The sequence below is a fragment of the Apteryx mantelli genome, chromosome 27 (assembly GCF_036417845.1).
Source record: "Apteryx mantelli isolate bAptMan1 chromosome 27, bAptMan1.hap1, whole genome shotgun sequence".
Lineage (NCBI taxonomy): Eukaryota > Metazoa > Chordata > Aves > Apterygiformes > Apterygidae > Apteryx > Apteryx mantelli.
In genome coordinates, this window is record NC_090004.1 from 3,991,455 (window position 1) to 4,102,998 (window position 111,544).

Consider the following 111,544-nt stretch of genomic DNA (forward strand, 5'->3'; position numbering starts at 1 on the left):
CCAAATTAAATTTGTAATTTAAATGCAAATGAGGATTTAGTGCAAGTGCAACAGAGTGGGGTGCTGGAGCTTGTAACTCTGCTCCCGCTTAATAAGACTTTGGATATTAAAGTATTTATCACTTCTGCCAGGGCAATTTATGAAGTGTTTTGCGAGTTCCCGAAGACGGGAGGAATCCAGGGCTAACGAGCTATGAGATTAGGCAGGAGCAGATCTACATCCCTTTCCGAGCCGCTGAGCAACGCGGTTCGCTGGAGCTCGGGCACCGCCGGGCCGAGGACGCCAGCTTCAACGCCGGCCAAGAGACAGCAGCTCACATGCAGACAGACTGTCCTCCCGTGCAGTCAAAAGATACGTCCACGTAACGTCTTTGCAGCCTAATAACACATCTGCTTTTGCAGGGAACAGTCTTTTTTGATTAATCAACCACATAACTAACCCTAATGTAACAGGCTTTATTCTTACACATGTGATTAATTACACATCCGCCTGCTTCTTTGTCTGCATCTCGGGTCTAGACCGACTCAGTAATTGCATTATTATGCATATGGAAATGACTCGATCTGCCTTTCCTGGCGGAGGTTCAGGAGACATCTTCTCCCACCCCTTCGCCAGAGGAACCTGCAAATGCGTTCGGGCTCCCAGGCCCGAAGAGACGCTTCTTGACTTGCAATTTGTCATTTAAAACAACAACAAAATAATCCAACATGGATAATTCCTAGGGATTTTTTTTTCCCATATAGTTGGGAGGGGGAAGAGAGCTCCGCACATCACTGTTTTGGCCCAATTCCTGACCCCAAAGACCACCGACGTGCTCCTCTGCCAGCAGCCTTACCCGTACATATATATACACTGGGATATACGGCCAAGATTTTATATTCAGAGTTGGTTTTGGTTTTGTTTTTAATTAAAAAGGTAGCAAGGAGATAATGAGGACAAAGCGGAAGGATAGACTTCAATGCTGCAAGATTCAATGTTAGCATAATAAGGGAGAGCTTTGCTGCCAGAAAGCAACCCTACACTTCCAAAAAAACCCAAAGACTTTGGAATTAACACTCCTGGTGAGTGAGGGGGGCTAGGGGAGACATTGGAGAGAGACCAAGCGCCGCCTCGTTCGTTGGCAATGGTTTCCCCATGCCCTGAGACTGCGGGCATTGGATGCGTCGTCCCATTCGGTGCCTTGGTTTCCCCACATGCCAAGGGGGAACGTGCTGTTCCTTGGCCCCCGGGACCAGCCCTTGTCCCAGCAGGGCTGGCCAGGCGCCCGCAGGAGGCTCTGACAGCAGCGGACGGCACACTCTGCCCAGCTCGAGCCCATCTCCCTGCCCCCTCGAACGCAACAGGCTCCATCGAACCGCGACGCTTTGCACAAAGACGCCTGAGAAAACGCCAGATTTTGCAGCTGTTTCACGCGGCCGGAACAGTGCAAGCGCCAAACTCTCTCCTTCAGCTGGAGATTCATTGTTAAAGACCAACGCAGCCTGACACGCCGCAGAAAGAAGTTTAATTAGTCAATTCCCAAAGCCCAAAGAAAAAAAAAATATATCTATCTATCTCAAATCACATTGCACTGCCAGCAGGAAACTTTGCAATAATTAAAGCTTCTTTCCTATTTGAGGCAGGAAAGGAGGGTGAGAAAGCACCTCGGCATCTCCCAAACTGCACCAGCTTGAAGACAGATGCAATTCCCCCCCCCTTGCAGGTCCTTCGAGACACTTGCACAGGTAGATGTTTTGCACCCGAAAAAGCAACATATTAAAAACAAAGCAAAGGGGCGGGGGGGGAAAGACACCCTGTTGCTCAAACAACACACAAGTGCTTTCACTCCAGAGGCAGAAGAGCTTCAAGACACACGCGTTCATCCTCCGCGGATGCTGAAAGCCCCAAATCCCACGTTCCGATTATTTTTTGTCTGCAAACCAAGGAAGCGTCTTTACGCACTTGGATAGTCCCGGGTGGGAAGGGGGAGCGCAGGAACCGGCCGAGCAGAGCAGCGGGTGCTGGGACCCCGCGGGGCCCCCCCAAAAGCCACCGGGTCCCCGACGGCCGCCGCCGCCGCCCCCACGCGCGGAGCCGACAGCGCCGGGCCGCGTTAATGAGACGTTTCCCTTTCCTCAATTAAGCTGTTTGCCTTCCCCCCACCCTCTTCCCCCTCGGCGGGGCTTTATCCTCCCCCCCGCTCCGAGCACTTCCCATTCAAGTGTCACTGCGGCTCCCCAGACAAAGGGAGCTGATTCACGCCCGCCGCTCGTTCTCAGCTCCCCATTGTTCGCGCTATTGTTCTCCCCGTCCTTGTTTTCCCCTCTCGCTTGAAAAGCCTCCTCGCTTTCGAAACTGTCAGGCGGCATCTTTAGTTGCGAAGGGGATGTTTTCCCCCTTTTAGGAGCAAGGCCGGTGGGCGGGGGGAGGTTTTGGGAGGAAAAATCGCGGCTTTTCTCCCCGCGTCCTTGGCTCTGCCCCGGGGGTTTCTCCGCCTGGGCCCAGCGCGGCTGGAGAGCCGGGAAGCGCTTCCCGAGGGGGAACCGAGGGGGGACGGGCTGGAAGGGACACACGGACCCGTGGCTGAGGGGCCGGGGAGAGGATTTGCTCTTTCCCCACGTTGGAGGGGATCGATCATTCCCAGGAAACGGCGACCGGGAAGGTTTTCACAACTTGCCAGCAGACGAGTCGATACGGGATTAAGGAGCGAGAGACCTTCGCCAGCACTGAGGAAATGAGGGAAAAAGCCCACGTGGCACAAGGGATGAGAAACCCTCTCCCCTCCCTGAGATGAGCAGGTCCAGGCTCCTTTGGGAAAAGCCTCCTCAGATACCACCTTTGCCCACCACAAGAGCTTTTTTGGGTTCAGTTTTGCACCATGAAACACTTCCCACAGGGAGGATGAGGAGGATCTGGGAACAGCTCGTTCCCTGTCTCCTACGTGCTGAAAGCAATGACTGAGGGGGCGCAAGCCTGCGGTTGGGTCTTGCAGGGAAAAGGACCGAGCATGCAGCACCTCGGCTCGGCCGGGGTCTCCCGGGGCCGCGGCCGCCCCAAACACACCCCATCTGTGCAAGTCCTTCGGGTCAGGCGCAGAGATTCGGGGCGCCCAGCAGCCAGGAACGGGGTGAGCTCAAGCCCTTACACCAAGAAGAGTTTTGTCCTTCCTAAAAACGTTTTCCACGGGGCCTGGAACAGGCCATTTACAGGCTCTATTCCTTACCCTTTCTGGGAGGGTTTCACACAACCTAAGACCTGCACCAAAGCCCTCCAGCTTCCCAAGCCCAGACCGAAGCCCTGGATTTACCAGCAATTTAGCCCACCTGGATCTAACTCCAAACCCCAGCACTGCCAGGGCCGGAGAGGTCTCCCACCCGAGCCCGGCTGAGCAAAGAGCTGCTCTCCGCGGGGGACGGCAGATATTCCTGCAGCCCGAGCAGCCGGCACAGCTTGTCAGCATCGCCCCATCTCTGCAACGCTGGAGGATTCCCATGTCTCCCTTTATTAAATCTCTCTGAGCTTATTAGCTATAAATAGATCGGCGATGTTTAAAGTGAGGCGCGCGGACACGCACACAGACGTACATCAAAAAAGGGAACAGCCTAAATAGGACTTTTTGTGGAGGCCAACGCAGCCATCTATGTCACTGCGGCGTTAACGGGCTCGGAGAAAGGTTTGCAAAGCAAGTGCGGGGTGGCTTGGGGTTCCCCCCCCCCCCCGAAGGGATATAAAAATAACAACGCTGTTTTTGGAAACGAGACATTAACATTTCCATGAGCTTGTCCCCGGGAATCAGACCCAAGACGACGAGCAATTTTCCCACCAGGTATCCAGCGCTCCCGGGGCGGCATTCGCACGTGCTCGCTGGTGGCTCAGCCCGTGCTAATGACGGCGAATTAGGGGGAAGGGCAAGGAAACACGCTCCACGGGTCCACATCTTAACTTCACAGTTACATGAAAGAAAAACGAGGTACCGTCCAACCCCAAATCCCCTGCCGAAGGCTCGTTAAGAAAGCTGCTCCTGAACTAATTAGGAGTGAACAGATACCAACAGACAGAGGCTCTGCAAGCTCCGGCCCTGCCAGGATGCAATCGATTAGTGCCAGCGCTCCGGCCGGAGCAGAAATTTGCTCTGTCAGTGCCTCTCACTGCACCAGAGTGGACAGAAACCTCCCGCCCAGCACATCCGGAGGGGACCAGGGCCGTCCCTGCGGAGCAGCACCGGAGCGGCGTGCGGCAATGCACCCCGTTCAAACCCAGCCCTGGCAAGCCCGGGAGCCCGGCTGCAATGCCAGCGAAGGGGAAGTAGTTAGGAAAACCGCCAGATTCGTACAAGGCCTCATCTCCTCTCTCGACAGAGAGGGATGATGGAAATGGCCCGCAGCCGCCCTCCGAAATCCCCCGAGCCCAATCCTGCCTGGCCCCTGCCAAGATTCGCCCCTCGCTCCTAGCGCCCAGGAGCAGCTTTCGCACAGGAGCCAGCACCGATCTTTTGCCCCCTTCCTGCCCCACTTCCACCCAAATTGGTGGTGCAAACCTGTTTCCAAAGCCGGCAGAGAGACGGAGGCAGGAGCAAATGGGGGAGGTATGTGCAGCACCCCGGTGCTCTAACGCGGTGATTAATTTGGGGGTGACGAAGGAGCAAACATAACCAAGGAGTCTTGGCTCAGCCCCATGACCGAATTTTAAAAAATGACCGCTTCAGGAGAGGAATTAACCAATCCCCACAATTTTCAGAGACAGGAATGATGGACCACCACCCATCCTACCCGAGCACCTGCAGCAGAGCAGGAGAAAACTCAAGGCCTTCCTCTTCCTCCTCCTCCTTTCCCCCATGCACCTGCAGCTCCCACCACCCAGGCCCTGCAGCTGGGCAATTAGCAAGCTAACGAGGGCCGGCAAGTTTAACCCCACAGGGGTTGGTGTTTCCTTGCCACCGTGCTGAACCAGGGCAGAGCGTAGCTGGAGAAGCTGGGGCAAAATAGAGGAGATGGGGGCCAGGACCCTGCTTAAATCCCCCACTTAAATTTGCTACAAACCTCCAGCCTGGAGCTTGCTGATGAAGCGCTCGCAGGCTCGAGGCTGGGGAACGTAGGTCAGCGCCGCTTGGGGGATTTGGGGAAGAGAGAGAAAATAAATCCGGATTCTTTTCTGCTATCCCTAACTAAAGCATCAGCCAACCTGCGCCCTGCATCCAAGCCCTTTCCCGGCCACGGGGCAGTCGTCACGGCCAAACCGCGGATGCCACCCCAGCAGCCGCCGGCGACGGTCACCCTCCAACCCGGCTGGCCAGGAGCAGGGTGGCTGAGACGTGTGTCCCAGCACGGACCGTCGCCCCATCCCAGATGCAGGGTTTAGGGAGGGACAAAAGCAGCTTTTGCCCAGATAACCCCCCCCGGGGGATGTTTCTGCCCTCCCCTCGCCCCATCTCGGCCCCCAGCCAGCAGCCGGGAGGGCAGGGTCCCACCGGGACCGTCCCCTCTCCTCTCCCGGCTTCCCCGAGAGCAGCGGTCCCCAGCGCCTGCTCCTGCTGCCATCCCGCGGCCGCGTCCCACAATTGCACACCTGCACAGGCGTACGGCTCCGGACAAGGCGGCGCGGGGCCCACGGCAGGAGCCGAGGGAGGCCCCCACCCCTGCAAACCGGGCGCCCATCTCACCCGGCACCCGTGTCCAGGCGGTGCCAGCGCCGCGACCCCGTGCAGCCCTTGCACCGGGAATCAGCCCTGCTCCAACTCATCCCAGGTCGGAGCAGCCTCTGAGGAGGATAAATGGAAACGCAGGGAACAGCCCTGAAGGCTTTCGTTTCATAGCAGGGCCCGGTCTGCGCCCCCATCTCCCCTCCTTAGCGCACGTTAAAGGACACGAGGGGGACGGGAAAGGTGCCAGCAGAGACCCCGGCATGGCCGGGCGGGCACTGGGCCTGTCCACTCCCTGGGCTCTCCGGGAACGCATCCGCAGAGTCCGGCAGACTCCTGGGCTCGCGGCACGGCTCCTGTTGGGGCACTCAGGGACAGGGCTGGCAGAGACACGGATGCAGAGGGGAGCAAGCAGCCCTGCCGCGGCCCCGCCGTCCTCGCAGCAGCGCTGGCACCCGCCGCGTCAGCCCAGAGCCGGGGCCCCAGGACGGCTGCCCACCTCTCCAAAGCACAGGAAAAAAAACAGCGTTTATCAAAACTCAGTTTATTCCAAATGTTAAAAGATTACATTTTTTTTTGCCTCTCTTCCTCATTTAATCAACCAAAATACTTTACATTTTCTTTTTAAAAAATTCAACCTATTCTGAGCCATTGTACAATCCCCAGCCCCCCACCCCCCTCCCCTGCACACACACCACTTCCCCCCTATTGCTATAACTTAACTTATAAAATTTATCTTTGCAGACCCCCCCCCTTCTCAGTCCAGGCACCTGGAAGGCAGCATGGAGAGAAGAGACGGGGCAAGCCGGACTCAGGGAGCGAGACCAGTCAGACCACGAACCGCAGGTGATGGGGAGGAGGGACAGTCTGGTTGTTTTGAGCGATTAAATGCATAGTTGGATTTTTTCTCTATCTTCTCAGCAAGGCCCTAATGGCAAATTAACCTTCTTCCTCAGCAAGCAGAGAGGAAAGGAAGGAAAGGAAATAAAAATAACAACTCCCCACCACAGATTGTATTCTGTTGGATTTCCAAAGGCGATGGGAGCAAGGAGCAAAGGTGACTGGAAGTGATTGTAAAAAGCAGGCAGAGCTGGAGGAGGTTGTTCCTGGAAGATGGGAGGTAGGAGTATTTGATCGAGCAACCTGCTCCCGGCCTCACCTCCTGCGGGATTTTGGCTCAGACCCCTAAGTAGCCAAGCGAGGGAGGCAGGAGCCCACCTCCTCGAGCAGCAACCGAGTCACGCTTGCAGCTCCAAAGCCGAGGATACCTCTGTGTGTAACACAGGCCAGGGAATGTCCAGCCACGTTCCCACCCCGGGAGACCAAGGCTCACCGCGGAGCACGCTGGCCTGGGCGAGAGCTGCAAGTCAGCACCTCTCCGACACAGCAACGAGATCCCTGCGAGGGTGTTGTCGTGTGCAACAGAAACAAAAATAAGAGAGCTTCCCCCCGTGTCCCCTCCACACAGGAATGTGTCTGCTGGACTCAGATTTCACCCCGAACAAGCCGAGAGGGGTTTGGTGAGCGGCAGCAGACAAAGCTAAAATAGGAGAGGCCAGAGGGGAACAGAGGTAAAAGATGTTCAAGTTAAAGGGTTGGGGGAAAACACCTGGAGACTGGAGGAGCACAGGGACCTCAGAAAGCCTCAGATGCCCAAACCCTTCTGTGTAGGAAGGGACAAGGCCCTCGGCTTCACTGGGCCAGGAATTATTAAAAAACAAAACAAAAAACAGGTGGAAAACCCACCTAATCACAGTCTAGGAAGGGACCAAACTGAACTGGGGGAGCTGAGAAAGCACCTGGTACCAAGGGAAGACAGACACACACTTCCAGAGAGGAAAAACGAGCATCCCTGAAGAGCCCTGCTCCAGCCACGCAGATACTGCCTGGGGACCTCAGAGGATGAAGGCCCAAGGCTCGGCTCCACAAGCATCCTGTCCTCCCCAATACATTCTGGCGAAGGTCACGGGAGACCAGACCTGGGAAACGGTCGCCCAACCTCGCTCCCTGAGCGCCCTGGGGCCGAGGGCGGATGGTGGGTGTGTGCACGTGGGCCCCGCGTTCCTGCCGTGCTCGGCTGCGCGGAGCAACTTCATCAACTCTGCTCCTTGTCCTTGACCAGCAAGACAGTGTGTTGGCCTCCGCTGGACACAGCCAGGACCACGCGGTTTTCCAGCTGCTTGCCCGTCATCTCCACGGGGCTCCAGATGTCATCCTCCTCCCCGGTGCCCAACTGGTAGTTGGTGCCCATGCCCCAGGCAAATGCTCGTCCTGCAACGGAGGCAACACAAATTCGGCTTGTAGGTGAACCCAGAACCAGGCGGGGAGGGGATCCAGCAGCCAAAGGAAAGGCAAGTGGATTGCAAACCTGGGCCGAAGGCAAGGGGCAAACCGCAGAGTGCTGGAGACACAGGCAGAGGGAGGCATCTCGGCAACGCCTGGCAATTCAAACTGCCTAGAGCCTCCCTCTAAGCCAGCGTTTTGCCGCCAAGGAGCTGGGCAAATCCATCAACACGCTGCCCGTGCTCGCAATACGGCAAACCCTCCTCCCTGCACCTGCGGGCTGCGCACGTTACACACAAGCAAACACTGCGCTAAGGCACAAAGAAGGCCCGCGACAGTGGAGTTCACAGTTCAGAGGCAGGACCGGCAAGCCAATGACCCCCTCCTGGGCCAACACCCTCTCACAAACCTGGCTATTGAGCAACCACAAAGCACTTGAGCAGCTGCTGCCCAGTCCTCCCCTGCGCAGGGCACTCAGCGGTCCCGACCCAGGCAGCAGTGTCTGATGAAGCTGCTTGGGGCTGGCCGGCTCCAGGGGACTGGTTGGGCAGAGCCCCAGGTAACCACTGGATGGATGAGGGGTGCGAAGGATACAGAAAGCGGCGTTCCCGAGCCCACGGAGGCACGGAGGCCCCCAGCACTCACCGTCGCTGCTGACAGCGTAGCCGACCGACGCGCCGCACGCAACAGAAGAGACGCTGGGGAGCTCCGGGATGACCGTGGGTGTGCTCTTCTCTTCCGCCCCTTCCCCAAGACCTAACCGGCCATACTCGGCCCTGCCCAGGCTGTAGGCTTTACCTGGGGCACGACAGACACACACAGGAGAGGTGACTCAAGAGGGAGGGAGAAGCCCACAGTAGGCCATAGCAGGACCCTCCCTCCCCCAGATCTGACTCCTGGAGGAGTCAGGAACATCGCTGCTTCCCCATCACATCCATCAGCACACGCTCCACGAGCCAAAACACTCTAGATCCCAACCAGGACTCCCCCTCAGCTGCACAATGGGATGGAAGCTTCTAAGCTTCCCAGAATTGATAGGAAGAATGAATGCCTGGACAGACTGTAGAGCCTGAGACCAGAGTTCAAAAGTAACTCTGGATTTCTGTCATCATCCTTGCTCTCTGCTGCAAATCCATGCCACCTTTTCAATCCCTGACTATGTTTTTGGAAAATCCAAATAGCCCCTCCACAACATGTCCACACAGACAATGCAACCACACTGCCTGGCACACCAGGGACTTGGAGGGCTTCAGCATTTCACCGTGACCCCCAACACCTCCACAGCTGGAGCAAGAGCCAAGGGACACCCCTCCCCATGCACACAACTCCCAGCTGGTCCGTCACGCCGGCACTCACCCTCTGAGTCCATGCACACCGTGTGGTGCTGCCCACCAGAGAACCCAACCCAGGACTTGGTGGAGTTCTTGAACGATGTCAGGTTCTGCGGAGAGAAGCAGGGCTCGGTGCCCTGGGTCCCTGCGGGACAGGGATGCACAAACCCAGGCAAATCAGGTACGTGGGCACGGACAGCCCAGGCCAGCCACGGGCACTGAGCTGCCCATCCAGGAGCTCACCCACATTAGGGACCAACCCAGCTCCCGGAAGTCCCAAAACTGAAGGTCATCAAACTTTTGCTCAAATTTACTGGCTGCAGGGGCTGGGATCTAAATCCAGAGCTTTGCAGGGTGACCTCCCACCCCAATTTCCAGCTCCAAGGTGTCCTACAGTAGACACCTGGAGGAGGGTGCACGGTGGGTGCAAGGTGTTCTCGATCAGGGGAGCCCAGCAGGGTCCCCACTGCAGGCCAGAGCAGCCAGGGAATGGGAAGTCCACAGCCAGACCAAACAGGCAGGCGATCTGAGGGGACAGAAGAGAAGCTTACCGAGCTGGTGATAGTTGGAGAGGCCAAAACCATAGATGTGTCCCTCCTGCGTGACGGCGAAGGTGAAGTAAGCCCCGCAAAAGGCATCCTGGAAGCGCATTTTGCCTCTGTTGCCTCTGCCTTTGATGGGGACACGCTGGGGGACCAGCAGGCGCTCTGGGGGCAGCAGACAAGGGGTCAGATGCAAACGAATGATTTACGCCCTCTTCATCCCCCACTCAGATCCAGATCACTGAATTCGAGCAATTGATTTACAAATAGCCCTTGAGCACCAGGGGAAGAGACTGGGGAGTGAAGAATACGCAGTCTCCTCAGCCAAGCTAAGTGCTGGCGTCCAAGGACAGAGCCGCGCTCGCCACAGCATCAAATATCTCTGAGCAAAGTGACTCACGTAGGCCTTTCCTTCCTCCTCGGTTGGCAAAGAGCTCCGGCACTCTCCCCAGCTGGCCCTGCTCGCCACAGCCACATGTGAACAGGTCACCGTCCACCGTCAGCATCACTAAGTGGTCATTCCCTGGGAGGAAGCGTGAGGAAAGTGAAGCAGCAGCCACATGCTCAGATTCCCTGGGAAGGCAGCAAGACCCAGGGTCTGAGATCTCGTGTTTAAACCCCAGCTATCCAAGCCTTTCAGAACTCAATGGGGTTTGTTGCACCGGATACCTGGATGCCAGCTTCTGGAATGGTTTAAAATACCAAAGTCTCTCTCTACCTGATCCCAGTCCCTGGTCTGAAATTCCAAGGAAGTTTTGCTGGGAACATTTAGAGGCATGGGTCACCCCCAGCCTCACCTGGGCCTTGGACATGTTGGAAGCTCCTCAGCTTCCCCACCTCTAGAAGAGGCGAGGACTTTGACCCCATGGGGTCACACAGGCTTGGTTTGGTCACTCTTGCAAAGCGTTTTACATCAGATTGGGTCAAACGTTAACGATACCACTGGGGCTAGAAGAGACACAAGGTCTGTTCACTCAGGAACCAGAAGGGAGCAAGCACATCTTTGTAGCTGGCTGAGAGCAGCAAAGAGGGGAAAAAGGACATGGTTCATTCTGGACCTTCCCCCACCCCAGAGGCTGGAACAGCCTCGTTCAGCAGCCTGACCTACACACACGCACCCGGATCTTGCTCACCTGAGACAATTTTAACAACTGGTGCATCGAGCTGAAGCAACACGGGAACTGAGCTCTTCTTCATGGGCTCCAGCAATCCAATCACCCCGTTGTTATCCTGGATGGAGAGACGGACGTGGGGAGATAGTCACTGAAATCAGGCCAGCAATCACCAGCAGAGCCTCCCGAGTCCAAGCAATCAACATACCCGGAAAGAGCCCCAGACAAAAACCCTGCCGTCATCCGTCAGCGCAGCTGTATGACTGTCCCCTGCAGAGACTTGCACCACCTTTTCCTGCAGGTCCACCTCCCCTGGCTTCATCTCTGATCCTTCTGCGGAGGTGTCACGCCCGAGGGCGCCTTCGTCATTGCAGCCAAAGGTGTAGATCTGCAGATGAGAGTGTCCCAGTGAGGAAGAGACCCAGAAGAACCACAAGATGAGCATGAAGCCAGTGGACAGAGACCCACCAGGCTGAATTCTCCCACTGCCCCCCAAAATTTTGTGGTCCAGCACACAGAGACTACGCTCATCTCACGAGCTGGAGTGAGGAAGACTTGCAAGCTGCCGTCTAGTAGTACCAGTACGCTGGTGGCAGCGACGCACTGGGGCAGAGCACAGGTCTGATGGGCACCATGCCACCTGCAGGTTGTGCAGCAGGGATAGCTGCTTCGTGGGGCTCTGTTCATCCCAGCAGAGAGAGGGGTGAAAGACTTCCCCGCTTGGGTCCCTGCATGCTGCCCCTTCCCCAAACCACAGTGCTGTACTCACTTTGCCCGTCTCGCTGAGGCACACCGTGTGCATCCCTCCCGCTTCCGCCTGGACGATCATCTCCGAGAGCTGCACCAAGGCTGGCTTTTTCCTCTCCATCACATCCTCCCCCAGGCCCAGCTGCCCGACATCCCCCTGCCCCAGCGTAAGCACCAGGCCAGGCTCTGTCCGGTGTGAACGGTGGCAAACTGCATCACAGGAAAGAAAGGAAATAGGTACAGTACTGGACAGGGAGAGGAAATAACCCTTCTACCACAGCTGGTCCCCAAAAGCTCTAGGAATGCTGAGGCTTGCTCAAATGCTGCAGGTCCTTAGACAGTGTCCTTAGCAGGACACTGAAATCTAGCTTGAGATCACGGGGAAGGCGTTATACTAAACAGCCGGTGTTTGCAACACACCTAACCCAAACCGACAGCAAGCGCCAAGTTCTAAGGAAAGAACAGAGCTACCCCGAGAATAGGGGGATCCCCCAGAAGCGATATGCTTCCAATGCACTCAGCATCCAGCAAAACCAGTGCGCAGACCTAGCACAGACAGGCAAAGCCTGGGCTAAAGAGAGCAGCCTGGTCTCTGGTGGGGTTTATTGCAGGGGTGTCAGTCACGATTTAGAAATGGCTCTGCCTGTAGAAGCTAAGGACCAGGCTGGCAAGGCCTGAAATTAAAGCAAGCCCTGAGAGCAGAGGAGGCATAAAAGGACAGCAACAGACCCACTCGTCTGGACTGGACCGATGAACGATCTCAACCAGGCTCCTGTCTTTAAGAGCTTCAGGTATTTCAGCAGACAGTATAAAAAGAAAACAGGAGGAACTCAGCTCCCAGGGAGTTTTCTTACCTTTAAACTTCTTCCTTTCAGGAAACCCTTCTTCTGGTGTAGGGCTTTTCTTTCCAGTGCGTTTTCCTGGCATATTGCTTTAGATCTAAACAAAGACACTCTGTTAAGCTACCATCTAACCAGCAGTTTGGTGGAAAGTTGCAATGCAGCTGTCCGTTATTTTTCCCTCCCCCTAAAAAGACACACTGAGATTTCTCCTCTCCACTTTCAGATCACTGCAGCCTGGATCTTCCAGTAGGCTGATGAAAGTGAATCAGGATTTGGGCACCAAACTCTACCCCCACTTTGAAAAATGCAGATTTTTTTCCCCCCACGTTATATCCACTGCCTCTGCTCTCAAACAGAAGGGAACCATCTTCCTCCTTCCCATCAAGGAACTTACTGACAGTCTCAGGAAGGAAGCAGAACAAGGCAAGCGACTGCTCCGAGCACCAGCCCTCTGCCTTCTCTACCAAAACACCTGGGAGTTTATGCCCTTGTTTTCAAAGGCCCAACTATTCCACATCCCATGCAGAAATGCTGCCGCTTGGACTCTCACTATGGAGGAACTGGGAGAACAGAGGCAGTTTTCCGTCTAAGAGCACCCCCCAGCCCCTTCCAACAAGGAAGCGTTCTCGAAAATCCAGATCTTGGAAGTACCTTCATAAAGGTCTCGGTGCTTAAACAGAGAAGCCAGTGTGCGAGAGCCTCCCCCCGCTTTCCAAAACTACTTGGGGGGGGGGGGGGGAAGGAGGTGGCCGTCCGATTTTGCAAGAAGGACAGCAAAAGGAAGCTCCCGCGTTTCAAGACAACATTAAAGCGACCTAAGGGACGTTACAATGCGTAAGGCCAAAGTTCCACTTCCCTTCGGAGGAATCCGCAGGCTTTTTCCGCGCTGATTCCCGCCCACCCCCCCCCCCCGGTTACTCCGCGCTGGGCGCCGCAACGCCGCTGCCCCGGCGCCCCACGTGGGGCCGCGCAGGCCCGGGCTCCGCTCCGCTCCCCTCGGCCGCCGGCGGGGCCAGGCGCAGCAACCCCGGCGGGGAAGGCGGGACCCCCCCCCCCCTCCCCAGCGCCCCCCCCCCCCCCCGGCTCGGGGCACCGGGCGCCGCTCCCCGCTCACCTCCCGGCCGCTCCGCGCCGCTCCCGCTCTGCCCCCCGCCTGCCCCGAGCATGCGCGGCGGGGAGGCGCCTTCCCTCCGCCGGCGCCGCACCGCCCCCGCCCGGGCAGCAGCAGCGGGGCCCGGGCCCGGCCTCTCCTTTTCCCGGCCATCGAGGGCAGCCGGAGCCCCCAGCGGGTCCCCCCCCAGCGAGGCCGGCAGCCCGTCCGCGGCCAGCGCGCTTGCCCGAGCTCAGCCGCAGGAGGCGGCAAAAAACCCCCCCCCTCCTCCTCGGAACAGCAGCCAAGTTGTTATTCTGATTAAACTTTGCCTGTTCGCTATGGGGGGGGAAAAATAATCACAACCTGAGCTCGCACTGTTGGAATGGAACTGCTGTTCCCATTACAACGCCCTGAGGTGAGGCAAGGCAACAAGGGAAACCCCCAAACCTGCAGCGGCTCCTACAGCACCGCCCGAGCAAGAACTCACGCTGCGGTCCTTGAGCCTTTTGTACACGTTGCACTTCCACAAGGACTCATGATCTGCTGTTTATCTACCAGGTTAATACTGTTGCTCTCCCGGGTTAATAAATGCCTCGATTACAGTGTAAGCAAGTTACTTTGATGTCAAGTGCTGTAATCGCAAATTCAAAGCGTGAGGACAGGATATCCAACCCCACAGCTGGGGCCTGCACGAGCACAGACTGCGGATTACAATCCAATAGGTGAAAACCACTTGCAGGAATAGGATTTAAACCAGTTTGTGGCAGGATGCAATAGGAGAACAAGCACTTGCCAGCTCAGAGGAAAGCACGTCTAAGTCTATTTAAATTTGCCCTTTCCCCCATGAAACATTTAGAACATGTTAGATCTGCAACCTGTTAGATCTGTTAGAACATTTAGATCTGCAACCACTTCGGCACAGTTCAGAGCCAGGCACAACCTCAAGTCTTGCCAGGATCAGCTCAAGTCCCAGAGAGAGGGCAGATAGCCCCATCACCTGCACACACCTTCAGTATTCACGAGCCATCAAGTTTCCAAGGTACCTTTACAGATCCGACCTCTGCTGCAGACTTTCAAACCCACCAAAGAGGAAACCTTGGAGACAACTGCCCCTCCAAGCCTCCCCCACAGGCATTCTCCAGCCTCACCAACCAGTTCAGCAAGATGCTTTGGCTTTTTCGGAGCAAGAAGAAAGAGCATTCTCCAAACCCAGGGTAAAGACAAGTCCAAGAGCCCATGAGCAACCAAGTGGCACCTCCAGGCCAAATCCAGGCAGACTTCACAGGGCAGTCGTGTTCACAGAAGAGGGCCCCGCCAAAGTGCTCTGCAGAGCTGGACTTGCAGCTCATGATCACGTGCTCTTACCCAGAAGTTCCTGGAACGTGTTTGTTCCCTTCAGGTCTCCTCCCACACAGCAACCTGTATTTTTTCCAGGACATTATCCTGACAAACTTGTAAACAGGAAAAACACCCCTCTGCCTTTGTTTTGCCCATTCCACCGTTTCAGACTCTTACACTGTAGAAACCTGTTTCATTTATCCTTATGTTCAACATCCGGGGTAGATATATGCCTGCCAGGTTGTTCATCTAATGCTCCACTGACCAAGTAGGAAACATTGCAGCTATAAAGTAAAGCTACTTACATTTAAGGTAAAGTTCCAAAGATGTTCATAGGCTCAAGAGGAATAAAAACTGCCTTTAAAGTATTGCACTGAACAGAAGGGGGAAAATATTCCCCAAGTATGAACGATATTTGGATCTTAAAACAAAAGGCAATCAATGCCCTCCTCCCCCCACCAAACCCTACATGCCAGGAAACTCTGGTGGTTGTAAAGGATACAAAATACCATGTATTTATTGGTTATCTCACTAGTATATTTAGTGTTAATCATGCTGCTGCTATGACCTTCCTAGCTCAAGATCAGGCATCACTGGAAATGAGGGCAGACTCTAAAGACCTTCCAAAGAAGGACAACCCAACTACATAAAGCTATGAAACCCTAGAAGTTTAGTCATGTGGTCCTGAGCTTCAGGGGATGAACAAATGGTCAACAGTCATGCCAGAGAAAACAGCCACACAACACCATTTCAAAGCAATTTCTTTATTTGTCAGGCACAGCATCACAAGCCTCCAGAACATTCACAGAAATAATTCAGAACTTCCTGAACAGACATTAACACAAGCTATATATGACTTTCACTCCATACTCCCACTCTTTTGCCTTCTTCCCCAGCACCAAGCAATCCCTATCACCTACAACCAGAAAGATTCCCAAAGGCTTGCTTCGCTTCTCCCACTCCATTTCAGGTTAAGGACCACAGATGCGTTACTCAAACATTTAACAATGTTCTCCTAGAGCACATGCTATTAGAAGGCCACCAAATACAGGCATCTTCTGCTTCCAGCCCACTCCAATGTCTGCAGCCTAATTTTGATTCAACACCTTGCACAAATTGAACCTGAACTACTATCTCTACCTTTTTTCTGGTCGGTGCTGGTGCTCTGGGCATACTTACCATCCCACTAGACAGGCAGGTTATTTTCTGCTGTTAGCATCTCACCACAATCAGTCACCAGTGTCTGTAATGTTTAAAAAAGAACAAAAACAAAAAAAGTCTTATTACTTGGCAAGTCACATGGGATTTTTGCTGCTTATAATCTGCCAGGAAGCACTCTTGTTCTTCCCCTTCCATAAGCAACACACAGGGCACTACAATACTAGCATATATTTTTTTCAAGGAATCTCTGTCTACTCTTAATAATCAATATTGCTTGTCCATTAAATACATCATTATCAGATATAAGTATCAGGTATAAGTATAGGGCTGGGAACATGTGACCATCCTAAGTAAATGCAGCACGTGGCTTCCTTCAATATAACCCCAATGTTCCAGCACCCAGATTAATGATAGAGATTGTTCTTCACAGATGATGTGAAAGTCTGTTCTGGAACTGCTTAACGTGAAAGCATGGGTGACTGCACGTGGTTCTTTCTTGTTCACCTTCTGCTAAAAAGTTGCCCCAGTATCAAATGCCTTCAGTATCAACCTGATGAAAAGCACCATGGTCTTTCAGGGAGCAGGTGGTTCATTTTGTTCCTTTAGGGGTTCTGACCTGCCCTGGAACACACGAGGCCTCAAGCTCACTAAACCCATAAATACCATTCAACCACGCTTAATAAAGGAATTTTTTTTTCCACTTTTACTCTTAGAAGATTCAGGAATTAGTTTCTCTCTTCCCCCAATCCATGTAAAGTCTTGCAGCATCTCAGGAGCAGGGAAACCTCTAAGCTAAGCTTTTACTCTTAAACAATGCCTACAAAGTCTGTATTGATAGTCAATTACTTCAAGCTGTTAATCCAAATCAGTTTGCCTAAGCCAGTTAAAAGGAAATAGCTCAAGCTTATTTAAAAAAGAAAATACTGAGAGATGCATAACTACAAACACAGAACAGTATTACATTATTAGTGCAATATTACTCACCTCGCAAATCAGTACCCCACTCACTTCAAACTTCTCAAGCTCAGAACTGAAATAAAGAAAAATTATTTTAAGTAATCGCTCACAGATTAGATCCCTTTCTCCCTTTTCCCCAAAGCATACACGCCGGTGGCCCAACCCCAGCGAAAAGCTACCCCGAGTAACAGCACTTGTTTCCTGCATGGTTTATCTCCTCCGTCACAGTCCGAGGACTCGGAGAAGCAGTAGGAATATGCAGGCTGCAGACCCGAGGCCCGGCTTGTTCTCCAACGTTGTGGAAAGGGACTGTACGTCACGGGCCCGAAGGCCTACGCTCCCCTGCGCCACACGGACAGAGCCGAGAGAGAGCTACTTCTCCGGATATCCACGTTGGGTTTCAGCTTCAGAGCGTCGCAACCGCCTTCACCCCCGCCGCCCCCCAGCTCCTCGCGGCCCCACGCGAGGCGCGGCGCAGGGACCCCCCACAGGCCACAGCAGGCGTCAGCCTGGGGAAGGCAGGGAGAGGCGGTGGGGAGCGGGCCCCAGCCCGCCCCAAGGGCCCCATCACCGCAGCAACAGCCCTCCCCGCCCTCCAGAGAGGGCGGCCGCCACGGAGGCCCGCGGGCGCCGCCGCCACCGGAGCCAACTCACCTCCGCACTCCACCGCTCGTCGCCAGGAAAGAGAACGGAGAATTCCACGCCGCGAAATTTATAGGGCGGGTGGGACGGGGCTAGCGCGCTGCGCATGCGCCGAACGCAACGGCGGGCCGAGACGGCGCAGCTGCGCCTTTCGATTGGACAGGGAGCCCAGCGCGTGCGCAGGGGGAGGGCGCCGGGGAGCGGCGGGCGGCGCGTGCGCAGTGGGAGGGCGCCGGGGAGGGGGAGCGGCGGGCGGCGCGTGCGCAGTGGGAGAGCGCCGGGGAGGGGGAGCGGCGGGTGGCGCCGCCTTGAGTGGGTGGCGGGGAAGGGAAGCCGCAGTAAAACGCCTGATTTTTGTATTTCCCAATAAAGCCGCCGCCACTGCATCATCAGACTCCCCGGAGAAGTGGAGGCCTTTGAGCCTCCCCCCCATGCCCTCCCCTTTCCAATTCCCCCCTCTCAGAAAGTCTGTTTGAAACACAACTCTCCACACCTTCACAAAAACACAGCCATAAAAATCACTTTTAAAAAAAAATCCTAAAATACTTTTATTCAATAATTAAAATCTGTTGATGAGGAGACAGATATACAATGCAATGATTTAGTCTACAGCCATATTGTACAGGGGGAAGCCGTGAGGGGGAAGGTGCCCTCGGCCTTCTCCTCCGCAGCCCGGCATGGCGGCAGGGGACAGGGCCGCGCAGGCCGCCCCCAGCTCAGCCTCCCCTCAGGGCCGCAGCGAGCAACGATGAGGGCGCAGGGGAAGGGCAGGGGGACGCGGGACCCCAGCCCGGCAGGGCTTGGCACAGCGTGAGAGCCAGCGCAGCGCCGAGGGCTGGCCCGTGGCAGCCCCTCATGGCGCGGCACGGTCGAGCACGGAACAGGACCGGTTTGTGAACAAGGCGAGTCCCCTCGCCCCGGATCGCAGTCCTGCGATACCACCTTCCCTCTTCCCCTTCCTTCATGGTACATGGCATCTCACCCTCAGGGCTAGGTTTGTGCATGATACAGCAGTGGCCGATACCAGAATTAAAAACCCAAACATTCAGGAAGAACCGATAAGTAATCATTCTCAGTAGAGAGAGATTATCTGTTTAAGGTCACTTTTTAAACCTCTTCTCCCCCCACCCTGCCTTCCACCCACACAGTGAAATTATCAAGTTTCCAGTAGGTTTTGCTGTGGAAAAAAAAAAAAAAAAAAAGGCAAGTTTCACCCTGATCTGTGAGTGTAAAAAAACATTACAGAGGAAGCCACATTAAAAAGAATTGACTACTATCACAGCTTCCCCAAATTAAAAAGTTTTTAAAAGGCAACAGTCATTTCCTGGTTCTGTAATTTGTTAAACAAGCCTAAATATCTCAAGACAAGATCTGTTAACATCAGAGCAAGTGAGAGAGAGTGGGGAGGGAATGTTTTAAACATTTAAAGGGTTTTTTTGTTTTGTATTTGTTTTTGTTTTTTTAAACAAAAGATGCAGCATATGTTAATATCTATACAATTCCCTTCCAGGACAACAAACCATTGGTCAGTAGTGATTCAGGACATTAAGTACATTACAGAGATGCAAGCAAAACCAAAAAAAAGTCACATGTCAGTTGTCTGCCAGGTCAGCATCTGTGCAGGGTTTCTGTACACAGCTAATATACACACGTGCTTCCTGGCACATCCGCTTCTCCATTCCTCAGCTCTCCAGTGCCAGAGCTGCCAGGTTTTTTTTCCTCCCCTTGGTAAACAGGAGGAAAATTAACAAGTTTCCAATCATAAGGAGTATGTACAGCTGAGAACTGGGCCTGGCACAGTTGAGAAAGGGAGCTGGGGAAGGAACTGTTCATTCACATGTGCGTGGTCTCCTGGCAGGGATGCTGGGCACCAGGAGAGGCGTATTGCTGAGCCGTGCGAGGTATAGTGTTCAGTTCCAGCCTGATGGCACTCGAGACATGTTTGTTCCAGTGAAATGCTACATTCAGACAGGATTTCCCCTTCCCCAGCTGAGAGCCCTTTTCTAGGTATGTTTTGAAGGCAAATCTTGGAAGAGTTGAGGTTCACCCTCACTGAATTGCCAGGAGATGGGCACTGAGAATTTCAGTCCTCTTGGATCTCTTGCTCCCTCTTGGAAGATTATGGTCGATGGTACCTAAAAGCCCAGTGAAAAAGCCAAGTGTCATCCTTGGAACTTGGGGTAAATGGTTACTAAAGCATTACAGATGTAATTCAGTTTACTCTTTGGCCATCTGAACTCTCAGCCCTAAGTTGTTAACATAACAGGATTTCACCCCAACCTAGAAAGCTTTTCTGGTCTGCAAACACACTCATCTTAACCAACATAGGGCAACTCTCAGGGAAAAAAGAATAATTTGGGCCATGATCCACTAGTTACTAGAGCAAACTACCAAGGTGTTTTGTGACAGACACCTGCCATATGCCACAGTAGACCTCAGAGCATCTTACAAAGAGCAGTCTAACACTAACCCCATTTTCCAGGTGGCAAAGCTCAGAGGGGAAGCAAAAGGCCTAAGGCTGTGGATTCTGCTGCACATCTCTAGTCCCAGAACAGCACACTCCAACTACAAGGTCTCACTGGTTTCACATACACCTCAAACCAGCCACTGGTCGCTTCTGAGATTACTGTATCAGCCCCAGTTCAGGGAAGAACCATCACCCACTTCACATCAGGTATTCTTCCAGTCACCCAGGAACACCCCAAGGTGGAAAGGGACATGAAATCTGCAACTATTGTGCTGGTCATTTTTCTAAGGTTTTAAAGCTTGGCCTCTCAGCACTACCCCAGCAGCACAGCTCTCCCAACAAGACCAGCAGGAACTCTGAGCCCGTGTACAGTGAGCGAGTAATGTATTCTCACTCACCGTGTGAACTGCTTGCTGTCCTCGTGGACTTCCATTTCACAGCTCTTAAACTCATTCAGTTCCTTCCGGATGGCAGCCTGCACAAAGGAGAGATCTTTTTATCTCCCACTAAGGCATATCATCCTCCCTCTTCTCCCCCCATCTCAAGTGAGCTCACATGGGGCAAGAAGGTGCTGTACTTCCACACCTGCTCAGGGCTCATCCACACCACCTTTAAGCAGTCAAGTGAAGGGTGAGGGCAGTTTTGATAGGCAAGGCCAAGTCCCCCAGATCTTTTCAGCAGATGAAGGAGCTCACAGATTGCAGTAGCCTCCCCAGCTTCCTCAGCCAGCCCATGCTAGGCTGAGTTTAATCTGCCTCACCTCCTCTACACTGAGGGCTGGGCAGGTGGCTGGGGTGTGATAAGAACAGGAGATCTTCCCTGCCACCTTCTTGCCTGGGCCTGCCTCAGCCTGTGAGAAACTGCACTCCTCTGACCAATGCCCCATGCCTTGTATTCTTGTGCCATTTGGGAGCCAGGACAGAGGCCACGCTTGAGTGCAGACAAGGCCCGTTCAGGCTCCATGTTGCTTTGGAGGGAGCAGGAAGCAGGGCTTGGTACAGTGCATGTGGGTGACGGGATACTGCTGGTGCTTAGTGGGGTGGCACAGCAAAGGGAAAGACGCAGAGGTGAAGCAAGAGGAACAGAGCAAGTCTCTTCTGCTCATATCCTTTTTTGCATGGAAGACCCCGATCTAGCTCTCCACCCCCAGACCTGGGGACAGGACGCTTCTTGTTACCTTGTCAGCTGGTGTTAGCTTTGTCCATGGCTTATCCGCTCGCCGGTCATAGTCTTGAGCATCTGTTACTTCCACATATTCATTAAATCTCAGGATCTTCCTGGCCTGCAGCTCTGCCACTGTAGGCCTTTGGCTAAGCTGAACACAAGTGAGGACACAAGTTAGTTTGCACCTTGCCCATGATATGGCTCAGGACTAAGCATCCCAAGCAAAACAAAGCCCAATTCCCTCACTGGTCCTGAACCACAGATACTGCTAGGTCCTGCTCATGAAGCAGCCTGCAAGGGAGTAAGCAAATCCTCTTACCATCTACCTCTTACAAATCCTCTTACAGTCCTCATTTGGATCACGAGGCTGGGCTAGGGCAGAACCACGGCCACATTCCAGAGGAGGAAGATGCCGCCGAAGGGTCTGGATAGAGCCACTGCAAGGGCGAGCCCTGCCTAACACCCCTGAGCCAAGCCAGCCCATTTTCTGCTTCAACAGTGGCAACACCCACACTTCATATCCACAGGCCCTTGGGAAATTTCCCCCAGCAATGAGTAACACAGCTCAAACTCAGAAGGCCAAAATTAACTTATCTCAGCTGACTACATCTGAGATAAGTGGGATCAACATATTAGAAAACAGGGTGGTATCTCAGTTTCAAGCCACATTGCAAAGATGCTTGGTATAGATTTAAAGTCAGACTTCTAAAGCCATGATTAAACATCCAACAAGAAGTAAAACTTGGACACGATAGCTAAAAACATCTGTTGCTCTGCTCAGCTTCTCCCAAGCTGCTATTTTGGAAATGGATTTTGGTGAGCCTGGGGTGGAAGTCGTGGCCACTTTAATACTCTGTTGCTACATTATCACAGCCAGGCCAGCGCCAACAAACTTTTCTAGTGGCAGGTGACAAATTTAGTTCTCATGTAGCTTGTTGTGCTTGATGCCAGCTCAGATCTGTCAGTGCCAAAGAGGGCTGCAGTGCCAATAGCTCACCGTTGCTGACAGACCAAGTTCCAAAGTCACTGCAGTCGGAGGGCACTAGGGACAATTACGCAATAGCCCCGTGACTTCACCCACAGCAAGGAACCTACAGTGTGCTCATAGCCACCATCGTCCCCAACAGCTCTGCCAGATGGCAATCACAGCACGAAAGCCAGCAGTACCTTTCTGGTGAGTCTGCGTTTGATCTCTCGCTTCTCAGCTTGACGGTCAGCTTCATTTTTCGCTGCCAAGGGAAAAATAATTTTTTCCTTTAAGCATCACAGATTTTGAGAAGTGCTTTCCAGATTTGACTAGAGAAAAATAACGGTTGCATCAAACTATCTACAGATCTGAAAGTTCACTTTGGTAGGTCTGCACTTATTTACAGGCAAAGAACACACTTACTTGATACCCTTACTCACTGAACACCCCACTGAATGACAGTGGTAATAGGGGCCTTAACACAGCATGAATGAGTCATTCTCTCCAGGCCTAGGGATGTTAAAGATTAATGGTCATATTGTCAAAATATATCCAAGCCGCTTTGCAAATTGAGTACAGGCTTTTAAAAATGCTCCTCACCAAAGCCCTTACAGTAGTAGTTTAAAGAGAATAGCAGCACAGATAAATATTTTAAATGGAAACTTCCTGAACTGTCATTTCCCTTTCGTCAAGTTATTTAAATCTTTTGCAGGGCAAGGTATGGCCAAGAGAAACACTGTTCACTGAACAATGAACTGCTCCTTTCTGGATGATACAGTACAATGCTGTAATGTCTGGACCACAGATAAAAGTCCAGTCCAAACAAAAATACCTTTAATAGTCCTTGCTGTATAACTTCAGAGCAGGGTCTTAACCAGGCTCTAGTGTTCACATACTTTCCCCTGAAGTGTCAGACAGGGACAGGTAGTACTTCTATATGATGCTTTGGACTATATTTCTTGGTACTCTTTCTCTACCTGAGAACTCAGAAGCAAAGCCAGCCCCTGCTACAGTCTGATCTTATCCACAGCCAGTTTCCGATGGCAACAAAGCGCTAGGAAATTCAGTGGAACTGCTTTACTACAATGATATAATCAAAGCACAAACCACCACCACTGCTCTTTTGAGCACCTGGGGTAAAATATTAAACTGGAAACAAGGCATCAGCTATTTTGTTTTAATACTTAGGACCAATAAAAAAAAGCATTACTCACGTTGAAGTATGTTCCTCTGCTCCAGTTCTTCTGCTGTCGGTCTTTGACTCAGTCGCCTAAAGAGGAGCAGGACAAGCGTGTTATGTTTGAGCCGGTAGGTAGGGGATGGGTAGGGGATAGGTAGGGGGATGAAGAACAACTGCCTGGTTTGAGTGCACTGGAGAACTGTCTCCACACTCCTCATTCACCAGTCAAGATTACTGCTGCTCTGTTTTGGACTCTCCTCCACTCAAACAGCCATTCACCCACAGGCAAGGTCAGCCTTGCCATGGTCTCTCAACAGCTTAGGGGCAACTTCTGAGGGAACTCGAGCAGACAGCAGAGCCCAGGCTTTCCACCACCCCAGCTTAATCCACCACCTAATGCACTGGGACTCAGGCTGCATCTCTCCACATCTGTATTTACAGCAATAATGTACCTGCAAGTCCTTTGAGATTTTTCTCTCCCAGTCCATTTAAGGTCTGGGAACAGAGGCCTGCCATGGGATATTGCTCAACTTCAGGAAAAAACTTCCAGCCTTTATAACCAAGGGGGAAGAGCAACACTGAGCCTTTGTTTCCCACAGCCCTGATCCAGCAGCATGGCCCAGCCACTTGTCATGCTCCAACATAGGCTGCTCAGATGAGGCAACAGCTTTGTCCAATCCACCCTCAGATTGTGCCAGTGGCTCAAACAAAATCCTCCTCTGTTCTTTGTACCTGATCAATGTCGTCCCGATCTGTTGCCGAATTTCATTCCACTCCTCCTTGCTCTTCCGAGGGAAGACAATCTTTTCCTCGTGCGGGGCAGTTGCGTTCCCCAGTTTCATAGCCAGCGTGTCTTTCCTCTTCACTTTGTTAGCCAGCGTGCCTGTGGGGAGGAAGAGCAATGGGATGCGACTGAAGACTGCAGTGCCCAAGCATAGCGGTATAAGCCACAGGCGCCCTGCAGTCCTGCTCCCCCAGCACTTGCTTTCTAAGTGAAGCACTGCAGCTCCTGAGCTAGCAGGAGCTAGTCACCACAGCAAGAGCTAGAGCTCCTCTGCGATGCCCACATGCTCGGCTAACGCCATCCCACCTGAAGGATGCGATGGCACAGGCTATTGCAGGAGCCATCCGAAACAAAGAGGAGTTGGGGGTCTATCTCATCAGAGATACAGGTTTGGCTGCTAGAGCTTTTGCAAAAGTAGCAAAAGAGGACATGAGGTACATCACAAAACCAAGAGCCAGCTGCTTTGAAGAGCCATGTGAGCTAGCTCTTTGATCCAGATCTCAATACAGCCAGGCACAAGTTCAGCAAAGAAAAAAAGCCAGCTGCAATGTCAAGGCCTTACTGTTATGGCTTTCATCTTCTTCCTCATCCTCATCATCCTTGTACAGGATGGGCCCCTCTGAGTCAGAGTCGCTCATCCCTTCATCTCCCTCCTGCTCCTCTGGGAGGGCCTGGGGTACCAGCTTTGGGATGACTGTGACAGATGGCACATCTCCAATATACACACGAGGGCCCGAACTCTGCTCCTCCTCCTGGTCATCTTCTTCCTCTTCCTCATCGTCTGGACTAACGAGAAGCACATTATTAGATCTCTCCTCCCAAAGGAGGAGGATGCTTTCTGGCTGAGGCAGTGCTGGGGCGGGTTGTTTGCAGAATCAAGCAGCCCTCTCACCACCCCACTGTGGGACCTTCAGGTTCAATTACGTTCTAATACAAGGCAGTCCTTTTCCCACTTCTGTTTTGCAAAAATGAAAGGTTAAGGAGGCCATGAATGGATGAAATTCAGGACCTCATTTTGTCTTAGTGCAACTAAAGACAGGCCTAGATTCCTGGTATTGGCTTGTATTAGTACTCTGGAGCATGTTTACTGTTATAAGCAGTAAAATCCCAGAACCAGGGTTAATGTCATGGGGAAGATGCACTGGGCCCTTAAGAGACTGATGCACAGATTCAGCAGACAAGCAAAATGATTTCTAGGCTGTGGTAACAAACAGCATAAAAAATAGCCCTGTCCATAGCCCTTTAGACCATCAGAGCCTTACCCTGATAAGCAAGAGCAACACCAAAACGTCAGAGCCCAGTGTGACCCACACTGCTGCTAAACGCCACCACACACGCAGCAGGTACTCACACTTTCAGCATCTCGATGGTGACCGGCAGGGATCTCGTCCGGCCCAGGGTGCCGTTGTCGTCTCCAAAGCCATCGTTCTCAAACAGCAGCGAGTGAGCCCTGTGCGAGCCCTCGGCAGGCGGCGTGACAGGCAGGGGACTGGCCAGAGCCTGCTGGATCCGGATGTGCAAGGGGATTTGGGGCAGCCGAGGCAGCACGTGAGGTTCGCCAAACCCTTGCTCTGCCGCCCTCTTCGTGGCTTCCAGGGACCTGAAGTCTTCAGGCGGAGGAGGAGTCTCTTTGGGCAGGTCCAGGGAGCGTGGAGGGTCCAAGGCAGGGGTGGAGGCAGGCAAGGGGATGCGCGGAGGCTCAGGCGGTATGTGCGTGGGCAGCGGCGGCGAAGGCGAGGGTGGCGGGTAAGCAGGGGCCACGTGCACTGGCATCAGGGCAGGGCGGTTGGTCGTCACTGTCCTCTCGCTCGGGGGCTTGGAAGCGAGAGCTGACTCTGAGCTGTGGTTAGGAATGGGGCCTCTCTTGGGTGGGAGGGGAGGAGAAGGCTTAGACAAGCCTGCACCACTATTCATTGCTTGAGAAAGTTCAGCTGAAACAAAAAAGAGCAACTACAATTAGCAGTGGCTTCACCCTTCAGTGTGGAAAAAGCATGGCAAAGTACTCGAGACCAAGCAATCTCAGCTGCTCTTCCACTAGAGCAAGGTGCCAGAAATAACCAGGTTGCCAACTTCTAGTTTGTCCTTTCGGCAGCAAAGGTAAGGCTCAGGAGAGCAGCCAGAAACAAGCAGGCTGGGAGAGGTCTGTGCATCCTGCTGCTTTGGAGGAAGGAACAGCACCAGCCCTCGAATGACAGCAGATGGAGCTCGTCCAGATCAGCGTGCTGCCGTAGCCAGGGAATGCAGGTATGTAGGGCACTTTATGGCTGTATTTACAGCATCAGTCTGCAAAGGAATCCGAGACATCCAGGCACCCCAGACTTCAGCTGTGCTAACAGCTCCCTTGCACATCAAAAGAAACTTTTGGGGAAGTCTCAGCTGAGGGCAAAAGTCAGTGGAACCGCAAGCAGCAGTGTGCTCTCCCCCTTTCTGTTCATCTGCCTAAGAAAACCTTGCTGCTAGCAGCTCCTGCCTAAGGATGAGGTTTTGCTCTACTCCCTGTGCACTCTGTTCCTTAAGCCCCGTACAAGCTTACCTGCAGCTACAAAAAAAAAGCTCTTCCAAATCCACGTAAGAGCTTTGAGTTGGAAAGGGAAACACAGGGACCATGTCATAGTAAGGAAAACTTCTGCAATAAGCAATCCTACCCCTTGCTCCTAGGGAAGAAGCTGCACCAGTGAAGACTGCTCTTGCTTCAAAGGTTTATAGCCTTTAATATTCATATATTGATGGCTTCTTAGGCTCAAAAAGTCATTTTCCCCTGCTTAAAGGGGGTCAAATTTATCGCACATCTCATACGGATCAGGTTACGGTCCCGGGGTTGTGGCCCCCAGCACGGAGCCAGGAGGAGACTCTGCTATCAGGCACCACAAGAGGGTGCTGCAAGCGGGGAGCGTTTCGCCAAGATAAGGCTGCATAACCGGAGAGAGGTGGGCGCATTTTTGGGATGTTTGGCATTTTCAGACTTTCCCCTTATAGGTTAAGGGTTAGATTGTGCAAAACACCGAGTGCTCTCAGCTCCCATCATCGTCAGCACAGAGGGTTTTCAATATCTTCTCGGCAGCGCTCAAAGCCTGGCGGGACCAGGCTCAGAGTCACCTTTGGGTACTGATAGACCAATTTGAAAAGGAACCAAGTAGTTGGCAGAAGGAACAGGAGACAGAAGGGTTAGGTGCTGTTCAAAGCATCCTCCTGAGCCAGCCCGTCTCCCTTCGGTGCGATAAAGTCTCAGCGCACCGAGTGGCCCAACCTCTTGTGACCTGCCACCGCAGCAAAACATGTTGCTCTAACACAGGCTACATTAACTACAGCTCCCAAAATCTGTCAGCAGCACTGAGCACCAGGGCTGCCGCCGAGCTCATGGCCATCAGAAGAGCACCGTTTGCCCTGCTTGTTTTTTCAAGGGGCTGCAGATTAAATATCCGTTCCCCCAAAGCAAACGTTTCCCGAGCCTTGCCTGCTCAGAGGTGACATCTAAGACACTGGCAATGTAGGAGCCCAGGGCAGAGAACTGGTGCAGAGGCAGAAGGCACCGTCACATTTGCCTCACCATGTGCCAGTACATGGAATATAGGTAAAAGAGCATATAGAGAGGCATACAGGTCATTTCAGCATCAGTGCTTTACTGCAGGTCCGTGGAGAGCTCCCGAAGCCAATTTCACTGCTGCCATTTATCCACACCACAAAACAAGGCTTGCACAGCAGTGACGGCATGCGTGCCGCAGTCACAGCTCCGTCATGCCGAGGACGCGCAGCCCTGCGGAGAGCTGCAAAGCCTCTCTCTGCATCTGCATTCTCATCCAGGAGACAAAAGAGGGGCCGGCTGCTCTGCTCTCCTCCCCTCCACACCCCGACAGCCGCAGGTGCACCAAGCCCAGCCCTGCATCACTGGAGACGGAGGCAGGCTGGCTCTGAAGGCAGCTTTGATGGATTGCTGTCTTCAGCCACATTTTTTATTCTGCAAGCACCTCCTGCAATTAGCACTGGGGCATTTCAAATACCATCTGTGATGTGTGCAAGCAGCTTAAAGAAAACAAGAAAGTATTTCATCGGGTGCTCAGGCATGGTCAGACTAATCAAGCTGGTCTGGCATACAGGAGCGTTTAATACCATATCAAGGTCACTTGCAAAACCTGCTCGAGCACAGAGAAGCCCCACACAGAACAGAGTGATGCAGCTCATACCGAAAGCAGTGGCCCTGGCTACTTCAGACTGTAACTTGCACCCGAGCCGAGCTTCCCCCGCTGCCTCCCAAACCACACCTGTCTAACACCTCCAGTTTCTGTGATAACAGTACAGACATCTCCCATTGATCTTCCCAGGAACCTCCCTCCTAGTCTGTACTAGCCTCTGCTAATCCAATCCACAGATAAGCAGGAGGTCTGTGAAATATGAACAGGCCATCAACTAGATTCGAGTCATTTGTCTCGCTCACTCAAGCGTCTTGCATCTTTAAGGCCTCTGAGAACCTTAAATAGAGCAGGAACTCAATTCAGCTTTAAGAAACCCTCCCAGGCTCTTTGCCTTAGAAAAGTTACAGTCAAAAAACCTAAATGTCTTATTTCTAAGTGGGAAGAATCAGCTCAAATTATGCTTTATTCCATTTATCCATGGGACAAGAATTAAGGCAGCTTATGAGATCAGTACAGCAGTACCCTGACCACCTTAGAGAAGGTGCCTGAATATGAACCAGGGAAGTCTTAATTATCCCTGCCAGCTCCAGGCCTCTCTGCTCTAAGTGGAAACCTCACAGCCCAGCAATGACAGCCATCACGGAGGTTAGTTGTTGTGATGTGAGGGTGGTTTTTTTCTCCCCGCCTTCTAAAACCAGCTGAAAGTATCAATCTCACTGACCATAGCCCAGTGAGGCAAAAATCTCAATACACCATCCATCAATCCAGGTTGTCGACAGCTGAATTCCAGCCCTCAGTGAAACATTCAAAGACATCATCTTAAAACTGACAGAAACGCCTTCCCGTCTCCTTGCACCACTCCTGTCCCTGCCGAAAGCGGCCAGGCACTCCCTCCTGTAGGCAGTTGTTGGAAACACGCACATTTGACAGATTGGATGGCTTAATGGCAGAACACTCCCGTAATTACATTGTCCTCAGCACACGGCTGTCCTGGCTAAACACTGGCGGATCTTTTGAGTCCAAACTGGACCGTTTTCATGACAGGTTGTCAGACTACATCATACTAAAAATCTCCCCTTACAAGCAGGAGAGAATCTCACAGCGAGGGCTCCAGAACATCCCAAGACACAACCGAAAGCAGCTTCAGCAGGCAGGCACTTACCTATGACTGAGTTGCTATTTCTGTTCACAGGCTTGGGTGGTGGGATGGGAGGCTGTTTGGCAGGAGCAGTGCTGGTTGTACTCGTGGGAGCAGTAGTGTTGGCATTGGCAAGAGCAGGGGGCAGAGTCCTGGGGGCCGGGGAAGGGGCAGCTGTGGAATTGACTGTCTTTGCTGCCGCGGGGGCTGTGGTGGAGGACGCAGTTCTCCCAGTATTGCTGGCAGGGGCAGGATCTTTCACCTGCGCTTCGTTTGCCTCCTGAGAAGTGGAGGGAGGTCTTTTTGGAGGAAGCAGAGGCTGTCTAGGGACATGCGGCTCCTGAAGTGGCTCCGATTCTGCACCAGGATGGCTGCTGGATGAGCCTGCAAAAGCAAAGACAGCTGAGTTTAATAGACTGGAGGGCCCAGAGAGGGGATGGAAAAGTCAGAAGAAAAATCAAAGCTGGTCCTGCAAGAACATGAAGCAACTGATTGTGCAAACATCTGGATTCTTACCCTGTCTTTTCTTTGGTTCCTCAGCTGGAACAGGCTTCCTGAGGCTTGGCGGCTTTGTGGCCTCTTCCTCTTGGCTGGTCCGATCGCAAACCCCAGGACCACCGATAGGGACTGTGTGGCCATTCTTCAGTGCAGGTGGGTTGAGCTTCTCTGGTTCTTCACCATCTGCAAGGGGATGGGAAGGGAGAGAAGCAAAAAGAAAACAGTCAGAAGGCACAAGACAGAGGACACATGGCTGAGCAGCCTGAACTGCCATCAGTCCATACCAATTTCTCTTTGGCTTGTGAAACAACTGGTCTTCAGTCTACCTTCTGCAGAGGAGAGCACAGCAACATCAACTCTAGCTTAAGCTGAGTGCTCGATTTCATTATCAAGATGCAAAATAGTACAGTGCTGTATCCCATCAAGTTTTTTTTTCCCCCTTCAGCAGCCTCTTAACCTACCATCTACATTTAAAAACTGTAAAACTAGTATGTCCAATGCTATGCCACAGGCCCAAAAAGCTGTAATCACAGTTAAGCAAGAAGCAGATTGCTCCAGCCACTTCCATATCCACTCACTGTAAGAGTATACACATATCCTCCACCACAATACAAAATCCAGCACTGGCCAAGGAATCTACTGAACATGCAACAATAGATTTTAACAGTCTTGCAATGAATTAGTGCATTTCTATTTCCCTTCTGTTTCTGCCCTGCATTTGGCACAAAGATCACCAGTCTACCCAAAACATCCCAGAGTGGGGAGGAGGCATTTCCTCACTTTTACCTTTGTTTTGATCAGATGTAACCATACCTCTCCAGAATCTGTCGTACTTCATCTCAACTATTTCTGCCCTTGTGGATTCTAGTGTTAAGTTTCCCAAACTTTAGAAGAAAGACCTCTCTTTTCCCAAAGAGAACTCTTTTCAGCCCTGCTATGTCATGCTTTTGAGAGCATTTAAAGCCCTAGTCACAATGAGGAAAAACTCGCCCATTCTCTACCTCCTTAATTGCCTTGACAGGACAAACTGTGTTATTTGTAGAGTCAGCATTAGCATCCACTCTAACAGTGCAACGCACATTTTGACTGTTTGGTTTCAGGCTCCAAGGAGACTTTAGTAGATATATCACCAGTCTGATTAAAAACCCTTGGCATTTTCATCAGCCTACCACCTCTCAGCCAATTCTAATACACAGCATCATGGGTCTCCCAAGCATCAGAGCCTAGCACTTTTTGTTGCTCTGATTTTTGATGACTTATTCTGTTGCCCCCTTTCTCCCACCCCATCCCCCCAGCAAAGATCTTCCCTCACCTTCCCCAACTTGGTGTTATTCAGAAGCCAAAAGCAGAGGTGCCACACTGAAAGCTCCCTCTGCTTTCACTTCTGCAAAACTTGTGCTGGTTCCGGAGAGGAGATGGAAGAGCGCTCTGCGTCACTTAATTAGCTGCCCTTCCCTGAAAGGCAGGATGCAAAGACAGCAACAGGAGGGAATTTCCTCCCCAGCCAAGGCTGAAACTCAAGAGCTGAGTTGGAGCTTTTTATGGCAACAGCAATTGCCTCTGGCTAGCTGAAGTCTTCAGCAAGGGAGACAGAAACAGTACGCTCCAGCTTTTCGTAGCCATTCAGCCCTCATAGGCCCTTCTCTGGCACAGCCCAAGCACGATGCTCCTGCTGGCCTTCTCACTCGAGACCACTTTCCCCCAGACTTCAATTCCAGTGACCTCCTTCAAGGTCAAGACAGTCCAATGTGACCTTCCTCACTTACAACACACCCAACACAACCTGCCTGTTGCCAGCCCAGACAGCAGCAGATAGGTGACCACCTCTCCCAACCGTGCTGGGTTTGAAAACCTCCACTACCCTTCTTTCCTCCTTCCTCACTTGTCTCAAAGGATTTCTGGCATTTTTTTCCCCCTAAGAACTTGCCTAAGAAAATTAACTGGCCTTGGAAGTGCAGATTTTAGAATTACAAGCAAATACAATAACCTACCACCACCGTCTTGTGACAGCTCAAGTGTCTTAAAATCATAGAAGCAAGGGATTAAGATAATGCAATTTCTAATCTAACCCTCCTGACAATACTGATTGCTCCCTCGTACCATGGGTTTGCACTTTGTCCAGATTATAACCATCTTCTGTTTCCTAAGCCAGATCAGATGACTTCAACCAGAAAGTAATTCCACCTCCTAGCCACACTTCTGTTACACCCTTGCATTTGGAAGACTCCTCTGTCATCTCTAGCTGGAAGTTTGTTACACAAAGCCTTTGATCCCTCTTTCACAGTTTCATCCTGTGACCTCATGCACCTTTCTACCACAGTGAATTCCTCCTTCGGCCCAGCATTTACACCCTCAGGTAATTGTAGATGGCTTTCATTACACCATAGCTGCAAACAACCACGCGAGACTTTTCCTCTGTTTTGCTTTCAGTGGTTTGGTCTGAAAACCACTTTTGCACCTCCACTTTTTCCTCTTCCACTTCGTCTACATTTTTCTTAGAAGAACAAACCCTGAAGTTTGCCATTATGTTATGGCTGCCTCTGCAATACGTCACTGAGGTGCAAATATACACTGCTGTAAGCCAAAGACCATGCCGCCATCAAAACAGGCGGCCTGCTCTCCCACCACACTTTCCAGCTCCCTCCCTTGTACTAACATTACCCAACATGCAGCCAAATCAAGCCAGGTGACAAACTGAAAACTTATGGTGGCAGGGTGGACCCAATTCACCAGAGACACCATGGATGACAGAAAGCAGGAGGGGACTTCTCTGACAGCAGGGTGCTTTGATAAACTTACAGCAAACTGACCCCATACCATGAAGCAACTCTCATCTCTAACACCTGCAGGAAATTCCCCTACCCAGGCAGCTCAAAAACCATCAATTGGTTTCTTTTTCCAAGCCTAAGGCCTCAACACCTGGATGCCAAGGCCAGAGCCTCCCCTGCTAAGGTTAGGGTGCAATCTGAAGTGTGATCAGAACAAGCCAGAGACTGCGAGTGTGACAAAGCAGCTTAGGAGGACAGGAGAAGGCAGCTAGACTGGGACAGGTACAAGAGGGACAGGACAGAAGTGACACGCACAACGCCCCTTCCCTCCCTGCTGGCAGCAGGCAGGAAGATGTGCAGACAGGCACTGCATTTCCTCAGGAACATCTCTGTAGGTGAGCAGGCTGCCTTCCAGCCAGGGGCAAAAGCCAGACAAGGGAGCATATCAAAAAGGGCAAGACAAGTTGAGAGGAACAACATTAGCAGAGAGCCTTTAAATTTCTCCCGAAGAAGAACGGCTGCAAGGCAGGAAGGGAAGAGAGGGAACACGTCGGAGGCAGATAGCTACACAGAACACAGATAGGTGGAGGATAAGTTGATTTGCAGACTCACCCTGCTCAGGGTCTTCCAACAGAACCCCTCTTTTTACCAGCTCCTCTCTTGGCTTTCGCATAGAAATCTTTCGTTCTAAAACTGATATTAAATTAAAAAAAAAGCACTCAGAAAACAGGGTAAGCTAGAGGTTCAAGAAGAATAGTTTTTAAAGGCATCAGTCCTTGGGAGAAATAAAAGGGCTTCAAATTTCTCTTTTGCATGGATTAAGAGGAGGGAGGAGGGACTGCACATTCAGGCCTGTGCTTCACACTAGATGGGTGATCAGGAGCAAACCCTCCCTCCCCACAGCTGCTTGGGGAGGTTCCCTCCGAGAAAGGAATGCTGCTTCTCTGAAAGGACATCTCCATGGCAAGGTGTTTCTGGTGAGATCACAGGTGCCAGTCCACCACCAGCAAAGTCGCATTTGGTTCTTAAGCATTCAGGCTTGTGGCAAGCCATTCTCATTAGTCACACGGCTAATTGCAGATTTCCCAAATGGAGGAAGGGACTCCCGCCCAGCCCATGCCTTTACCTTCCGAAGTCTCCTTAAATTTGTCGCTGCTTTTCTTTTTCCTCCACTTCCAAGGCTTGAAGATCTTGCCAAAGCTCGAAAACTTGCTTTTCCTCTTTGTAGGGGGTGTCGTGTCACCAGTTTCCAGGACGTCCACCCCCATGCCAGCATCCGTCGGCGGGTGATCCGCTTCTTCAGCTGCACAGAAAAGAATATGCAAGTTACCCCTGTGCTGCAGAGGATGGCTGCCGTCTCCCACCAGGACGCCCCAGCGCGCTGCGGAACAGGGACGCGTGTTCATGCAAAGAACGTAGCGAGACTCCATGCCTTCGCGTCACCAGGCAGCAGTTCGCATTCGCTTGGGGAGAGGAGAGTGGCGTTTGCAATGTTAACAGTGCAAAGGGTAACTGATAAAAAGAGGCTTCCTAATGAAACAAGGATTAGTTCAGAATGGCAGTGCTATAGCTTTGCCAAAGGAACACAAACCACTTTGTGGCCGATTCGCATCCTCAGTTGGAAGCAACTGTGCTAGACGCAAGCAATTACACGAATACAAATACCTTCCAGACAGCCGAACGGCGGATTTCCATGACTGTCTACACGCGCTGAAATTACCAGCCCCATTACAACAGCTGTATGGGCTAGAACTAAGCCACACTGATTTTTCCCTCTATAAATACGGCCAGCAGCGCTGGCCAAGAGCAACAACGACACAGGAAAGCAACACAATACAGGCCTGTGCTCCACCTACTGTACTAGAAGTCTCTGGAGAACAGCAGAAGGACACAGAGGAGGGAAGGGATGCAGGAAAAAACCCGTCTGACTTAACTTCAACAAAGAAGCTCATAAAGAAACAATATGTTAAGCAGAACTAGAACACGAAACATTAAGCTGGTGACCGTCAATTCTCTCTGGCTTGCCTAGCGCCGTCATTTGCTGGGTATTTGATAAAACATAAGGGAACACTTACAATCAGCAGAATCCAGCAATGCCTGCAAAAAAATTGGAGCGTGCACACAACCTAAGGTGAAGTCAGCTGGTGGCCTGCCTCATGGTCTTAATTTACAGACCCAGAGTCCCTTGGCTTCAGCACTGCATAAGACAGGACTACCCAAGGTCCATCGCCGAACTCCAGGAAAACGCTCAATATTGAGAGGAGAGCCCCGAGGCTTTCCACAGACCTGCGATGTAGTTGTGCCAAACGCTACATACCTCAGGCTGAGGTGCTGCCTTGAAAATTGCACTGTGCATCTTGCTTTTGAGCCTCTAGGTCAAATGTTTCAGAGTTTGCAAGCCTTCTGGGATCACAAAAGACCTTTCGGTCTCAAACGAGCCCATATGACGTGCCAGCAGAAAAGACAATACCCCCCAGGCCACACAGCAAGTTCTGCCAAGAATCCCATCTCCCGGGGCTAAAAGATTGGAAAAGGAGTTTTATGGAAACACCATTTTGCACAACAAGAAGTTAATAACATATCTATGCAATCAAGCAAATATCCACCAAGGATATAGATGCGGATGTGAAAAAGCAGATTCCCATCAATGTGCAGAAGCTCAGATTCGGAATGGGGAAAGACAAAAAAGGAAAAACCCTGTTGCTGACTTTTGCAGGAGCTCTCCCTGAAAGCCTGTAGCGTTTCCTAGTGTGAGATTTCAGCCCCCAGCAGCCTCGGGCAAGCGGGCTGCTCCTGTGCACACTGCACAGGCAGACCCCAATTTCTCCGTCTGAGCGGAAATGAGATGGAGGATCACTGACCAGGAGAGAAGAGCAACAGAGAACATGTTAGCAATGCAAGGGAAACCAGAGGGTATTTAGCAAGAGGATCCAGATCACACGGGGGAAGTGCAGTCTTTAAATGATGGGGGAAGAGAAGAACCTGGCCAGGACTTAAGTTTCTGGAGAGGCTGCAGCAGCAAGGAAATGCTCTGACTGCTGTGCTAGCTAGTAGGAAAAAAAAAGTATTTTCAAAGCAGACATTGTGGCCATTTCAGACTTTACCTACAATGCACGACCGTCCCAGGTCTGCAAACCTGTCTCATCTTGCTCCCTGGACTGCACAGATTTCACGCAGTAACAGTTGGGGGGGCTGGGTTTTTTTTAATCAGCCCCCTAACAGAAAGCTGAGTTCACTCAGAACCAGTGAAAAGCTGATGCCAGTCAAGATTTATTTGTAAAAGGAAGATCATTCAGCACCTGAGCTACTTCTTCAAAACCTGGCTTCCCAACAAGAGAGATGTTTGGTGGAAGGTAGCACACAAGATGTCAGTACTAATTTGTGATTTTCTGCTGGAAAGGGGCGGGGGGGAGGAATGGCATTTCAAGCTCTCAGAAACCCGAGATGAATTGTCTAGATGTTTAGAAGTTTCTTCAGAGGCTAGAACATTAGCCCTGGAGTTGTACATGTAATTTTAAAAAGCAGTATTCACTTTGTTCAGTAGAGCGTTCCCAAAGTTTACCGGGCAGGCAACACCGCTTGCCAGGCACAAGCTGCGGACTGAATTTGGAACCCAAGTGCCACCAAAAAGGTGTTTCTGAGCCTACGTTGAGTGATCCTCACCCTCGCAAAGAGCAGTAACAGCACTGAAGGTGGTTGTACCAAGCTTGTCTCATATACATCCCTTGTTTGAATTGCTCTAAGGAATGTGACTTATGTGCTGTCGGCCACCCCAGGTTTCAGAGTGCTGCACTAAGCAAAATAAGTTATTAAAAGAAAACTCAACCATCAGGTCCACGGATTAGTGAATGGAGACTTCCGCAAGCTGGGGTTTCTCCACTTCCAATTAGCAGGAGAAGTGCAAGCACTTCCCTCCCACAGCCAGCTCGGGAGAAAGAACGGGCATGAAAGGATGAACCGAAACTGCGAGAGACACTTGATATCCCCAGCCCAGGAGCAGCTAAAAAAGCAGGAAGGGGTTGGGGGAAGTCCAGATGCAATTTTATTCCATGGGGTAGAATTTTTCTCCAGCTTCCACAGTCCAGGCCCGGATGTGGAATCAAATACCATCTCAGGGCAGAGCGCTTCACACCAGCTACCTGAGCGCCCTTAACTCCAAATATCACACAGGTTAACACCAAAGCCAGGTTTCACTACAACGTTCCACAACGATATCTAATAACTCAGTTCTTGCTTCTCTGCCATGCCACTCTGTCAGCAGCGCTATTGCAACTGTTTGTAGGTTCGTACTGTGAATCAAATCTTGTCCAACATGAAAAAATCTTCCATTTTTGCTGTTTTAAAAATCAGTTCTTTTTCTAAAAACAACCATTCAGGAGGGGGAGAAAAATTTCATCTAGCACTTCCTAGCATAAAACCACAGTCCAAACCATTTTCACCATCTCTTTTGCTTTGGGTAGAATAAAAACTCATTGCATTTTACTAAACAGTGTGAACATCCCCCTGACAACGCCAGCCCACGAGGTGAGACCAACGCCGTGAAAGCAATTTCCTTCCTCTTGCCACCTTCATATGAAAATGGGTTTCATTCTGTCCAGCTCTGCAGCCCTGCCTACTTCCAGGAGAGTTCAATGCCGTGATCTCCTCCGCAGCACTCTTCCTTTCACCATCCATAATTACCATGCGGACACAGACATTTAAAATAGCCTGTTATGATCCAATTATAAATTACATTTACTGCTAATGAGCAGGTGGATCAGCAGCTATAGGTGTGTTCTAAAGCGATCTGTATTTTAAGCAACCTCATCGTTCAGTGACCACATTCGGTAGTGCGTGCACTCCCTCGGAAGAGGGCCTCTCGATCACAGCCCATTTTCAGCTCAAATTTCCCCAAAGAACAGTGCAGAGAGGACATTTCCAACCCAAACTGCCTTCACTGCCAAGGGCGACTTGACAAGGTGGCTCCTCGGCGCCTCTCCTTGTTCTGCTCTGTAAGGTACAGGAGGTCCTTAAGCTGTTTTGCAATGCAAGGCAGAAAGTCCCTCCTTACCCGAGTCATGGGCTGGGAAACTGTGCTGAGAAACCACAGCACAGTGCTCTGGGAAAGAAACGGGGGGGAAAAAAAAAGAGGACCCAGATTTTAAGAGAACCATGAGAAGGGTTAGGAAGCCAATATCCTAGCCTTGCTGAGGCCCCGGCACTGACACTGCTTACCTGCATGTCCAAGAGACCAACCTTGCCTTCACTGCTGGCTCCCAGGCTGGACAGCCAATTTAAAGTTCAGGGAAAAGGTTAAATGAGGTCACACTGGCATGGGTGAACCCAGCAGAGTCCTCATTAGAAGGTCAGAGCTTTCAACTAAGCAGGTCTGCCATGCGTCCACCCATGCCAAAGAATGACCTTGTTTAACCGTTCTGCAAAAGCTGCGTGGACGCTCACATTTCGGAAAAGTGACCCAAGAACAGGGAAAGTCACATAAAGCCCACCGTGACACCAGCAAGCTGCGCTCAGCTTAACACACTGCTCTAACAGAGCCCAGATTCGGGAAAAACTCCCAAGTAAAGGGTCTCCAGTGACCCGAGCGCATTGCCCTAGGCAGGGGCCAGCATTTCGCCCCGAGGGGACAGCTTGGGCACCGTTCCTGCCGTGCCTCCGCAGACGTGTCCTCCCGCACGCAGCCAGGCGCAGGAAGGAGTCACTGAAAACGGGCTGCCGCCTCCCAGCCGGAGCCTGCTGCTGTTTCCGATCTTCTCGCTGAAGCACTTCCTGTGCCCTGATCCTATTCCATCAAAACGAGCAGGTGAACTGGAGCTGTTTAAACAGCAGTTCTGTGCTAACCCAAAATGTTTAGACTGAAATAGTCTAGGGAACCGTCACAAAATTGGCACAGCCGGGAGACGCAAGAAGGCAGAAAGCTCCAGCAGTGCCAAGCAGCTAGGGACACAGATCTCCTGTCAGTATGGACCGGATCCAAGAGAGGCTGCCTGGCCAGCTGGTCTTTCAAAGACCAGCTCTTGCTACAGACTGTTACCAACATTTACGCCCATCTTGCAGTTAAAATGCAGACGGAAAAAAGCTTTTCACCAACTGCACCTCGTGTTAGGTGCAAACTGTTGTGCAAGAACCTGGGTGGTGTTTAGCTACCGCATGTTTTCTTCCAGAGAACAGAAACCATCCCAGCAGGAGAAGCCAGCTTCGGGAGAAGATGGAGACTTGCATTTGCTCTCTGAGCTCGTCACACAGTCAGCAAGCTTTCCCCAGAGCTTTTGTGGAGCTTGGTGGAGCCGTTTCTGTGAAAGGTGGAAAGGCTTTCGCTTCCACCACCATGGAGAAAGTCAGCTCTTAGTGGACAAGACAGCAGAACCAAGAGCGGAGTCAAAAACACCGCACTTGCTCTGCACATGGGACACCACCAACAGCAAGCACCTATCTAGCTGAACTTTAGGAAACACCAGCATATAAGTACAATGGTCTAATGGTCACGCCACAGCCCAAGGGAGGAAGAAGCCAGCACATGAGCAAATACAGCAGACCTCAGAGATCAAGCCCCTCCGTAGCCTTTTGCACAGCAGCGTACAGCCAGCTCGCTACCAGCTTAGTAAAAGGCACAGCAGAGATTTCAGGTGCAAACATGAATAAACAAAGCCTTTACTCCATTAGAGATCTAGATCAGATGGCTAGACCTCTTACATATAGCATTAAAAACAATGAAAATTAAAGCCAAGCTGCATCTAATGTAGATCTCTGCATGGCCGTAAGAAATTACTTCTGGTGAATTTAAGTCATTTTAACTCAGGCCACACACCAAAAGCCAGTATGGCTATGGAGAAAGGGTTTTTTGTTTGTTTTGAACTGGCACACCATCACATAAGCGGAAAATCACTTCGAGATCCAAGTTAGAGATCCTAACAAAGCAAGACTGAAGGATGTGGAAACAAACAAAACCAAAAAAAAAAAATCAAGGAATTGCATCTCAGGTGCTGACAATTCATATTATATTCCTAAATGCCTGGGAAGGAAATTATTAATTTCCAGTGTTCCTGAAGAAAACGACACCATCCTTCAATAAGGCTGTAGGGTCGGTCAGCCCCAGGCCAGGACCGCAGACCACGGGTGGTAGGAAAAAGACAGAGGGCATGGTGTTTTCCCTGCCCATCCTGCAGGTATTTGAAAGGTGCTGGAGCAGAGGAAGAACGGACGCATCTCACCACTGCCTGCGCTACAGCAAGGTCTTTGCCCTAGTCCATTTTGGAGCTGCGGGATCTGTTAGAGTCCACCTTCATTAACAGATATCCTTGCAAAGGAAATGAGAAAGCAGCAGGATTTTGCTTTGTAACAGGACTCGCGTAGTGTGTAAATCTTCTGGTCCACAACCTTACTATCTGCAAACTACAGCTCACCCAGAACCTGACTCATGTCTTATTTGTGGTATTTACTACAAGATTTCCAAAAATTACTAGAGTTTCAGTTTACAAGGAGCTCACAGGGCATTTCTGTCTCAAAGTCATGGCCTCAGGGCCCACAGACTGACAGAACTGGAGTGGTGAAACTATGCTAGAGTAAAAGACAACATAAATGCTGAGCTGAGAGCTAAAGGCACTTGCAGAAATTAGGCACTTCAATGCCAAGGCGGCAACCCCCAAAACTTCTGCCTAATTACCCCTATTTTCCTCAAGTTACAGATGCACCTGAAGTTTTGCTGTCACCCAGGCCTGGAGACGCACCGGGAGCTTTTGCTGAGAACGCTCATTATACGCCTGACTAATATTACTATACCTTCAAAGGATGTTTTGCAGTATAGTCTGAACCTAAGGCTATAGCGAGACCAACCGCCTTGCAAAATTGAGCCCGTGTGGGATCCTCATTGGCTAACGCCGTGGGATTGCAACGAATACTGCCGTTGCCAAAACAGTGTTATGCCCAGGCCGGAGAATAATTCAGCTCCCTCGTCTCTGGTTTTGTTGTGCCAGGCTGAGTAGCTAAGAACCAAAAGAAAAAAAAAAAGCTTTCAAGCAAGCAGCTACAACTCAAAAAGCAAACAAAGAATCTGTTGATGGAAATGCTGTTAGGGTTAAAGTATCAAAAAAGCACTTTAGGGTAAATGTTTCTAGCTTCCTATAATAGCTTTAAAAACTCCATGTGCATTTCCTGAATGGTCCAGGGAAGACGTGAATCCTGACCCGACAGCAGTAACAGACTGTGGTCACGAAGCTGGCTCTCACAGTCCCAGCCCTTGGCTTCCTTGTCTTTTGTACGTTTCTAATCACCATGATCTTCATGAGACTTGTTTACAACAGCATCCTGCCAAAGTTAATGTAAGAACCACCTCCGCAAATTCAATTTATTCAGTAGAAACCATGCATGCTGTACCATGAGAGAAGACAACGGATAGCAAGTGACCAGTTGCAGGAACACCAGGTCTGCCGGCTTCCAGCTGGAGGCAAAGGACACCAAGTGATCCCATCTCCCACTCCCTCGAAAATTACAAACATCTCTGGCACTTGATGAGAGAAACAGCCCAAGATTGTACAGATCTGCCTTCCAACACCTCATATATCCAAGGAGAAGATGCTATTTATCTCCATTGATGGTACAAAGACGACTGAAGTTTTACTTCTCCCTTCCACTCTCTTGACACCGCTTATTTTTAGCGGCTCTTGAACAAAACCAGCTAGAGCGAAACTGGGGGTGGGGAAGAAAGTCACTAGTTTAAGCTAAGCCTAGCAAAATACTTGGTAGGTTCAAAGTTATAAAAGTGAGAAAGAACGAAAGAGTAATCTGCACCACGGGGAGCTCCCCATGTGCAAGCATCAAGTGTTTCTGTAAAAATCAGATAATTCCACTTTACAGATGAGAGGTAGTAAGAACCTCAACCCAGACATCTGACAGCAAGTCAGCATGAGATGCAAGGAAACAGCACCCAGCCTAAAGTCTCCTCTTCTAGTTAGCACCCCAATCCCACAGCTCAGAACAGGACCTAAGACAGAGTCCTGGAGAACTGGAAATGACACTGAACTACAATGCTCTGGAAGTAGTTCGACTTCCAGAACTTAAAACAAGGGTATTTGCTGCAGCCAGCCAGTTACTCAGGGTGTCTCAGCACTCTCCCTCTCCATCAAGTCACAGCACCTAAAATTCAAGCCCAGCGGTGTCTTGCAGAATAGAGATAGAAAACAAGCAAAAAGATGACTGCCAAGCCCTTCCTCCCCTCTCAAACTACTGTAGCTGCCCCAGGAAGCTGGGGGGCATCACGCACAAGGAGGCAATTCGGGGCAGCTTTAGTACAGGAAGACTGTCAAGGGGTGAATCCTAGTCTAGGCAGGTGAATTTAGCGCGGTCTGAGCGCTTGGTAAAGCTAGCGTCCCTGGAAGGAGCACGCAAGATCAGAGGCTGACCCCAACGAACGCAGCCCGGAGCCCGTCCGAAGATCAGCAGAACATGTTGCACAGCGATTGCATGTGACACGACTAAGAGAAAGGCAGGAAACGGCGTTATTTCTCTTGGAGGCTCTTCCCAGCCCAGCAGCCTCCCCGGGCGCCCGAGCCCGACGCAGGTTACACAAGCCGAGCATTCCTGTCTCCAGACTCCTCCGGTCCACCTGCAGCCCTGCCCCGCCGCAGCCCCGGGAGCTCCTCCATCGCCCTTGCCCTCCATTACTCACCAAAAGCAGCTGGATTGACCGGTCTCGAGAAGTGTGGCTGCCCCATTAGATCCTTTTCTAAGCAGCTCTCCGGGGGGGAGGGAAAAAAAAGAGTCTATCCTGAGAGAGTACTTTAAGTCTTCTAAAATGATAAATCCATGCCTCAGACCGGGAAAGGATCCAGAGCCTCGCGAACGAGGCGGCTGCCAAACCTCCGGCAGCGGCACGGGTGTCCGTCGGTCCAGCGCAGGTCCTGCTCTCCCCGTACCCCAGGGCCAGGCACTTGATTCTCATAAATAAGCTCCCGTGCCAGCTCCCTCGGAGCAGGAATGCCTGTCATTCCAGTGCGCGCGCGGCCCAGGGCCCGAGCTCAGGAAGGGGAGGAGACAGCCCGCCACGCTCCAGCCCCTTCGCCGCCTAATCCAAAGCGCCAACACCCCTCGCGCCAAGCCAGAACGCAGAAGAGCCGCGAGGAAGTGGAGAGGGAGACCCACGGGTTTTGTCAAAAAACACAGCCTCAAGAAACCCCATGCACAAATGCACACGGCAGTTTCACTTCCCAAACAGGACCAAGGCGTAATAGTGTACGTGAGCCTGCAAAATACAAACCAAAAGGGTCAGGAATGATAAAGCACTGTGTTCTTTAAGTACTGTGGGTGCTGCAGCATCCAGAGATTAAAAGGAATTTCAAAAAGAGTGCCTAAGCTGATAAACACCTAGCCAGATGTATAACAGAAATAGGATTTAATAAAAGAAATCTTCACTAAAGGTACCAGGAAGAAGGGGCAGGGAGCATATTCTTTAATTTCAATTTAACAAAGGAAAATAAAACTCATTCATGTACCCTAAAGTCCTTATCTTGATGTTCAGGGTTACAAATATCCCTCTCCATATTTGCATCGCAACAAGAAAGGTCTCCAGAGTTTAAATATAGCCACTTGCATTCTTTCGTTTTCCACCCAAATTTGTGTTACGACATCAGTGACCTACAGATCCCTCCAAGCCGCCCTACACTATACCACGGAGCAACGGGAAGCTCTTCAAGCATTCAGAAGTTAATCTTAACTCGAGGGAAATGGAAATGATTTTTGAAGACACACAGGAATTCCCTGCAGCCTCACAGGAGCGACCGAGCAGCCATCGGAGCCCGCCTGACACTCAGTTGTGCTCTCCCCACTCCGGGAAGGGCTGTAGGAGCAGCCGGGTCCCAAAGGCTCCACGATTTGCTGGAGCCCGAGGTCCCCGTCTCTGTCAGGGCAGCAGCTGTGTTACTTTAGCATCCCCGAATACGTCAGACAACCAGGCAGAATTCAAGACTAACTCACTGCTGCAACAGTCTCCATAGTATAAAGCTTCTATTCTGGGAAAGGAGAAAATCCAGGATTGTTAATTAGATCGTTCCCAGCTGTACCAGCGCTGTGTTGCACATTAAGTCGTAACACAACCCAAATGAACACCCGCTTCTGGAGCAACTGAGATCACCATTCACAACTGCACGCGGCAGTGGGAGGTCGCTTTGTGGCCGATATACACCTGGGAAAAAGGAAGAGGGTAGTTTTGAAACCTAATAAAACCCCACCTAAACTTGCAAATACACCTGGAAGATGTTGCCACTCTCAGTTCCTCCACTAACATACTAGACATGCCAGATGACAGCTTGCCAAATCCGCTTCTCCCCTTTGAAACCCAACTGTAAAAACACGGAAGGAAGCGTGTCTCCCGCTGCACCTTCTCTACCTGCAGAAGCACCGTGCTTCTCGTCAACCCCGGCCGGCTGGGCAGAGGACCACCATTGCCACCAACAGCTCCAGCACGACACCCCGAACAGGTGGAAGAGCAATGGGTCAGCAGACACGCGGGGGCGGTGGAGAGGACTGCTCTCTCCTCCCTCCCATGCACGTTCCTGAAAACATGGCTCTTCGCACCCTCCCACCACCGCACACATCTGCTCGCGAGAGTGCCGCAGCCTGCGTTGCGTCTGGTCAGCCACAGCAGTTGGTCTTCGAAGGACTCTTGATTTCCATTGAGGGCAATTAAAGTCCTGATTCACAGGACCTACCTCATTTTAGACTCTTTGCTTTGAAACAAAGAAAAAGCTATGTTAAAGCCACTTAAATACACTGCCACTTGGCAGAGACCTACAAAGTTCGGAGAGTCTTCTTTAAGTCAGTAAACCAGTTGTCCAGCTTGGAAGGTGGTCTGGAAAAAATATCCCTGCATCTGGGAGCCCTGCAGAACACTAAACACTTGATCTAGACTTGCCTAACTTTCACAGACATTAAAACTATTGCATTTTACACGGCATTTGCTGGGAATTTAGAATGCACAAAGCTATGCTGCAGAACAGATGACATATGGAAGACTTAAACCAGAGCAGCACGATCACGTGTTTGAGCCTTGTTCCTGTGTTAGTAAAACATGAAACACATTAGCTTGTTTCAGTGAAAGAGGTTTGAACTAATGCATTTAAATTCACAGCGGTCGCAAGCCAAGAGCATGCACAAGGACTGGTGCTCAGGCTCCAGTGCTGCACAGTATCATCTCACTAGACTGAAAAGACAATCATGCAATAAGGTAATTCCACATTTTTCTATATCATTGATCAGGCTTTATCACAAAGAATTCCAACAAAACTATCTGGCACAGAGACTTATATTAAAGTTTGTACTGGAAGCATTAATATTTGCTTATCAAATGCAGCACTATGCTGCTCCAAGAGCTGCAAATTCGTCCTTCAAATTGCAACTGGGTTTGGACTTCACAGCTGGGGGGAAAAGCCAGGACAAAGCAACCTGCCCAAGTTCCCTGCCAGAAGCACATGCAGAGCCCAGACCACCGATGCTCCGGATTTCGCACCGTCTCCTAAGGGTGCTTTAGCTTTACCAGCAGCAGTCAGGGGGCAAAACCCCACCCCCAGTCAATGGCATATCCAGAAAAGGAAAATTCACATTTCAATGAGGACAAGTAACAAATGCCCCAAATTCCCAGAATAATGCAGAAGGGCCATCTGAGGTAACCTCCCAGCTGCCTAACCATCAGAAAAACACATTTATAGCAGTGCCCTTACTCCCCAGGGACAGGTGAAGACCATTATGAGAAGGAAGAGCTCACAATGAAGAACAGCTTTCTACAGGAAAGCAAGAAGATATGGTCTTAATAATCCCTTGTACAACATTTGCCTCTGAAAATTTAGCAATAAATTCCATTTACATAAAACTTGACAGGATTTCAGGAGACTCAGATGGCTAAAACAAGACAGGAACAAGACAGGTTATGCACAACGCCCAAGAAGTGGGGTACATAGCACACATGGAAAGCTTTCCTTTGAAGTTTCATTCCCTCTCCATCCAGACCAGCATCCCATTAAGGACCTGGCATTCCAATATTAATAGTCTGGTTATATACACTGTAAAAGAAACTCCTCTGGATTGTTTTACTTTAAATCTAATGAAACCCATAATGAGCACAAATATTAGCTCCTCTAATAAAGACACTGTGGTTCACATTTCAGTTCACACTAACATGAAACACAGCATTCATCTGCAGTGACTCAGACATTTGTGTTCCATGATTCAGCCACAGGAACATTAAAAGAGACCATCCCGTCCACGCAAGACCGAGCTGCCTATTCATAACCAGCGATACTGGGCGTTTTCCTTTAGTGCCCGTCAGCACTACCATCAACCTTAGTTACGGGAAGTTTAAGGCCTTCCTTGATGGAGATGCACCCACTTGAAATGTTAATACAGGACCATGGTACCAGGAGGGTTGCAAGGGAGAAAACGCAGCAGCAACACTACTCTGGACAAGTTTCACCACAGTTTGTTCATCAGTGATCCTCAGCAGCTTTGGCACAACAGGGAGAACATGTAGACATGACCCTTGGATACCTCCAAAGGCCACCATTTCTAGGCTGCTCAAAAACAGAGTGTATGGAAGAGTTATTAACAGCAGACACAATGGAAAGCAAGTGGTTAGGAAGCTGGGTAGTCAGTCTGAAAGGTCACAAGCCAACACGATGTGACGTTCTTCCTTTCTCCTCGTGTGGTATTAAAAGTCAGCCCAATAGTCAGTGTGGAAATGAAAAAGGTTATTTATAAGTCAGCTGGCATCACATTGTTTAGATCCCATGTACTGCAAAGAAAGTGCAAGTCTGGACGAGACACAAGTGAGGTAACTGTTCCTAAACCACATGATTTCCTTAACACTTCCTGTAGGAGTTTCCCATCTGGAAATTTTATTTCCTGCAGCATTCCAGGCCCCTTTACCCAGCAATTAGTCAGCACAGCCATAGCTGCTGCTCCATCCCAGAAAGCAAGGAGAACTGATCTAAAACAAGACTGTCTCCAAGCTAGTGGGATCACCACCATCGCATGCCACACAGTCTCCTTAGGGAAAGCCATTAACCCGCACAACACGACCCAGATGTTGAATGCGACTGAGCACAGCTGGAGGAAGAGCACTGCACCAAGCTCCGACTCAACAGGAGCCTCTGCCAGGCCCAGCAGCAGGACACCACCAACGAACCCACTGACAGCACCCTTGGCCTCACGTTTAGGAAGGAAATATAAAGCTGAGCACATGCTCCTGGAAAGTCTCATGATAATAACGGGTGTCACAAGGCCTGGGCTAAAGAAAATGCACTGTAGTGGGTCTGGGGCCAAGAGGCCCCATTTGTCTTTAAGGACAAAATAATCCCATAGCCTTGTTTTCTAATACTGGAAGAGTGACTTTCAACACGAGCAGATTTCAGCCAGGACTGAAAACATATCATCTTCAACGCTTCCTCACCATTCACTATAATTACTTACAACATAGGCTAAATATTTTCCTGTTTACAGGCCAGGGAATGCTAAGGAATGCAATACTGACAAAATTAAAGATTCAGTTACCTCTTGGCTAACTTGATTGCTGCAGTGATTCATGGCTATGCCATCTCTAGGCAAGGGAACCTCCAAAGCCGATGAACAACTTTTCTGAGCACCTTGAAGCGGCTTTAAAAGAAACACTGGTCAGAAGCCAAAGGAAGCACAGATATAGGATACATTCCAGAAAAGCATCAGGCATTAGTGAAGCAACAGCATATTCCCAACAGTCAAGCACTCAGAGGCAGGATACCCATCTGTCACTTCTAGCTATACTATTAGGAAGCAAAAACATGGAAAGGAAAATTACATTAATTATTCCATTGTTTAGGGAGAATCAGACACTGCATTTAACACTTTTTTTACCCATTTAAAACCACCATCTCCAACAGCAAAAATTAAGATATTCAGAGAAGAACCTATAAGCTAACGTCACCCAAGGCCTCCCACTGCAAAACACCAGAGATGGAGAATGAAACCACCACAGAACTACAGCATGGATCGAAAATACAGCACTTTCCAAAGCTGGAGCAGGCCTGTGCTTTTAGGACTGGCACAAGGCAAGTGCACAGCGCTCGTCCCAAGCGAACGGCTGCAGCACAGACGTGCCAGACACTCACATCCTCGGTTTGGGTGAACTCCTTCACGGGACAAGCATAACTCGCACAACATGCCGTATTCCCGAAGACTTTACAGCCTCGCGCAGACGTTATTCAAAATGACCGACCTCTTTGGAAAAGCGTTAAGTCCATCTACGCTCCCTATAAAACTGATGGGATAGCTCAAAGCACTACACGGAAAGCTGTAAATTAACAGCATGAATGATCCCAACAGCAAATATTAAGCCTCTAAATTAAATTCGTATTAAGCCTCAGAGGTAGCACTACATGTTTAACTCCAGAAGCTAGTCTGCAATGTATAGGCCAACGTTAAGAAGCTAATATCCCTCCTCTGTTTCATTAAGAGACTCATCCCAGATTTCTCTTCCTACCTCTATAATCCTTCAAGTAGGCAAACTATAGCATCAGCTAAAAACCTGCCTGCCCACAGGTGACTGGTGAGAAGGGCAGGGAGATCTTTCAGCAAAAGTCTCATTTCTTCTTTTCAAGGTTTCACAAAAAAGAATCTCAGCAAGCGCACTCACTTTTCACATCAGAAGATAAAACTGCAGCGAGACACTTCAGCATTTCCTCTGCCGCCTGAAAGGGCTCCCGGGGCAGGCGCACTGCACCAACAAGCTGGATTATCCTGCGACACCCAGAGCTCCTCAATCTGAGCTTATGTTTCTTCCAAATTCCTGCACAACGCCAGCCGGTGCCAGGGAACTCTACCATCCTACACGCGCTCGGCTCTGCCCAGGGAGACTTACAAAAGCGCTTTAGTTCAGCTTTTGGGGAACACCCAACTTCCCCACCGCACCTGCTCTGTTTCAATTATTGACTAGGCCAGAAACTCCTTATTAAAATGCAAGGCAAGTTTGGCACACAAGCTCAGCTTCTGATCATCTCAAGCAGATATATTTGGAAGCAAAACCCAAATCCTCTGCCACAGTTTAGGAATCAAGAGGAACTGCGGATAGACTTGGCTCAAGTCACTTATGAAATTCAGCAAGAAAAATAATTTGCACTTATGCAACTCCATAAGTTTTGAGATTTGCAACCACCACTATAGGTTCACGCACAAGCATCAGGTATAAAAGCTTCCTGCTTTCAGTGTAGTATGTTTTTACAAGCCATTTCTTCCAGCATGAATCTCACAGATAATTACAGGTTTGACCTCCGTCTATTGTTTCAAAAGGCATATTTGTGCAATGTGAATAAATATTTGCCCAATACTAAAAAACAGCTCCAAGAGAAACCCTTCCAGTTTATCAACTTTGTGATTCATGTTGATACAAGCTTTATTCTCTATTTAAGGAACGAGATAACGCTTGGGAAGTTCATCTTGTCAAATGTGTTTCATTAAACTACCATGGACCACCCTGAACAGTGGTGCATCCAGACCATGGGTCACACCCAGACAAGAGCATTCAGCAAGACACAGCCAGCAAACCTCAGCCTCAAATCCCCAAATATTTACAGTTGCTCAACAAGCAAGGTGTCTCTGAGCAGCAGCAAGGCTTAAGATTGAAAAATGTGGAGGAAAAGATTGCTGCTAACATGATTAAAGCCATGGTTTTGCGCCTTGAATTATCTCCTCCTTTACCCCTTTTGAACTGGCTCGCTTGGGAACAAGTTGTAGAGACCCAAAGGAGTTGAAAGCAAAACGCGAGCTCTCTCTGACCCTCTTCAGCTCCTTCTGAAATCCCAGTCCCTGCCCAAATGCATCTTTCTCTCCTACCAACACAAACAGCTCTTGCAAAAGCAAGACAGGAACAGAGACCAGCATCAAGCACCATCGCAGAACATGACCCAAAAAGCATACACGATCATTGCAAACAGGTAGCTTAGGTCATTAGACAGACACAGATCTGGTCCCCCAAACCAAACCCTGTTTATGCATCATGTTTGACTCACACAAGCTGTGGAGACAATGCCATGGCAATTGTTTACAGTGTCAAGGCCGTTTCATATAATTAAAGGAAATGTCAAGAGATGAGATAACACCAACTGAGATCAGGAGGAACAGCTAGTCGTAACCCTTGTAAGAAGCTGTTTTTCCCAGTTTGTTCCACCTACTGCAGATCCTTCCCATTCCACACACCTTCACCTAAGCCCCTCGCCCGGTGAGCGGCCCAGTCACTGCATATGTAAAGCACCAGCCATGACCGTGTTTAGGCACAAGTAGCATCGCAAAGCAGCAAAAGCCCCTGCTGAGCCTATCAAACCATGCTCCTGCCTACTCACGCTTGGCGTGGTTGCACGTGGGGCTGCAGATGGTCTCTCAGCACTGCTGCAGGTACTGCTGCCTAAAGGAAACAGGGTCAAATTCAAACAGGACTATTTCTGCCAGTGATGGGTTTGAGTGTAGCCCAGCATACAACCACTACAGTCCTGCAGGACAGGCTTTGAAATAGCCAGCTCAAATGCCAACAGCAGCCAGCTTGTAACAGCCATGAGCTCTGCAAGGACTAACTACTCAAATATTTACTTACCTGCTCAGACAAATTTTGCAGCGTAAGAGCTACAGCACACTACTATTTTGAGTACATAAGCTAACAAGCTTACAGCCAAGCTAGGAAGGTTCGGCTGTAACCTTACCCTCAACTGCAATGCAGATGACCCCCAAGTCAGTGGGCTAGACAGAGCAGCGTGATTCACCTCGCTCCTGCCCACGGGAGCCTTTGTAAGCTTCACACCTGCGTTATTAACCACCTCGAGATATGTCCTTGGATCAAAGAATCGCATGGCTAGAGATTAGTCAGCTATGAAGCTCCATGCTACGTCCCATGGCTCCACAATGTTGCGATGCACGCTTCCCGCTGCTCAAATAGGTCTCAAGCCAGCTGACTGGGGAGAAAGATCTTTTCGGGGAACATCAATATAACCTCCCCACCGTAGCACCCACCAAGGAGCTCCCGCCTCAAGACCCACAGTGCATAGACTTGGCAGCACCAGATCTCTAGCTCAGGTTTTCAGCTTACAGGCTGTGAACCCTGTGGTACAAGAGTTACCTTTAAGGGATCCAAAAAGAGAAGCCATTAATTTAAATATGTTCCTGCTTTTCTTAACTAACTTCACAGGAGTCTGTGCTTCCTGTCAGAAACTGTCCAATGGTGCACAAATGAAAGGCTGAAAACCATGACTCCAGTGAGCTTACTCTTCAAGTAATTGTTTTAGCAAGGATATGTTAGAGCAGATTTTTGAATTGGTGCACAAAATTTATTTAGTTATGGTATGCAAATGTAAACAAACCATTCCCCCCCCCCCCCCCGTGAACTTTGTCTGAAATATGAAGAATGTTCTCGTGCTGGATTCCCATTTAAATAAGTTTGCAGAAGGAGCTGCCTCCCTTGCTGTAAGAATGCCATCCCGGGGCTTCCTCCAAGGAGACTGAAATTACAGGGGACAACGAAGCCATCTAACCCCATTTACCGTAGCAACAGCAGGCTCCTGGGCACTTAACCCGAAACCCTAGCTGGTCCATTGGCTACATCAACCCACATCCCTCCTGCTGCCTTCCTTGAAGAAGCCCGGAAGCATGAGTCATTAGCAACCCTGCAGCCTGTTCCTGAAGCTCCTGGGAGCTTCCAAAATAATTCTCAAAACTGATCTTCACCTACATCAAGGGAGTAGAAAAAAATAAAGCCTCACAAAAATCTATAGTTCTTACTGAACTTCAGATCAGGTTCAACCAAAAAAAAAAAAAACCCCGAAAAAACAAAAAAACCCCAAAGCTTGGAAACTAAAAGCCAACTGATCCCTTAAAGGAGCTTTCCCATATTTATGGAAATTTCTAGTTTGGCACACAGGCATGGGCTCATTTAGTGGGTATTAGAGTGAAAAAGCAATTTCTACTGAGATGCTAAAAAAAGGTCTATTTCATTATTTATTCTGTAGCCAGAGGCTGAATTAAGAGAAAAATGTTTTTTCCTGACTTTGAAACTCAACTTAAATTCTAATTCTCACCAAGGTGCATGCCTTCAACCTCTTGTAAGATAAGCAATAGTCTGATTTCTGCCCCTAACCTCACGCAGAGCCATAAGTCATTAGGTTTTGCACTTCTGCAAGCCAAGGACGTAAGCTGACCTGGCAGCTAGAGCTCCATCATTCCCATTCACGACAACAAACCCTGCCTGAAATTCAGACCGCTAAACCTCGTAGGTCTGTGGGACCAACAGGAAAACAATCAAGTCTGTAACGAACATCAGCAAGAGACTGAATGTGCACTGGGGCTTCTTTTCTTCTCTCCCCTCCCTGCTTTATCATGCTTGGTTCTTCCGCTTTCCTGCATTGGTTACCTTGTAATTTATCAGACAGAAAGCTTAGAAAAACTCGGGACAATCCTTTTTTCAAACACCCGTTACTTTTGTTTAGAACGATTGCTACCAGCTATCAGGGATGCAAAATAAGCTTCCAAAAAAGAACCGCTTACGCTCTGGACAGGCAGATCCGTCAGGCCCAGTAAATACGACAGCCTGGGAACAGCCTCCAGCACAGGAACTTACTAAACGGCCGATTCCCGATGCCAGGAAGGCATGACGAAGGGAAGTCGCGTTTTATACTCGCCCTGGTTCTTGGCTTCTTTTTCTAAACATTTTTTTAGGAGCGGGCTCAAGGCATGTTTGCTGCGGAGGAGCGTATCGCCCCGTACAGGAACAGGGTGCTCATTACCCAGCTCGTTTTTCACAAAGCTCCAGCATCACCGGGGAACGGTGCCTCAGACGCCACCCACCGAAACCAGCTCTGGGAATATGAATCAGTACTTTCTCCTGACCACAAAAATAAGGAAAAAATCTGAACAGATACAGAGTGCTGAGGGTGCCAGACTCGCTAGAATAATCCCATTACAGAGTTACCCAGAACAAGCAGTTTGCTCAATATTTGAGGGAGATAACAGGATTAACTTCATGTTCAACATCATTTGAGCCTAATAATTGCAGAATCACTCCTAAGGCCCTAATGTCATTGATTCAACAGGGGATTCCCATCAACCCCCCAAAAGCCCTAGCTCAGAAAGCCTGTTCATTAGTGTCAGCATCTTAAGTTAATTACTTTCAGAGATTTTTCCTTCCCTCCCTAAAGCAAAATGTTACTTAACCCCTGCAACACAGTGGATGCTCGAGCAGAACAAACTTCTGTATTCCCCACAGGAAGGAACCATGCTTACTTTCCTAATTAGCGCTAATGTCTCAAAGATTTAACGTTAAGATCAAAGGGTTGGGGGGGGGGGTGGCTTTTTCAAAGTTTCAGTTGAACTGCAGCGGAAGTCATCTCCGAGGTTGGTGATAGCCCTCTTCCCTCATGTTCGAGAGCCAGCCGTGGATACCTGCTCACTTCTCTAACCTTCTCGACCATCCTCTCCTCCTCTCGGGAAGGTCATCGGCCCTTTGTGAATGCAGCCACCAGCAAACCCATCCAGCAGGGATCACTAGTCTTCAGGACCCATTTGCTTTGCCAGGTGATGGCTCGCTCTTAGACTAGCCTTGTAAATGAGACCCTTACTGCAGCCGTGCTGGGGAAGTAAAGGAAAAACAGACAAAGCGAACAGTACATTCAGCCATTTCCTAGCCTGCGGGAGAGCGGGGAAGAACCGCAAGAACTGGGCCGTGTTTTTCTAAGAGATTCTTACTTGGGACACAAAGTTATTAAATTCCACCTTTCCAAGAGCAGGGGGAGGCTTTTGTTCCATGCACTATACCAATTAAGCCGCTTATTATTTCGTCCCTATCCCGAAGCAATTACAGCATACCACCAAGCCACCCCCACCTCCGGGCTTGCTGCTGGCTTGCTGCCAGCAAGATTCAGCCTCCCCAGCCCCTGCTTGGCTGCATCGTCACCGCAGCGGCTTTCACAGTCCTCGTCCGGTTCCCGACCGAGGGTCTGCTCTCCCAGGGCAGCCCCGGGGGCGGGAGAGCCGCGCTCCCACCCGAACTCGCCTTCCCGCTGGTCTCACACCGATGTTACTCGAGCGCTGCAAAAACCACTGCGCTGACAGCAAACCGCTCTGGCAGAGGTTTGGAAAACTGCAGCCCCCGGGGCCGTGCTGCTTTTGGGGGAGAAGCAAGCGGAGAGAGCAGCCCCGCGCGGGGGGGGGGGGGGGGGTGAACAACCCCAAAGCCCCCGCAGGACGCCGGCGCCCCGCAGCCGGCCCAGTCGCGCCCGCCCCCTGGCGGCCGCAGCGCAGCGCCGCCGCGCCCGGCGCCGCCCCGACGGGTCCCCCCACGGCCTGGGGGGCGGCGGAAAGGGGGGGTCCCCACGGCCCGGGGGGGGACGGGGGGGACGTAAGTCTCCCAGGCAAGGTGCTGTCTCGGAGACAGCAGAGCCAGGCACGGATTCTAGGCTCCTTACGTGACTTTAGGGCAATTTATTTCTATTTCCGTCTCCGCAGATTTCCACTGTGACCAACTCCGCAAACACCTAGGTTAGCGGCAGCGAAGCTTCACGCGCCTGAGACAAAAGCAGGTTTCCAGGCTGAAATGGAAGAGCCTGACAAAACGCCAGAGACGCTGCAAGGAAATCTCCTTACAGCTGAGCTACTCCAATGTATAAGGCTTTGACTCATGCAGCCTTAAGACAATAGCTCAAATAGGAACAAGGATGCTGTTCTATAAAAGCCTGCAATGCCCAGCCGAGAAAGAAAATAGCCTGAGGACCAATTGAAGCAGGCTAAACAGATCTAGTAAGTGGAATTTAGCAAGTCTTGCAAACACTATTGCTTTTAATGAGCAGAGAAATACAAGTTTATTGTAACCCAGCTGGTAAGCCCTTTAGAGATTTTCAAGCCTATGCTTTCTGAAAGCAGACAAAAACCAGGCTGGATAAAGAGCAATATTCTTCCCGCGGTCCTTGATGACTGCGAAGCTAACCAAGTCATGGTTATCGCTTGTCCCATCGCAGTTGGCTCAGTCGCACACCTTTAAGCAAGCCAGGCAAGACAGCCGGCTTCTCGTCACACTTGAGCGCTTCAGGAGACAAAAGACACCTCCAGAAATCAGAGCCAGGCTTCTTTTCGACACAAACGCAACAGAAACAGATAAAGCAGTGACGTCAGCAGTGACACTGGGCAACTGGTGGCCGCCAGGCTGCCGCGAAGCAGAGCGGTGCCAGCACTGCAGCGTAGCGGAGCCTGAGACGCAGCTTGGCTCAGCCAACGGCTCAACTAACACCATTTTACAGCTCACAAGAGCAATAATGAGAACATTCAGCTGTTTGTTTTTTTTTTTAAAAAAAAGCCAGGCAGATTGCTGCTGTGTGAACAAGGATGAAAACAGTAATAACAAAAATCACTTCATTTATCCAAAACCCACTTACCTCTGGTTGCAGGGCAGGCTTCCCTTCTACCCCAATCCCAATAAAATCAGCTAGTTAAACCTCTCGACTGAGAATCTATGGACAAAACGTTTCGGAGAGCACTGTGAGCCTCCTCTCCCTTTTACCCATGGCAAATTTAAGGTCCAGCAGGTTGAAAACTAGAAATTCTCAGAATCCACCACTCCTGCTCCATGTCCTACTTACTGAACCACAGTAACTCCACACTCACTATTTTACAGCGAATCAGCCTGAACTATCCGGAGGATTGATTACATGTCCTACAACGTCTTATCTCTTAATACAAGGAAAAAGATTGTTCGACTCGATCACAAAGCAGTTCAGCAGGTATGACATTTCTCACAACACCAGCCTTTGCTACTATCTTGCTCCTGCCAGCCTGCAAGGCCGAAGCATCTCATTCCCAGCACATCCGCGGCTTAGCCACTAAACCCTAAACCCAGCAAAATTAACCTCCACTTTCCTCCTGGCAGAGCTATCTGTAGAAACCGCATTGCAATTTGCTACAACAGCTCTAGGAGTCGCTTGAAATGGGGTGCCATGGAATTACACGGTCTCCAGAGGGTCAGCAAATAATCTCTGCAAAACACTTGCTTATAGATCAGGAGAGAAAAGCTGCAAGAGTTCAGACGCCAGCTCAGACCAGGGGGGCTCTGTTGTTTTGGTGGATTTATTTGGGGGCGAGGGGGGGAAATTGTTGGGTCTTCATTTTTCTAAATGCCACAGTGACTAATTGATGCATAACTGATCTGAATTATTTGCAAATGCAGAAGGACAAAACAGACATCCCATTAACTGCCCCAAGCACCCTGGCAGCACTCGGCAAATTCTTTACACTGAACTAGAACGTCCACTGCAAATTTAAGAACAAAAGGCTACTAGGAGAGTGTCCCAATGTATTTTGCTATCTTGACAAGCGCAGTCAACCTATCCGCTAACCTACGTGAAAGCGTTATCCTAAGTGTTGTGAACTGCATCTTGTTTAAAAGTCAAACGGTCTCAGATGAGATCAGTACAAGCCTCTGGTAGATTTGACTGAGGAACAGTAGGATGCATGCTTGCAAATTAGCATACTTCGACTGTAATTAAATGTTTAATCTGAGGCACTTTTACCACTTTGGCTCTCTATTATATTGCATGAAACAGTTATATTACTATATACATAATTCATAGCACCTCATAAGGGAATCACAGCTTCTGTATCTTCCTGGAAGAAAAGCCTGTTCTTTTGTTATGGAACAAGCATTATAAAGAGATTTCCACTGGCTGGCTAGCATTAACTGCTCCTCTCTGGCAGTCTTCAGAGCTCTGCGACAGTGAAGTACCCTAACATTGTAATGGTCTAAGTTTGGCTCTGTAGATCAAAACCAGAAAACAGTGACTGGCGTCTCCAGCAGCCTAGTTTAAACTAAAAAGCACATCTTCAAAGCACTTTAGTTTAACATAAAAGTGCCCATTTGACAAATTTCCCCTAAATACTCACAAATGGTTGGTTAAAACGTCTGTCCTGGCAGCAGCCTAGAAGCAGCTGATTTCCAGTTAAACCTTAGTCATCAAAAGGGGATTCCCACCAAGCCAGACTAGCACCAACAGCAAGCGTGAGAATCCTTGAAATCAGAGGTTGGCCATTCATCCAAATTCTCCAGCAAATGCAAAGAATGATACAAAGTGCCCTCCGCCTCACATTCTCCCCTCCTGCCCTCGCCTGGAGGCTTCTTCCCCTTTAAAGTGCATTACCTAAAGTACCAGCATGACTGTCCTAGACATCTAAAGCCTTGCTATTTTTCTGAAGAACACAAGACAGCACAGACAGCAGCACGTTATTTCCCTCCCCGTCCTTCCTCCATCCTGACACCCTGTGGCAATCGCCATCAAATTGGCAAGGGCAGCATGGACCGAGGCCTTCTCCCCACGCAGGCAGCTGCGGCGCTTGCAAAGTCCTCACCGCTGCCACCAGCCTCCCATGCGCCACCTCGGATCGTCAGGAACTCGTGCTCGTCAGGAACTCGTGCTCGTGACCTCTCTCACGAGATTCAAACTAACAACCTACATGCAAAACCTTTTTACATCTAACTAGCCACTCCCCACGCTTTCAGCTGAAAGCGCTGCTAAAAACAAAGGGCTACAGAAACAAAGGAATAGAGGGAAGGCAGGCACTTGGCAGGCACCTTCGAAGCAGAAAAATGGTTTTCAAGAGCAGGTTTGCTTTGCTCGTAATAGACTTTGCCGGTCTGAAGTCTTCTGTTCTCTTCTACCTACGCCTGTCTACCCGGAGGAGACACCAAGCTTGGGGAGCCTTTTTAAAGAGCAGCAGGGAGAAACCCCAGCAGGAAGCAAGAAGGAACCCACACACGATCCAGGCATCATCCAGGGGCAAAGCAAAGTTATTTCCAGGCACCGATGCAGCAGGCTGATGGAGCTTGCAATTAAAGTGCCTTTGGGACAGGACTTTAGCAGTGTATTCACCCAGCACAGCACCTTCGCTATTGCACTATTGCATCCATTCCCCTTCTGAGCATTAGTCTTTTAAAAGGCAGCACTAACAGAACCCACTTGGACAATCTAGTCCTGGAATAGCTCCATACACTTCTTTAATCTCAAACTTTCTTTCAGGCAGCAATTGGCAAACACTAAAAAAGTGTTACTTGTACAGATATGCTTTTAATCAGAAGTGATCTAAAAATCCTGTCACCCATACACCCTCACTGATGGTGCATTCTGTTTGCACCTTGGCCATCAATCTCAGAGCAGCTGAAGGCATTGCTCTCATTTTAATGGATTAAAAAAACAGGAATCAGGTAGCTTGCTGTGCATCCTGCCAGGAATGAGTAGCAGAGCTGGTGGAATAAGTAGCAAGCATTCACATTTCTAGTCCTTTCCTTTGCTCAGACTATATTTGTAGTGCAAGTCTCCAAAAGCAGCAGATTCATATCACACTGGTTTCCTTATGAGGCATGTAGCCCAGAAGTCAGCATAGATGCTAGAACAAATTACTTTGTTTGCACAAAGGTTAGGGACTTGAGTATTTCATAATGATTAACACAGGCCTATTTTTTAGTAGGGAAAGAATTGGGGGGGAAAAAGCATGACAGGAGGCAAATGGGATGAAAGACAGCCTTGAATAAAGAAACAACTGTGGAAGACTCTTAAAGCACCCAAACATTTAAAGTTTCAAGTGCTACCCTAAAAAGAAGCAGCTTTGGGTAAGAGTCTGGGCATGCAAAAGTCTACTTTACTGATCTCCCGACAGGCTTCGCAATCGTTTGACAGTCAGATCTTCTAGGGAAGCTCCAAAAAGCTTCACCCCAATTCCTGCAGAGTAAGTGCCTAGCCACAGGCAGAAACTGCAAACAGAGTAAATGTGAGTTCTGAAGCACAGGAGGGAGGAGGATCCAACAGCAAACACTTCCCACGAAAAAAGGCATTGCTACGCTCCCTGCACAGCTCTTCATAAATGATTAGCTCAGACATTACTGGGCAAGCAAACTGCAGCCCTGTTGGACTGACCCAGCATGGAAACACCACAGCAGAGCTTTCAACCAACCATCAGCGTAAGGTGAGACTTGCCCTGCCAAGCATAGAAAGCTCCCACTTCTGAAATACTTGCTTTTGAAGATCACTGAGACTTACAGGCAGATAAAATGCCAGATCTTAAGAAGATCCCTTCACTAAGAAAAAGGCCCAAACCTTTAGTTCATGTAGCCCTAAGAGTAGAGAATAGCTTTTGGAAGAGGATCTGGACAGTGACAGTGTGGGCAGCAAATGGGACAGCGGAAATAAGCTCCAAAAATAGAATATGATGCTGCACCCTCACCACACCAACAGGAAGGATCTGAAAAAGGGAAGGTATTCCAGTGATATTTCCCTTCAGCAAGTTACTTGTGTAGGTGGGACCTCTAGAAGGCCTTGCAGAGAGGGGAGACTTGGCCCCAGCTCTGTGCGTATATTTAGAAACCATTTATTCCTCTCACTAACCTCTGTCCTCCCACCCAGCTCACGGGGCTCAGCTGACGGTTCGACAGCAGCACACTCCCACCGCAGACTATGCGTGGCTGTGCCCTGACTTAACACCGATGCGCAGTAGCTATTATCACCACCTCTCAGCGCCCACACGCGACCTCGTGAGCTCCCACCACTTCAACCTTCCTTCCACCTCCAGGAGGTTTCACAGCACCGTTCGCTAGCTGAAGGCTCAGGCAGACAAGCTACGCAAGCTTCTGCACCTTCAACAGTTTATGCAGCCGTTAGGCCAATGACCGCTCACACAACCTGCAGCAAAGCTCAGTTTTGCCTAGTCCACCATCAGAGAGAAAAACCATCATCTGATGCTGCCCTAGCCACAGCACACATGCATGTCCAGATTACCGCACATCAGCCGATATGCAGTAACAAGCTACAGTAACTTGCTCAGGACCAAGTCCCAAGACTTGCAAGAAGCTACTCCATACTCTTCTCTATACTCAAAAATCCTACCCGAGGTAGGGTAGAGAGCAAACTTTAAGTTGTACACCTGTTCTAAAATAACCGCATATAGACAAGCTCTGAGACTTCACTGCAGCTGCCTGGAGACCATGCTTCCACTAGTCTTCAGGGATGAGCATGAATTAAAATCTGAAGACAACAGCAAATTTCATTTTTAATTAGCCAGGGCAGTCAGCCAAGGAGGAGCTCCCCCGCCCACCCCTGGCTAGCGAAGCCTGACAGCTAAAAGGATTTATGCTTCACTGTGCAGTCCCAGCGGCCATTCGGAGCACACCAACTCTGAACATGCGCCAGTGCAGTTAAAACAAAAGCCAGCATGCAGCATCGTGCGTGCAGTTAATATACAACCAGTTAAGGCCAGCGATACAGCAAAGCCCCAGGCTTCGCAGGAACAAAGGGCAGCAGCTTCAGCCCAGCTCCTGCGCACAGCTCCACCTTACCTCACCTCCAGTCACGCTGCCGGGAACAGAACCAGGAGTCCCGAGCTCAGCAGCACTTGGAGAATGAGCATCCTTAAAAGCAAAGTGATTTAAAAAACAACAACAAACCCATCTGTTTATTCTGCCATTTACACGGGGCCCGTAGCTCCCAGCGCTAACAAGACAAACCCAGAAAGCTCCACAATCAGCTGTGGGGGGAATCTGTGCACGCAACAAAGATCAAATGCCAATGCTCTATCCTAAACTTGCACAGCTGAATTTGTTCGGAGGGAAAGGGGAGTTAATTCTCATCGAGTTAGAAAGATGGAAACAGAGCAGAAAGCTTTCCGCATCCTAAGCCACCAGGTCTGCCCAAATCAGGAGTTGAAGCAGCAAGTGACCTCGATAGGCTGTAATGCCATGGCTCCTGGACCTATCCAAAAAATGGAGTTCAGCTGCACATGAAGAGGGACAAAAAGCTGTGATATGGACACAGCTGGCTGCTGACAGTCCCAACAGAGGCCGAGTCCAGGTAAGTTGAGCCCACAGCATTGCTCAAAGCCATCCCATTAATGCAGACTGCAGAGATGGAAGAATTCGCCCTGCTGTCATCTGTGCTTTGTCCTGACGCTGAAGAGGGAGCTGCCATCTCCACAGCCACTGCTTTGACATCAGCTGCCAGCACCATGCTCACTCCCCCCACCCCTTAAGCAAAAAATCATTGGGATTAGTTTGCCACAAGCAAATCATAAGGGAGAGTAATCATCACAGATTAAATGTGCATCTTACAGGCTAACACTTAGAGAGCACAGCAGCAATTCTTGCCACCAGGGTTATTAGCGTGACATGTTTTTACGCATGTACGCTTGGCTCATAGCTGTTCCACGTGTGCCACTGGGTTCCAGCAGACCAGCTCTCCATGAAGTCAAACTGGCCTTCCCAAGACAGGCCTGGTACATCTGTCACGCTGGGAACGCCACACTGATGAGAAGTAGGTTGAGTCTCAAGTTTTAAGGATGGCATCGCCTGGCTCATAGGAATAATCCAGAAACAACATCTGTGGTCAGAGTTGCACTTCACTACGAGCTCAGAGTCACCAACTGCACAGCTGCCCTTTCCATGATAATTTAATGACAGAGTTATGAAAAGGGGGCTTTCCTACATCCAGTGCCAACTGGAGATTTGCTATGGTTTCATCTGAGATGATTCAACGTTTCTTATGTTTGCCAGCAGCAACTGCAAGAGGTAACACCATGTTCCATGAGATGCAAGGTTAATATGCTTAAGGGAGACTGGCTTCCCAAGGTGCAGGCAAGAGCTTTCATGCAAATCCCATTTCAACAGTAAGAAAAATGGCTATTTAACCATTGTCTTCCATAGCCATTTTAGACAAACAGGAGGAAAAGTCATTCACAAGCACTTATCCTATGTCAAAATCTACCACTTTTAGTTGCAACTAAACCCAGCTTCAGTTTAACCCAATGACCAGTTTACTTGCCTCATGGCAAGCAATACATAGTGCCTAAAGCAACAGCTTTAAAGTCAAGTTTTGTTTAATTAAAAAAAAATCCTAGATCTTTTGCAAGACAGAACAGCCTAGGGAAATAAACACAGGAAGAGAAGTCAGGAGCTACCATTGAGCTAATCCTTCTTTTTGGCTTGCAGCGTGGCTTGTTCAAATCACTTACCAGCTCAATGCCTCTAGCCTCCTACCTATTAGAAAAAGGGGATACTGCTTTGTTTTCAAGAGCTTGGGATGCTCAGGAGACTTGTATTCCAGTTCTCACAGATGAGAGATTTCAAAAAAAGATCTTTCAGACTTACAGTACAGTTTTGATCTGGTCCATGCCATTACCACAGTAGAGCAGCAACTGATGCATCTGCCCAAGCAATCTTATTTTCTAACCACCATTTACATTTGAATTGAAGATCCAAAGTTTAAAGCAATAAGGCTCTTTATGGTATTTAACCAAGGAAGAACGAACAGATCCACAACCTGCAGTATGATATCTAAGCGTGGACTTACCAATGTTATCTTCCATTCCTCTTGCACGGTAGCTTGCTGAGCAATTCCTACAAAAACAGGGAACAAGATCAACACACAAATTAAAATTTCACGTGTGACTAAAGCCAAGGTTTAGTTTCATTTCCCTATCAGCTCTGGTCAGCCTATGTGTAACTAGTGTGTGGGGAACTCAAAGCAGAAAATATGCCCCAGCAAACTAGAGCATGACATCTTCACCCCTCTGGTGAAGCACAGTAAGAATTTCCATCGAGGAACAGCCCAGGGAAGGTACAGGTTGCCAGATGTCATGGGTTTGTTGCTATTTCACATCAGCAGAGACCACAAAAAGCACACATGCCGTCCTTCTTTCACTCTCTGAATACTTTGAAGATTTTAGTAGCCTCTAAACACGCACATGCGCTGTGTTGGAAAGAAAGGTTAAGCAAAGTTAAGGTGTAACTAATGCAAAGCATCAAACATTTGTTCCCAGGGAAAAATCCCGCATCTGTGTCTTCAAGCAGGCATGTGTCTGCTGTAAAGGGAACAACAAACGCTTACTTAGCAAAGACAGAATGGCACGTGCACAGGAAGTATTTTAGAAGTCACACAAGATCAAGACAGTTTTGAATGCATTGGGAAAGAGGACAAAAAGGAGAAATTAGGATTTCAGTAACAAAACCCAGCTTTTCTCTGGAGAAAGTTCTGAAGTGAGATACAAGAGGAACTAAGTTTGGGGAAATGAGGAGACATCTTCATTCCCGTACACTTATGTAGCACAATAAAAACACGCTTGGCATTTTAGAAAAAAGCTCTTTTGTCCTGAAGAGCTAGCATGTCAAATTAAGACAACCACAATACAAGATGTCAACAGGCACCGCATGGGGTACTTGGGAAAGAGCTACAAAATCAGCTCGTTCCACAGACCTGCAGTCAAAGCTAGCTTTTATCCACAGCTCATTTCTGCCTAAGCCTTCCCTGCTACACCTAGAACATCTCATCACCTTAGCTCCCAACAGCTAAGCAGCGCTAGCACAATTAGTTGGCTGTAAAACAAGTCATCCCCATCTTATGGAATTATCTGACTTTAGAGCCCGTGACCAGCTTGCACGAGAGCATCGGCATGGTGGGGCTGCGCTGTCAGAGGAGATAACCCCACCGCAGCTTCGCTGAAAGTGCATCTGAACAAGCTATCGCCAGCAGGGCTTTCCGCTTTGCTTTGCTGAACCGCGTGGGTGGAACATGCCTTTTGATCAGGCAACCACGCTCTAGGCTACTTCTCTGCGCTGCAGTTAGGACACTCTTGCAGCAATAGTCTTAGATGGGGGAAACAACCCTTGACAACAGAGACATTAAACTATCAAAGTGCTACTGGCAAACACAGCTTTTTAAGCAGTTTAGCAAAGAGAAGCTATATCCGTGCACAGACTTCTGGGCAGCAAGTTGGTCACCCAAGCGCATCAGATGGTCTTCATGTCAGAGGCAAATAATCCTGAAGCTACTTGGGAAACACCTCAAGAATCCCTCCAGCTCGACCCACTAACACTTAAAATACAACTAACATTTATACGCACTAGGGACACGTGATTTGGTATATCCATGTGATATGCCTCTTCTACACACTGCATCACCAAGGACACTACCTGCAAAAACCAGAATGACTGCTACACATTAAAAGCAGGAGCACCATAAGGGTTTTACTAGTCTCGGTATCAACTCGGTGTCTTCACGCAAATCTAAACCCTCAGTTCGCAGCAGCTCCAGTGCACAGGGCATTTGTGGGTCAAGTTTCCCTGCCCGTGCTTTCAGTAAGCCCTTTCTGAGAAGGAAAAGTAGAAGAGAAACCAAAATAGACATCTCAAAATCTACTTTAACCTCGGCATAGATGATAGCAACTCTCCTACTCCCTCAAAACCCACCGGGGAGTTCAGTTCAATTTGCCTTTCAAGGGCATTCCTGCACAGGCTGCGCTGAGCTCTGCACATAACACGGGGCGTATGTGTGACTGGAATACTAATCCTGCCCACCCGTGCCCCACCGGCCACTCGCCGTACCTACGCCAAGGACAGCTGTCACAGCCTGACAGCACCGCTGGTACCCGGATGAGGACGGATCCTTCTGAGCATAACACTAAATCTGATTATTAATATAAGGAGCATAGAAAGCACATCAGAGAAGTGACGTGATCTGAGGTTAGAGCAAGAGTAAGCAGAGTCGGGATTCCTGGCACTTCCATGAGGATGCCAAAGCAGGACCGTACGTCTACGCCTGTGCTAAGAAACCAGGCATGCGCTCGCTGAAGCAACGGATTAACTAGGGCATATCCTGCTGCCAAGATTAACCAGGACTGGCTCATTTGGGAGCTGTATCCTGCAATGGTTTGAGATAACCTGTCCCATAGAACAAAACTGACTTTTATCCCCTGCTGTCAGGTGTTTCCCTCCTCCCTGAAGCCAGCAGCAAGCCTGAGAAAACTTGGATTTTACATTTCCTTTAGCACGACACATGCTACAGCTCCCCTGAATATTCATGCTCTCCTAGTGTTCGGGCATTCTTGAATCTTACTCTGGGCCTGCGACAGCCGCGTGAAATTTCTCTGCCGCGGGAGAGCAGCACGTTCCCGGCACAGCACGGCTCCCGTGGTGCTTTGGAGCGCCCCGCTTCGCCGTGCGGCTGCTCCACGTCGCGGCGAGCACAAGCGCCACCTTCGCCTGGCTTGTTAGTTTGAACACTTCGCTCATTTTTTTTTTCAGCTCGTCGTACCAATTTAAGAATATATTCTTGCTCCTTTGACCCGTTTCTGAACCCTCACCGGCAAGGGGACAGCTTTTTTCCAGCTAGGCAGCTAATTCGCACGCAATAGAAAATGACTGGTTCACCGTGGCGCTGCAGTATTTTCTACACTGTTCTCTATCCCTTTCCCTCAGTTTTAACACACTCTCTGCCGAAGCAGGGAATTTCGTCTCTCCTAGCTCTGCCCATTTGCGTAGCTCAGCTGCATCCTTCCCAGGGTGCGGTCCCATGGCAGCTTAAATGGACCAAAGTCCAGGCCCCAGGTCTCCTCCCATACTTGTTCCCACCTCCTTCCCGGCACCAGCACTCATCCAGCTGCACAGCGAGCAAGCTGACCCAGAGGAAAAGTAACCACTTTTGGAGGAACACGCCGTGGGCTGGCAAGGACAGGCCTCGGACCGCCCCAGCGCCAAATGCTAAGTCACCATGAAGCTACACACTGAGGTGCCACGGTTTTTTTCCAGCCTTAGGCAAGCCCCGTAGTTCAACTATGAGTTTTAGTGATTGCCAGCTGACCCACTTGCTCAAGTCCTCACATGCCACATCCCTTCCCAGAGCCCTTTAGCACGGTGCTTTAAGAGTTTCCGATTTCAGACTGCATCGTCTTCTACTCTAATGCTAAAGAGCTTCTTTCAAAAGACTAAGGGATGTTGAAGTCCAACTAAAACAGAGCCAGTCGATGTTTTTCGACTAAGCTACAAAACTGACAACCCTTCCAGCCAGAAGAGGCAGGTTACTTCTGCGCAGCACCTCGCAGCCAGCTTGCCTTGGGCACGGAAAGTTCGCTTCCAGGCCGGCGAGGCCCTAAATCACCATCCAGGGACAGAGGAAACAGCAGCTGGGCAGCTACTACAGAGCTCTTACTGTAGTGAGACAAAACCTGAGGCTGTCTCGGAAAAAAGCGCACGGGGAGAGCAAGGATGTTCTTATAACAAAGTATATCCATTAGTTAGAAGGAGAGGGAAGAGGAAGCGTTAACAAACATCTAGTAGTTTGAGGAACAAAGTATTACATTAATGCAGACCATTACATAGTGCTCATGTGGCATGAGGCAGGCAGCACCCCAATGCTGAAAACGCCCATGAAATGAAACCAAAATCAGTTGACAACCTCCCCGAAGATATTTTATTTTGACCTAATGAGATGCTAGTAACATTTTCAGTCAATAAATAATATTAGTTCATTATGTTAGTTCACTCCTTTGCTTTACACCACTCTTTTTGAAATTATTTGGACTATAGGGATACACAGGAGTCCTGCTCCAGAGTAGGTCCCTGCTGGATCAGATGACTGACAAGCGTAGTAAGAGGCTACTCCTGCCTGCAAGAGATTCAAACAAGGGAAAAGTGGAGGACAGGAATACAGCTAGCTGGGAAACCAAGGCTAGGCCACAAGCAGCCTGCTCATCATCACACAGGGAATCCAACGAGGTTGAGACCTGAGCCCTGCTTGCCAAACTTCACTCAAGCAGTTTAACCAAAGCCATCAGAATAACTTGCCTCACTGCATCAAGCCCAGCTGCATGCATCTCAGAAAGGCTGGGCTCAAAGGAAACACCAACTGCACCACCAGCTCTGCAGGTCCAGCCCTTTTTATAAAAGCAGTGACAAATCAACATTTTATTCTTGGGCCAATCAATTACTCACTCCAGGAAAATAGATGAGCGGATTTTTGCAAAGCTGAGATAACTCCACCTAATGCTATGGGTATGCTGTCCATGAAGCACCATGAAGTCCTTAGGGGAAGGGCTGAAATAACTCAATTTATCTGCCAGCCGTAAGATTAAGAGCATGGTAAACAATATTAAAATTCTGTTCTACAAAGCAGAGTAACTGAGCAGCACAGAACAGTTCTCCCAAAGGGCAGTTTATAGCACAGGTGTACAGATGAGAGCTTAAATATCACAAGGGAAGTTCTTCTGGTAGGCAGTTTCTGCACGTGGGCAAAAAACTACAACAGGTTAACTATGTCAAGTGCACTGCTATAAATTATAAGACAAGGTATGAAGGTAGAGTTAATCTCTTATTGGACCAAGTAGTACAGATGGGAGAATAGACACGCTTTCAGATACACGAGCTCTTCCCTCAGATCAGTAGAGGCTAAAAAGCTTGTCTTTCTGACTATCTAATAACAAATCAACTCTACGTACAAGCCTCGTTTTGCTCATGTCCTTCAATTATCATGGTTTCAAGATCGTTTGCTACAAACGGGCACGCTGGTTTCAAAATTCTCCAAGCAACCTCTACTGACCCAATTTGCTCTGAACTAATCACGCACAGAGCAACGGAGAGGTCAACTCCTCCGCATCCTGGAGGTAAATCATAATATTCACTTTCAATGAAGTGACACAGATTAAATCAAGTTCTTCTCGAAGCCTAATGTGGCAACATGACAGTGAATGGGGTGCGCCAATAACCAACAGCTCTACAGTTTCTCCGACTTCAAAAGGATCCCAGCACTTGAAACCGAAACACAGCTTGGATTGCTTCACCTGTTGAAAAGCAATCACCACTGAGGAGGAAGACAGCAGCTGTTCAGCACAAGGAGACGATCTCTTGGCAGAAGTGACAAGCAGATCCCATGGAAACAGTGGGAAAATTCAGAGGTATAACAACTATAAACGCAGTTTAAACAGAATACTAGAATAACTAGGTTTGGGAAATCTAAATACTATAGCTATTACTATAAATGAAACCGGTGGCTTTTCATCACCCATGTAACACTCGATAGCTGGCTTCCCATGCAAATAGTAAACACCGTTTTTCAGCAGCGTGGTAGCTGCCTGTGGGTGGCACAGTAATATAACATTACCTAAGCGGATCCTGAAAGGGAAGGCGGCTGCATTCTCCGTGGCTGCACCATGCGTTAGGCCAGTGGGTTTCCTTCATTACCTGCACAAGGTAAACTTTAGAGATGCCCATCAACACCCTGCACAGAATATTCCAGTGGGACTCCGGACCCGCTTCTGCTTGCAGCTCTGTTACTGAGCAGCAGAGTCAGCTGGGACCAGGCTCTTCACCTATCTGTGCCTCAGCTTCCCCCCTCTCCAGGAGGGGATTAGCTTCTTCTGTAAAGCACTTCAAAACAGAATGAAAACACGTAATCCTTCATCTGCTCAAAACCGATACCTTACACAGGACGGCCCCAGCAGCACCTGGATGGTTTGCTCAGCTAACAAGCCAAGCATGCAGCGAACATTTTTCATAGTTGTACTTGAAACAGATCATACAAACTCTCAAAAAAGCCACCTACAGCCTTCCAGGTGTTTCAGCTCACTGAATGAGTCATGTTTACCAAACCTTATAAAAAGCCAACAGCCTATAGGAAAGCAGGGTACAGGGTTACTTCTAAGACAGCTAAATAGAAGTAGCATTTGTCGCTGGGAGCTATCAAGTACAGTAAACGCCTAGAATTTGCCTCCAGACCTTTTGGCAGCTGATCAACTGCTCCGGAGGTGTGGATGCACACAGGAAAAAACCTGCAGGATGAAAATAGCAAACCAGCTTCCCTACTCACCGTCCTTGAAGCAGCTGAAGGGCTTGCCTCTACCAAAATTATCTTCCTGATAAAGATAGAGTGTAAAATTAAAGCACAATGGCTGATTAGTGCAGAGGGCAGATGTTCTTGTTCCTAAATAAGCACCTTCATTCTGGAAGCTTACACAGGAATAAGAGCATCCGAAGGGACGTAGCAAGGCATGGCTATTCTTTGATGAGTCCCCCCCCAAAATGCAAGCCCTAAATTGCCAAGAACAAGAGACTATTTAGACTCTGAGCTCCTGACTGACAGCTAACCTATAAAACTTTAGATTTACCTCTACTGTTGAGTAGATGTGGAAGTTTTTCCCCAAGAAGGCTTGACAGATGTATTCATCACCTGCAGGTTACCACATGTCCGTATGCAGCTGGTATTTAGTGTCCCATGCCCTCAAAACTCCATTTTACCAGCTGTGCGTCCGCCCAACATTTAGCAATACAGGCTTCAGCATGGAAAAGTTTCATAAAAGACAAGGTTCTAGCTTCCTCCACAAGAAGGTTCAACACCTCATGCTTGAACCATAACGCTCAAACAAAAACTCCCCACACCACAAGAACTGCTTTGCAAAAGTCTTTCCAGTAAATTAGAGGAAGATGAACATTGAATTATAACATGGAACAAACAAGAGTAGCCCATCCTCAGAGATCAGGGATGAGAACTAAAAGCAACCCCAAGCCAAAATTTAATAAAAGCCAGGGGACCAAGCTTGATATAATTAAAACCAGGATATTTATTAGAGAGGTTCTGGTCATCCACAAAACCAAAACAGACCAGTTAATCTATCAGCACATAAGAATCACCAAAATGCGAGTGTTAATGAATTAGTAAACTGAAAAAAAATAAAAAATGCAATCAACACATTTTGCTACTACCTTGAAAAATCTAAGCATGCCAAAAGAAGAGAAGGAGGAGAAGAGTGATGTATCAATAGAGTCGTTTCCACCGAGGAACATCTATCCTACGACCCAACTCATTTTCACACAGTGAAACTTCAGGAAATGAATCAGCTCCAGCAGCCTGCCAGCAGCTGCTTCAGTGTACTGCAAGTAAAGACCAAGGACTAAGTATTTCAAGTGTAGCTCGTTTGCCCCAAATCTAGGCTGTGCTTTCTATTTCTCCCTCTTTCCAAAGAGCATGAATTCACAAATCGAATTCCCAACTCCAGGAGCCCCAGGTTGGGAGTTGTGTCATTGCTGCTCGAGAGCCAAACCGAGCAGCGCCGCAGCGAGCTACCACGGCACAGGAGCCCCCCGAACAGCTACAAAAATGCCAGCTGAGCCTCTGGAGACCTAGACCCCAGCCCAACCTCTGCACTAGAGCAAGGGGTGTGTAGGTTAACGAGGGCAGTAACAGGAAACACAGGAGACAGGGAAATAGCTACAGTCCAACTCACCTTTCAGAGAGGGGTGTACTAGTCTAAAGGGAAAGCATTCGGGAATGCAGTCCCCATCCCTCAGACCTGTGAGCATTCACAAGAGCACAAAGCCTTGAGATGCCTTTTTTCCTAAAGGCTACAGACCAACATGAGCTTATTAATGCAATCATCACATGCAACTTATTAAACATTTAGCATTTCACTTTCAAACCCAAAAGGCAGGCTTCAGCCTCACTGCCTTAAGCCACCCGAAATGCCGGCCACCAGGGAAAGGATTTGTTTCAACCCAGCTCTTTCCCTGATGCAGCGTGTTGCATGGTCTCAAAAAACACTAATGGCAGCTTTTCTGAAGGGAGGAAATGGGGCAAATACGTGGCCGAAGAAGGTCTCCCTTTGCAAAGCAGCCACGGGGCAGCTTGGAGCTCCTGCGAAAGCCCAGCCTCCTCTCCCCGCAGCACCACGCACCTTTAAATCCTGGAATTGGCACATTGCCACAGTGTCTTTCTGCGCGGCAGATCTCAGCACAATAGGGCTTGTCAGAAATTAAAATTCCTTTGTGAGCAGTGCATACCTGCTCCTACAACAGTTTGCTCTCCTACCACACCTCCTGGGGAATTTCAATTTACTTTAAAAAGCACTAACCAACTCGCTCCTTAGAGAGCTGGGGACACCATTTGAAACCACGGGGTTACTAGCTCCTGGGTGAATGAAACCGCAGCAGGCTGAAGGCACGGGACAGCTTGCCTGAAACCGAGACCCAATACCACAAAGCAAAGCAAGCAGATGTCACGGTAGAGCTAAATGCACCTGCCAACTTGTACTCTATTCTGCACGGGAAACTACGTTTTTCCCAATTTTATTAGTTCTGCCCTGCTTTGTTAATATGCATAGAGACCAATGAAGTATCTCACACCTCCGCCACAGAAGACAAATCGGAGATATCATCACATCCATTAGGTCTCAATTATCACCACAAATGGTACTGATTCAGTGGACAGGCTCTGCTGTTTCAGGTGAAGCCTACAGTTTTTGAAGTAGAGCACGTGCTGCTTTTACAGCTCATCATAAACTCCAAAAGCTGCACGCAGTCAACAAAATTCATTTTCAACAGGCAAATGCTACTGAAAAACTCAATCCTCTGCTTGCAGTCGTCTGCCATGAAACCTAAGAGCGAGCTTGTTTGGATGCATCAGCAACAAAAACCTCCAATTACACGACCGTCCTTGGCCTACCCATGACCAGCTTGCAATTGAGGGCTGTGGGCTGCACATATTGTCTGGGCTATATATAATCTGCTTCTGCATTACATTATAACGCGCACCCAAAAGGCACATAATAAAAGGGTTCCTTATTTACCTCTGGCTTCGGGGGTAACATGCAAACCACCTTTGCCTTTGTTTTGTGGTTTCCATTTTCGTCAAGCTTTCAATGAAAACAAAGTAGCTGAGTGCAGGTTCTAATGCTGCGGTGAAACCCCTGTAATTATGACTGGGGAGACAATTTCATTCGCAACCACCGTTTCCTCACCGAAATGAGGCCATTCTTACTCTCAGCCGTTGCAAAGCCAGCTTTGCGAAGCGTTTCTCTTTGCGTCTTTATAAAAAGTGACACGAACCAGACAAATTCATTTTAAAGCTTTGATTGTGGTTTGCTGCTGCAGTCTCCTAACGACACTTAAGCCCAGGCAGCAAGGCTGTCAGTCCTGAGCAACCACAGAGGGAGAGGAGACAGCAAACAGCCCCCTTAAATCATGTGTTACCACACGTGAGGATGAATATACTTGATTCCAAGCATCAGCTCTCCTCACTTTAGCATCAACTCTGGAAACCTAAACCCCAGCACCATCTCTGCACTAGAGCAAAGTCTGTTCCAAGCATCGACTCTTCTCACTTACAAGACTCCTCAGGTTTTTCTTTTGTCCAGACAGGACATGCTCACCAAGTCTTGGCAACTGCCCTAAAGAAACCGTGATTTTCTTTGTGGAAGCAGCAACCTAAATTGGACTGGCTACCTATCTTCTTTCCCCAGAAAGCACAGATGCAGCCTGTGCAGACAGCGCAGCAGATATGCAAGAAGCAAAGCTGAAGCTTGATACTCTACAATAATTATCGGAGTCCTGTATCTTGTCAGGGAAGAAAACAAAGTACTGAGATCCCAGAAAAAGAGTAACTTAATGCCGAGAAACATTTCCCATTCCCAGGCAGCTCACCTGAACTCTGAAAGAGCCGGCAGCGGCCGAGGCAATAGTCAGACCCGCTGCTGGGCGCTTGCTAAAGCTGAATTTGCAGTTGGACCATCTGGGCCTTTCCCAAAGTCCCCTGCAGCTCACGCCTTCGTTCCATCGCTGCACACCCAACTGCTTCCCGGGCTGAACAAACTACAGGGTACACACAGCCTGATTAAACCCCACGCTTTAACTGGTGCACATTCAAGTACATAAAATAGGCACCCTTAATCAGATTCCATATTGAAAGACAGCAATGTTTTCACTTCTTAAAATAAATAAATAAAAAAATACAGGAGACCTGCACCATGTAGGTATCTTTATCAATGTAAAGTAGAGTCAACATTCCTTAAGCAGCCACAGCCCAACTATTTAGGATTAAATTCCTACCTTCTGAATGGATGCACTGGATTCACATAACTGTGTCTAAAGGAACCTTAATTCTTCCATGCTCTACTTCAGTGCTTGGAAACTGCTCTCGGTGTAGACAGCTATGCAGAAAACTACGCACTAAAGAGCGCATTGGGGTTTAAATTTCATCTTTTGGTTCAGTGCTTTGCCAAACAGTAAGGAGTTCAGGTAGAGTTTGTAATTCAGCTGTAGCCTTATCTTTCCTTCCCAGTTTTATTGCAATACTTTACTTCTGACTTTAAGATATCAAATTTCCTTAAAGTAGCCCCCCCCCCCCAATTTACTGTTCTTGTGTCTTACAACTCCAGCTTTTACTAAAAGGTCTCCCAGCCATAACTAAGAAAACAGACATGAAAAAATAGGGCCATAAAGTTTCTGAACGAGAACATTTCCTTTAAAAAAAAATTCATTTGCAGTTCTCATTGCTGCGCACTAAATTTATGAAGCAGTTACACTGTTTACATGAGGATCGTGCTTGCTACAGCAATGCCAGATGTAGCAAACCCTAACTCGAATCTAACCTCAGGGAAAAGATGTGCCAAACTGCTCTTTCGAGCAGTTTGAGGAAGGGATCAATACCACTGCTAATTAGAGCGTGGCCACTCTTCTTTCAGACACATTGAAGGTTTTGGACTGATACATCCCCACCAACGCTGTAGATGATAATCATGAAACTGCTGCACAAAAGGCAGCTACGATCTCCTGAAACTCCATGAGCAGGGATTTTTCTTTCAGCCTCCTCTCACTGCCACCACACTAACTCAGGCTCCCAGTTTAGAAATGAGAATTTCTAGCCAACACATTCAGCTGCAATAAGAGCTCAAACTATCACCACTTCTTTTCAAGCACAAAAGGACCTTCCATCGTAACAAATGCTAGCAAACGCCCAACTGAGCAAGCAAATCTTGCATCATGCCCTGCAGGCAGGCAAGCTGATCTGGTTCAAGAGAGCAAGCCCCGATCTGGTCCATCCAACAAAAACTGCTCTTCTATCAGTTGTGCAAAATTAAACGAGAGCAATTAATTTCAGTAGCGACACAGCAGATCGGCCACAAGAAAGGATATGAAAGAAGAAAGCATCAAGTGTCTTGAACAAATTTTCAAGGCACAGAAGAAGCCGGCTGAGGAAGCGTCTTCAGATGGGGTGTATTAACTGCAAGCTCACTCTGTTCTCGGTGTACCTGGCACAGCAAGCTCCTGTTCACAGGCGCAGGCTCCCGCGCACACGCATCCACCCCAGTGCTCCTGCCCAAGGCAGCAGCATCCAGCAGACTCACAGCCCAGCTTTGGGCACCAGCACACCTGGACTGCTTTCTCAGATCACTTGACTCTGGATGACCTTGAATAAATCTGTCTATGAACTAAGCCAAAATTATATACACCTCACAAGGTGATTAGTAGTCTAGTACTAATAAGAGCACGTTAGGCACCTCAGAAGAATATTAAGATCCAAATGTATAAGAAAAGAATTCCTTATACATGAGCAGCTTGAACTATAGCTATGACTTTCTGGTGACCCCTCTTGTACGCCAGATTCTTCAACAGCCTTTTTGTTCCTTTCAAGCGCTGCGTCCTTGGACATCAGAGCAGGTTCGTAAAAAAAGGCTCCATGACCCCCCCCCCCACACACACACACACACTCCCCAGCACAGCTATCAAGCAGTCGAGACTGCTGGTTTGCTCAGCAAACAAGACCTTCTGATAGGTGCCAGCAGGAGGAACGGTTACAAAAGTACCCCCATTCCCTCCACCTACGCCAACACTCTCAAGTTTTAAACAAGAAGGTTCCTAGGAACAGGCTTAACTACATCAGAGCAACTAAATGCATAAAAAAAGTGTGAAATAATGGAGGGGAATGCAGTTGCTTATTCAAAAAAATGTAATATGGAAGGGACATTAAGAAAAACGTGTTCTCTAGCTGGACCTAAATCAGTACTGAGACATATAAACTAGGATAAACAAAAAGCACTTTACTATACATCTAAGACTTTAAAGACAACTACAAGTAAACTCCATGAGTTAAAAACTGCATGCATATCAGGCAGCCACATGTATAAACTGACCACAATTTCTGGAAGTGTAAAAATATGTTGAAATCACACTATAGGACTGCATCCTTACCTACAGCTGGGAAATACGCTCATTTTAAATGAAAGCTGGCATTAGTCCTGCAAAAAGCACCTTCTTGGTTCAGTTCTCTATAAGGTAACAGACAGCAAAAATATTCCGTTTTAAGGAGAACCAGCGTTCTTCAGGATGGCACATGCTCCTAAGGAGACGGAAAGCGGGCTACAGAGACACTTGGCACAACCCATGCCCCCGCGCTTCCCGCGGTCAGACACGGCCCCAGAAAGCCACCCAGCTCGGTGGCCTCGCCATGCCTGCCCCAGAACGCCATGCCCTTCTGAGGAACAAAAATAACCACCTCGTCACCGATGACAGTCATCTCCCACACGTACGCTACAACTCGACGCACACCCAAGGGTGCAGGTTCGACAGCCTCGCTGCACAGCTCTGCTATGCAAGATAAGCAGCTCAGACCCGGCCCTCCCACCTCGCTCGCTTTGCGGCATTTAGACACCCTGCACACCATCACTTCTCATTTCCAAATACTAAGCTAAGCTGCTCTGAAAGGGCACCTCAGAGTAAGATGTCCAAACGAAGTGTTTGCATTTGCAGAGATTACACAGCCCCGTGGTGACAGGTTTGTTAAAGGGAAACTCAGTTCTGCAGTACCAAAAGGTACAGAGAAATAGCTGTTTTCCTGCAAAGGGGAACTGAAGCTTGATCCAAGCTGACCCTGGAACAACCGGTCCGCTTAGACCTCCTCTGTCAGTTCATGACCACTCATAACAACCTTCACAACTGGAGGTATCCCTTCCTCTCCGACATAAGTCACTGAATTAGAGACAATATGACTCACTTGAGACCACAGAGGATATCTGTCAACCAGCTTCAGGGTTTGCCTACAAATGGAGACATCCTAAATAACCCCACACAGTGAACACTCCAATTCAGAGGCGTGTGCAAATGAGCCAGTGTTTAGATGCACAGCTTAAAGACACCAGCTGGATAACAGCAATAAGCTGCCATGCAGGATACGGTGCGGCGTAAAACACAGGCACCCAAATGAACACCAGCTACAGCAGCTTTCTCCGAGATTTAAACTAACAGGTTTGTACTCTCACATCAAAAAAAAACTAAGAACAAGCATGCAGGCAGCTGCAGGGGCTCAGCTAACTAGCAGCAAGTTGCACCATTGCTGTAAATTTAGGATTATTTGCTGAACTCCGTAACTGCACCTCTGCAGCCTCTCCTGTCCCTCCGGATGGGTGAGGAAGCTCCAGGGAAAGGCAACGCATGGACGGAGTTATAACTGCTCTGCAGCAGCGACTCACTCTCAGACCACAGGACCATAACACTTTCCTAGCTCCATCCCAAGTTCAACAACCAAAGGAGGCAAAGGGGCTGCTTTTTTTCAGCTGGCTCCCCATCACAAAGTAGACTTCCTTTTAGTCTCAGGTTAGGTCTTCAATGCCAAAACAAGACATTAACCATCTTGCTGTAGACTCAAGCTTCAGGTAGCTTCTACCACAGGACAAACTAATAAGGTCTTTATATCCCACACCTGTGTTTGCAGCAAAGCAAGCTCACCACAGTAAAAACCAGAGCATCCCAATTTCCCTGGTCTTGCAGACATATAATGTACTAGTGAATTTGGGGTAAAATAAGCTTTTTGACCATCCATCTGTGTCAGCCCAGGGAAGGAGCAGGCTACCAACAAAAATTAACAGGCCTGAGGAAGCATCCCCCAGTAACAGTCCCAACCCCATGATGTTCAGCTTCGCTCTCCCATGCCTGCAGTGTCGCAGCTCTTTCAGGTTAGTTTGAACTGTCAACAGATTTTTCCGACTGAAAACAGAACTGGAAAAATACCCAAACCTGAAAGCTTCTGCGAGGGAGCAACACAGGAAGGCAATTCAGTGGCAGCAATCAGGTGAGGGCATGCAGGCATCAAACACAGACAGGAGAAACTTCTCTCGAACCCCCAAGTACCTCAATACAGCCAGTAGTGGAAGCCGTATTTTCATATACGCTTGGTGACCCACAGAGCAGCTCTTCCTGCCTTCCTCTCCACTGGCATCAGGAACCTCACCAAGCAGCTGACCCCAGTCAAAACCAGCCTGGTGAAGAAACAGCTAGTTTAAATCCAGTTCACTTCCCCAACTCATTTGTCACATGGCCCACAAGCACTTGTTTAAGTGCAAGGGAGCAGGTGCATGGGATCTTTTCTTCAGTAGCAATGGCATTTTTAGGTGTTTATACAGCTGCAACCCAAACCAGAGGTCTAACCCTGAAGAGAGCACGATTTGATCTGTCACAGAGAAGGGATAAGATCAAGATGGGAAGGCATCAAGCCAAGGACACCAGTCACCAAAACCAGGCTTGAAAAATCTGATGTGAATCATCAAATCCTGCCTACTCTTCTATTCACTTTTTCCACAGCAAACACCAACAGGAAGGTGCCACCCTTATCTTTCTTTGCAGGCCGTTTGAGCCACTTAGAGCACCAAGCTGAGAGCAGCTAAGCCCAGACACTGTCCAAGTACCGAAGATTTTGACAAAACAGAACTTGTTTATGCACATTTATACCTTGATTTGAGATCTCAGCCACAAAAATATTAGACTCCTCCAATACACTTAAGAACAAAGACCTGAAACACCAAGAGATCCCAATCCACTGATATTTGCCAGCCCCAGGTTTTGAAATTGCTTCCCAAACAGGACCTTGCTCTTCATAACCCAAGGCCAGACATGACCTGGGAATTCCAGTTCAACCAGTTTCACCCTTTCTCCCCCTCATTCCTCCCGTTTTCTTGGAATAGCAGACGGCAACAAAACCCGACCCCAGCCTAGACTGGAAGAAACAATATGTTGAAATCCATGCAATGAAAAGCCACCTGCTTCCGGCACGATCGCAAGAGCATTTCCAAATTCCAGCTCTCCTCCGGCCAGTGCAGACAGATGGGCACAACAGGCACCCGCTGCACTCCCAGCAAAGTCTTTGTACTTCAGAGGCCAGAAATACAAAGCCTAATGGCAAAGACTGTCTCCACAAGAACAACTGTTTTGTTAAGGGATCACAACATAAATCAATAATCCTCCGGCCACAAAAACAGCTTAAACTCGCATGCAGGCCAATTAAACTTGCAATCCACTAACACACACACCCTGACTCCGGGCGACCCTGCCTCTCAACCGACAGCTCAGGGCTCAAAATCTGGCTGCTACAGACTGAGATACTACCTGCTCCAGATGCCCCCAGATGGCAACAGGGACTGTGACTAAATTCAGAAATGCCACAGCTCAGTGATTACCACAGACAACTACAGATTTTCACTTTCTTGCTCACCTTCCTCCCATTCAATATCATGTTTCAGGAAGGAAATAACCCCTTTTCAAAGGAAGTGATAGCCCTGAAAGTAGGCAATAAAATGCCGAAATAGGAGCCAATCTTGCGCCCTGCTCACTCCTGCAGGGCCTGCCCCAACAGCACCATCCCAGAAGGCTGCAGGTATTTATGATAGGTTTTCATTCTCGGCAGTAGCGAGGCTGCAGGTTTTGCATATGCAAACAGAGTGCCCGGCCACCAGAAACACTTCCGATTATTCACATACTTGCTACTGGCATTGTCAAGACAGAAAATCACTGCAAGAAGCAACTGATGTCATGATTTGCAGTGTAGACCGAGTACCAGAAGCACCAAGACAGTAAATTCTCCTTCCCTCCTCTCCTACTTGCGGTGCCTATGCACTGTTCAGCCTATCTGGCCATCTACAGTACGCTTTCATTTAAAACGCTGGCACGCTGGCTATTGGTAGGACCGATTCCCAGCGTGGTTAATCATTACCCCAATGGCCCAGAAGCAGAGCTGGAACTGGCTTGTGCTACCCAAGAACCAATTCTGCCAGTCCTCACAAGCATGCCAGGGACTGAGCACCACTCAGGAACAGTTTCTGGTAACTTTTGCCTTTCAAATCAAATTTCTTTGAAGACAAAGGCTGACATACTTTAAAAAAAGGTTCCTCCCTTCAACATTGTAACAGAGAAGGCAAAATAAACCAGAACTTCCACATTACCTACAAAGTTTCCATATAACCTACCAAAAAAAGAACAGAGCAAGGAAAGGAAAAGGAAAGCCCAAGGGCAGAGCAAGGGGGAGGAGGACAGTGGCCACATCTGGTCACCAACCTTAGCAAGGTTAGTGACAAGAGGTTTATGGGGAAAGAGACCTTAAAATTAAAGTGCTTCTCTGCATATGCAACCACGAGGGACAAATATGGAGCAGACACCCATAATGACATAGAAGCTATTTGTCATTAAGTGCAAGAGACTAATAGCCCTGGACAGAGGAGAGCACATAGGGACATAAAGATGGATGGAGTGGACTGAGGTGCACTGGCAAAGAGCAGCACCAACTGTCATGTTCTCTCCAGAACATGTACTAACACCAACTTCAGAGGTGGCGGTGTTGAAGGCCAGTTCACTATTAGCATGGCCAGGCATCCCAGAATTGCTGCCCCCTGACGACATTCAGCTAATGCACTTCATGATCAACGCTTTGTGCTCCAAGTTCAGCAATGCGCTGTATTTTGACAGGACATTAAAGAGCAAGATGACTTGTGGCTTTAAAGACAGAGATATCATCCACCACAGATATTTTGATCATGCAAATGACATTAAAAATAAAAGTTTAAATAGTCTCTGCAGCAAAGCCATTTTGGGAATACTTAAGAATTTGAGTTTCCAGTAAGACATGGTCAAATAGCAGTTCTGACGTGTCCCAGTAACTTATGAACCAACAGAAGAGACTGCATAATGTCAAAGCCCGAAGGAACGATTTGTGGAGAGCGCATGAGGACACATCAACACAGTCTGCCCATATACGATCAGGTAGTTCCACTATCTTAACTGGTAATCAAAAGGCAGTAAACCAAACATCCCACACCAGCATAAGGATTCCTACTCTTCACATTTACTTAGCAATGCAGCCAAGCAGCACCATACAAAAACCTCAAGCAATAAACTAATGCTCACGCTAATTACTAAAAAAGGCTAGAATTGTCTCAGTACTCATTATGTGCACCACAAGTGCAGAATATCCTTCAAAATTACTCTTCTATAAAAATGACTCTGATCAGCAGAACACATTAATGAATGGGCCATAAACTTCTCAAAAAAAATACTGCAATGAACTGAAAGCGCGCTCCACCCTCTCGTTAAAGATTTCCCTGCTATAGAAACAATGATTAAATACATAGGGCCATGAATCAGCTACCTGAAACGAAGGTACACCTCAGCAATCAAGGAAGTGCCCAACACCAGCATTCAGACTGACGTTTTAGACACAGCAGGGCACAGCACAGCTCCCCCTCTTAAGATCATCTGCCCAAACTGCAGCATTACGTAGACTGGTAGCCTTACCATGATGCTTCACAAGGTCACATTTAACATCTTTTCTTTGGGTTTGGTTTTATTTTATTTTATTTTATTTTTATTTTTTGCAAGTGCTCAGTGTTGTATGCACTCGCTACAGTAACAGAGAGAGAACAGTTTCCAATTCCATTTTGACACGGCCAGACAAAACACCTAGAACTAATTGCAGATGCCTCTGGTCCAGCTGTGGCTCTCTGTAGGGCATTTCCAATCAAGGCTGCAGGAAGGCAGGAGGATGGCATGGCTTATCAGCGGTTCCCAGTCCAGAGTCTGAACTGCAAAGTGGATTTAAGAGGTTTAATTTTCCCAGAGAATAATGCTCTCAAATCAGAATAAATCCTCCAAAACAAGAGATTATCCATAAATTTACTAGTTAGAAATGTTAATATACCCAGTGTTTATGCAAGGACTGCTGCTCTCTCCATGCGAGAGCATCACCTTTACAGTTTTATATTAAAGGCGAAACAGATTTCTGCTAGTTTCTCCCCCCACCTTCCTTTCCACATTGAAATGCAGCACAGCAGCTCTATAAATACCGCTTTCCAAGAGCAACACTAATTCACAGAAGAATCAGGGTAAACTTGTTCCTAACACATTAGGAAAGCTCTGAAAAATCCTCCTCTGCAAAGAAACTTAACCAGAAAACGAGATCCACAGGCAGAGAAATCCAGTGCGAAACCTGGTCAAACGTTCAAATCAGAAAAAACACAGAGCTAAAACTTCAAATGCATGTTCACAAAACACAGGACGGGGCAAATTAAGAAGCAACTGCTTCAACATTGCTGATTCAACCAGACCACAGCAGGAATAGCCATCTGTGTTGCTGGACTTACCCATCATATACACGCCACTGATACAAATGCTTCCTTCTGTTATTCATATTCTATTTACCAAAGGCCCCATCTATACACTATACAACACGCAGAACGATGAGAGCCAGACCAGTATAACCTGGCTGTTAATTATGGCCCTTAAGGCTGAGATGCATTAACATTTCCCTCTAGCTACGAACAAGAGCATGCCTACACCCTCATTAAGCACGCGTAATCTTAGAGAGGACAGAGAGGCGGATGAAACAGGTACAGGAAGAAGCGACTTGCCTGACATCAAACAGCAAGTCAGCACCACAGCTGGGAGCTAAACCAGGCCTCCTATCCACCCAAACATCATTATTTTCCCTGCACTCAGCCTAGTTGATGTAGACAGAACTTGGCTATTAGAATGCAGATTGAAGGCTTCATTCTGAAGCTAAAAGCACATGAGAAATAGCACTTGATTAACGTAATCACCAGTGTCAAACTGATTTTGGAGAAGCAATGGTCTCACAGCACTCCCTCGTTCTACTTTCCAAACCTGATGGGTTCACACAGGTTCTTTCCTACCTTATTGACTGCTTTTTATGGTTGGTAACTGAACTGCATGCACTGCAGACATGTTCAAGACACCTTAAAAGGCCTACTTTAATATTAGTCCTAAAAATTCTTTCTCTCCACCAGATGCATGCTATGTGAGCCCACCAATAACCCACAGAGAAGCCGGATACTTTCTTAATGCATTAAAATAACAGCCCTCACGGGGTGAGGTGCAGAAAGAGCCAGCCAGAATTCAGATGTCAGCAACAGCAACTGAGCAGCCCAGGCATGAGCAAAGTTTTCCAGCCCAGAATCTTCCCTCCCTGCAAATCCTGTCTATCCTCATATTCAGGAAAAAAAATCCAATTTTTATGAAACAAAAGAAACAGGAAACACAACAGCAATAAGTTTACTGCAAATAAACATTTCTTGTAGTCATCGGTGTCATGCTGAGTTAGCAGGGATGAATTTTTCTTGAGTTTCCCGCACTGTCAGTACTGGCCCTCCATTAACTTTCTTCACTTTGTGCTGAGCAGGTAACAGAAAAGCCAGATGGCCTAAAGCCATAGCTAATTTCAAAACTGCTGTAAAATAGCACAAGCCAAGAGAGCCCGACAGCGCTCATCTGACAATCCCACCCAAAGGCTGATGTTGCATTCTAAAAAGGTGCAGCCGAGCCAAGAGAAACCATGTTTAAACATGTCTGCAACCTCGCTGGCTTTTTTGTCAATAATTGTGAGGCTCTACATTAAAAATTGATTGCGAAGTACAAGATGAAACATTTGGTGACCTTGCTCACCCGTGGCCCTGATCCATAGCCAGTAGGAATGGGATACAGTCCAAGCTAGAAGCAGGATATAAGCACTAATTCGACTCTCAGCACAAGGTAAATGAATTTTCAGTGACCCTACGGGAATATGCCACTTCTTGCCCACTAATAAAAAAATTTTGAATGAAAAAGACTTCTCTGTTTGTTCTCTCTTTTGGCACTGTGCAAACATCCTTACAAGGGAACAAACCCAAATGGACTTAACAGGCCCTTTTCTACTTCTGCCATTTCCTAGCTAACAGTAAATTACATCTGGTTTGCAAGAGACAGAATATACTCAAAATCCCCCACAATGAAAGACCAACCTTGCTAGCACAGGTCACTTGGCCCATCACTTTTCTTTCAGTAATTATCATCCTCTTATAGGTCCCAGCTGACAAAGATAACCTAGGTAACAGATAGGTAATTGAAATTCTGAGTCCAACCAGATTTTCTTTGTAAACACTGCAGTAGAACAGCTTTAAAACGCATTCCTAAAGAACCTGAAGCAGCCTATTCAGCAAGCAAAGACCAAGCTAAAGCCTCCCAACTCCACTTCTGTCCCTGCATAAACCCACTGAAGTCCATTCCGCGCTGGGGTGCAGAAGGCACGCCAGGAATAGCCGTACCTGCAAACCCTCTTCCTGCAGGTCTTGATGGGACACTAAATCAGCAAAAACTATTAGACAGCTTTGAAGATCAGAGTAATCAATAACATACCAGCATCAGCACTTCTGTGCATCTGCAGGAGAGCTCTTGCCAGGACAGAAATAATATTGACAGAAATTACATTTCGAGCAGCAGCACTGCTATAATGGCTGGTTACCCCACGCCTCGACCAGCGAACTTCACTGGGCTACACAGAAATTACTGATTTGACTTCCTAAGTGGCAGAGGTGAATTAGACAAGAGAATACAACCTTCACAAAGGCGTGTAAGTACAGTAGATGCCAAAGTCCCCTTAAAATTGGCTTAGACACAGTTGCAAGCTTTGTTCAAAGCTCAAATTCTTTCAAGGTGACCTTTGGCTTTCCCCCCCCCCCTTCCATAAACACCAATGGAAATTTCACCGCCACGAGCACAACTTCTGGGAATCTGCTGAGACCTCAGTGCAAGTCAGAGTGATGTGGCCTGGGGTCCTAACCTCCCACCGCAGGGCTATGTCTAGCTAGAACCTCATTACTTTTTGCTCCTGACTTTTGGCACCACAGTATCACATTTATACCGCCAACAGTCCTGAGCAGGCCCTGGGTGCTAAACACTGCACAGACACCAAACAAGACGATGCCTCTCGCACCTTGATCCAAGTCTACAAATCAAGACTCCTCAGTAGGGCTTAGGCCAAGTTTTTGTTGCTTGTGTCCTTAAAAGCTAATTGTCTAAGAGAAGTGTCTATAGTGACTGGCCCAATGGAGAAAAGCGGGTACCTTCAGAGAGATTCACCTCTCCCTCAGGCAAGGGTAAGACAGGCAATGAAGGAAGCCCATAAGGGCAGCCTCAGGTTTAAAATCAATGGTGGGATTAATCTTGATTGATTTTAGATGTCTAAGTCTACAGCAACAGATCTCTAATTAGGGGTTCACTTCTGTGGATTAGGTAACTAAAGGGAAAGGGGGTTGCCAGTAGCTAAGCACTCTGCAAAGGGGTCCAGCCTTTCAGCAGAAGCTTTTTGAAGCCTGCAAAGTGAAAAAGGTTCAAAACTTCTAGTTTAAGTGCTATTAGACTTTACTAAAATCTAATGATTTTTACCAGTCTGTTTCATAAGCCACTCAGCTGGAATCATTAGACCAGGAGTTCAGCATATGAGCCAGGGAAGCGCCAGACTTGCAGAATCTGACCTCATCAGTATGCACCTTCCTTTGCCCCATGACATTCAGCAGACATCGTTAATTAGTTCAGGATAATGCATTGCCCATCACGACTTCTGAACTTAGCCATGCAGCTGTTAGGTAAGCAATTCCTAACTGTGTTTTGTAATCAGCATGCCAAAAGCACAAACACAAAAGAATAAAGTTAACAATCTGTTTACCCATTCTCTCCTCCTCAAATTACTGTTGCTAGCAAATAGATTCGGCAAAAAAAAAAACAAAAAAACCCCTATTTCCAGGATTCAGCAGAGAGAACTCATTTGGACCACCACCAGTTTTCATATCTTTGCCACTGGTGCTTCATGTTATTTCACACAACCAATTCATTCAGCCTGTTCCTTTGACTAATAGCATTAAAAGCCTGTCTCTGGAGATAATTAGTCCTCCCTCCCCCAGCCCTTCCCCAGTGCAACGTGGAAAGAGCATACAGTCATCAGCAAACAAAGAAACTCAAACAGGGTGATAACAGGCTGCAGCTGGGTCTGGATGGTGCCTCTCACCTCCGTATCTTAGCACAGCTGATAATCAAAAACAAGTCAACACCGCAAGCACCAGAACAAGCAACACAAGGAAGAGTATCTTTCGATTACTGACTTCCTTAAGTCACTTAAATCTCAGGAAAAGACAATTCCTCATGTGCAAGGGGCATAAATAGCAATGCATAAGTAGTCGTTGTTAGGAGTTTGGCCGGTCACTTTCCAGCCTTCACCCGAGGCATTCGGCAACAGCGGATAAGAGCAGGGACTAGAAAAATAGGGCAAAATCGGGAAATCTGCTTTCTTCTATTTATGATCCCGCACAAATCTCTACATCTCAGCTCCTTACAAGATACGAAATTCCTCTGGGGCAGGGAAAAGCAAAGGACAGTCGGCATTTGGAAAATGCTTTGAGAACGTCGAGCGGAAGATTCACAAAAGTCTTTCTGTCCGCATGCCGATTCCCCACTCAAGAGGCATGCAAAGGGTTTTGCCCTCCGATTCGGAGGCACAGGTTGGAAGGAGTTAAAAATCCCCAACTGGAACCAGCCAGAGGTGCGACTGCCGGCTTGCATATTCATTGGCTGACTAATGCGTGACCCCACTGTGCCGAAAAGAACTGGAAATACTTATCACCGCAGCATTGACAAGTCAGCAAGAGCTACTAATTAAATGATAAAAATAGATCTCTGAAAGGGCTTTTTTCCTCGACACAAAGCCGAGGCCTGCCACTGCCGCAGTCACACATCCATTAGTTTGCAAGAGCTCCAAGCTCACCAGCAGAAAAGCAGTCTCAGATTCGCAAGAACACTCGCAGCGCATGTATGCCGGGTGGTAGAAAATCTCAACTAAACAAAATTAGGACCCCAATCCTGCATAACACAGAGCATCTTATTTTTACTAAGCACACCACGCTCCTACCACCTTCAATGGAAGCAGCAACAAGATGACACCTTTGCCCCCAACAGCTAAATCAGCTTCCTTGCACTCCCTGTAGCCCACAGCCCTGGCTTTGCCCAATAAATGGTTAAATGCATATTGAGGTGATCCAGGTGATCACATGGATGTCTCCCAGCTTGCTTCACACATGGCATCACTTAGGCTAGGGACAAAAAACTAACATCAGTGCAACTTCTACCACTGCAGAGGTTTCGCTTTAAGCTCCCCCCATCCCCACCAGACACAGGTTTTGTATAGCCAGTAACTGAATATTCATCACCAACTAATAGACCTGCAAGAACAGCAGTGTCAGCAATATTTAACACTTATAATGCCCCAACACATGCCAAACACAATGAAATTTGATCAAAATAGAAGCCATTTGTTTAAATACAAGTGATTTGGCTCTCAAAACTGTCATCAAATTAAACTGGAAATCAAATTAACCAGTGATTGAATGAAGTAGAAGGCTGTATAATCACAGATTACTGATGCGGCAGCATGAAAACAAGGATGCAATCACATTTCCCTTGTCCATGTCAGCCTCTTTGCACCGCCCTGCGCTCCCGATACAACTTTCCCTCTCCAACTTTCAGGACTTGAGGATGCTCTGTGCCTCAAATATAGCTCACCCAGCTATTTCTCGACAGTCCAGAAAGGACACTTGCTTTACAAAAACATCCTTTAAGATGTTATCAGATAACAAAAGCAAGCCCTGTGAAAACGAGGACTGACACACTTGAAACCACATTAACCCAGGACAGGTCGGCACAGTCATTTCCAGCACTGTTAGAAAGAACAAGTTTAAACCCACTCAGAATAGGAAAAGGGTTTTGTTACCATCACCATCCAAGATACTAATTTAAATTGGCATAGCTACATCTCAACGAGGTTCCACCATAAGAACTGGCCTCATTTAGGCTTTATTCCCCCCCTCCTTTTCTTTGCACTCTCATTTGGGAAGGTAGTTATGTTTAATTACTCTTTTAGGTCTTGTGTACACTCAGAAATTAATACGGATTAATGTAAAAAGAGCAATGGACATTTATACTGAAGTCACAGCAGGTAGAGAAGGAGTTTAATTACACTTCCGTGCAACTTCAACACCAGCACGACAAGCTGATTCAACTGAATTGATCCTTTTACCCACCACAACCGAGCCACAGAAAGCCTCATCTTGCACCTTCCACTGCAAGCAAAACCAGATTCTGCCAATGACTTCCTGATGTTTATATTTTTCAAAAGCAAATTTCAAGTTTAAAACTCACCCTACACAATTCAAGGTTTCTTCACACATTAAAAAGAAGCAATCACTTCTGGCGCCTCTTTCAGCATTCACACATCTCTTTCTCAGCTTGTGGAAGCAACATTTAAACAACTTAATGTTTGAGAAGAGGAGCTTTTACTTAAGAATTTCAGTCTCAGCAAAGCAACTTCTCTTGCACTTTTTGTTCACTTTTTGTCAGTACTAACAGCTCTTCAGCACTCACACCCCACAGAGCGGCATCAAGACCTCACCTCACCTTCACCTGGACAAACATAACACAAAGCAAGACAGAGGTAAATAATTCAGCTGCACACAAACAGCAGGAAAGAACAATTAAACGAGAAGCACAGCAAGAACGTTTCAAATTTCAACCAACACTAAGACAGAACAGATCAAACAAAGAAATACCAAAGGAGCTGCCCCAGAAAGCAGAATTTAGAGGTGAGGCTCTCACGTAGAAAGCAACAGGACAGCAACACAGATGAAAAAACAAAAAGTTTTGCTTTTAGTCAGGGCCTAAGCACATCAGAAGAGAGCAAAGCACATGAAATAGAAGCTAGAGCCAGCATGCTGCTGCTTGTTTTGTTTTAAAAGCAGGCCCCAGACATCCATTCAAACCATCAATTCAGTCACTCAACCAAGTTTTCAAGCTCCAGCTCCCAGCCGCCGCTGGAAGGACAGCCAGCCTGTTTGAGTCAGGCTGCTAGCACAAGCGCAGAAAGAGCAACTCAGGAGACCAAACTTTAGTCACCACGCAGCTCTTGAACATGCAAACTACAGCAGCACATCTCGGCTCCCAGGGAAACACAGCCAACCCAGGCAAAACACTGTCCACCATCTCCCCACAACTGAGTTATCTCACCTGCAGTTCAGGTCCACAGGGAGAGCAAGCTTGGGGACAGGAAATGATGGAAAAAGCGGGGATCACCTCGCCTACAACTTGGAGCCAAGCACCTGCTCACTCCTCTGAGGCAAAGCCCCCCCACACCCAAGTTCCACCCCCTAAAACAGAGCAAGGAGACCCCCCAGGCTCCCCACGTGCCAGTCTGCAGAGACAACAAGCAGGCTGAGACCGGGGGACTACGAAAGGGCTGGAGACCCGCCTGCCCCCAGCGCCCACGGAGGGGCTCACCCAGGGAGCCAGGGGGAGAGCGGCTTCACCCAGCAAGTGCTGGGGGACAGCAGCAGGGAGAAGAGGGGGGAACTCACCCCCCCCAGCTAAACCCCTCTCACTAATACCCCCCGTTCACCCCTTCTGCTCCCCAGTACCTTCTCCCACACTCCCCCCACCAATGCCCCTCACACCCACCGCCCCAGTAACACCCCTGCTCCCCCCAACAGTACCTTCACACTTCCCCCCCCCCCATGCCCCCGCTAATACCCCTCTCACACTCAGCCCCCACTAACACCCCCAGGAACAGCCGCTCGCACTCACGCTGCCCTCACCTACCCCCACCAATGCCCCCCTATGCCGCCCTCCCTCTTTCCCTCCAATAACGCTGCCCTACTTGCCCCCCTACACCAACACCCCCCCGCTCACACCCCACACCAACAGCCACCTCGCTCTTGCCCCCCACCAATGCTGCCCCACACCAATATCCCCCTCATTTACCCCCCCACACCAATGCCCCCCTACCAATGCTGCCCCCCCACCGCCCCCCTCACTCTTGCCCCACACCCACGGCCTCCCCCCAGCACCCCCTGCCCCCACTCCGCCCCCCTCACACTCAGCCCCACTAACACCCCCCACCGGCCCCCCCACACCCGTTCCGGGGGAGCCGCCGCCGCCGCCGCGGGCAGGGGCCGAGCCTGGGCCCCACGGCAGGGCGCCCCGGGCCCCTCGCCCGCCCTCACCTGCTGCCCGCGGCCGCCGGCTCGCTCCGCCGCCGCCTCCCGGGGCGGCCCCGCCGGAAGCCTCGCAGTGAGGGCTGCGCGCGGCGCATGCCGGGACGTGTAGTCCGCCCGCGCCGAGGCCCCGCCCCCTCCCCGCCCCCGCATCAGGCCCCGCCCCCAAGGCCCGGGCCCCGCCCCCTGCCCTCCCGGCGGGGGGATTGGGGGGGATTTGGGGGGATTTGGCGTCGGCGGGGAGGGCGCGCTGGGGGGATTTGGGAGGGATTTAGTGTGCAGACCTGGGGGGGAGGTGGGGGCAGTGGGGGGGGCGGGTGGCTGCAGGGATTCGGGGGGATTTGGGGCAGCAGGTGAGGGGGGCTGGGGGGGAATTGGGGGACATTTGGGGTCGGTGGGAGGACTGGGGGGACGTGGCGTGGGGATTTGGGGGGACATTTGGGTCAGTGGGTGCGGGGGCTGGGGGGATTTGGGGTTGGTGGGTGAGGGGGTCTGGGGGAGATTTGGGGGTGATTGGGGTGGGGGGGCTGTGGGGGATTCGGGGGAAATTGGGATTTGGGGGGCACTTGGGGTCAGTGGGTGGGGGCTGGGCGGATTTGGGGTCGGGGCAGGGGGGGATTTGGGGTGGCAATCTGGGGTCAGGGTTGGGGGGCCGTTGGGGGGGGGTTGGAGTGGGGCTTTGGGGTTGGGGGGGTGCTGCGGGACCCGGGAGGGTGCGGGGGGAGGCGGATTGGGGTCAGTCGGTAACAGGGTGCTGGGGGGGGGGACGACTTGGGCTGGGGGGGATTTGGGGCCAGGCGGGTGGCAGCAATTCGGGGTAGGTTGGGGCCAGCGCATTGGGGGGGGGCACGGCACGTCCCCAGAGAGACACATCTGTCTGCGCCGCCCCCAAACCTCCCAATCAGCCCGTCTAATTATGCAGTAAAATATTCCCAGGGCTAAAATATTCCTGGGGTGTCCGGGGGTTTCAGCTCGGCCGTGCTCGCAGGGAGAACATCAACGTCTGAGCAAAATAAAGGAATTCCATGCAGCAGCAGGAAATACCTATTTTTAATTTCCATTCCCTCCGGCGAAGGCGCAAATGTTGACAAACTCCTGGGGTTTTGTTCGGCTTTTTTTTAACGCGAAAGTTTTCCATCGCCTCGCAGGACTCCTGCCTTCCCGCGCGCCCTGCGCGGCGGATGGGCTTTGCCGGCAGGGAGCGGAGACGCGGGGCGAGTTAAACGCTTTCGGCGACGCGAAGGGTCTCGAGGCCGAGACCCCTGCGCCGGGAGCGATTGGTGGAACGCAACTTTTTTTTCTTTCTTTCTTTTTTTGCAAACCGGCGTCGTTTGTTTTCCGCTGATGAGCAAATTAGGGGCCGGGGCGGGAGGGTGCTGCCCAAGGCAGCCGCTCGCCAGGACGGGGCATGTTTGTCCGCTCGGATTCCTCATCTATTACTGCATCCTCTGGCTCCCCGAGGCCCCCGGCGCCCCCACCTCCTGACTCCTCGCCGCACGGTTTCCAGCGCAGCCTCATTAATTGCTGGCCTCGAGCCCTACAGCAAATAAATCCTGGGATATTTGAGGCTGCTGGGAGGGATTTCCGGAGGCAACGCTGCGCCAAGGTTATCTCCCGAGCTGGGAAACCGCAGCCTTTGCTCTCCTGCTGACGGCAAGGCTGTTTTCCCGTCCGCCCCGCTCGCATCTTATCTGCGTGCCCGGCGGCCGCGGGAACGCAGGCAAGGTGACCTGCCGGCCAGCAGCCTCCTGCTCCGGATCGGGCTGCCTTTCCCTGTGGAGCGGGTCAGCGGGTAGCTCGCTGCTGCCGGCAGAGCCGGAGGAGCCAGACAGGCCCCATGCCCAAGCGCTGCCGCCGGGATCTGCTCCCGCCGCTGGGGAACGCTGGTGAGCGCGGGAACCGCGGCCCAAAGGTTCCCACGCGCTCCGGCTCGTCCTGCTAGTTCCTGCAGGGATGCAGGAGCGGGGCGGGTTCTCGGAGCATCCGAGTCTCTCTCCATGATGCGGCACCCGCCAGGATGTCGCTGTGCTTCCAGCTCCTGCAATCATGTCATCTACCCAACTCTCCACCTTCGTTTAGGAAAAAAAATACGGCTGTCGGTGTCACAGTTTTGGCTAAGCCCTTCGGAAAAGCAGCCAAGCGCACGCTACCGGTGCAGAGCCGCTCGCCCCTTTTTCGGGGTAAATATATGCATTTGACTCCTTTCTTGTGTAGCCAGCTCTTGGAAACGTGACTCATCCTTCCATCGCGGTTGGGGTTCCAGTTTCAGCCACGGAGCCGGAGGCAACCGGGGCGGCTATAAATAGCAACGCTGCGCGTGCACAAAGCCCGGGGCCGGTGCATGCTCCCAGCCTCCCTGCTCATCCCAAAAAATCCAGTGCAGCCTTGCCTGGGATGAAAAGGGGAGCAGGAGGCAAGTTGGAAAACACCCGTTTCCCGCAGGGATAGGGACCGGCTTGCAGCCCAGAGCCTGGGCAGCGGCCAGTGTTATCCCGTGCCCCGATGGAGAGGGTGGGATGATGATGCCCTTCACAGCAGAGCTCCCACTGGCTTCGTCGGAGGCAGGACCAGCGTGGGGAGCTTGGAGCCGCCATGTGCCCAGCTGCCGAACTACCGCCCCGCTCGCCGGGAACGTTAAGGCCGGGTCGGCACTGGGCAGATCGATGACATCCATATTTTATGAGACGTGCGGCCGCCCCAAGCCCACGGCGCTGAGGGCTCCTCACCGAGGCGGCAGGGAAAGAGCGAGAGCAAAAGCTGCAGCTTGGGCGAAGCGCCGGGCGCCGCAAGGGAGTGTCCGAGCACAACGCCCTGCATCCCAGCAAAGCCTTGTGCCAGCAGCACTTTGGACGCCCCCCAGCCCTCCAGCCCAGGGGGGACCAGTTATCTTCTGGGAGGGGCAGAGGTTGCAAATCCTCTCTGGCAGAGGGAAGGATCCGACATGCATTTTTCGGGGGGGGGGGGGGGGTTGTCATGCCCTACGAACTGGCCCTCGGCATCTGGCGAGAAAGCGGGATGCTCGCGGGCTTCGGAGCATGGGAGAGCAGAGCCATTCTCGGCGGGGCTGGCAGGGACACGGGAGGGTTTGCATCAGGAATACGGGGATGGTTTGCAGCAGGGCTGGCCATAGGGATGCAGGCAGGGTTTGCAGGGATATGGAGGGGGTTTGCAACAAGGCAAAAGCAAGGATACAGGGAGGGTTTGCAGCAGGGCTATGGGGAGGGTTTGCAGCGGGGACGCGGGCAGGGTTTGCAGCGAGGATACGGGGAGGGTTGCAGCGGGGCTGGCAGTGGGGACGCGGGCAGGGTTTGCAGCGGGGATGCGGGGAGGGTTGCAGCGGGGCTGGCAGTGGGGACGCGGGCAGGGTTTGCAGGGAGGATACGGGGAGGGTTGCAGCGGGGCTGGCAGTGGGGACGCGGGCAGGGTTTGCAGCCGGCCTTGCAGCAGGGATGCAGATCTGCCGTGGGCCTCCAGCGAGTGGCGCTGCCTAATCAGAAAACTCCAAACCCGCAGGCTGGAGCCGAGCCGCGCTTCAGCGGGGACCAGCCTGGCCTGGCTGCACGCAGTCCTGATCCAGCTCCCTCCCCGGCCATGGAAAATTTTCCTCTCGGCCTGGGCGCAGAGCCCGCTGCCGGGGGTTAGTCACAGCATCCCGGCTGCTCTGGCGTCTCGAACCTCCCCGAGCCCCCATGGACGTGGTTATCCCGGGGCTGTGGGCAAAAATCCCACCTCCGGATTTCGAGCCGTCGCCGGCTCCTCGGGAGAGACTCCAGCCCTGCAGCCCTTTGCATCCCGCATCCAGGCTGTCTCCTTCCCGGCACGTACCGCAGAGGAGCGCGTGCCAGCCTCCCCCAACCAAACGCCGTCGCTGCCGGGCAGTAACTCGGGCTGCAAACACGAGGACAGGGAAGAACACGCAGCTGCGGGGAGGGCAGCAGCGCAGCTGGAAGCACGCCCTCGCGCTGGACGTTTCCCTCTCTCGCAGCAGCACGTGGCCGTGATCATTTTGCACCCGGCGGGTGCAGAGCCGGGCGCGGGAAGGTCTCCCGTGATTGCACCGGGGTGCCGGGCACAGGCGGTCACAGCAGCAGGGTGACACGTCCTAAATTACGGCCACCCCCCCCGGCACCCGGCTGCTTGCACACTGCCGCGGCGTCGACGCCGCCTGGCTGCTTCCCAAGGCCTGAAAGGCTGCGGCAGCCGTTGGGGATTTGCAAGCCGCAGTCCCCGGGATGAGCCGCCCGGCCCCGGCGCCACTCCGGGCACGGAGGGGGTCACACGAGGAGCAGGTCCCCTGCGTGCCGAGCGGGGCCGCGGGGCTATTTTGGGCCCCCGGGAGAGGGGGAAGGACACATGCCGTTCCCGTGAGCTAAGGCAGCGGGAACGCACGCCACCGGCCCGCCTGCCCTCGCCCGGACCCACACGGGTGTTCCCGCACGGACCCCCAGCGGAGCCGCATCCCGGCCAGCTCCAGGGGGGGACGATGCCCCCGATGCTACAACTCCTGCTGCCGCTCGGCTCCAGGCTCGGTGCGGCTCGGCAGCAAAGCTCGCTGCCGGCACCGTGCTCTTTGCAAAGCCCTTTGGACTCCCCTCAGCGTTAAAGCTCTCGCCGAGCAGGGCCCCCCCCCCGATTATTATTATTTTCCCATTGCATCGCTGCCTTTTCGGCGCCGTTAGCACGTTATGTTTTTTAAATTGAGGGCAATTGCATGCAATTTTTTTTTGCGCTGCGCTTGAGTCGTAACTATCAGCTACAGGTAGGGAGATTATTAACGCGCCTGCTGCCCTGAGAGACAGCGCTGAAAGCTGCCAATAAATTATACATATGCCCACAAATTGCAGGCCTCAGCTAAAGGCAGGGTAAGGAATTTATTAGTTTATAATTGTGAACACCTGAAGAAAAGGAAGTGGGTTAAATCGATACCATGACCCAGGCGATGAGTTAAGGAGTCCCACGGAGGTGGCTCAGCCCCGAGGTATTTGATGCCGCGGCAGAAACCTGGGGGAGGATGAAGAGGGCGACTGGTCCTTCCCGGCTGTCTTGCTGCGCTCAGCAGCCTTTGGGGTTGGAAGGGGCACGGGAAATCCTGGTTTCCAGTGGAGCCCGGTACAAATCCTTGGCGGTTTTGTTTTAAATCCGCGCTAGGACAAGCGGGGGGGGGGGGAAATCCAGAGCCCGAAGCAGGGCTTGCTGCCCTGCAAGACTGTAGGGGGAATAAAAAGGAGTAAAAAAATGATGCTTTCAAGAGCCTCTCCGCTTTGTGGCTCTCCGAAATGAGGCTCGTGACGGAGCCGGCTCCTCGGGGCTGCCCGGAGAAGCCGTGAGCCCCTTCCCAGGCTGGGGAAGGGGAAGGGGCAGCTACCGTCCCCGGGCTGCCCCTTCGTTTCGTCGCCCTGCCGGGAGCATCCTTTTCCCTCCTGCTTTAGCTCGGAAACATCACATCCGCGCGCACTGGCGCGTAGGCACCTAAATCGGGCCTAAACGGGGGTTCAGATTCATCTTCTCCACCCTCCCTGCTGGAGGGCGGCTCACGGACACCAGGAGAAATAATAGAAAGTGATTTTTTTAAAAGAAGGCAAGCATGGTCCCCCCTAGCCATGGGGCAGGCAACGGAATGGGAACCGAGCCACAAAGCAGCTCCCGGGAGAACAGTGCTGCGCACTGGGATGCTGCCTCAGACGTACATAGGCATAGAGATAAACACGGGAGCAAAGGAGGAGTTTGTCAAAGCCGCCGCACCGCCCAGTGTGATTTTTTTGCCATGTGAAACAACGTCTTTAGCCGGCAGATTTCTTCCGCTCAAACGAAATATTTCAGCTGCCTTCAAGAGAGCCAAACGGAGGCAGGAAAAATCCCTCCTCAAACACAAGCTCCGCGTCGGCTTGACCTTCGTCCAATGACCGCCATCGAGTTGCTGAACTCTTTCGGCTCCCTAAAACAGGAGGTTTTTCGCCGTTCCGTTGAAAAGCCAACAGCAAACCCGATCGCTGCTTCCTCGCCGCGTTCGCCCCCGGGAGACCCAGCCAAAACGGAGCCAGCCGCGGTCTCTGCCCCGGACCCCGCAGCCGCCCCCTCCGCGCACCCGCCGGAAGGCTGGGTGCCGGCACGGAAATACGGCGCTGGAGGGACCTTTGCTCTTCTCCCCGGGGCATCTGGCCCCAGTCTGGAAAAACATATTGGGAAATACTCGGCGGCTGTGACTCAACGCTGCGAAACCCGCTGCCACCGCGGGCAGGACCCCAGCGCCGCCTCCGCGGCGGGGACGAAGGCACCGCGGGCCGGCCGGAGAGGGGAGCGGGTTGGCCCCTGGCCCCACGGCAGCGGATAAGGGGGGTTGCGGTGGTTTGGCACCAGCCTCGCTGGGAGCCGATGCGGGACGGAGCCGGCTCTGCCCGGCCCCAGGGCGTCGGTCCTGCGTGCCTCAGTTTCCCCAATGCTCCTTGGCGAGAGCAGCTCACCCTCCCCTGCCGCAAAAACCTCCCGCGCGGTGCAAAGAGAGGCTCTGCCCTAGAGCCCCCCTGCTCTCCCCATCCGCCCCCCAGCCCCACGTTGCACCCAGGAAAGGTTGGAGACGGTTCCTGCGAGGGTGTGGAAGAGCCCAGCGCTCCCGCGGTGCACGGGTCCCATGGGTGCTCTCCCCCCCCGGGACAAGCAGGCAGACAGGTGCCCCCCCAGGGCTGCGCCAACCCCAAGCTGGGGACGCAGGACGTCCCCCAAGGCAGGAGGCCGCACAAAAAGTGCGGCTGGGGAAAGGGAAAACACATTTGCATCAAAATCTTCCCACCTGCAGCCCCCCGCAACGCAGCCAGGGCAAGGACTGCAGCCGGGAGATAAGGAGCAGCACTCAGACATGGGGGAAAAAGAAAAAAGAACAATTTTATTTTTTCAAACAGGATCTGTAGCAAAGTCACAGTGGCATTTCCACGCCCCGCCAGGAGTAAATACACCCCCAAAAATAGAAATAACTTAACTAGAGCTACGGTTCAGCGCAGACAAACCAACTGTCATGCAGCAACGGGCGACGCTGCCGGGTCTGTGGACTCGTGCTCCAGGGAGAGCCGGGAGCAGGGGATCTCGGGAATGGGCGCTTCCCCGGCGACCCGCGCCGGTGCAAAACGCTCTGGCGCATGGGGGTAAAGCTGCAGCCTTCCCCTGCAGCGGCACATCGCCCTCCCGGCAGGGTACGGGCCCGGTTGGCTTTACACCTGAAAACAGCCCCTTTCCAAGGAACAAACCCGCCGGAGGAAGGTTTTCTGCCAGGGGTTTCACCTGGGGAGAGCACGGGGGGGACTGAAACGGAGGACGCGGCTCGGGAGCGCGGCTCTGCCCCAGCAGCACGCGGAGAGCAAGAGGGAAAATAGATGTATCCAAGGTTTCTTCGCCGTTTCGCGCTGTCACTCAGGTGGGCGCAGGACGGGCAAGCCGAGGAGCCAGCGCACCCCGAGCGGCAGCTCCCCGCGGGGCGCCGAAGGACGGAGCCCGCTGGAAACCCACTCGCAAGGGTGCGAAGGCGGCGTAGGAGAGCCCGGGGGCTTCTGCACCGAGCGCAGCACAGGGACGGGCAGCAGGAGGTGCATCATCCTCCGGCGAGGGTGACCCCGCACGGGGGGGCTCCCGGCTCCGAGCCCTCGGAGAGGGGCGGCACGGGGGCCACCCAGCAGGAGCCGGGATGGTCCGATCCTTCCGGCGCCGGCTGCTCGGGGACGCGGGGCAGAGCGTTGGAGCGCAGAGACGCTCCCACGGCCGCGTCGCCACCAGCCGTCGCCAGTCGCCCGGAGCAGCGAGTCCGAGAGCCCCCGAGGCAGGAGGGTGAATCCCGGCCTGGGGAAGCCAGCGATTCCCTCCGGAGATCTTTGGTACGAGGACAGTCCTCCGTGGCCGCGGACGCGGCTCCGAGGGGTAACATCATTGCACGAGCCCAGCAGGGTCCGGGCGCGGGAGCCGAGGGGCTGGGTGGCACTGGCAGCAGTCACCTCCGTTCGGCTTCGTTCCGGGTCACCACGAGAAAGGCACGGAGCAGCCGAGCATCCCCATATCTGCCAAGCCCCGGAGCAGCGAGGGACTAGGGCTACCCGGCGGGGTGCACCAGGCACGGCTGGGCTCTTCACAGCTTCTTGGGGGTCCCCTCTCCTGGGATAAGGGGCAGGGGGAGGAGAAGTCCCCCCCCTTTCCTTCCACAGCTCCAGGCCCCTTAAGGCAGGAGACAATATTCCAACGAAGTCTTTAAGGTGCCGGCTCCCCCCTCGCCTGCCCCCCACACGCGGGGCAGGAGGAGAAGGAGGGAGCGAAGACCTGTCAGGTCATGTAGCGGGTGACGGCTCGCAGGGCGTACAGCAGAGCCGCCTGCATCCGAGCCTCCAGCAGGAGCAGGTTGACGTGCACCTATGACGCAAGGAGAGCAGGGTCAGGGCACAGCAGGGATGAGGGCGAGCTCAGCATCTCCTGGGGTGCAGGAGACACCGGGACAGGGAGGAGAGGCCAGGTCCCTGCCCACACCAGCTCCCCCGGCTCAGCCTCCCGTTCCCAGGATGAGGGGAAGGGGCAGCACCTTCTCTGAGTGCTTGAAGTGTCTCCAGAACTGCGTGTACATCCGTTTCGTCGTCTTCTCTGGGTAGCAGGCCACCGTCTTGATGTAGATTTTCAAGCTGCGCTCCAAGAGCTGGTTGACCTCCCCGTAGTCATAGTCATCATAGCTGGGGGAGAGAGGAGGGCACGTTACTCCAAGCACAACCACTGCCAACAGGTCTCTGCAATAGTATTCACTACAACTCGTTCAAACAGGGTCCTTCCTTTGGGAAGAGCACGGCGTTTCCAGCTAGGCTGCTTGCAAGCACACATTGCTTGGGCTCTGTGCTCCACCAGATCTATGTTGTGTCCCATCTTCTGGTCTCCAGCAGCATTGTTCTTTCTCAGTCTTATCAAGAGCAACAGCCTCAGTGAGACTGGTGTCTGCTCTTTCTCTCATGGTGAGGATTAGGTTGGCTGGGCCTTCCCCCGACCACAGCTCTTCAGCCAGACCCACGGGTGAGAGCAGGTCGATAACACTCACAAACATCCTTCCACACCCTTGCCAAGCGCCACACACCCCATCCCTGCTGGCCTGAGGCTCATGCTCTCTAGAAAGGACAGAGCCACCAACACGCTTCCCCTGGGCAAACACAGTCAACCTGCCTTCACCCTAAAGAGCCTCTCCAAGCACCCCGTTCCCCGAGCACAGGGCCCAGACGTGGTCTGTCTGGGCAGATGGCTGCCACGGGGGCCACCAGGGAAGGGACATGGTGCAGGCAGGCTTGGCTGCTGCCCCAGACCTGAACCAGGAACCTGCAGGACAGAGAGGCTCCTGGGCTTGTTAGGCAGGAGCCACTCAGAGGCACTGCCCATCATGGAGAGCACAGGCTCCTGGCACAGCTTGAGGGCACTCGGGGACCTACCGGATCCCAAAGACGCAGTGGACATAGTTCCAGATGGCCCTGCGGAGCATGGAGGTGTCCACACCGCAGTGCATGGCGATGGTGTTGTACGTCAGGTTGTAGACCACCTGGAACTTCTCATCCAGGAGCTGCCCCACATCAGGGTAGAGGCGGTTGATCAGTGAGTAGCCATGGTCTTCCCAGGTGTAATCCTGCCAGAGAAAGGATGCTGGGATGGGGGCTCTACAGGCAAAACACAGGGTTCCTTGAGAGCCAAGGGACCCGTGTGCCTGCAGATCTCATGTCCTGCTCTTCTCTGGCCTGATGTCTCCCTTTCCCATGTTGCCAAGATCCTCTTGACAATTCATATCCATCTGAACCACGCAGAGGCACCTTGGCCCAAACACCACTTGGGTGAAGGCTCCAGCCCAGTACCAGCCCGTCACCCTCCACGTCGGTGTTGTCCGTGCAGCACTACAACCTTGGGAGCAGCCCTGCTGTACCCCAGCCCCGCTGGCCCGGTCACTGCTGAGCCCCAGCGTGGGGCAGCAGCACCAGCTGTGACACGCAGGACCTGCCACCCAGCCCTGTCACCCGCTCTCCAGCTGGCACAGGGGCCGAGGGCACCCACCTGCGCGCGGAAGGTGGGGGGTGCCTGCTCGCCCCGGCGCGTGAAGTCCTTGTAGCCGAACTCGGGGTCCTCCACGAAGCACAAGACGTTGGACTGCAGGGAGTGATCCGCGATATCTGCGAGACACCAGCGCAGCGGCCGTGAGCAACACGCCGTGGGGCTGCTCCAGACGGTCCCAGCCCCGGGGCTGGAGGGTAGAGCCAGCCCCACAGCTGGGGGGCCTGATCCTGCTCAGCACTGGGCCTGTCCCTCCCCTCCCATCAGTCCAGGCCCTTGCAGACCCTTCCCAGCCCGCCACGTCCCCGCGTGTCCTCACCCGAGGGAGCAACCAGCAAGCTCTCCGTCTTCTCCAGCTCGAAGCGCGTCGCCATCTCCTCCTGCGTGACCCCCTCTTCCTCCAGCTGGCTTTCTTGCAGCAGCTTCATCCTCTCCATCAGCACCTCCACGTCCCGCATGGCATCTTTACCCTGGCAGAGGGCAAAGTCAGCGCCGTCCGCAGCGGAGCGAGGTTGCAGAGGGCTTGCGAGCCCCGCGCTGCCTGCGCACAGCAGGGCGGAGAGCGCCGCTCGCCGCACGCCGACGGCTCTGCTTTCACTTGGAGCAGTCCCAGGGCCACTCCAAGAAAAATTTGCCTCCGGGTTTGTCCTGCCCAGATTCCAGCTGCTCCGGCACCCTGGAGGCTGGGACCTGACAGCATCTGCTACATCCCAACGAAAGGTCTTGGGGCAACTCCCGGAGGGAGGCACCGTAACGCGCCGTGGTACCCCGTCGTGCCCTCCCTTCCCACCCCATGCTCCCTGGAAGGCAAAGGCCCTGCTCACCCCAGAGCCCCCCACACCATCATCGGAGGCAGGGCTGCTGTCGCCGTGGGGCGAGGGGGGCCGGCAGCCGGGACCCCCGTCCTGCTCCGCCTCGGGGTTGATGCCGCAGCCGAAGACGAAGGAGGCGAGCGAGTGGTAGTGGGTGAGGAGCACCAGCGCCTGCACCAGCTCCGCCAGGGACCAGCTATTCTCCCCCGTCTTCAGGAGAGCCTGAAAAACGGGACGCACATGGGGTTCGGCTTCGTGGAGAAGGAGAGGGGACGAGTCACCCCTTCCCCATCCACCACCGGGCAGCACAGCCCTGGCCTCCAGCTCAGAGACCCTCTCAGCCCCCAAAGGGTTAAACCCCGGGGGGGTTGTGACCCCTGAGGCAAGCCCCCAAACTGGGGAGGGGGATTTGGGATTTCGGGATCCTCGGCAGCATCTCCAGCCCTCACCTCGATGTGCTCCTTGGTGATGAGCCAGGGCCGGTGCGCCAGGAGCTTGTTGATCTCGTTGAGGTTCCTCAGCTTTTGGGGGGCGCAGTGCAGCCCCTGCAGCCACGCGGGGTTGCCCCCCACCTGCAGGAACTCCCCCATGTGCAAACCCACCAGGTAGGAGCACTGGTGCCGGGCTGCCGCCTGCGGGGAGAGGCACCAAGTCAGCCCACGGCACCGGGCAGGCCACCAGCCCTGCTACAAGCCCTCGGCGAAGCCAAGGCAGGGAACCACCTTCCCCAGTCGCCCCTAAAGGGGCTCCCACAGGGTCGAAAAGCCAGACCAGGGTCTTTGCTCCCTGCCATGGGGGCAAAGGGGGTGCTGGGGTACCCAGGCTAAGGGTGCTGGACCATGGGACAACCCAAAGAGCCCCCATGGCCAACGCGGCCACAACAACAACAAGCCACCTGCCCGTGTTGTCCCCTGCAGCACATCAGGCAGGGAACAGGGTGACAGCGGGACCAGAACATTGCCAAAAGGGCGCTCAGCTTTCATGCCCCTGCGAACAAAAGCCACAGCAGGGTACTTGTTTTAGGGTGGAGGCCCAAACCCCTTCCAGTCTTTGGCCAAAACCCCAGCTGAGGCGATGGGAGAGGTGCTGGGACACACACGTCCCCAAGGGACACCCTGGCCCGGGGGACAGCCCCCGCGGGGACCCGCGGCCCTCACCATGATGGCGATGTAGTGGCGCTTGTGGTAGGGCAGGGGCCCGTCCATGCGCAGCAGGAGGTACTGGGTCTTCCAGAAGCTGCTGAGATACTGCGGGTGCAGCCCCATGACCATGGTGATGTTGTCCACCCTGCCCGCCGAGACGAAGGCCTCGATGAAGAGCTGCCGCCGGCTGGACTCCACGCCTTCCCGCAGGATCTGCCGGCACACGGGGAGGCAGAGCTGCGGATCACAGCCAGCAGTCGCCATGACCCCCCCCCGGCGCCAGCCCCCGTCCCCATCGGCAAGCGGGGGGAAACCACACCGAGCAGGGCGGCAGGCTGGACCCAGGCGTCCGGGTGCCCAGGAGCAAGGACGGCCGGGACCAGCGGCCAGCACGGACCCCCCTCGCGCTCGGCCAGGGAGGACACGGGGCTCCGCCGCCCTTGGCCCCTCCGTCCCTGCCGCGGGTGACGAAACCGCGGCACTGGCTCTGCCGAAGGAGGGACCAGCTGGGCGAGCGGCCCCGGGGCGCCGCGATACGGCTGCGGGCGCAGGGGAGCCACAGTCCTGCCGGCGCAAGTGGGGAAACTGAGGCACAGGCAGGGCCGAGATTCACCATCGCTGGGCTCAGCTCGGGTGGGCTTCCCCCTCCGTCCTACCAAGCACCCCCCAGCACGGGAAGCAGCCGGATTTGGGCACAAGCCCCCCCCCCGGCGCCCACAGCACCCACCGCACACCCAGCTCGGGTCACCCAGGGACCGTCCTGAGCCACGCGACCCGTCCCCATCCCACCCGCGAGCGGCAGGGACCAGCGTACGGAAAGTTCCCCCCCACTATCCAGCAGAGCCTCCTCCTCCAGCCCGGGACAGGACAGGCTGGAAACGGCCGCCCCATCCAGCCCGGAGGGGACGCATCCCCCCAGGACGCACGAGCACCGACGCGCTCGCTCCGCTCCTACCTCTTCCACTGGGATGAAGGCGCTGGGGCCCCCCCCCAGCTGCCGGGGGATTTTGATTCCTCTGTCCTAGGAAGGAGGAAAGAAAAAAACAACCAGCTTTAAACGCCGCTCCGACGCCGTTCCGGGAAACCCGGGCAGGAGGAAGAGTTGCCGGCGTCCCCCGTCGCGAGCTGTCACCCCGCCGGGCACCCGCCTCCCGGCCGATGGAGCAACCTGCCCCGGGGCGTTGCGTCAGGCCGGGCGCCTGACGAAATTGGGCGGTCGTGTTATGCCGGAGCCCGGCCGGCGGCGACGCCAGGGCACCCTCCGCTCCCCGCTCCGGTTTCAATCCCGCCCCGGGGCTCGGTTTACCGCGAGCACCTCCGCGGGGAAAAAGGAGGAGAAATCGCAGCCCGGACGCTCGCTCCAGGCAGGTCCCTGGGAGCGTTTCATGCACCCGGAGCCAGGGCAATTCGGGTCCCGTTCAGCAGCCCAAATCCGGCGCCCCGGGGGCTCCCGCAAACACCCCCGGGTTCAAAACGGCCGCCAGCCGATAAACTTCTCCACCACGCTGCTTCTCCAAATCGGCCAACCCCGTTAAAAGAGAAACGAGCCACCAGTTCGGCTGCCAAACTCTGAACCCCAGATACAAAGTTCAGCTCCGTTTTAAGCCCGTCACCGGGCTGCATCCTTCCCCTTGGCGCCCCGATGGCTGGGGGAAGAGCAGGGGCTTCGGCGCTGTATCTTCTCCGAGCCGTAGCCCGCTCCGCCCATCCCCCCGGGAGCTCTGCCGCGCACCGGAGCATCCCGCTGACTTGCGGGTTTGCATTAGCGAAGGGGAAACGTCCCTGCCCGCGTTGCAGCAGCGCCCGCGCGCGCCAAGTGCGGCTGGGGGCAGAGCCGGCGCCCGCCCCGAAGGGTGCTCGGAGGAGGAGGCATGCTGGGAGCAGCATTAATCCTGGCACACCGGGAGCAATGTTAATCCCGGTGCAAGATCCTGCACTCAGGGAACAGGCTCCGAGACGATGGGACTTGCCCAAGGCCCCGCGGAGAGGAAGCTGCAGAGCAAGAACTGAAGCCACATCAAACCAGTCCCAGCTTAAGGTTTCATCTCCAACTTTTCTCCTTCCAAATAGACGCTCCGGAAAACACTAGAAGAATTCCCAGTCTTACCAAAAAAGCCTACACAAAGCTCAGAAGCTGGCTGGGGGCTGGGGAAGAACAGGGTGTGCAAAAGGGCCGAAGCGCTCCCAGCCCCGGGAATAGGGCGAGCAAAGCCGCGCGGGGCCGGAGGCAGCCAAGCCCGGCTGCGCCGCGCCGCCAGGCACTTCCGCGAGCAAACCCGCGCGCTCCCTCGTCCCCCTTCTCGCACGCACACGGCAAACGGCCCGGCCGGGAGGCAGAGCCTGCAGAGCTGCTGAGTCGGCGCCTTTGCAGCGGCGAGGGGCGAGCGGGAGCAGAGCGCGGCCGACGGGGCCGCAGCCGGGTCCTGGCAAAGCCGGACCGTGCCGGGACCTGACACCCGACCGAGAGGCAGGGAAAGGGCTGCCTGGCTCCGGCTGCTCTTCGCTCCTCAGTCAAACCCTGCAAGAAGGAAACACCTGCGTTGCTCCACTTCCTCCCCAAATAGAGAAAAGGGGGAAAGTCTGTTGCAGTTAGGACTGTGTGAAAGACGGGACAGCGGTAACGGAGCAAAAATGCCCCCAGAGGAGCCAGCAGCAGCGTTTCCCTCCAGCACCCAACAGGCTCCGGATACAGGTGCCGGTGGGGAGAGCTGCGGCTCGGCCGCCCTCAGCGGAGGATGCACGCAGAGCCCTGCGCACGCCGGCCCAACGCCTCCGCAGAGGAAGCACCACCCTCCTCTTCCCTTTCCCCACAGAACCCCTCGAAGCATGCTCCGGATTTTCCCCGGGGCGCTCAGCCGGCGGGATCCGGGGTTTCACCAGCAGGCTGGACCCCGCCGATGCCCTCGCTCACCTCCGCCGTGCCGTTCGGGACCCAGCACCGACGAGCCCTCAAATCCCCCCTGCATCCCGCTAGCCCTGATCCAGCAGCACGCGGAGCCCCGCCGGCATTCCCGACTCGGGGGAGCACGTGTCCGAGTGCCGGGCTGCAGCAGGCTCCCCCCGATTTGCCCAACAGCCCCCAAGGAGCAAATCCCCCCCCCCCCCACGTGGCCCCGAGAGCCGCGTCCGCTCCAGGTGGCACCGGACTCCCCACCGCTGCGTGCGCCCGCGTCGCTCCTCTGGACATCTCGGGGGAAGCCAGCACGCGCTACACCCGCTTATCCACCTAAATCCTTAACCGGCAAAACGCCACGCTCCCTCCGCTCCGCTGTGCCCACCAGCGGAGATCACAGCAACAGGTACGGCCGCTGGCTGACAGACGGACACCCCGTGCAGCTCAGGGCTTAAAATAGCCGTGTCCCGTTTTGGATGCAGCGAGTCGCTCCAGAGCCCTGCGGAACTGCAAGGGCTCTGCTCCAGCAGCCGGGACGCACTCGCCGCCGCGCTCCGGCCCGCTGCCCTGCGGGATGGGGTGCGCAGGGAGCTGCATGGGGGCAGGAGGTGTCCTTCGGACCCCGGGAGCCGCCTGGGCTCGCCGGCACATCAGGATCCTCCACGGGAAGAGGCACGGGCGCTTTGCTCCGCCGCATCCCGCCGGCAGCCCCAAAGGAGCTGGGCGCCGCATCCCAGCCCCTGCCCCACGGCGGGCAGAGCGGGCACAAGCCCAGCCAGGGGCCCCAACGCCTGCCCGGCCCTGACAGCCCAAAACAAGCAGCTCATCCCGGACGGGAGAGCGCAGGATGCTGTCAGCACGCTCCCGACAGCAGGAAAACAGACAACCGGCGGCCGCAGGGCACCCAGCTTCGCTCGTGGGTCGCTAGCGGGACCAAGCTCAGGAATCATCCGAGGCTGCCGCATCCCGCAGCGCCCCACGGGCTGCGCTGCCCCAGACAGGGGGGCAAAAACACCCCCCTCGGTGCATTCCCCATCCCGCGGCTCAGCCGGACTGACCCCCTCTATCCCCATCCCCCCGGCCGCTCCATGTTACTATGGCGAGTCCCGACGTCCCCCACTCTCCGGCACCTTGTCCCTCCGTCCATCACTATTCCAAACACTTCCCAGGCTGGGGACAGCACAGCCGGCTCCAGTCCCCCCCCCCCACGACACAGCTCATCTCACCCGCTCGGATCGGGGGGGGATGAGAAACCCCCGGTGCTGGATGCGGACAAAAGCAAGCACATCACCCAGCAGGTTTCCAGAAACCACGGCACGAGCCAGAATGCCTTCCAAAGCCCACGGCACCGTCGGACACGCTCCTTCCAGCCAGGCCGTTCGAGGGAAGCTGGGATTCACCTGCCGCGCACGGGACATGCCACGGGGGGACGGCGGCAACTGGTGCCGACAGCACGTCCCGGATCTCCGAGCAGGAGCAGAGGAGCCCCCCGGAGCCGGGTCCTGGCGTCACGGGGGAGAAGATGCCCCAGGGAGGAGGCGGCCGCAGCCCGTCCGAGCGCCGCGGGTACCTTCTGCTGCCGGCTGCTCCCGAAGCGCTCAGCGAGCTCCCGGCGGAGCCCGTCCCCCCGCTCCGGGCACGCGGCGGTCCCGCGGCAGCTGGCGGCACCACCACGCGCCCCCCACGTGACGGGCGCCGAGTCCCGGCGAGGCTCCGCGCTGGCGCCCGGCACCTGCCCGGCGACGGGCTCCGCTTCTGCCAGCGAAAAAAACCCAAATCAAACAAACAAGTTTGTGCAGCTCCGAGCGCGCCGGGGCCTCGGGATGCTCCGGCCGTGAGTCACGGCGGAAGCGAGACCGGAGTGACAGCAGGGAAGAGGCTCGTGCCGCTCAGGTGCCTCCTCTCCGCCAGCCTCTGACTCACGGCGAACGCACCGGGGGCGAAGGAGGTTTCCGCAGCCTCCCGGAGGCTCCCCAAGAGGGGGAAAATGATAAAAACAGTCAAACGAGCCCGTCGCGGGCGGGCGGCAGAGCTCCGGGGCCGGAGCGCGGCCAGGCGGGGGCACAGCCCGCCCCGGCGGCTTTCGGTGACAGCCCAGGGTGACCTTTGAAGGCGCATTTTAATCATTGCTCAGCGCCGGCCGCGCACGCAGAGCCTTTACGGGCGTTGAGCAACGCTTCAGAGGCACCGCGGCTCCCGGGGACGGTTAACCCTCGCCGCGCTGCCCCAAGGCATCGCCTCCCGCCGCGGGGGAAACTGAGGCACGGAGCGGGGCTCTGGCCCGTCCTGGCTGCATCGCCACCCGGGATCGGCACGGCACGCGGGACGGGAGGTTCCCATCCCCCGCGGGAGCTGGCGCGGACGAGGGAAGGAGCTAACGGCCTCGCCGGGGCGGCAGGGCGCGCGTGCCAAGCGGCGAGCCCGGGCGCTTGTGCCGGCGCTTAGTCAGGTGTTGGAAAACCGTCCCCGATAAGGGGAGACCAAACAAAAACAACCAACCAACCGCGCAGCCATCCAGCCAAGCAGGTTTATTCCTCCCGGCCTCGCTCCTTCCGAAAAAAAACCAGCAGGGGACCGTCCCGGTGACGCGCAGCCGGAGCAGAGACGGGTTTCGGCGCCGGTGACGCACTGGCGGCGCGGGAAGGCCGGCGGCACAGGTCACCCACCAGGGTCCTGCCCCCCCGCCGGCACCAGACTGGTCCCAAAATGGGAAGCTGGTGCCGCCCCGCTGCGAGCCGGAGGCGGCCGCGGAGGGCACCGGGCTGCCTAAACCCACCCTGCCTGTCGCCGCACGAACGTTCAAGAGGTTTCGGGGACAAAAGCGGAGTTCCCGGTGCAAGAGGCTCTTCGTGGCTTCACGGCTTTGCAACCGCCCCGCGTCCTGCTACGGCATCGCGGAGGACCAAAAATCAGGAGCTTCCACATCTGCTGGAAGCGCCCCAGGCTGCTGGGCGCCAGCGGACGAGGTCTGGCCGGTCCCAGGCACTGCCACGCTCCCTGGCAGGGAAACGCTCTCCGCCGCCTGCTCCGGAGCCCCCGTCGCAGGCTCGTCGCAGCCCAGCCAGGCACCGGAGCGGCTCCGGGCGGCGCTGCCGGTTGGGTTACTTCCCGCAACGAGCTCTTTGCCGCTGCCCTGGGGTTCTAGGTCCCGCCTGTCGCCAGGACTAACCCTCCCAGCAGCGACATCTGAGCTGCAGCACAGTTATCCGTGGAGCCGCTAACTCCCAACGGGCGATGCCCAACTTTCCAGGCAACTTCGCAGGCTGCTGCACGGAGTTTTACTGGACTCCGAGGGCAAAGGCGCCGGAGCAGAGGGACCCCGGGCTCGGGGTGCCTCGCTCTGCGGCACACAGCGGGCCCCGAAACCCGCCGCAGGCTGCGCCGCCGGGGTCAGCGATAGCGCCCGTCTCACCCAGAGATGCGGGGTCTGCACTGCGCACTGACCCCGGGGGGGGCTGAGAACTCCCAACTCAGCTCACAAGTGCAGCAAGACAGCTCTGCTCGCAGCGGGAAAGCCCACACGGGTAAAGGGACGGAACGAAGCCCCGGGACCCCAAACTGCCCCGACGTGCCCCTGCTTGTCCCCAAGCGAACCGACCCTCCGGGGGGGCTGGGGACCCCCGATGGGGCGGGCAGGCGCCCCCTTACCTCGCCGCGGCGCAGGGCCCCGCAGCCCCGGTACTCCGCGAGCCCCGGGGGGCAGCACTGTGAGCCCGCCACCAGCATGGCAGTGCCGGGCCGGGGGGTCTAGAACCGCCCCCGAGGTCTAGAACCGTCCCGGGCCTCTAGAACGTTCCCCGGTTCTAGAGCAGCGCGGCCCGGCGCCCGCGGCTCTTTCATAGAGCGGCCGCGGGCGGGGGGCGGGGTGTTAACCCAGTCTGACCCCGCCCCTAGCCCCGCTCGGCCAATGGCGTCTCTGGGGGCGTGGCCTCGGCGAGCCCGCCCGCCAATAGCGAGCGGCGGCGCGGGGGCTGCTGGGGGTTGTAGTCCCCGGGGTTCCCCCCCCCCGCCCGGTGCTGCACCCGCAGCCCCGGTTAAAGACCGTCGCCCCCGGCGCATGCGAAGGGCCGGTTCGGCCCCGCACTGCAGGGCGGGACAGCAACACCCCCCCCCGCGTCCCGGCTTTCTGCTTCCACCAGTTCACACCAGTCCGGCCGTGCCTGCTCTCCGAAGCATGGCACAGCGGTAACTGCCCACCCGCAAAAAGGAGGCGAGGGTGGGAGCCGGGGCCGGTTCCCGCGCCAGCCGTGGGGTCCTTGGCTGTGACCCGCGCCCCGGCTTCGCACCGAGCGGTTCGGCCCTTAGCTGCGGTGCAAAACAGCCCCAGAAAGAGCAGCCTTCCCCTCCTGCCCGCTGCCCTCTCCGAGGGGCTTACGGCCTCACATCCCGTTCGAGGGCCCGGTGCCAGCTCCACTCCGTTTGAATAACAAGTGCCAATTGCAATAAAAGATGGGGAGAGGAGAAAAAAAACAAAACGAAAAAAAAAAAGAGGCCCCAGACAGCAGCGCTGATAACAATCTGGTGCTGCTTGACAGCCCGCACACGGCAAAGTCCAGCAAACAGAAGTTGCTGCACAAACAACTCAGGTTTTGCCTGGCAACAGCCTCCTCCGGCTCCGATCCTGAGCGGCCGCCAATTAGGCGAACATGTCTTTGCACCTCGGCGCAGCGGTGCTGGGCGGCACGCCGTGGCACGCTGGCCGGCTCGGCGCCCGCGGCGGCTCCACTGCTCGCTGCGGGGAGCGTGAGCCCGGAGCTTTGCGCGCCTCCGACTGCCTTCTCCCTTCCCCACCGCACCCAGGGCTATTTTTAGTGGCGTTTCGCAAGCGCGGCTCAGCTGCGCTGCTCCAGCTCGAGGCGGGTTTAGGGCGCCGAGCGGCACCCGGACGTCTCCGGCGGCCCCAGCACCATCGGCTCCTTGTGGCGCTCAGGGCACGCCGAGGTTCCCCACGGGGCTGCGTTCACGCTTGTGTTATTTGAGCAGAGCGGGAGCTTTGCAGATCCCTTTTTTTAATTGCATCCGATTTGAAGGGGGGACAGAGGCAAAGCCCTGCTGCGAGGAGCAGGCGGTACCCGGCTCCGTGCTCCCCACGGCACCGTTGCAGCACCGAGCCCAGCTCCCGTGCCCGGCTTTGGGGAAGGCGACTGCAATCCAACAACCAGTTTTAAGAAAACTTGGCCAAAACCTAGTGGGGAACCTGCCCTGCAGACCCTGCGGTAACCAGAGGGACCCCCGTGAAGGCAGCAGCGTTTCACGGGGTAAAGAGAGCTCAAGGATGCTCCGGAGCAGAGCCCGCCACGGATCCCCAAGCCAGAGCAACCCTTTGCTCCCAAAATATTTATCATCAGCCCGGGGGAATTATCGGTTTCGGATTTACCCCCGTTGCCCCCGCCTGTGCAGGGGCAGCTCCCCTGGGTTCGTTAACACCGACACGGGGTCGGAGATCAGGGGCCGAAGCCTCTCCCAGCTTGCGCGCCCGGCTCGGCTCTTTGCCAGGAGCCCGGAGCGACAGCTTGCGGAGCAGCTGGGCCTTTGAGACCGCGCTGGCAATTAGCACGGGGCCGAGCGCTCGGAGGCCCCCGGCTCCGCGGCGCCCCGGACAAAGCCGGCGGCAGCAGGGCAGGACGCAGCCCGCTCCCGCGACGCTCCCCCTCGCAGCCCCGTTAATGAGCATCCGCATCGCTGCCGCGGCGCCGGCCCGGCCCCGGGGCGCCTGGCGGGGAGCGAGGTCGTCTCCTGCGTTGCCTCTTCCCCAAAACCCCTCTTCTGCCCCAGTGCGCCCAGTGACCCGCTGCCCGGTGTCACCCCCGGTTCAGGTCATCTCGCTACCATCAGATAGCGCCGCCGGCCCTCTCGTCTGGGATCGGGGTCTACAAACCAAGAGGGACAGGCTTAAAGCCACCAAACCTCCTCCCGGGGCGCGGAGGGAATAAACCTGCAGCAGGGGCCGATGCACGAGCCTCCTCCCCGGGCAACTCTGCGAGTGCAGAATTCATATAAAGAAAGAGGGAAGAACAGGGAAAATGGGTTAAAAAGCCGGAAAGCACAACCCCAAATGGGCAAGAGATTTCAGGTGAAGCTGTAACTCCCAGGGGGACCTGACTGCCAGGACCAGGCAGCTCTGCTGGGTCTCGGGCTCTAAGCACAGGAGCAGGATGGCCGGGAGGAAACTTGGCCTCACGTGGGGACAGCACGGCTGCAAGCCCAGCCGGGCCCCTGCCGCAGTGATTTGCACCCGCTCGGTCCCATTCTGTCACCTGCTGTCTGCACCCACCTTGCTCACCTGCACCCTGCCGGCCTGAGGCCACCGCTGGCTTTTCAGCCGCAGCGGCTGCTCGGCTTGGAGGGGCCCTTCACACCCGGGACCAGGGAGCCAGGGGTAAGTGCCTCGTGCTCTTGGCAGTGCAAAGGGCCCCGATCTGCCTTGCGGCAGCCGAGATGCTGCCCTGGCCCCCTGCCAGCGCCGAGGCTGCCGCTACCTGAGGCCACAAGCCGGGGATTTGCTCTGTCTGAACCCGTCAGCTTGGAGCCGAAAAGCCTCTTGCTCTGCAGCGACAAAGGCAACGGGGTTATGCACGGTGCTAGCAAAGCAGAGCGGGGGGTGCCGCTCTTCTCCCCCTCTCTGCCAGCCGGAAAGCTCTGCGGTGGACAGGCTGAGATGAGCCGGGGGACGCCGGCACAGCGTCAGGCCATGGGACAGCGATGGAGCGACGGGGCTGGAGCTGCTGCTCGGCGGGCGGCCGCGCTCGGCGCGACACAACGCGTGTTAGCACGCAGGCCGTCCCCAGCCGCTCCAACGCCGTCAAACGTTTCCCGAGAGCAGCACAAAGTGGAGTTTCTCCCCCTTTTTGCCTACCCTGCGCAGGTCACAGCATTTCGCAGTGTGCCGCGATGCTCTGCAGCGCAGCAAGGCCTGGGGCGCCTGGCCAAGCAGCCCCCTCCGCTGCCGTGGACAGTACCAAATATTTAAGATAAAAATACTCCATCAGAAGACATCGAGGGCTATGCCAGAAGGACAGGGTCGCCCCGGCGCGCAGAGCAGGGGAAGGAAGGGCCGAGCGAGGCCAGGCGGCCGCAGAGACGAGCAGTGCACTCGCTCGGCAATAAGGAGCAGCACGCGATCCCCCATCTGCTCCGCAGCCCTGGCTGAGCCGTCGCCGGCCGATTAGAGGCACGCGGCCGGTTACCTGCAGCCTCAGCACTTTTCCTGGACTGTTTGCAATGCTCCTTCCCACGTACCAGCCGGCTCCGGCTGTCAGCAGCTTCTCCCCTCTCTCGACAGCAGCCTGGCAAAAGGAGATGACCTGCCACCACCTCTTAGCTGCAAGGGGTTTGTACCCTCCACGCTCGGAGCTGGCCCTGGGCGGTTTCTCTCTCCCTCTTCCATCCAGTGGTGGTGCCACAAGAGATGCAAAGGGCTCATCTGCCATGGCTTGATGTTCCCTGGTGATTTGCAGGTGATTTGCAACCCAGCCACGGGGCTGCAGTCCACAGGAGCATCTCCAGCTGCTGCGACCTTCTTGCTCTGGCCACCTGGACAGGCAGAGCGAGGCCCAGAGCGCGGCTGAGCTGGGGCACGCTGGGGACGGCTGGTGGCTTCCTGCTGCGCCCAGCTCCTTGCACGTGATCCCAGGAGCTGCTCTGAGCCCCCCAGCCAAACCACCGCCAGGTCCAGCCATGACTCTCTGTAGGATCAGGCCTGAAACGACTGCTGGGAAAATGTCAGGGGCTTCATTTCTCCACGCAGCCCCTGGAAGTTGCTCTTGAAAAGCAGCCTGGCAGCAGGAGCAGAGATCCCCATCAGACAGCACCTTGCCTAAGGCTTCTCGGGGCTTTGCCCCATAGGAAGAGGCAGCGCAGGCAAAGAGCTGCCTGCTGAAATGTGCAGAGATTCAGGGGCAGTCTCTGTGCTGGACAGGGTTGCCCACTCCAAATCCCTTCTATCCCCTCCCTTGCATGTTCATTCTGTAGCAAAAGTGAAAACAAAACAGTCTAAAATACTCCCTGAGCCTTTGCGTTTGGTTAAACTTCCCTGCAAGAAAATCCTCTGCAGCTTTCTCTGGCACGGAGACAGCGGCAGCGAGAGGTTGCTGCCTTGTCCTCCTTGCAGACACGCTCCGGATGGGCACGGCTCCATCAGGAGCCCTCTGTCCACACCACGAAC

The 111,544-nt window shown here is 52.3% G+C and overlaps 3 protein-coding genes and 1 non-coding gene across 11 annotated transcripts; all 4 read right to left on the reverse strand.

Annotated features, from left to right (window-relative positions):
- Positions 1–6,315: 6,315 nt before the first annotated feature.
- RCC1 (regulator of chromosome condensation 1) lies at positions 6,316–17,632 on the reverse strand. 3 transcript variants are annotated; one of them, XM_067311435.1, is made up of 11 exons: positions 17,051–17,632; positions 16,085–16,148; positions 12,487–12,571; positions 11,655–11,842; positions 11,094–11,273; positions 10,907–11,003; positions 10,174–10,296; positions 9,783–9,938; positions 9,257–9,376; positions 8,546–8,698; positions 6,316–7,888 (listed from the first exon to the last, which is right to left on the reverse strand). In XM_067311435.1, exons 3-11 carry the CDS (start codon positions 12,557–12,559, stop codon positions 7,713–7,715), a joined length of 1,266 nt encoding a protein of 421 aa, XP_067167536.1. In that variant the 5' UTR covers positions 12,560–12,571; positions 16,085–16,148; positions 17,051–17,632; the 3' UTR covers positions 6,316–7,712. The 3 variants fall into 3 exon arrangements, with proteins under 3 accessions (XP_067167536.1, XP_067167538.1, XP_067167537.1); XM_067311437.1 differs by lacking the exon at positions 8,546–8,698; XM_067311436.1 differs by lacking the exons at positions 16,085–16,148; positions 17,051–17,632 and adding an exon at positions 13,589–13,635.
- LOC136994320 (small nucleolar RNA SNORA73 family) lies at positions 17,216–17,420 on the reverse strand. The gene has a single exon (XR_010886464.1). It is a non-coding gene; the product is annotated as a small nucleolar RNA SNORA73 family (small nucleolar RNA).
- A 555-nt stretch (positions 17,633–18,187) lies between the features above and the next one.
- On the reverse strand, positions 18,188–88,534 carry PHACTR4 (phosphatase and actin regulator 4). Of its 6 annotated transcripts, none has more exons than XM_067311689.1 (13): positions 88,502–88,534; positions 62,125–62,171; positions 33,888–34,064; positions 33,374–33,454; positions 30,012–30,176; positions 29,520–29,879; positions 25,579–26,158; positions 24,790–25,013; positions 24,176–24,326; positions 23,478–23,533; positions 22,464–22,525; positions 21,310–21,447; positions 18,188–19,800 (listed from the first exon to the last, which is right to left on the reverse strand). In XM_067311689.1, the coding sequence occupies exons 2-13, from the start codon at positions 62,138–62,140 to the stop codon at positions 19,669–19,671; spliced, it is 2,142 nt and encodes a 713-aa protein (XP_067167790.1). In that variant the 5' UTR covers positions 62,141–62,171; positions 88,502–88,534; the 3' UTR covers positions 18,188–19,668. The 6 variants fall into 6 exon arrangements, with proteins under 6 accessions (XP_067167790.1, XP_067167791.1, XP_067167792.1 ...); XM_067311690.1 differs by lacking the exon at positions 88,502–88,534 and adding an exon at positions 76,497–76,528; XM_067311691.1 differs by lacking the exon at positions 88,502–88,534 and adding an exon at positions 67,705–67,722.
- A 6,816-nt stretch (positions 88,535–95,350) lies between these two features.
- SESN2 (sestrin 2) lies at positions 95,351–100,751 on the reverse strand. The gene is made up of 8 exons (XM_067311748.1): positions 100,503–100,751; positions 99,795–99,977; positions 99,358–99,567; positions 98,853–99,003; positions 98,537–98,652; positions 97,927–98,117; positions 97,044–97,188; positions 95,351–96,877 (listed from the first exon to the last, which is right to left on the reverse strand). The coding sequence occupies exons 1-8, from the start codon at positions 100,749–100,751 to the stop codon at positions 96,791–96,793; spliced, it is 1,332 nt and encodes a 443-aa protein (XP_067167849.1). The 3' UTR covers positions 95,351–96,790.
- Between the last annotated feature and the right edge of the window lie 10,793 nt (positions 100,752–111,544).

Excerpts from the sequence above, each read along its gene's own strand:
- RCC1 (XM_067311435.1), bottom strand. The coding sequence starts at position 12,559 with ATGCCAGGAAAACGCACTGGAAAGAAAAGCCCTACACCAGAAGAAGGG. Across the intron at positions 10,297-10,906 it reads AGTTGTTAAAATTGTCTCAG|GGAATGACCACTTAGTGATG; the intron begins GTGAGCAAGATC and ends GCTTCCTCCCAG. Across the intron at positions 9,377-9,782 it reads CTCCAACTATCACCAGCTCG|GGACCCAGGGCACCGAGCCC; the intron begins GTAAGCTTCTCT and ends CCTGTCCCGCAG.
- SESN2 (XM_067311748.1), bottom strand. The coding sequence starts at position 100,751 with ATGGCGACTGCTGGCTGTGATCCGCAGCTCTGCCTCCCCGTGTGCCGG. Across the intron at positions 99,568-99,794 it reads TCACCAAGGAGCACATCGAG|GCTCTCCTGAAGACGGGGGA; the intron begins GTGAGGGCTGGA and ends CCCGTTTTTCAG. Across the intron at positions 97,189-97,926 it reads CACTGCGTCTTTGGGATCCG|CTATGATGACTATGACTACG; the intron begins GTAGGTCCCCGA and ends TCTCTCCCCCAG.
- PHACTR4 (XM_013944695.2), bottom strand. The coding sequence starts at position 42,468 with ATGGGGCAGCCACACTTCTCGAGACCGGTCAATCCAGCTGCTTTTG. Across the intron at positions 29,880-30,011 it reads GGAACCAAAGAAAAGACAGG|GCTCATCCAGCAGCCATCCT; the intron begins GTAAGAATCCAG and ends TTGCTTTTGCAG. Across the intron at positions 24,327-24,789 it reads AGAAGATGAAAGCCATAACA|GCACGCTGGCTAACAAAGTG; the intron begins GTAAGGCCTTGA and ends TCCTCCCCACAG.